This window comes from Chanodichthys erythropterus, chromosome 10 (assembly GCF_024489055.1).
Source record: "Chanodichthys erythropterus isolate Z2021 chromosome 10, ASM2448905v1, whole genome shotgun sequence".
Classification (NCBI taxonomy): Eukaryota; Metazoa; Chordata; class Actinopteri; order Cypriniformes; family Xenocyprididae; genus Chanodichthys; species Chanodichthys erythropterus.
In genome coordinates this window covers 3,126,459-3,257,621 of record NC_090230.1, presented here as the reverse complement: position 1 = coordinate 3,257,621, position 131,163 = coordinate 3,126,459, and the positions used below count along the sequence as shown (strand labels likewise).

Here is a 131,163-nt window from a genome sequence, read left to right as displayed (position 1 = left end):
AAGAATAAAATAATAATATACAAATTTACAAGATAGACAAAGTGCAAAAAAAGCAAAAGACAATATATATTATAGACAATTGTATGTACAATTATGTGTGCAAATTGAGATATAAATAAGTGTTTTAAGTAAATAAAGTGTAATAGTGTTGTGTGTTCCGTGTTTGTCAAGTGTTCATGAGTGTGGCGACCAGGGCGGGCGAGAGCCGTGAGGGAACGGCGCGAGGCCGGTGGCGTGAGTGATAATGAGCTTCACCTGGGAGGCGCACCGTCCTTGAGTCCCTCACGGAGGAGCTCCGGGAGCATAAAAGGAGGAGCGACTACAGTGAAGGATGAGAAAGCACCAGGCCTGGATATTATTTTATGTTTTATTATGTTTGTGTGGCCGGCAAACGTCCGCGAGGGTCTGCCGGCATTACTTTCGTTTTGTTTGTTTATTTTGATATTTTCTCTGGTGAGAATAAAAAGACTGTCAGCAGCCAAAGCCGATCCCTGTCCTCTTCCTTCCCACTACACAAGAACCTTACCACACTGGTGCCGAAACCCGGGAGGGAAGACGGAAGCCGCCGCCATGCTGGCATCCTCCGCCGCTGGAAATCCATTTGCGGACATCATCGCATCCCTCGCGGCCCTTCAACAAGAACAACATCGGGCCCTGCTGGATCTCCGAAATGATCAGGAGCGCCGCTTCGAGGCGATCGTCCAGGGCCAGCAGGAGGACCGCGAGAGGTTCCAGAGCTGGATAGACCGGGAGGTTCCCGCGGAGACTAGTGCGGCAGCTGCTGGCCTCTTCCAGCTGCCACTGCAGAAGATGGGCCCACAAGCTGACCCGGAGGCCTTCCTGGACCTATTTGAAAAGACTGCTGAGGTGTCAGGTTGGCCCCGGGACCAGTGGCCCATGCGGCTCGTCCCGCTGCTCTCGGGCGAGTCGCAGGTGGCAGCGCAGCAGCTGCCCATCCAGAACCTCCTGGTCTTCAACAATCTCAAGAGGGCCATCCTGCAGCAGGTCGGCCGCTCCCCCGAGCAGCACCGTCAGCGGTTCCGGTCTCTGGAGCTGGGGGAGGCAGGCCGGCCCTTCGTGTTGGCCCAACAGCTCCGGGACTCGACGGAGGTGACGTGGAGCAGATGATCGATTGGGTGGTGCTGGAACAGTTCACCACTCGGCTTCCGAAGAAGACCGCCCAGTGGGTCCACGTCGCTGGATTCGGCCATCCAATTGGCAGAGGACCACTTGGTGGCATGCCCTGGGGTCGGCGAACCCTTGCCATCTGTCTCTCTCTCTCCCTCTCTTCCTCCTCTCTCTATCTCCAGACCTGTCCCTCTACCTAGGTCCCGTCCGCCCGGCCCGCCTCGTGTTCCGCCCCGGGGGCGGGGAGGAACGGATTATCGGCCGTTCGTGGCGCCGAGAGCCCCGCCCAGGGACCCCGCGCCTGCTTCTCCCCTCTCTCCACGCCAATCACCCGGCCCGTTCTCCGCCACTGGAGCGGCGGGCAGGTCTGGGCCGGCCTGTTGGCGTTGCGGGGACCCGGATCACTTCCTAGACCGGTGTCCAGTGATGGAGGTGGGGACATTGATCCGGGTCCCGGACGATCTGCAGGTTGCCCCCGGTCAAGCTGGTCAGTACCAGATACCAGTGAGTATCAAGGGGGGTACATATCAGGCTTTGGTGGACCCAGGTTGTAACCAAGCCTCCGTGCATCAAAGTTCCCTCACGGCTCTCGCCCGCCCTGGTCGCCACAATGAGATGGATTGCTTGAGGGAAGAAACTGTTCCTGTGTCTGGTCGTTCTGGTGCTCAGGGCTCTGTAGCGTCGACCGGATGGCAACAGTTCAAAGAGGGAGTGTGTTGGATGTGAGGGGTCCAGAGTGATCTTCTTTGCCCTTTTTCTCACTCTGGATAAGTACAGTTCTTGGAGAGTGGGGAGGGTTGTGCCAATGATTCGCTCAGCAGACCGGACTACCCTCTGTAATCTTCTGAGGTCAGATTTGGTAGCTGGGCCTTTTTCACAATGGACTCGATGTGGTTGTCCCACTTCAGGTCCTGGGAGATGGTGGTGCCCAGGAACCTGAATGACTCCACTGCTGCCACAGTGCTGTTCATGATGGTGAGTGGGGGAAGAGCAGGGGGTTTCTCCTGAAGTCCACAGTCATCTCCACTGTCTTGAGCGTGTTGAGCTCCAGGTTGTTAAGACTGCACCAGACAGCCAGCTGTTCAACCTCCAGTCTGTAAGCAGACTCGTCACCGTTCTGGATGAGGCCGATCAGTGTGGTGTCATCCGCAAACTTCAGGAGCTTGACAGAGGGGTCTTTAGAGGTGCAGTCGTTGGTGTAGAGGGAGAAGAGCAGTGGGGAGAGGACACAGCCCTGAGGGGCGCCGGTGCTGATGGTGAGGGTGCTTAGGTAAAGCTACAGATAAAGAAAATAGCCTCCATATACTCTTTTATTTTAAGCTAGCACAAACAGAAGTTGTTTGCTGAGTTGGTTAATGCAGTCCGTCAGTCACTACTTCCCACAACACCTTTTCTTTAATCAGCTGCCTCTACCGGTCCCATGGCGGAGGATTACAATGGGTTTCTCCAACAATACTCACTATATTTTGACATGCAGCTCAATCTCTTCACCTCTTACAGAGTGCGAGTGGCGTTTATGATCAGCCTTCTCTCCGGTCGAGCTTGACAGTGGACCCAATCACTCTGGCAATCGAATGCTCAGATCACCAACTCATTATCAGCCTTTACAGCTCACTTCAAGGAGGTGTTCGGTCAGACAGTTCGGTTTCAGCACTATCTGTCCACGACCAGCTGTATAACTTTCGCCAAGGCATGGATTCTGTCAGCTCTTATGCATTATGTTTGCCGCACCCTGGCGGCATCCAGTGGATGGAATGAAACCACTCTCCTCACCGCATTTCGTCAAGGGCTCATTGTTGACATTCGTCATTTAATGGTGATTTATGATGATGTGATTGGACTATAAACCTTCATCCAGAATTACTGCCAGCTCAGTTCACCACTCACTTCGCTCCTGATATACCGGCCCAAGTCTCTGTCCTGGACTCCATCTGCCACCAACGCCTTCGAGAGCCTCAAAGGAGCTTTTGTGTCCACTCCAGTTCTTTGCCATCCTAACCCAGAACTGCCTGTCGTTGTGGAACCCACCATGCCTCCATTCATGTGCCTTCTATTCTAAGAAGCTGTCCCTTGGCAGAGCAAAACTATGACATTGGCAACTGTGAACTCCTGGCCATAAAGCTTGCATTGGAAGAATGGAGACACTGGCTGGAGGGAGCCAACCACCGGTTTGAGGTTATCACAGACCATCGAAACCTAGAATATCTACGTGAAGCCAAGCGTCTCAATCCCCATTAGGCCCGGTGGGCCTTGTTCTTCACAAGATTTGACTTTATTGTCATATATCGACCTGGGCACAAGAATATCATAGCCGATGCTCTCTCTCGCCTGTACCATCCTGATCCTGAATCCCAAGCTCCTGAAACCATTCTCCCTCCAGCCATGATAGTCAGACATATCCAATGGTCCATCGACGATCAGATCTGTCAGGCCACTATTACTGTACCTGCTCCGCCGGGAGGTCCTGAGGGGTGAACTTACATTCCATCCACCTGTTGCCTGCCCCTCATGGACTCAGCTCACACATCTCCGGGCTCTGAACACCAAAGTTGTCAGCAAACCCTCTTGCTCCTCAACCAATGCTACTGGTGGCCATCCATGGCCCAGGATATCTCCCAGTACGTCAAGGGATGCTCAGTCTGTGCCATCACCAACACTCACCCTCAACTACCTGCTGGAAAACTGGTACCTCTACCCATACCACAATGTCCCTCATCCCATATCGGCATTGATTTCATGACAGATCTTCCACCCTCTGATTCTCACACCTGCATCTCTATCGTAGTGGATCGATTCTCTAAATCCTGCAAGCTCATTACTATGAAGGGTCTATCTATCGCCTTTGAAGCAGCCGAAACACTCTTCCAACACATCTTCCGCCACTTCGGTCTGCCCAAAGACATCCTCAGACCAACGGCCAGATTGAGCGCAAGATCCAGGAGATCGGGAGGTGCCTGCCACCAGGACCAGAAAAGCTGGAGCCAGTTCCTCCCCTGGGTGTAGTATGCCCAGAATTCTCTCGCTAATCCACCACTGGGCTTACTCCATACCAGTGTGTGCTTGGAGTCCAATCACCCTTATTCCCATGCGGAGCAAACAGGAAGCAGAGTAAACCAATCAGAGAAGGGTGGATAGCATAACTGCATAGCGGTAACTCCGAGCTTGGAGGCCTCCATTACCTGCTGCTCCATGAGTGCATGTAGAGGAGACACCACGACCACAACAGGAGTTTCACACAACGACATCTTCTTTGCAATGAGCGGAGCTAACTGATATATTAAGCTTTTCCCAAAGCCAGTGGGAAGCAACGCAAAAACGCTTCTTTTAAAATAAAATCTTCTAGTGCTGTCAGCTGCTGGGGTTTTAATGACTTAATGTGTTTTTGGTCATTTAAAACTGAATTCACGGCTGAATAAAACAAACACTCGGGTCTCGTGTGCGCCATCTTTGTTGATATTGAAGGGACTTTCGCCGCACTAGAGTTTGCGTCACTGAAATAAACAAATCTGATTGCACAGTACGGTTTGGAGTTGACTTGAGGCGCTACGGAGGGCGGACTGACCAGACTGATATATCTTGTAGAAGATATATCATTCTGGACTTGCCAGGCAACCTGCACGCCCCGTCAAGACACCCTTCATAAGCTACTGTGTACTTTACCACTTTGTCTTGTCTCGTCTCACGACTACACAGAATCACCTCCCTACTCACCTGTGCACCTACCTGCCAATCCTGATCCATATTCTGTCTTCTGTCGTATGTCTGCCAATTCAACCCGATCTCACGGCAATTCGTACGTATTTTACGAGGTGGCTAAATCGTATGAATTCATACGACCTCACTCGTACTAATTCATACGTTTTTTGCTAAATCGTATGTATTTTACGAGTTGACAAATTCGTATGAATTCATATGAATGACCTACCCCAAACCCCGCCCCTAAACCTAACAGTCACTGGGGTTTAGACAAATTGTACGAATTCGCACGAGTGAGGTCGTATGAATTTATACGAAATAGCCACCTCGTAGAATAAGTACGAATTGGTCGTGAGATAGCGTTGGCCAATTCCTCTCGCCATCTCCCGGATTCTCTGCCTTCTCTGCCTTCACCACACCTGCACACAAAGGACTGCATTACCACCAGGTAAGTCCACCAGCTACATTCTATGGGACTGTTCTCCTTACCTGTTCTGCAGATCCGCTCAGCTTAACCTGCTTACCTGAAATAGTGTTCATATTGTACTCACCTTGTCTGCCTTCTGTTCATGACTTTCGAGTCTTTTGTTCATTTGTCACATGAAGTGACAGCTGTACTGGATACAGAAATTAGTTAATAATTCTTACAAAACACTTCTTACAAACACAGGTAGTCTTTTTTTTTTAACTCTTACAGTTGTGATGCGTTTCTGATCTCAAATTGTAGCTTTTTATTTCTTAAAACTCATACATTTGTGAATTTCTGTCATGTTGGTTATTTTCCATAACACTGAATGTGGTATTAAAAACTTGGTTACTTGAAACTTTATCAAAATTATTTTTCCCCGTAATAATTATAAAGCAAAACGAACGAGCAAGTTAAACCCGAAGGCTCGAGAGGTGAAGTAATCAATTCTGTTTCTGGTATAGCATAGCTTCAGCTTATGGAGATATGACTTTTTTTTCTTTTTTCTTTTTTTTCTTCTTTTTTTTTTTTGGGTTGCCAGTATTGTTGTTAATTATGATTTGTTGTTCCAGATGGACTTAAACTGCATGGAGCCTCTGGACTAATTATCTGATTGCCTAATTATGATCATGTTCCCCTTTAAACCCTAGCCATTTAAAACAAGTAAATCCTTTTAGAGGATATTAGTAGTTGCTTTGCCTTTTCATATAGTAGATAAAGATAACAAAAAAAATAATAAGAAATACTGTTTGGGTCTGGTAAATTTTTTAAAGTATCTTCTGCTCACCAAGGTTGCATTCATTTATTAAAAAAAAACAACAAAAAAAAAAAACAGTAATATAGTAAAATGTCTCAGTTTAAAAAAATAGCTATTTTCTATGTGAATCTATTGTAAATGTAATTTATTCCTGAATTTTCAGCATCATTACAGTCTTCGGTGTCACATGATCCTTCAGAAATCATTCTAATATAGTGATTTGCTGCTCGAGAAACATTTCTGATTATTATTATATTTTTGTTAAAACCATGATGCATTTTTCATCATTCTTTAATGAATAAAAAGTTCAAAAGACATTTTCTTTGATAGAAATAAAAATGGTTTATAACAATCTTAATCTAAAGATTATATATATATATATATATATATATATATATATATATATATATATATATATATATATATATATATATATATATATATATATAAAAGATTAAACATTCCACCTACGAACATACAGAATGTTAGTATGTGACGAATTACATGCTTCATCTGCAGGCTGTAACCTTTAATGAAGTGTTCAAGGGAGTCCTGGGAAGCATGCTTCAATTGCCATTTAAAATACAATGCTGCCATCTTGTGGCTATTGACAATCTCCTCATTGCAACAAAACCTGTTTTATAGCTATTTAGCTATAAGTTACTATGTGGTTACTAGAGTGGTTACTGGGATTTTGTCCACTAGACATGTCTAATTGCTTAAAAAATGAATAGTACATCTCTCCTCAATAAGCAGCATGATCTAAACTCAGTAGTGGCTCCTGACCATATATTTAGGTGGGGGCAGATTCTATGTCATTTCGTAAGCTTTATGACTAACCTATGATTAACTGCAGGTAGCCTAAGTTTTACATTCAAATGATTAAACATTATTCCTTAAATTAGCCCACTAATATATTCCAGTTGAAGGAGTGAATGAAAATGAGTGAGTGAATTGCCATATTTGCATAGTTTGTGTTTACCATTTAATAATCATTTTAAAACTTAGCCAACTGGCAGCTGCAGTAGTAATGAAAAGATTTATCTTGAATTCTGTCATGGAAACTAGAATGTATAAACCTTAATTAAACTATTTAATGTTTACTATTTGATGACGCCAAGTTTTAGAGCGGAAACTTTGGACATGTGGTCTCCATCTCAACGGACGGTGCAAAAGAATAGGGATTGGAGTCTGGAAGAACTCATGTTCGTGGATGCGATTATTAACGTTACTGTAGTATGAAGCAGAGCAGGACAGAGTGTTGCGGGAGCTGAACGAGGAGCTGGAGCGATTGATCAACACACGCCTCACGAGCAGCGGGACTTTTATTATGACACAGTCGCCGGCGCCGCTTCCGCTTTTCCGGTCATGAGTTTACGGGAGCTGTCCTTGTCGACAGAACCAGCGGCAGATGGTAAACAGTAATTATGTTCCACAAATAAGTAACACAATCCAGCATAAAACGTGCAAGAAGTAAATAAGGAACTGCTTGAAGCAAGCTAGTGGTTTGCTGGACGCTAGACACTACTTCCGCATTTGTCCACGGCACTGTTGTCATGTGGTTTCTACATCAGTAAAGGCGGTAACAAATGGTAACTGACGTCATTGACAGGCGACTGCACTGCCCCGTGTCACTGTTTAGAATGGGAATTTTCTCATGATTTACAAGTAGTTGAAAACATTAGAGATATTGTTAGTAATCAGCTGGACAAAATATATAACACTAGCCTAGTGGTTTTTGGATATTTTACTGCAAAAATTTTACATATTGTACCTTTAATAATCAATTAAAAAGGAATTTATACCTGTGTGATATTACGCTGTAGCCACATTGGTCCAGGGGTTTGGTACATGGTAATTCATTCAGCGCGAGCTGCGCGACTCACAGTGCATTATAAGAATTCTCTAGTCGTTTAGTGTAACTTACTTCAGTTGTACACACTTGTTATTGCGGTGCAATTATGGGATTGAATGAGTGCACTCAATAATGTCCACTATGGTTTTGGACACAACTACAAATGGCTGTTCCCTCAAATTTATTTAAGGGTATAGGGGGCAATTTCGAGCACAGCCCTTGATTAGCTTTTTCACGGTTCAGGGGCCGTATTCACAAAACACTTTGTCTTACCACTAAGAGTTCTCCTAAATAGCAGTAAAAGTTCTTAGTTAAGAGTTTTCTCTTAAAACCTATTCACAAAGCTGCTGAGACCAACTTTTTCTAAAGAATAGAGAGAAGACTCAGGGACAGATTTATTAACAGCTTGTGCCAGCCCAAACCCTCTTTTGGCGTTAAACTACTGTTGGGATTTAGTACAGACACGCAGTACAAAATTAAATCTGAAAAGGTGTGGACTGTGTTGTTTTTGCAGCTGACCTTGTATGCAGTTGTAGGAGTTTCCCTTTCAGAATCAAAATTCATGGGAGGTGAATATTTAAATGAATCACGCAACACGGTTTACTAATGTTTATGCTAGTCAATTTACTGCTATTTGCGCCATTATTTAATGCCCAAAAATCCGAACATATCGTTTGCCAAGCCAGGTTGGTATATATATGTGCGCATGCACACGCATGTGTGTGTGTGTTCTTGTTTATATTACATCGTGGGGACCAAATGGCCCCACGATGTAATAAAAACCTGAGATCACCTACATTGTGGGGTCCAGCCAGCGGTCCCCACGAGGGAAATGGATTAATAAACATACTAAAAGATGTTTTTTTTTTTTGAAAATGTAAAAATGCAGAATGTTTCCTGTGATGGTTAGGTTTAGGGATAGGGGTAGTGTAGGGGGATAGAATATACAGTTTGTACAGTATAAAAACCATTACGCCTATGGAGAGTCCCCACTAAGATAGCAATGCGTGTTTGTGTGTGCTTGTGTGTGTACGTGTTTGTCAGATTATATGTAACAAGTTGCGCCTGTGTCAACCCACACCTGATGAGTATCAGCTCTGCTTATTTGCGACCCAACGCCAATTTGCACTGCTCTTGATATATTGTGTTGGTCATTATGTAAAAGATTTGACTGAGTCTGTGTTCTTTAATTTGTGCATCAGTAGATCACGCGCAAAACTTGCCACTCACATCGAGAAAGGGTTGAAGTCGTTGCTATCATACTTTATTACATTAATCAAAAATATTGTATAAGGAGCTATCATGTTGCCATATTCAAATAAAGATTTAAAAATAAAAATGTCATTCAAAGATTTTAAAATGTAGGCTGAAGTGTCACTAATAATCATTTGAAAGTGTGAACTCGTAAAAACAACTGCCACAGTTAACCGGACATTATTTTCTATTTTATTTATTTATTTTTGGCATTTTTGGCCTTTTATTATGATAGGACAGTGAGAAGACAGGAAGCGAAGTGGAAGAGAGAAATGGGGGATCAGGAAAGGTCCACGAGCTGGAAATTGAACTCGGCTAACCCAAGCTGCCCGCAAGAGTATCGGCGACGACTATAGCATATTATTTTAAACTTGCAATGTTTTATTCTCCATCAATCAATACATTTTGCCTGTAAATGAACCTTTATGTTATGTCATCGCAGCTTAAAATCAATAAATCAAAACATTTATTGCATTTATGAAGAAAAGGCACAGCACTCAAGGATATCACCTGTTGCCTCAGTGGTGTACAGTGTCTTTGGGTGGATTGCTGAGGCAGATTGTCGGTAACAGAAATTTAAGTTTGTTTGCGATTCGGTCTTAGTGACTTATGTTGGGTACACACCACAAGATAATCGGACTGATTTCTCCCCTTCTGACAATCCTAGGTAATATCCCGATTATCTTGATGGTTCTGCAGTTTATCTTATCAGATTTTCCTGTGGTGTGAGGTGTGTTAAGAGTGACTGAATCTGCTCGGAAGAACGTCAGAGCCGTCCCGATCGCGAATTGTAAATATTCAACATTTTTGTCCTCATGTTTGTGGTCTCTCACATTTTGAAAATCTTATAATATTTTAAAAATCTTTTAGTGTGTACCTAGCATTAGGAGTCCTCTTGACTACCCCTAACTTTTCACAGATTTAAGAGCTGGTTTTAGTGCTAAAATTCTTTGTAAAATACTCTTTGGAGCAAAAATTTAGGAGTCCTAAAATTAGTACTGACATGCCCATTTTTGAGAGTTTCTTCTAAATCGGCAAGTTAGGAGCTACTTTTACTCTACACCGCACGATTTTAGAAATCCTATAATATCATTACTTTATCACACTGTGCGACATTGATCTATTAAACTTGGGTACGACATGCATGTAGACTGTACAATGATGACACCTATTGAATCGTAGGGTACGATGCAAGTTTCTATAGAAGAATAAAATGGCATCATCAGCATGCTCTAATGGTTAACAAAAAGACCATGTTAAATCACACTTCGGCAATTGTAGTTTTTATGTGTGCTGAAAAAAAAGGAAGCGGCAAAAGAACAAGGGAAAAGAGCTTGCTTTAGCCCCATGTCTTGTTGATTTCATGTCATATTTTTATTGGCTGGTCAGTAGATGTAGGTTGTAGCAGCAAACACACACTGTTTCTGACACTGTCAGAAAATGATCGTAGGCTATCTCTGGTCGCAAGACCGGGAAAACAGCCATCTTTGAACCTCTCTCACTGTACGACATAGGACCACCGATTAAGAGCCACGATCACAGAAATCGCCATGATTGTTTCACGATGGCAATCTTTCATCGGGGACAGCCAAAAATCGTGCAGTGTATCCTGGGCTTTAGGTGCTAACTGAAGTGACACTTGAGTGTTGCAAATTAAAGGGGGGTTGATTATGATTTCACTTTTTTAAAGGGTCATGAAACCCCCCTTTTTTAGCCTGGTCATTCACACCTCAAAGCTCAAAAAGTCTATTAAAATGGGCGTGTACAGCTCTGGAAAAGTGGGAGTGTAGAGGGGGTGGAAGAGGGGAGAGAACAACCAATGAAGCACAGACATAGAACACACTTATTATACAGAATAATGAATATGAGCATGGAGAAAATGACAACAAACTCCCAGGGAAGAAATGCGAAAGAATATTTAAAAGGGCTAATAATAGGCTACTTTGATTATGTTTACGAGCACTGAAGTCTCATGATAAACAATACTTAATTTAACACAGAAAGAATAAAGACATAGTTAATTTTTTGTCCATTTTTCTTAGAATTTTCGATCTAAATCAGTTTTTGTCTATATTGAAATAATCGTGTCATTGTGTTCAGATACACCACTGTATCAGTGTCCAGTTTGCACATATATTTCATTTGAAGATGACTTGATGAAATATGTGTGCATACACTGGCTGGTTCATGTTTGGTGCAGTAGAATGTGTGAAATACATCTATAAAACTCTAAACACGGATACTTTACTCTGTATGAGCTATGAGCCACGTGGCTGCTGTTGTTAAACACAAAGTAATTATAACAAAATGATTTAATTAAAACACTGAAACAATATTTTATTTATTTTTAAAACAATCCTTGCATCATGCAAAATTATCAAATATTTGGGTAACACTTTACATTAAGGTTCCCTTTGTAAAGGGTTTATAAAGGTGTTTGTTTATGAGTAATAAGTTATTTACAAATGCATTATAAATCATTAATAATCAGTTATAACTGCATGAATAAAAAGGGCGACTTTAACGCAATCTGCCAAATAGTGAGCCGTTTTTAACTCACATGTTATAAATGCTTAATAAATGTAAACACTTATTTAACTCAAAACCAGATTCCTGGTTTATTTCATGATGTAGCAAAAATTGGCTATCATAATTAGACTGAAGGGTGTTGTATTTATGGTTTTCTTATTAATATCTCATGACTGCCACTTACCATTGCTTACCAGAAGTTTCTGTCTTATCCATGATACTCTCCAAAAAGGTCATGATGCCTATACGCAGCTGGCTTATCACAATGAAATTGAACCTTTTTTAATCAATATATTTATTATTTTTTACATTAACAATTTACAGAATCAGTTCAGTAAACTATTTTTTCTAAACACCCTCTCACACCTGTCCCACCCCTCAAGAGACAGAACACTTGCATGGACATTATTACAAGGCCTTGAGCTGATGTGTAAGATAAAAATTATAATAATAATAAAATAAATATATAAATACATTTAAAAAAGTTAAAGTAAAGAAGGGTTACATTATCACATTAGCATTTTCAATCAATGTAACATCCAAATTATTCAAATATTCAATAAATTTGCCCCAAATCTTTTCGAGCATCGATGACAATTTTTTTCAAATATACATTATTTTTTCCATAGGCACATAGGACAAAAGTTCTCTAAGCCATTCAGCATGACTGGGCGGTTCTTCTGGTCTCCAATGTATAGCTATAAATTTCTTTGCTGCTATCAGAGCCATCTTAACAAAACGTAAAAACTTACTTTGATTAAATTGGAGGACCGATTCATTGCTCAAAAGTGGACACATGTGAACCATTTATTCATGGGTTATAAACATTAATAACCTGTGAAAGTGCACCTTAAAGGTGCCCTTGACTCAAAAATTGAATTTACCCTGGCAAGAGTTCAGTACATGGAAAAGACATACAGTGAGTCTCAAACTCCATTGTTTCCTCCTTCTTATATAAATCTCATTTGTTTAAACGACCTCCGAAGAACAGGCGAATCTCAACATAACATCGACTGTTACGTAACAGACGGGGTGTACGCCCCAATATTTGCATAATGCCAGCCCTCGTTCCCAACAATTATCAAAGGCATTACACAAGGGCAGCCAGTTAACGTCTGGATGTGCACAGCCGAATCATCAGACTAGGTAAGCAAGAACAACAGCAAAAAATGGCAGATGGAGCAACAATAACTGACATGATCCATGATATCATGATATTTTTAGTGATATTTGTAAATTGTCTTTCTAAATGTTTCGTTAGCATGTTGCTAATGTACTGTTAAATGCGGTTAAAGTTACCATCGTTTCTTACTGTATTCACGGAGACAAGACTGTCGTTATTTTCATTTTTTTAAACACTTGCAGTCTGTATAATGTATAAACACAACTTCATTCTTTATAAATCTCTCCAACAGTGTAGGATTAGCCGTTAGCCACGGAGCCCAGCCTCAGATTCACTCAGAAATTCAGAATTAAACTTTTAACATCAAAATAAATACTTTACTCACATAATTCGAAGCATGCATACAGCATGCATGACGAACATCTTGTAAAGATCCATTTGAGGGTTATATTAGCTGTGTGAACTTTGTAAATGCGCTGTAATATAGTTGACAGCTCGTGTGGCAGGAAGCACGCGTCTTAAAGGGGCGGCGTCGAGTGAAATCAGTGCATAGTTAATGGTGCCCCAAAATAGGCAGTTAAAAAAATTAATAAAAAAAAAATCTATGGGGTATTTTGAGCTGAAACTTCACAGACACATTCAGGAGACACCTTAGACTTATATTACATCTTGTAAAAAAATGTTCGTGGGCACCTTTAATGTAAAGTGGAAATCTGTGAACCATTTATTAATGAGTTATAAACATGAATAACCTGTGAAAGTGAACCTTAAGGTAAATTGAACACATGTGAACCATTTATTTATGAGTTATAAACATTAATAACCTGTGAAAGTGCACCATAATGTAAAGTGAACACATGTGAATCATTTATTAATGAGTTATAAACATTAATAACCTGTGAACACTCCACTTTTTTTTTTACATTTTCCAACTCCCCTAGAGTTAAACAGTTGAGTTTTACCGTTATCGAATCAGCAGAACTCCGGGTCTGACAGTACCACTTTTAGCAATGCTTAACATAGTTAATTGTATCCGATGAGACCAATAGCATCTCGCTCAAAAAAAATGACCAAAGAGTTTTGATATTTTTCCTATTTAAAACTTGACTCTTCTATAGTTACATCGTGTAAGACCGATGGAAAATGAAAAGTTGCGATTTTCTAGGCCAATATGGCTAGGAAATATACTCTCATTCCGGTGTAATAATCAAGGAACTTTGCTGCCGTACCATGGGTGCAACAGGCGCAATGATATTTTCATTTTCCGTCGGCCTTAGTACACTTGTATCATTTGTTTTTTTTTTTGTTTGTTTTTTTAAAGGTGCCCTAGAACTTTTTTTAAAAAAAAGATGTAATATAAGTCTAAGGTGTCCCCTGAATGTGTCTGTGAAGTTTCAGCTCAAAATACCACATAGATTCATTTTTTTAACTGCCTATTTTGGGGCATCATTATAAATGAGCCGATTCAGGACTACTGGCCCTTTAATTCTCCTGCTCCACGTCCACGGAGCTGGCGCTTGCCTTGAACAGTGCATAAACAAAGTTTACACAGCTAATATAACCATTAAATAGATCTTTACAAAGTGTTCGTCATGTATGCGGCATTCATGCGTCGGATTATGTGAGTATTGTATACTGTTATATTGTTTACATTTGACTTTGAATGATTTTGAGGCTGTGCTCCGTGGCTAACGGCTAATGCTACACTGTTGGAGAGATTTATAAAGAATGAAGTTGTGTTTATGAATTATACAGACTGCAAGTGTTTAAAAATTAAAATAGCGATGGCTCTTGTCTCCGTGAATACAGTAAGAAACGATGGTAACTTTAACCACATTTAACAGTACATTAGCAATATGCTAACAAAACATTTAGAAAGACAATTTTACTATTGTTCTAGTCTGTTGATTCACCTGTGCAGATCCAGACGTTACTGGCTGCCCTTGTCTAATGCCTTTCATAATGTTGGGAACATGGGCTGGCATATGCAAATATTGGGGGCGTACACCCCGACTGTTATGTAACAGTCGGTGTTATGTTGAGATTCGCCTGTTCTTCGGAGGTCTTTTAAACAAATGAGATTTATATAAGGAGGAAACAATGGAGTTTGAGACTCACTGTATGTCATTTCCATGTACTGAACTCTTGTTATTTAACTATGCCAAGATAAATTCAATTTTTCATTCGAGGGCACCTTTTAACTTCACACATCACTTTTGTCCACTACTGTATGTTTGGTGTGGTCAGTGCCACAATATGTTATTTATATGATTTGATGGTAAATTTTTTCAGTCACCATAAATGTAATTATTACTTTCATTTCTGCAGTTAGATCATGGATTTGTGCTATTAGTGCCAGAAGTTATAAAATTTCTTATAGGTCAGTTACAAAAAAGAATACCTTGACGATCAAGCTTTTATCATTTTATCAACTCTGTCATCATTTAATTCATCTTATAGGTGTATATGATTTTCTTCTTTCTGATGAACAGAATCGGAATTATATTAATGAATGTCCTGAAGCATCCAAGATTTATAATGGCAGTGAACGAGACCAACGAGTATGAAGCTCAAAAAAGTGCATCCATCATAAACATACTTCACACGGCTCTGGGGTTAATAAAGGCCTTCTGAAGCAAAGCGATGCATTTGTGTAATTTGTGTATCGTCCAGATGGATCCAGCCTTTTCAGAAGATGAAACCACTATTTTTTGAAACCGGGTCCCAGAGTGGATAACTCTGAAAATGCCGCCTTTGCATTTTCGTTTGTACAGCCAATCTGTATATTTTGTGAAACGATGATTTTATCACCCCACGTGTCGACCCTAGTCAGACACCGCTAACAGCACAAAACAGCAACAACAACAATAGCGGACTACATGCTTGTGTTTGTGCTGCAGAAGCTACTGAGCCTAAAGCTTCATTCAAATAAAGCTTTATTTCTAAGCTTTACTAAAGTCTGTATACAGCGCACAAGGTTTATGCACATGCTCCAAGTCTTATTCTCTTTTTAAGTGTATCTCTGTGGAAGAATTACAGCGCCACATCTGGCATGTATACTACATCGTTTTGAGTCGTTTCAATGGTTTCGTGTGTACGCAGATATTTCTTGTGACAAGGGAAAAAAAAAGATTGGATAGGGTAAGCTCTGGCTTCGTGTGGACATAGCCTTAGTTATGAAGTAAAATATATAGCTTCCGCCAGACCACTTTCCGTATTCAACTTACGAGAAAAGTGTAACACCTTTTGCAGTTCAAAATACTTACGCTACATAATGGGCTACGCCTTCCGTATTCAACTTATGAAAAAAGCTTAACTGATGGGACGTTTTCTTATACTTTATGCGCATCTTGGGATATCAAATAAAAAAAACCCTATATGGAAACACCAAGATGCGCAAAAATTCTAAAAATGCACATAAAAAAAACATATGCTAAGTCAGATTAATTTTTATGCGGCACAAAAACATATGCATAAACTATGATGGAAGCACTTATGAAAAAAGACATATGTGACTTTGTGATGGGACGGCAGAACTGGACCAACCAACCATCTAGTTGCACAGCATCCATCCAAAATGCTGTTTTAGTCACTCTGTAAGGCCTGAGCAAAGTCTGTTGTTAAAGTGGTTCTGTATAATTTCATGGGGCCCATAAGAACTGTAAACATTAAGAATAATTAAATTTCACTTTATTCAATTTTACATTTCACTTGTTTGCAATGGATTTTTTAAGACAATAACCTGTCACCTGCAGGTCTCATGTCCCTTAGCTAACATACAAGTTTAAGAACATAAAAATACTTCAGAACAACTACATCACGGTCTTTAACCAAGGTAACGTTAGCCAGAAATATGTTAACAAAGCAGGTAATGCTTGTTGACCACACTATTCCTCAAATATTAGCAGATTTTTATCTTTTAGGCCCGGAACACACCAAGCCGATGGTCGGCCGTTGGGTAGTTTTTGTTCATCGGCCGATTAAGTTTTCTCAGTGTGATCCACACCGTCGGCTAAAGTTTTTTTCGGCCAATTCGACATGTTGAATCAGCGGCGGAGCTTGTCGGTCAGTTGGGCCATCTGATCATTCTGATTGGCTGTTCAGCTACGGAAAGGTTTTTCTTCTTATGCAGGTGCAGAATGGAGGTGCTACTTGGCCGTCGGGTGTTGAGCATCGGTTTGGTGTGTCAGGGCAACTTTGGACCCAGATGCTGAGCCAACAGTCTGCTTTTGTCGCCACTAGTTCGTCGGCGTCGGCTTGGTGTTTTCCGGGCTTTAAAAACAACATTGCTGTAGCTACATACACATACTACATTGTATATTATAAATATTGTAAACCAATGCATTTATTGACTACAAATTACCAAAACTCACGGTGCTCTCTCTCTAACTCTATTTGAATAAAATCCTACCCTATATGCATTGTTATATATTGTATTGACAACTCATCAATTAAATATTTACCATCTGCATAATTGGGGGTTTTTAAATAAACTCTGAGAAAAACTACAAGTTTTAGGGCTGTAATTTAAGATCACTCGCATTTAAACCTACCAATATTGTAGTTATATAAAGCGTTCACAGGCAAATTTGCTTTATGTATTTCCCCGGCGTCAAAATCAGGCACATCTAAATGTCAGGAAACACGATTATAAACTATCAAGCCCAACCTTAATACCGGTAATTGTTTGTTTTTGCAGTTTCCCCTATTAAATCCAGTCATGCAGCAGGCTCTTTTGCCATTCAGTCCAGCTGAGTTAGCATGTTCTGGCGGGAAAGTGACGTCAATGCATATCCTCTCTACGCTAATCACGTGACGATCAAGTGTTTTGAGCTTCTGTTGTCGCAACTCTCTCTCTCTATGGCTCTGGTTCACACTGTCAGTCAAAATCCAATTTTAAAATCCGATTTGCAGAAACGGCAAAACACATGAATCGCATGAAATGCGTTTTGAGCCACATTCATATGTGGTTTGAAATCATATTCAAATCGCATTTCTGGAAACTCGTTTCAGTCTGATCGCAATAATTGGATTTCCTGTGGTTTATGTGACTTTCTCACACTACGTAAAACATAAACATGTCAGGCGTTGTTATAGGAAATATGCAGAAACAAGGTTGTGTTGTTGCAAAGTGCCAGTCGAGCAGAAAATTACAACATAATGGAGACATGTTGAATTTTAAGACCGGTGGAGACAAGAGCATGTAACAAAGCACCACATACCAGCCTGCTACATTTCTGCCACTGACTCAGAAGACATAGCAATCCGGTGCTTCTATTATATTGTCATTTTCTGTTCGTCCAGCACTTTGTTTCCACGTTTTCTATTACAACATCTGATGTTTATGTTTTACTTGGCATTAGAATGTCACATAAATGCACACAAATTTCATTTATTTAATCTTTTTTTTTTTTTTTTTTACTTAGTTTATTTTTATCTATTTTTACATTTTTACACTGCTTTTCTTCTTCTTTTTTTATTTAAACAAAGCTTTATTTATTTATTTATTTATTTTGTTTTATCAAATTTATTTTATTTACAACCTGATTTCCAGAAAAGTTGGGACATTTTGTAAAATGCAATAAAATCCACAATCTGTGATTTGTTAATTCTCTTGAACCTTTTTTTATCTGACAAAAGTAAAAATAAAAGTTTTCCAATGTTTTCACTGACCAACTTAATTGTATTTTGTAAATATATATGATATTACATAAAAATGATTTTGACAGTGGCAAAATAAAAGTGAAAAGATAATAGAATATCCAAGTTAAACTCTTTTGAAAAAGTCTACAATTAGCAGGTGAGTTGGTGAGGGTATATTTTGATGACATTTTTCCTGGGAAGCAAGACAATGCCAGGCCTGCTACAACACGTGCTACAACAGAGTGGTTTCTTACACTCTACACCATAGAGTGAATGCGATTGACTGTCTGCTTGCAGTCCAGATCTGTCTGTTACTGAAAATGTATGGAGAATGTTGAAAAGCTGTCTTGTATCAGGTGAGATTAGGTAAATATTCCACTTGTAAAACTGCAACAATTAGTATCCTCAAATCCCAAATTATGAAAAAGTGTAATTAAAAAAGAAAAGTAAATTTGACTTTGTTAGAGTGAAAATATCCGAAGATATTTTAAAATGAACAATGACGTTTGCTTTGCTGTTTCAACCCCCTCTCTCTTGCTGCAAGGGCCATTTGGAAGGCACAAAGGTGCTGAGAGTGATCAAGGCCTAAAGGCCAAGATGTGTGTACATTGGGGGTCTACGAATTGTCACACCTTTATACAATGGGGGAAGTTTAAAAAGTTTTAATCTATGTCTCACATTTGGGTTTCAGTCACATGGAAATTTGCAAATAAAATGATTTAATTTGTTAATTTGTTTAATTTTTAAGTACTTCAGTAATTTATTTTTGTTGACTATATGTCACTCACGGATACGCAGTAAGCCCAAGTCTCTGTCCTAGACTCCAGCTGCCACGCAAGCCTTCGACACCCTCAAGAAAGCGTTCACCTCTGCTCACCTCCTGGTTCACCCTGACCCAGATCTCCCTTTCATCGTTGAGGTAGATGCCTCTACCACAGGAGTGGGAGCAGGGGAATCCCCGTAGACTCCATCCATGTGCCTTCTTCTCCCACAAACTCAACCCGGCGGAGGTCAATTATGACATCGGCAACAGGGAGCTTCTTGCCATCAAGCTCGCCCTGGAGAAGTGGAGGCATTGGCTTGAGGGAGCCCAACATCCGTTTGTGGTCCTGACAGACCATAAAAACCTGGAGTACTTACGGGACACCAAAAGATTGAATCCCCGCCAAGCAAGATGGGCTCTTTTCTTTACCAGGTTTGACTTTACCATCCCCTACCGTCCTGGGTCAAAGAACGTAAAAGCTAATGCTCTATCCTGTATCCATGGTCCTGAGGAAAGCACCGACGACCCAGAGCCCATACTTCCAGAGAAACTATTTGTCAGCCCCATCACCTGGTCTGAAGAATCTCTCCCCGAGTCTAATGCCTCCACCAACACCCCGCCGGGTTGCCCCCAAGTTTTGCAGTACATTCCCCAGACACGGCACACTCCCCTCATTCACATATCACACACATCGCTGGGCACTGGCCACCCAGGGGTCAATGAGACCCTCTCGTTGCTTAAACAATTATTCTGATGGCCCAACATGGCAGCTGACATCAGGAGGTACGTGCAAGGGTGCAGGGAATGTGCCATCTCAAAGAGCCCTCGTCATCTTCCCTCCGGGAAACTACAACCTCTGCCCGTTCCCAACCGGCCCTGGTCACACCTAGGAGTGGATTTCATTACAGATCTTCCAGTCTCCAACGGATGCACCTGTATCATGGTGGTAGTGGATCGGTTCTCTAAGTCCTGTTGATTAATTCCCCTGTGAGGACTTCCAACAGCAATGGATACCGCTGAGATCCTGTTCAACTATGTTTTCGGATACTATGGACTGCCCGAAGATATTGTATCTGACCGTGGATCTCAATTCACCTCACGAGTCTGGAAATCTTTCTTCAAGCTCCTAGGTGTGACCGTAAGCCTCTCCTCTGGCTACCATCCCCAGACAAACGGGCAGATGGAGAGGAAGATTCAGGAGATTGGCCGTTTCCTACGTACCTTCTGTCACGGCCACCAGGACTCCCGGAACCAGTTTCTGGGTTGGGCCGATTAAGCCCAGAACTCTCTCCGTCAGCCCACCACTGGACTTCCTCCCTTCCAATGCGTACTCAGCTATCAACCCCCACTGTTCCCCTGGACCGGGGAACCGTCTGATGTCCCTGCAGTGGATTACTGGGTCCGGGTGAGCGAGAGGGTCTGGGACCCAGCCCTACGCAGGCGCAGGATGACAGTGGACCTTCCACATTCCAAAGCACCCAACTACCAACCGGGACAGACTTCCTGCCATGTAGGAAGCTGAGTCCTAGATTCATTGGCCACTTCACCATCAGCCGACAGATAAACCCCATCACCTACCAACTTCAACTCCCACCTGAGTATAAAATTCACCCCACTTTCCATGTCTCATTGTAATGTCACAGACACGCCAGGCTCCAAAGTCAACCAATCACAGCGCACTCCCTCACCAGAGTACTAATCATCCACACCTGTCACGCATCAGCATCATCATCACTAGCACTACAAGAGGCACTCTCACACACACAGTCACTGTCCGGTCTCGTTAACGCATACCTATCTGTTATGCTTACCTCAAGGACTCATCTAACGACTACTTACCTGTGTCCAGCATTCTTCACGTCTCCTTGTGTTCTCCTCATCTCCTGTGAGTGTCTCTGTGCCTCATCTGCTCCACATCTGCCTGCCATCCACGATCCCTGGGAAAACAAAGACAAGTATCAAGTCCACGATCACCATCTGCCACGAATAATACCTGCATTCACTTACCTGCACTCTGCTTGCTATCTTTGGTAGTTCAATAAACATCATTTGTACTATACCTGTGTCTCCGTCCCCTTCTGTATGTAACAATATGTTGACCTGTTATGATTAAATGTCCAATATAATTACAATATACTTAAAATATTTAAGTTTGGTTGCATTACTTATAAAATATAAGTATATTCTACTAATTTGTGGGTGTATTTGAATGTGTTAAATGAATGTAAGTTAAATGCACTTAAATTATGATGTTTTTCTCCTGACCATGCCTCCTACACACTGGTTTGGGGCAGGTAATGACGCCATTTTGTTGTGGTGTGTGTGAATTCAAGGAGCTGTTGATGAGAAGTTGGAACATTTGTTTTGGCTGTTCTACAGACATTTTTTCCAAACATTTACCTTTTTATAGTTTTTCACCAAAGGAGAAAATCACAATTTTTAAGTTACCATCATCGAGGTCAGGGTTTGATTTAGTTGAGCTCTTGACCCTTGACTTTTTAATATTAGATTTTTTTGGGCAGTTTTAACTGCATTAACTGCATTTGTCTTTATCACTATATATATATATATATATATATATATATATATATATATATATATATATATATATATATATATATATATTAGGCACACACAGACATCAAGAATCAGCGTATGAATCTCAACAACGGCAAGCGACATATTCTGATAAATAGATCAACTCTGAACATTAGAAAACAAGCTACTAAAAAGTCACAGAAAAACAGCAAAATTTAAATAGTGAGAACAAAGAAAATTACTAAGACAATTCAGCTCATAATTTATTCATGCAGCAATGCATGATGGGAGGCATGGATGGATTTTGATTGGTGGCAAGTTAACTTGCTTAGTACACTGAACTTAAATATACTATGTGTAATAACTACAAAGTAATTAATTTTTACAAAACATTTTAAGTTAAATGAACTCAAATTAAGTTCACATTACTTAATCATTACTTAATTTTTTTTAGGGCAACCAGTTTCCTCAAATGTTTTAAGTGAATTCAACTTATCTGGGCTAACAGTGTTGCAGTTTGAAATATGGACTGCAGCTCTTTGGACTGTCAAAATATTATGAATTATTAAATTAATTATTAAACTGATTTGGAGCAAAAAAAACAAACAAAAACAAAACAAAAACGCAGAAACTTAAACTTTTAAATAAATCCAGAAATGTTTACTGCATGAAAAGTAATCATTTTAATTTATGCGTCACATATAAATCCGCAACTTAATGCAAGACCGCCAAATCATTTAGTTGCGTTTTTGTCAGAAGCAGTTGTGGTGCATTGAGAGTTGAAGCGCACAGAGACAATTGGCAGAGGAACATTACGGATGATTATATTCCATCCGCACACACGGAAACACAAGCAGTTCTGCACATTCACATTTTTCCACCAATGAATGGAACTGTATGTGTTTTAGTGCGTGCACAAGAATAAAACTAATGATGGCCGGTTTATGCAATTGCTTCATGTTGCATTAATGACAGATAATGTCAGGTAAAAGGAAAGCAAAACATTCTTGATATTTAATGTTGCGTCTAATGGTTTTATTTCTACAACAGCTTAAAGTTTAGTGCACATTCGTGTTGTATAGCAACAGGCCATTTCACATTTATTTTCACCTCCGAGACAGGATTGTATCGAGGCACAGATCTGGGGAAGGGTACAGAAAAATTTCTGCAGCATTGAAGGTCCCAATGAGCTCAGTGGCCTACATCATCCGTAAATGGAAGAAGTTTGGAACCACTCTTCCAGACGGAAGCCACTCCTCAGTAAAAGGCACCGTTGCTGTGCACTGATGCTCCCCATCTAACCTGATGGAGCTTGAGAGGTCCTGCAAAGAAGAATGGGAGAAACTGCCCAAAAATAGGCAAGCCAAGCTTGTAGCATCATACTCAAAAAGACTTGAGGCTGTAATTGGTGCCAAAGGTGCTTCAACGAAGCACTGAGCAAAGGCTGTGAATACTTTTTACATGTAATTTTTTTTTTTTTTATAAATTTGCAAAGATTTCAAACAAACTTCTTTCATGTTGTCATCATGGGGTATTGTTTGTATGTTGAGGAAAATAACTAATTGAATTCCTTTTGGAATAAGGCTGTAACAGCAAAATGTGGAAAAAGTGAAGCTCTGTGAATACTTTCTGCAAGAAAGTACAAGAAATGTACAGTTTTCTACCATCTTGCTGATTATGTTTCTTTAGTCATTTGACAATCCTGCAGCCTGAACGAATGTAGGCTGACCACCCATTAAACAGTGGTAAACATGCCTCTGTCCCAACTTTTTTAGGGTGTGCTGCATCCATCAAAATCAAAATTTGTTTATATTTACAAAATGCAATCAGGTTGGTCAGTGAAAACATTGGACATATTTTCTTTGTACATTTGTCAGTTAAATAAAGGTTGAAGAGAATTAGCAAATCACAGATTCTTGATTTTATTGCATTTTACAAAATGTCCCAACTTTTCTGGAAATGGGGTTGTATGTAAATCAAAGTGTATTTATTTTAATTTTTATTTATTTATTTTAATCAAATGTTTTTATTTATGTTTATCTATTTATTTGTTTATTTCACTCCCTTGTGGCCCCAGTTTGAAAAACCCTGCTCTAGAGAGTGATGCAGGCATAGACATATAATAAACATATAATAAATATAATATAATAAATGTTTATTATATGTCTATGGATGCAGGGATGATGACATATTTGTTTTGCATGAAAAAATGTAGGGCGGGGCTTGATTTTGTCATTGGGGAATTGATTGGATGGTTGGATGATTGTGGTTTGCTACTGGTGGATTTCATGTGAGTCAGTGCAGGTTGCCCCGCCCTCGTGCCAGTAAACACTTCACCAGAAAAGATATTGCTGCTAGAGGAAGGGGAAGTTTTATTTAGATGAAAGATAAATCATCTATAATAAATACTGCAAAATTCCATAAAAAATAAAAAAATGTCAGTTATTATTTATATATAATTAATCTTATATATCTAATTTAATCGTTTAATTAGATAAGTCCATGTAAATGTCTAACTTATTCATTCATTCATTCATTCATTCATATGCCAAGCACGCCAGGATGTTGTTGTGGGCCACGATATATGACAAAATTAGGTCAAGAGGTAATTTAAAAGAATCACTGAATCGAATCTGACTGTTCAAAAGAACCGATTCGCGGAAACGAGCCGGACCTCCAGTCGCTGCTACGGGAAACGTCATTGGGCGGAGTTTCACTAGACGTATTAAAGCGTATCCGAGCGCTCTTTTCTGTCCTGTAGCGAGAACCACGTGTGACTGAACGGTTATACCCTGCGCCACTCTCCCAGTTAACAACTTTACAGTAAAAACAACATTCAGTCATGGTGAAGCTTGCTAAGGTAAGATATCTGCAAACATAGTCTAACAATTTAATGTATCACTTAAAGTTTTAAAGGGGGTCAAAATACGAATTTTTATGTTTTTCATTTTATTGCCTGTAATGGGAAGGCCCACATGTGCGACATGTATTTCGATCCTACATATTTATAGGGTTGCTATGTAAACTAAAAAACTGCAAATTTGTCTTTTTAATGTTAAATAGTAACGTCTAAAATGAGCTAATTTATATGTAATATGTTTTTGTTGTGTTTTTTTTTTTTTTTTTTCTTCCTTTAACGCGGGCTTATCACGCTTGTCCATTTAGTAGGCCACAGCTGACACGCATGAAGAATATTTACGTTTTAATTTGACACTTTTGTAGTATTGTAGAAAAAAACCAATCCGGGCTGGTTGGCGAGATTTGTGGCGCTTTTAGAGTGTTGTGGTTTTGCTTTAACTCGTGTATCTGCCAAGTGTACCGTGTAGCAAAGTAGCCCGATGCTAAACGCCTCCATTTTGGTTTTTTGAAGTGAATGAGCAGACATTTAACACGCTGCATTGAAACCGCATTGTATTATTAATGCATATCGTACGATTTGCACGAGTATAATATGTGAGCACGACGCGATTATTGCTTAAACCAGCATGTTATGCCAAAGACTTTAGATTTACTTTTCTGGGTTAGCAAGCGTGTGGGTTTTCCACGTGTAACGTGAACCCCACGTGGGTTTGTACACGCGGTGTTTCACGCACAGTGCTTTGCTTTTTGAATTGTCCTTTCGAGACCCAGACTTTACATACTTTTTTTTTTTTAATTATTTTTACATTTTCGTTTTGCCTATGTATTATGCATTGTAAAACGCGCACAGACATTTGTAAAAACCAAAACTAATGCCTCTTGGCTTTTGATTTATCCACCAAATCTCCACATGTTTTGGCAATTTTGTTCGTGTTGTATGCGTTTCAGTTAAAACGATAAAACCGTTTTTGACTATATATATATAAAATGTACTATATGGTTAGTTAAATGTTACTTAATGGTTCAGTTAAATGTTGGTAATCAAAAAGCATGTCTAATTGGAGTCATTAAACATTTTACCACTTTTCAATTCATTAAACATTTAACAATGTTTTTTAGGGCCCTATGAAGTGTTTTATTTCTCAATTTCCCCCGTTTTATTTTCTTCAGTTAATTTTTATTTTTTTTTTTGGGTTCAAATTTAATGGTTTAATAATCAAAAAGCATGTGTAATTAATCTTATTCATAAATTAATAACTTTAAATTGATTTAATTTTTTATACACATATGGGACACTGACACTTTTTCAGAAAGTGTTAATTCATGCCTTTATTTGATAGACAAATTAACTTAAAACCTTTTTATATTGTAAGCAAATGTATATTTTATTTTAGTCAAATACTTATAATATTTTAATATTTTATTACTTTTGAGAGGTACATTCTACTCTACAACAGGAATAAATCTGTCACAATTTCTTTAAGTTAAGCTGAACTTTTATGTTGGTTGTTGTGAAGACGACATTTTGTATGAAATGTCTCAAATGTATACAGTAAACTTCATTTTTATGAATGGATTCTGCAATTTCTGTCTGTTTGCAGGCAGCTAAAAAGACGCCTTTGAAGAAAAAGGCACCTCCACCTCCCAAAGAAGTGGAAGAGGAATCCAATGAGGAGGACTCTGATGATGAGGAAGAGGTGAGGAATTGATTAAATGGGTTATGTTGCAAATAAAGTTGTTGTATATTAAACTACTTAAATTTCAGCAGGCACCACCGGTCAAAGCTGCAGCAAAGAAGAATGCAGCTCCAGTAAAGGCAGTAAAAAATGGAAAAGCCGCCGCCAAACAGGAGGAGGAGGAGGAGGATGATGATGATGAAGACGACGATGATGATGATGAAGAATCTGGTAAGCAGTTTTTTGTTTTTTTTTCATGATTGTTTTCTCAATGCAATACTTTTAATCCGAAGGTTAATCTAATCTGTGTTTTTCTCCTCTTCCCAATAGAAGAGGAAGCTCCTCCTCCAAAGAAGGCCATGCCTGCTAAAGCAGCACCCACTGCCAAGGCAGCCCCTGCCAAGAAAGCAGCACCTGCTGAGGAGTCTAGTGATGATGATGGTATGAAAACTCTGGCACAGAATAGTATGTTAATCTATTCTTTTTGATGTACCAATATCAAATCATAAATCCCAAGAATGTGTTTTTTTTTTTTTTTTTTTTTTTCCTCCCCTCTTTGGGTCGATGTTGTTGTGAACAATACTTGTAATGCACTTGCCATCCAATAGATAACAAGCTTTGTTTACTTTTGATATGAATCAGTCTCAGGTTTCTAAATTCATAATTATCTTTGTGGTGCGCTATAGCAACTAATCTCAAGCTGCACGTGAATCAATCATCTCTTCCTCTTTACTACTAGTTATAGCACCCAATAAACATGAAAGAACATCATGGGGTATTCCAGAAAGCTTGGTTAACTTACTGTCCCATATACCCATAACCCTCGGTTGATTAACCCAAAACTTGATTACTCGAGGTATGCTGGTTCCAAAAAGGCGTCCGTGTAAGTTTAGCCGACCCAGAGTATGTTTCCGGTTAAAACACAAGACATTCTCAACAGAGCAACGATTCGATGATTCACCATGGAAATGGGGGGCTAAGAAAAAGTGCCATTCTACTACTTTTGTTTAATGGTAGTTTACATAACCTACTTGATTGCACAACCACCAAATAGGTGGTGATGTGCATCCTTTTTCTTTCTTTCTTTCTTTCTTTCTTTCTTTCTTTCTTTCTTTCTTTCTTTCTTTCTTTCTTTCTTTCTTTCTTTCTTTCTTTCTTTCTTTCTTTCTTTCTTTCTTTCTTTCTTTCTTTCTTTCTTTCTTTCTTTCTTTCTTTCTTTCTTTCCTTCCATTCAAGTAATCTTTATCAACTGAGAATAAGAAGAGATTAGCCTGACTATGTCAGACTTCCTACTTCCGCTCAATTTCATTTCGCTTCTGTACTCAGTCTGAGACAGCGTCAGAGCTTTCTGTTTACCACCGGTCTGGAAACAGCCGGGCCAATCAACGAACAGAGGGCGGGCTGAGAGCCGTGACGTAGATGCTAAGCGCCGAGTTTTACATTGTAGTTTAGAGAAATGCAATTCGCTCTATGGAGAACATTCAACTCTTTTTCAAACTGAAGCCAGAACAAGAGTGTTTGATAAACATTTGTTTTATCATGTGTTTACAACAGGTTTACAGTGGAAGTTCAATCATAGATTTGAGTTCGATGCGGCTGTACAGGCACATAACATGCGTCATAACTAAACGTATCTGATTGGCTTACGGGTAACCAATGATTTTAAACTTCAGACAAGCGCCCCCTGGCGAGAGAGAAAACACTTCTCTATTATGCCATTCCAGACTCTGTCTACGAAGCAAAGTGAAGTAGCAGAGTCTGGTATTACCAGGCTAAGAAGAGATGGTCCTCACTGCAGAACATGAGATCCTTTACATATCCCTAATCCTACCTGTCTCTGCCCCCTGGATCTAAACCTACCCATTTCCACCCCCTGGATTTGGATCCAACTCCTCCCACTTTACATATCCCTTAACCTACCTGTCTCCACCGCCTGGATCTCATGTGTTCTGCAGTGAGGGGCTACTGGTTACGATGGTTATGTGTGAGATGACCGTAAAATGAATGCATGTATTAGAATTGAATTAACATATAAATATTACTGCTTTATAAGTGTTATATATATATATATATATATATATATATATATATATATATTAATATTAGTAGTAAACTTTTGAAGTGAATCAAATTTCATCAAAGTTCTTCAAAGTTGTCCTACGAACTGTTTTCCAAAGAAGGCATTAGGACAACTTTGAAAGGTTTTGATCCACTTTATTAGGGGTGTAATGGTACAAGTATTTGTACCAAAATTTTTTGTTGTGACTTTTGGTTCAGTACACGTGTACCAATGCGTCCGTGGCGTTGTGGCCCTTTATCCACCAATCTCAATAAGCTCCGTTTTGTTACCTTCGATAAAGTCTTTATCATGAAACTCAAACCATTAATGCCATTTTGAAGCTCTTTGTGGCGTGACGCATCACTGTATAGGTGCCTCAGATCAAGCGACAGCGTGGAGCGAGAATGAATGCGATATAGTTACAGAATAACCTGAAATTAACATCTTTGGGTATGTTGAGAGTACAACTGAAACGTATTTCGCTAAATGCTGGTTATGAGGGCCATTGGGTAAATATATTTTAACATTGAATTGGAGTAGAAACGGGTTTAGAAGTTAATGCAAAAACTGCCTTTGCAAATGACGTCTGGCGCTTTTCTCAGTTGTAGACACCCAAAGAGTTCAGAGCTGCACGCCTCGGACAGCGTGCAAATAAGAATGAATTCTTTCACCTCCCCTTGCGCCTAAACGGACAAATTCACACATTGATCTCAATCTCCACGTTTGTGAGTATCTCGGTAAACATAGTCCATTATGGTTGGGTATGGGTATCGTTAAGGTTTTAACTGTAGAACTACTCTTACCGATACTGCTTATCGATCCGGTACTTTACGTTAAAGTACTGGATTGATAAGATGGAAAAGAAATGAAGTGCTTCCATTTGTTCATGTATTCAGGCAAGTAATATAGGTCTAGCCTATAAAAGAAATCTAAAGTAACAAATGTAAAATAACACTGCATGCTTTTCACAGTATAAATTAATAGATTAATGCTTATTAAAGCTAACTATATTCAGGTGAAGAGCTGTGATTTTTCACTTTGCATCTTGTTTGATTAACATTGGCATAATTGTCAGAAGGTGACTGCTGTCACTTTAAGACAATGGATATTAACACACATCGGATTTTCTCTCAGCAGGCATGAAAATCCCTCACCTTTCGGCGAAATTCACCGTTTTGAAACCAAAATAGGTTAAGTTTGGGTTTAGGGAGGAACAAATGACAAAACATGGCTAGTTTTTAATAGTTTTATCATATCATCATTCTAATCCTTGGAAACCAAAATCTTAAAATTTGCTTATTGCAGGCCATTCGTCACCATTAAACGGGGCTTTCATGTGAGTGGTTTTGGTGCTGTAGCTCCTCTGTGTGAGCACGATCTCTCCTGGATTGCGAAAGCAAAAATGCATCAGACAAATGTCCTAATATTATTGTATTCAGACACAGCTGGCGACTGACGAGATGGAATGCACAAGATAATGTCTATATAGCAATAATTGTACGTGTATCTTCATAATTTCCCTAGTACCGACAGCAGAACAGTTAAAGTATGAGCTTATCGGTACACCGGTTTTTCATACTTTAGCCCCGTGGCCAATTTAATACCGCATTTCGGTTATCCGCTCTCTTTCACAAGCTGCTTTCTGGAGTACCCCCAGAAAGTGTCGGAAGATGGGGTACAATTACCAAAATGAGTATCTGTAGTTGGCAAGTTAGCAAGATTAACTTTGGGAGAAAAACAACTTTGTTGTCCAAAGTGCTTCACAATTTAAAAAAAAAAAAAAAGAGAGAGAGAGATATTGACGCACTGCATCATGTATCCAAATGAATAGAGATTGGAATTTAAGAAATCGTATCTTGAAATTTATCAGGGCACAACCCTAAGACAATATAACATTCTAACAACTCTATTTTCATTTTCTGTCTTGTATAGATGAATCGGAAGAAGAGGCATCACCACCCAAGAAGGCTGCACCTGCCAAAGCCACACCGGCGAAGAAAGCCACTCCTGCAAAGAAGGCTGCTTCTGCCGAATCAGACAGTGAAGGTACAAAATATTCTAATTATACACCAAAGATGTCGTATTTAAATGAAGTTATTTTCACTGTGAACATGTCTTTTTGTGTAAATGACTGTCTAAACTTGCATTCCTTTGTAGATGAATCTGAAGAGGAAGAAGTTCCACCTCCTAAAAAGGCTGCTGCTAAACCTGCAGGCAAAGCGCTTGCTGCAAAAGCACCCGCAGCCAAAGAGGAATCGGATGATGATGATGAAGATGACGATGGTAATTTATTTATTTTTTTAAATGAACCTTTTTTAGCTTTTACGCATCTCAAATATTTTATCGACCATCATAGATTCAGAAGAAGAGGAAATGGACACAACTCCTGCGCCCAAAGCCTCTGGCAAAAAGGCAGGAATGGTGAAAGCAAAAGAGGAATCTGAAGATGATGATGACGATGATGATGATGACGACGATGACGATGATGACGACGAAGATGACGACGAAGAACAAGGTAACATTTAATTATACTTTCATGGTGCTTGGCATAATTGGTTGCCAACCCTGCAAATGCTTGTCTGTCAAATGCAAAATTCACGTGTTCTGGGTTTTGTGCTCCAGAAACTCCCGTCACTCCAGGGAAAAGGAAATCGGAGACTAAAAAAGAGAAGGGAACACCACCAGCTAAGAAAGTTAAAACTGATGGCGAGGGTGAGACTTTTACTTTATTTGTACGAGGGTGTACTTTATTTCTTGTGCATTTAACTACATATGATGATCAAAAGGGACTTAATACTGATGTATGTGATGTCACCTTTTTGTAAATTCTGATGCTGTTTAAGGGAAAAAAGGTGGATTTCCTTGTTATGGTATGGCGATCTTACCTTGGTTTCAAATTTTCAGGTTTCAGTGTCTTCTTGGGCAACTTGAACCCAAATAAAGACTTTGATGAAATTAAATCTGCAATCTCCAAGTTCTTCTCAAAGGAAGGCCTTGAAATTCAGGACGTGCGACTTGGTGCGACCAAGTAAGTATTTATTTATTTTTATTTTTTTTATTTGGTCAAACTTGTTGTGATGCATTGGGAATGTTGATTTGACTTCCTAATTTCTTTTGAAGGAAATTTGGCTACGTTGACTTTGCATCAGAAGAAGAGGTGCAGAAGGCTTTAGAGCTCAATGGCAAGAAGCTGCTGGGTCTGCCGCTGAAACTCGACAGGGCAAGAAGCAAGGAGAACTCCCAGGAAAACAAAAAAGGTAACGACCTACAGCTGCCTCTTTGAACGTTAATCTGACAATGTCTAGAAATGATGACAGCTTATCACTTACCTGAACTCCTATGTGGAAATTAAGATGGTCAAGTACTGATCTGGATCCATCACTATATTGTGTGTTAACACTGAGCTTGCAGAAGCCAACGTTTTATTTTTCTTCCTCAGAGAGGGATTCACGCACTTTGTTTGTAAAGAACCTTCCGTACTCCGTGACGCAAGATGAACTGAAGGAAGTCTTTGACCAGGCTGTTGATATTAGAATACCAATGGGCAACAACGGTTCTAGCAGAGGGTAAGACTCGGCCATGACTGTTAGTGTTATAACGCATGCATATTTTCAAACTAATGGTTCACTGACATCCTCTGCTTTGGCGACAGAATCGCCTACATTGAGTTCAAGACTGAGGAAATAGCTGAGAAGATGCTGGGGGAGGCACAAGGGGCAGATGTTCAGGGCCGTCCTATCATGGTAGACTTCACAGGAGAAAAGAGTCGGCAGGGCGGGAGATGTGAGTGATGCAATCTTTGTTCCTGCAGTTTGGCTCTAGACTAAATCTGTTTTAGTTCTCATCTGTCCTTGTTTTATCATGAATGCTAAGACCACTCTTGTTTTCTATCCCATTCAGCCACTGGTTCTACGAGCAAAGTCCTTGTCGTGAACAATCTAGCATTCAGCGCAACTGAAGATTCCCTCCAGAGTGTGTTTGAGAAGGCAGTGTCCATCAGAATACCACAGAACAATGGCAGGCCGAAGGGGTCAGTTGCTTCATTAATCCTTTAAGACCTGAAGGCTTTAGAGGTTTTTTTTTTTTTTTTTTTTTTTTTTTTTTACGAATTTCTTCCTCCTTTTCCCCCTTTGTCTCATGAAATCTAACGGTTAAGAAATGAGTCATACAGAAAATTGCTTAAACTAAACATTTATTGAACACAAGCCTCTCCAATCAGTGCACTAAAAGTAACTTGTACGTTAAATATTAAATGTGCAAAACAGGTAATCAAATCTAGACAGTCAAATTAACTTGGTAGTAGCCTAATTCATAGTAATAACATGGCTCAACTTTAAGCACCTTGTCAAAACTGTTCTGAAGCATGCTTTTATACTGGAAGTCAAATAGTTATAATCTAAATGATACCGAATAAGAGTTCACCCATTTTACACAGCTTGCTGCTCATAGCCTCCATGACATCGCTCGTGGCCAATGCACTCTATGCAGTTGTGTCGGACCCACAGACACATTTAATGAGGAAAGTTTTAGCGAAGTTTTGTCTGAATTGCACGTTTCTACTTTCACATGCAAATAACTTCTATCAATACTACCTATGTGTTCAGTTTTTATTGGCTCTTAAAGAGACGCGCAAATGGGAGCGCGTGCCCTCCATCCAGTCTTGAAGGGTTCATGTCATTATGTTAATACTTAGTTGGTACTGAAATTTTAAAAATGTGACCGTTTGAGTGCTGTTGAGCAGATTCATAAACACCTTATTGGCTGTTCATGTGATTATGAATGTGATTGGTTGCAATGTTCAACGCACGGAAGCACACGGAAATGTTTGAATTGAAAGTTGAATTTGAAAGCAAGAGAACTTAAAAGGAGCAAGCAAAGATGAGCATAACCGATGTCCCCCACATATGCATATTGAGATTTATTTTTTTTTTTTTATTCACACTAACATTTAGATATTTAATAGAATAAAATGCCTATAATGTGAACTAGGTAGTTTCGCTGATTATCTTTAAAAGTCTATAGAATTGCCGTCAGTTCATACTGCTGTTAACACTTCATATGCTAGACTGCCATTTCATTAGCTACTGTAGGTAAAAAATTGGTAGAATAACAAAGTATAAAAATGAAACCAGTTTAAAAAAAAAAAAAAAAGGAAATTCAAATGACACTGGAAGCCAGACAAATTCAACTTAAAAATGGCCTCTACCACTCTTACAATAAATTTTGGTGGATTGGTTGGCCTGTTTTCTTTGCAGTGCTAAGAATGTTTTTCAGTAAAGAAATGTATCGATGCATGCAGGTTTTCGTGTCTGTCTGAATACTCATTAGTAGGGGTGTAACGATATATTACAATATTTACGATATTTTGCGACGCAAAAATGTTGCGATATGTATCGTAGAGTGATGTCGATACTTCTACGATATGACGGCAGTCTAATCTTATTGGTTGAGCTGCCGACGTGACCTACTCGGCAACAGTGGCAGTGAGAGAAGCTGGGTTGTCACCGCATATAAAGGGTGTCTCAATCAGCTCTTTAGCTCAGTAAGTGTTTCGCACACCCATCAAATCTTGCAAGCAGGTTTAAACGACGCTTGATCGCATGAGAAGTTGTGGGTTTCTTTCAGCGCAGTGCCACAGCAACTGCTGTGCTCACAGAAAAGCAAAATATGCTTGCGATGCTTTGCTTTAAGAAGTTCTGTGGGGCCGTTCACATATTGCCTTTTCCACGTGCAAGTCCGTTATTTCAAATGTAGCCATGCGGCAGGCGCGCTCATGATGGAAGCAACGTGGTCGCAATGCGCATTCGGTGCGTTTTCCAGGGAAATCGGATGAAAAGTTCTCAACTTTTCAAAACGCCACAAGCGCACCACAGGTCATGTGACAAGAACCAACCGATCAGCTTCGGCCTTTCCGTAACACAGCCTCAATCTCAGCTGAACAGCTGATCATAGCTGTTCAGGGTTGTTATATCTTCATAAATATATCTAGTAATAAAGCTAATGCAAGGGCTAGAAATCAATACAGAAGGTTTTCATTAAACCTGAAATGTGATCTTGTATGTACAAGGAAAATTATTGAATTTGTTTTTTGATTTGTTTTCCCAAAATCTTGTGATGTGTATCGTGACACCCCTACTCATTAGCAACCATTCATTCAAGTAAAATGTTTATTGCATCAAAGTTTGGAGCGGATATGTTGGAGTGAACAGGCCATAAAGTTGGACGCACATTTTGGATGTTTTTGCCCACTTATTGGACTAGTCTAATGTCTTTTTATTTTATCTTCTAGATTTGCATTTTTGGAGTTTGGGAGCATGGAGGATGCCAAGGAGGCGCTGGAGAATTTTAACAACACAGACATTGAGGGCAGAAGCATCAGATTAGAATTCAGTCAGAACGAGAGAGAGCGAGGCGGTGGAAGAGGAAACTCTGGTTTGTAGATTGCTTTTGACTGAAGTTCTATCTTATTTATTATAATGTAATATAATAAATCAGACAAAAAAATTCATTAAGGAGCCATTGGCTCCTATAGGGGGGAAAAAAACAGGTGCCAAATTTTAAGAGCCACACAACAATGAACTTAAACAGGATGACTAAAAATGAGTGATTTAAAATTATGTTCTAGAGTTTCAGCTTTTTCATCTCGTGACATTTCTGGGAAATGTCACCATTTTCATTTTAATACTATAGTTTTTGTTAAAAAAATTAAAGCAGAAAATATAAAAATATAAAATCGGATTCAAAATATTAAGTTTTGTTTTTTAAAATTTTTTTTTTTTTTTTTTTTTTTTTTTTTTTTTTTTTAGTATTTCGAGCAATATTTTTAATGGTTTGTTAATTATTAGTAATGCTAGTTTATATTGAATGACAAATGTTTAGTCCTTCCTCCCTGAAGCTACAAGTTTACTTTGAATCAAATGATAAATTTTGTACATTTCCATAGATTTATACTTTTAATTATAGAAATTACAAATAACAGGGGCTATTGATGCACATACTGCTTGACTTTGGTTACTTTGAAATGTCTGTGCTTTTGCTGCTCATTCAAGTTGAGATGAGGATTAAAATTGTTGCTACATCCGTTTACAACACAATATAATATAAATGATATAAGTAAACTTTGATTAATTGATCTGCATTAGTTCATAAGCAATCGGTTGACAAATGTGTGCTAATTAAATGCGAGCTGCTCTGAATGCGCAACAGCGCCATCTTTTGACTTTAAAACATGCAGTGCTCACATTTATTTTATGAAACTAATGATCACATTAGGGAGCATCACGACTTGTTTTTCCATCCACAAAATATAAGACTCCTTAAAATGATCGTTTATACTCTTGTTATACTATAAGGCACTAAAGACTTATGACCTTAAATTTCTGTCAACACAACAAATTATGTGATGGCTACTTTCACAGAACACACAAAACAAACACAAAACAAAATTTTAGTCATAACGTGCGAATTTGTATGTTTGCCAATGGTGACCTCGACACCCATTCCACCCCCCCCCCCCCCCCCTTCCTCTCCCCCAGTGCTAAATGATGATTTTTATTTTATTTATTTATTTATTTTTTCCTGCTGCATTTAGGACCTACAAAAACCCTGTTTGTCAAAGGTCTGTCAGAAGAGACCACAGATCAGACTCTGAAAGACTCTTTTGAAGGCGCCGTCGCTGCCAGAATTGCCATGGACAGAGAAACTGGATCGTCAAAAGGGTACTTGCTATGTTTGATTCTCTCACAAACCATGTTTTTTGCTTCTCATGAGCTCCTCTCTGTCAGTTCAGTGGCGGTGTATGGATTCGCAAGAGAAGTAGATTCAAATTCACACTTAAACAGGTGTTTCCAGATGTTATATTGGAACATGCCCATGTCTGATGTGAGACATTTTAAGCAGTTTAGATCTAGAAAGCTGCTGCTGCTGCAGTTTGTCCTCCTGAATGTTTACCAAATACGGTTTTCTCCCTCAGTTTCGGTTTCGTAGACTTCGATAGTGAAGAAGACTGCAAGGCAGCCAAAGAAGCCATGGATGATGGAGAGATTGATGGAAGCAAGGTCACACTGGACTACGCTAAGCCCAAGGGTGAGGGCGGCCGAGGGGGTGGTTTCGGAGGCAGAGGCTTTGGAGGACGAGGTGGCGGACGTGGGGGTTTCGGTGGCCGAGGAGGCGGTAGAGGCGGTAGAGGAGGCGGCTTCAGGGGAGGACGAGGAGGAAGGGGCGGTGGCTTCAGAGGAGGGAGAGGCGGTAGGTGTCATCTGATTGTTTTTTTTTTTTTTGTTTTTTTTTTTTTCAAAACTTCATTTGTAATGGAAAAATTAACATTATATTATACTATTAAGGTTTTGAAGCACCAAAATGGCTTGTTGGCACCACCTACAATAATTCAAAGTTTCATGTACAAAATTCAGTAGTCTTGTGTAACTTCTTAAATTTGGCAGTGTGCTGGTCTGAATGTTTTGGCATATCTACTGAATTAAGTTGTAAATTTTAAAATCTTCTTTTCCCCCCCATCAGGTGGACGAGGTGGATTTGGGGACAGGCCACAAGGAAAGAAGATTAAGTTTGATAATTAAATCTGTATTTGAATGAACTGTTTTCATTGCTTAAGTCCACTTTGTCAGAGCATTTCTAGGACATTCCAGAAAGCATCAGTAACTGTACAGTGACTCCCGACCCCTCTGAGATGTCCCGACCATCCGCGTAAAAATTAAATGTGAATGTTGTAATTATGCTCTGCTGGTTTAGGTACATGTTGTACAAGTTTTGGTTTCTTTTGTTTGTGTGCATTTTTCCACTCTCAAACCACCACCACCCCCCCCCCCCCTTTTTTTTTTTTTATTTAATTTTTATTTTCTTTTTTTTTTTTTTTAAGTTTTAGGTGCAAGTTTAATGTGCAGTACCTTTTTAATGTGCAAAGCATATTGTAACGTATACATACGTTTGTTGCCTATTTAGTAGTATTTAGAGATGTAAATCTATAAGAAAGATTTGAATAATTAAGACGGGCAACAGCTCTGTGAGGATGTCAAATTTATGTATGCATTAAATTTGGCTTATGACTCGAGGCTTTTTCTTTTTCCAGTTCAGATTTTTCATAATGTAAAGAACCATTTTGATTAAATGTGGTTTTTAAACTATTTGGTTTGTCGTGATTTTGAAGGTATTATTCAACAGGTGTGTGTGTGGTCCAAATAAGGAAGTACTACAAACGGAAATCAGACCCTTTTTAGATATATTCCTAAATTTTATCATGTATTAAAGACCAAACCGGTGACAAATTTTCCTAATTTGTCAATCAGGGGCAAGTTTCCCCAAAAGCATCGTTAGCCATCTAACAGTTCAACGATTTGGTGTTTCCCGAAACCATAGATCGAACAAACATTGACAACTTCATCGCAATCATGTGTTTGGAACGAGCGTTCCCGAGCTGTGTTGGCATTATTTCCTGTTTTTATAACGTGGATTTAATAAATCATTATCTTGAACAAAAATAAGCAAGCTTACGGTGACCGGGAGGGGACATGTTCGGTTCACTTAGTTTTGTCTTTGCGACGACATATAAACTCGTAAGAACGTTATTAGTCGTGGCCACGAGATCATTTTGTCGAGGTAATGACATCCTTACGTCGTGACCTCGATCATATGTGGAGGGAGCGATATATTTTTCTCGTGGTCACGACTTCGTTATGTTGAGGGAATTTTTGTCTCTGGGGAATTCGGTACATCGCTAAGTATTTGCTTTTACTGACAAGATTAAAAACTAGTTTACTCAGTCTTTTACTGAAAAATATGCCTGTTATAAGTTTAACAACATTGTATCAGTTGTCTTGCCTATAATCACCTGCTGTAATGCCAGATGGCCAGGTGATGGCGGACTCCTCAAGAAAGATCACAAAGAGAAATGCATTTAAAAAAACAACACATTGAACGTTTAAAGAAAAGGGGGTTTGTTAATGGTCCCTGTACCTTGTATGAAAGGTAAACGAAACTTATTTTCCCACAGATTGTTTTATTGTTCATTTAGGCTATTTATGGCAGCATCTGCTGATAAATTATGTTCTGGTTTTCAAGCACTAAACATGTTTTTGTTCGTGCTTGTGCCGTTTTTCTTTAAATCATTTGGATCTAATACAACGTTCAATAAGATGTGGGGTGTTGTATGGATCCATTTTGGCCACTTACATAATTAGCTATACTTACTACATAATAGGTAGAAATTGTGACAAAAGTCAAATTTATGACAAAAAAAACAACTTATAGCCTAATTATGAAAGACAAAGTCATAATTTTTACTTTTTAATCTCATATTTGTCATAATTGACTTGTCATAATTTCGACTTGGTATATCAATTATATCTTAATTTCATCTTTTGATCTATTAAATATTGAGTATATCGATGTAGTCAATTCTGAGTGTTATAATTTTGTAAATTTAGTTACAAATTATAAATTTATTAAACAAGTTATAAATTTTAGTTACATACTATTTAGTATGACATAATTATTGATTTTTATGTCATAATTTCAACTTTTTGTAAATGTAAACCTTTTTTCATCAGACTTTGTCATAATTTTGACTTTTTGTCAATTTTTTTTTTTTTTTGACTTTATCAATTTTGAATTTTAATCACATAATTATTACTTTTTATCTTAATTTCGACTTTTTGGTCTCATATTTGTGACATAAAAAGTCAATATTATGACGTGACTTTTTGGTCTCATAATTTGACTTAGTATAATTATGACATAAAATTGACATACTAAATCATAATTTTGAATTTTGTCATGATTTGACTTAGTATGTCATAATATTGACTTTTTGTCATAATGTCGACTTAGTACGTCATACGATTTACCAAAGCATGTTTGTTTTTTCCCCCTCTGTGGCAGAAATGAGCTTTCATAAATATTATTTAATGGTGTTTATATGTCTCTATGTTATATGTCTATGCAGGGTTAACTTTGAAGCTCTGTTCAGTCTTTATTCATTTTCATAACCATAATTGTTAGATGAGAACACACAAAAACTTCAAAAAATGGTGCAAAGTTGAAATACAACTTGGCGATCATACCTGATACTTTTGGTCATATTTGACTTTTCAAGTGTTTTTTCAGTATGTCATAAATAAGCCCTGCGGAAAGTGCGGATGGTCACAGAGGCCTTCTCTTAGCATTGTTGTGAAACAAGTTTGTTAACGGGTTTTGTAGAGGCTCGCTGTGAAGAGCTTACAGCATTTCGACCCCAGCACTCTTCATTTACTCTCAGAAAACAGTCGGTGATCACAGCTGGGTATCAAAGCCTTTGAACTGGGGTTTTGTTCAACAGAACATCCAACCAGATCTTTTGTACTGAAGTCTATGGTTCACACATTCATTCAAATGAATGATTTAAAATTAAAAATATCTGATTAAAAAAAGATATACCTTTCAAATATTTGGGTTCAGTAAGAAGTTTTTAAAGAATTTAATACTTTTTATTCAGCATGGATGCATTAAATAAAAAAAATTAAAAAGTAGGATTTTATAACAATACAAAATAAATATTAAGTGGCTGTTTCAGCAGAAATGTTTCTCGAGCAGCAAATCATCATTTTAGAATGATTTCTGAAAGATCATTTGTGTTCATTTGTGTTAAAATGTAATTTATTCCTGTGATCAAAGCTGAATTTGCAGCATCAATCACAGGAATAAATTACATTTTAACACATTCAAAAAAAAAATAATTTGTAATAATATTTCATAATGTTACTGTTTTTATTGTATTGAAATCTATTAATAAATGTGAAAAAAAGATGCATATCTGACATATGAATAAAAATGTGCACAGCAAAAAACAAAAACAAATAATCACAAGGGACTAGAAAAGTTATAGAAATGTATGTCAAAAAGTGAGAACTTTTTATAACTCACAATTCTGACATTTTTTTCAAGAACTGTGAGATATAAACTCATAATTGCGAGGAAAAAAAGTCACTATATGGCCAAAAGTATGTGGACGCTTGAAAGCCACACGCATATCTGCTTGATGAGCATTTTATTTCAGAACCAGTGGCATTAATAGGGAGATTAATAGGGAGATGCTCCTTCGAAACAGCTTCTGGGAAACTGGAAAGGTTTTCTACTACATTTTGGAACATGGCAATTCATCCGAAAAGGGTTCCTATCGGTTTCAGGTCTAGGTTTTCAGGTGCAGATAAGTGAAGTTTTTCCAATCCAGAGTAGTTACTTTGAAAAGTAATGCATTACAATAATGTGTTACTCTCTAAAAAGTAACTAATTACTTAGTTACGTTTTCTAGGAAGTAATGTGTGGCGTTACTTTTGCATTACTGCTTTTGCGTTACCTTTCAGCTGTGTTGGCATTCTGGACTGCAGAAGAATAGGACGCAGGCGAAGAAACTTACTTCAGCAATAAAAACAATATCATTAAACACAAATGTGATGTTTATCTAAAGTCATTTTTGAATTGGATCATCGAAGGTCAGGGGCGCCGCAAAGAAATTGGTTTATAAAGTGAGATTAAATACATAAAGGCCTGGTTTCACAGACAAGGTTTAGACTAAACCACGATTGGCCTTAGTTCAATTAGTGCATTTAAGCAGCTTTTAAAAACGTACCCTAGGGAAAAAACTAAAAAACACTGCTGTGGAATGTTGAGACAAAACAATGGCACTGGCATATTTTAAGATATGTCAGTGCAAGTTGCTTTCAGTTAAAACATCTCAAGCATGCATTTTAGACTAGGACTATTAAGCCTTGTCTGTGAAATCGCTGGGGGAAGTATATATTTTTATTTAACTTTTTTTTTTGTACATTTAAAAGTAATGTGTTACTTGTTACTTGAAAAAAAGTAATCTGATCCAGACATCGGAAATAAAAATCCCAATCATAATCAGAGAGAGCTTTATTACCAACATGTCATCTCTTTATGGGCATCTCATTGGGCACTCTTTAAAAAATTGACAAATTTGGAAGCATGTTGCTGTTTGAATATTGTTTTTTATTATTATTGAAATGAAAGGGCCTTGCCAAACCCATTCATTACTAACTTTAAACTAGCACATCTGATTAGATCTCTTTAGATCGAGTTAACTATGAAACCTGTACTGCTTCATTCATTGTGCTTATGAATTCTCAGTCATGTGACATAACTTGATCAGGCATAACTTGATCTGAGTTTACAGAATCACCATTCTATGTTACTGTATAGTCAAATAAAGGGTTGCTGAACCCTCAGGCATCAAATGTCAAGATGTCTATCTTTGTGAATAGTAGTTTATAGACGGTTTTATGTTTTTTTTTCTTTGTTTTGTTTTTCATTTTTCATTTTTGTCCTTTTGTGTGTGTTTTTCAACAGTAATTTGACTTTTTAACAAGCACAATGAACAAGAAATCCTACACCATTTTTACTGGTTGTACCAACTAGGGCTGCACGATATTGGAAAAAACTGACATTGCGATATATATATATATATATATATATATATATATATATATATATATATATATGTATGTATATATATATGTATGTATATATATATATATATATATATATATATATATATATATATATATATATATATATATATATATATATATATATATATATGTATGTATATATATATATATATATATATATATATATATATATATATATATATATATATATATATATATATATATATATATATATATTACAGTATGAAAAGAAAAATCACCAGATGATTTGAATAGCTCTATTTGGAAAGAAATTATTAATTCTAGGATGACTGATATGATTTTGTAGGTGAGTGAATATGCAGATAAAATAATGAACAAATCACAAGCATAGATAAATATAATAGAACTAAGATACAAATTAAATTAAAACATTCATGACACAGAAAGCAGCAGGGGCTTCTGTCACTTTAAGACCGAACGCACAGCGTGGATCCAAAATACTGTTACACATCCGGTTTTCTTACATAATCATAAGCCATAATCAATTGTGTTTACAAAGATTTGCGATCTTTTAAGTGCATTTTAACTTGCATCACGTGCATCTGCACAGCTATGTGTGCGCAAGTTTCGCTCAAATGGTTTAAAAATCGCTTGAATGTTTAAAATGACAGGACCTAAAACACGTTGAAATGATAAAACTTTCATTGTATGATGGTCAAACTTTGCAATTAATCAGAGAATCAACCTAGATTTTGAACCGTGCTGTCTGGTCCACATTGCACATATCATGGATGCGCACATCGCGATTTCGATACTAAAACGATATATCGTGCAGCCCTTGTACCAACCCAAATGCAAATACTGTGAACTTATATATATCTTATATATATCTTAGTATTCAATAAAATCTACTATTTGACTTGTATCTACTTCAACACTGTTTAGTTGCGTACATCTTCATTTTAGGAAAATATGCAAAATAATATCAAGATTGACTATTGTAGGATTTGTGTCAAAGGGTTAGAAGGTGGAAATGTTGTGAATACATATTAAATATATTGTAAATTTCATAAATGAACTATATGATATATTGTTATATTTCAAATATATATTGTGTTTTTTATATATGCAATATTATGAAATATATACTATTATATTTTAAATATATATTTGAATTGTGTTGAAATTTTTACATTAGAAAAACTGAAAAACTCACAAGAGACAACATATTGTACATTTATATACAAAAAAATGATATATACTTCTATGTTACATCATTTCTAATACTTCAATTAAATACATAAGTACATTATGTGAAACTTTGAATTTTGGAAATCAAATTTGAGAATAACATGTATTTTATATTTGAAATATTACTTGTAAGTTATATAATATGAAATTTTAAATATATTTGAATTGTGTTGAAATATATACATTATGAAAAGCTTTTAAAAACATCTTGATGAATTGCAATTAAATACAAATACATAAATGAAAAAAATTCTAACTAATGCTCATTTTTAAACTCTTTTTAAGACTAAAAATGTGTACTTTTGACACTTCAAAAAAGATACACTGTTTTTCTTTTTGAATAAATGTTTATTTACACATAATAATCAATTTTCACCTTAGTTTGTTCATTCTAGTCATTTTTTTTTTTACACGATCAGACCATGTAGTGTTTTGCGTAACCTTCAAGTACAATTAAATATCATACACCAGAATCCGCCCCCTCTGATTCAAGGAGGTATTTCATAAATTAAGACAAAACGTACATGTACCAGACAGTTTGCTGTTTCACAGTTTTAAAGTAAACCCTCTACCAAATGCATCTCAAATCTATGGGCAAATCAAACAATGCCAATGTGTAGAGCTGAAAAGAACAAGCTTTAAAAATGATGTAACCTCTTGAAGAACAACTATCATGAAAATATATGTACATTATGTAATGTAAAATTAACATGGTCTTATTTATTGAATGCACTCTGAAAGCATGTTAAGGTAACATTCATCCACAGAGGGGCAGACTAAAACAAAAGCGGTGAGGTAGAGACTAGTTTCCTTCTATTTGTTTTTGATGTATGACTTAAAGTGACTGTTCACTCAAAAATAAAAATTCTGCCATCATTTACACACCTTATGTCTTTTTTTAAATGTAAATCTTTTTTTTTTTTAATGTAAATGGAGTCCAAAATATTACACCTCTTTGACTTTCATTGCATGGACCAAAATATGTTTGGGTTCCACAGAAGAAAGAACGTCCAACAGGTTTGGAACAACATAAGCAACATAAGGGTGTGTACATGATTTTTTTTTTTTTTTTTGGGTGACAAAAGTAAAAAAAAAAGAATAAAAAAAAATAACCCTTGACACATTATTCACATTATCCAACTTACATACTATGTCATTTGATACATAACTTAAATTAAAATATTGTTCAGAAATCTCCTCAAAAAAGGAGTACTTTGTCTTTGAGTAACCTCAAAGTTCTCTCTGCAGATCCTTCATTTCGTTTTCTTCAATTATGATTGAATTCTGAGATCCTTCAGATTTAGAAACAGTAGCAACATCTTAGACTATAAGAATTCCATTTTCTGCGAACAGATCAAGTCACTGTTGACCAGTTTCCACATGTTTATTAGATCCGGAGGAAGCAATTTATGAACCACTATCATGCTCTTAAAGAAACACGGCTCCCTGTTCAGTCGACTGGTTTTGTTCTTCACGAGCCCAAACGTTTTGAAAGCTTCGTGTTTTATTGGAGTTACTTGAAGCACCTCCAAACACATTCCAAGAAACACATCATCGATAGGATAAAGTTCCAGAGTTTCGCAAGCATCGTAGAGTTTCCGTGCCAAAGGGCCATCCATCAGGAAACCACCTCCACCGGCATACGGAGGGTACAGCGTCTTATTATACAAGGCTTGTGGGATGTAATACTTGTTTTGCTTTTTGCGAATGGGCTTGGCTTTGAAGAGAACGTCGCCAACAAACAGGTCCTTCAAGTCTTTGCTGACTTCCAGATACTCCAAGATGTTGGGAACGCTGACAAACACATCATCGTCGCCTTTGAAGATGTAGCGGGTGCTTCCGCAGTAGATGGAGAACCATTTTAGGAAGTGGATCTCCTTGAGGGTAAGATTGAAGAAGCTATCCATGAAGTCCCACTGCAGGATATCCCCGTAAATGTAATCCTCATATTCCAGAAGCTTCTGATGGTTCGCCCGTTCTTCTTCGCTGGATGACTTTCCGAGAAGGAAAAGGGTTTTGATTCTTTTTCCGTTGATCACTTGTTCTTTGCCCCAAGTTTGCCTTATGACCTCCCTCCGATCATACTGTGTTATTACTGATTTGATGACCATCAGCAAGTCTATGTCTCCAGCACACTTCTCTGGATGATTCATGAGGATGGGAAAGTATCGGCAATGCCTGTAGACCAGGAACTGCTTGAAGTTGGCTTCGAGACCTGTGAACCAATCTGATGAAGAGAAGTTGAGGTTGATGCTGCAGTTGGAGGCGGTGACGTCCCAGGTTGTAGGCCTTTGCCTTTGGGTTGTTCTTGGACCTTCTGTGTTGGACTCCATTCTTTGCATACTCTTCCAGAAGTTTATAGTAACCAAGCCCTTTTTCTGCAGCTCGCCTTCCGCCATGAGCTCCATCCGTGTTTGCCTCTCGATCCTGTCTGTCTGGAAGTCTTGTAATGAGGTGATGTTTCCTTTGTGAACCACAGTAAGCGTGATTATAGCCAGGAAGAACATCAGGCTAATACGCTTGTAAACTCTCCATCGTTCTCTTGTGGTCATCCTAGAGTCAAAAACGAGAAAAGCAAGAAATGTGATCTCCTTCTACATCATGCACAAACGGCTTAAGCAATAGGCTTATTAAAAGCCTTGAAACATGAGCAAATTATAATGAATTGCATTCAAATGGAGCTTTACATCTAAACAATAGAAATTTTATCCTGTATATAATCAGTGTTTGTCATTAAAACAACCACAGTTCTTGGCATAAACAAAAGGGGGTCCATTATAGGAAACATTTCTTTAGTTTCTTTTACATGGAATAATTGTCTTTGTTTTTTTCAAAGCGTGTAATAAGGTCTTATTACAGATACAGATGATCTGACCACAGAATGTTAATTGTGAAAATGTAATTGTATTCAGTTAAAAAAACTGAAAAAATATCTATAATCACTAAAAAAAAGTGTTGCATAACATTACATAATGTTTGGAGTCAAATGTGATCATTTGTTCAGTTATACAAATGACAAAAACAATGTTTCAAGTTAAATCTGAGTATTTGAATTCAACTATGCCTGAAATGTTACATTAAACATTAACATTGAAAATTAGTCAATTGTGTAATGTGTGTGTGTGTGTGTGTGTGTGTGTGTATATATATATATATACGTGACAGCGTTCAATTAAGTGTATTTACATATATCATACTATTTTACAGTACTGAATGACAAACTGAATGAGGTGTGGATTTGAACATTGCAAACCACAGATGTTGTTGCTAACCCCTATACCATTATGTTATACATTTTATAATATATTAATATTGTTATTATATATATATATATATATATATATATATATATATATATATATATATATATATATATATATATATAAATAACAGTCGCCAAGCTAGGCAAATTTTGAGTTTCATGTAGGTAATATAAAGACTAATAAAATCGTTAATCTTTAACAACTTAACCAAACCCCAACCCTTGAGTAACATGTTAATTATTATTACTCGGTGCTTAAACGTATAATTAGCCTACACTGTAACAAGGACATCTTAAAATAAAGTGTAACCAAATGAATATTAACAAAACGGTAAAATTTTACAATATGTTCTGATTTGTTAACATTATTCAATGCATTATAAAGTGTTACCGTATTTTAAAGTGTTACCAACGACATAACAATCAAACAAACACTTATCGAACATATACTCACATTTTGAGTTTGTCTTGTCTGTATTTTATTTTATATAAGATAAGTGAAATAGGTCTTCTGCTCTTCAGATGAAATAGTCTCTTTAGTCAATCCGGTGCATAGTTTCACTTAAGACTGAAAAGAAACGCGACACAAGACGAAAAAAAAAACAAACAAAAAAAAAAACTCCGAAGCACGGAGTTTCATGTGAAGATGTGAATGCACAACATACTTGAAATGTCTGCCGGTTTCTTTTAAAGCGTGCGTGCCTCAGATGCAAATGAGGGGATAGATGACCCCGCCCACCACACGCTCACACCCAAAACCAGAAGAACCTTTCAAATTAAAATGTTGCTTCAGGCAAAACCAAGTTATTTGCGATTGAGATGACTTGTAAAAAGTGTCCTAATATATATATATATATATATATATATATATATATATATATATATATATATATATATATATATATATATATATATATATATATATAAACATAGAAATGCAAAAGTGGATATATTTGTTTATACTCAATCTGAAACTGCAAATTTGACCCCAGCAGTCTGAAGTAAAACTATGAACATTTCTCTAATACCCACCTTGCTTAGGTCAGGATTTATGAATTGACGTATGTCAATAAATTACCAAAAGGTTGTGTGTCAAACACTCCTTCTCCACTGGAAGCTTGCTTTATGCGTGTGCAAATGCAAATGTTTGAATCAGCAGAAAGGATATTGAAGAAAGGATAGTGATATAAAATTAGGATAGACTTACTCTGATGCAAAAACTTGCGTCATTTTTAGTGGCACATTGGAGTAAGTTTATATAGTAATATAAAGTATAGTAATATAAAGTAATATATAGTAGTATAGTCCCTCTATATAGTAATAAAGCAAAATAAAACAAGATTTATGTGTTCATCAAATGCCAAATAGGAAAAAAAAACTATTTATTTTACAAAATATATATATTTTTTATCTATAAATATAGAAATATATCAATATTTAAAAAAAAAAAATGTTTTTTTATCATTAAATATTTTGAAGAAGGAAAAAAACATTTGGGGGTGTCAAATGACTTGGTTTAAGCAAAATTGATTTACCTCCCTGAATCAAGTGTGTTTAGCTTTTTGGTCACAGAAATGAAGTCAAAGCACAATACGAGGAAACCAGCTGCACAACATAATGAGTCACCATCCAGGTGCTTGTGGAATTGCCTGGTATGGCAAGTGGAAAGCAGTGAGTCGGCAATAGAGTAGAAAGTAGAGTACAGTAGAGTGCAAAGTTTTTATGCAGATTTGTATACATTTTACAAATCAAACATCATTGTGTTTTCATTGAAGTATGAAGTGCAGAAGTCCATTGAAACTTCTGAAGTGCAGAATCCAGTCTCAGTGAAGGCCCTTGTGTTCGGTGTCGCTGTGAAGGGCCCTCAATGTCAGTGTGCTCACGAACACTCCGTCAGCCATGTTTATCTGGAGACGGTGGTGTGCTTTACTGATAACAGACGCTGTCATGTACAGCCAGCACTTCCTTCTCCCCCCCTGTGAGTGTTGCTTTGGGTGCTTTTGTGCCCTTTTTTTATTTTTATTTTTTTTAAGATCACATTAACACTTGGAAACTTTTACCTTTACCAGTTTTTTTGCTGTATTTCAAATGCCTTTTATGTTTATATTTTATGGTTTCACCCGTGACCCAGAATCCATAATAAAAATGCTACGGTATCACTTTAGAATACTGTTATTAATGTGTATAATTAATGTCATTAATGTTAAAGTATTTTAAAGTGCTACCAAATGTTCTAACATTTTTAAAACTATAATTTAAAAGAGCAAAATAAACAAACCATGCCTATTATTATATTGGTACTAAGGGGCCCAAAAGTGTACCAAGAAAATATCCGTCATACCATCACACCACCAGCAGCAGCCTGAACCACTGATACAAGGCTGAATGGATCCATACTTTCATGTTGTTTATTCCAAATTCTGACCCTAACATCTGAATGTCATAGCAGAAATAGAGACACATCAGACCAGGCATCTTATATTGTCCAGTTTTGGTGAGCACATGTGAACTGTAGCTTCAGTTTCCTGTTCTTAAATGACAGGAGTGGCAGCCAGTGTGTCTTCTGTTTTTGTAGCCCTTTTCTGCAGACCGCGGTTGTTATTTGTGTTACTGTTGCCTTTCTATCAGCTAGAACCCGTCTGGCCATTCTCCTATAGCCTCTGGCATCAACAAGGCCTTTTTTTTCCCCTCTGGTTCTTCCTGAGCAGTCTCTGGCTGACGTTAACACACACACACACACACAAACACAAACACACACACACACACAGATATTTCAGAGAGAGGTCCTACAGTCATGGCACGAAGCAACATTAAGCATAAATCCTCGAAATCTAAAGCAGATGCATTTCCCAGAATGCACTGGGATTAACTTCCTGGAGAAAAAACAAAAAAACAAAATGTTGTTCAATACACTATTTGTATGACATATAGAGTTGCAGCCTATGTAAAGTGCTCCAAATCAGGTCATTTCATGTGCTGCATTCTCTAGGCATTTCTCAATGTCAAGGATACTTCCTTGGCAGGACTGGGCCTTCCAAGTCACTTCCTTCAGAGGCTAGGCGAGGCTCCTCTTTAGCATTCGGAGAACACGTAAATGGAACAGACTACCCCCCGGTAAACAGCTGCTTGTTTTCTACATGGAGACGTATGAACGCCTCCGTTTGTTCCTTGGTCCCTGTTAAAAAAGACGAGAAAGCTATGAATAACGCTGTGAATGGTATAATATTAACGTTTAATTACTTTGGACAACTTAACTAGTTATTTATAAAAGAAATGCCGGTGATGGCAACCAAGCCAATTGTTAAATGACAGTCCGGTTCAGTTAGCCATCAATAACGTAATTTGTATTTGTATAATTTATAATATCAATACGGTAGTAATTTGTACTGGCATTTAAACGTTAAACTTTATTTATCTGACATATTTACTACAGTTATAACAAATGTTTGGTAACGTAAATATACTTACATTTGAAAGCATTGCCTAACGTCCAACATTTTTTTAAACATTTTTGAACAAGATTGCAAAGCTGCGCGCATAGGATTGTGGGTGATTTGAGAGCGCGAAGGCTACACATATGCATCCTTTACTGTGTATGGGATATTTTTCGAACGAAGGACTCAGTCCTTGTTTGAAATTTCGAGGATCCTCGACATTGGAACAGTCCTTGGACGAATGTCGATGACGTAGCATCCTCGAAATTCTGGCTTCCGAGGATCCTTCCTTGACATTGAGAAACGCCTTCTGTGTTTCACTCAGTTTAGTGCACAGTTTCAAAGCCATTCAAAGTTCACTTCACTGTTCAGAACTGTGCTGATGATGAAATTTGGGTCACATTGACTGTCCATGAGCTGGAGTGAAACACAGACATGGGAAGTATCCTATTGCATATTTTCCACGTTCCACTTTATCTAGTGCACAGTTGAGTGTGGAAGCCATTCAAAGTACACTCACTGACTGTAAGTGGGGACTGATGCATTTGGCGTGTACGTACTACCCAGTGGACATTTGTTTTCGAACACTTGTTCTTGCAGAAGATCACGTGGACACAGAAATAGGGCTGCATACGAATAGTGTGCTCAAACTGGGCTGATGAAATTTGCGTCATGTGGACCGCTCCTGAGCTGGAGTGTTTACTTTTGCATATTTGCATATGTCTTTGTTTGTGTGTGTGTGTGTGTGTGTGCGTGTGTGTGTAGCATGGTGTACACCAAGGCACTTTCAAAGAATATATTACCATAGCATATGTCCAAAAATGTAGAATATATTTTTTATGACAAACAGAAATAAGTAATATGTGTTTCACATGATAGCTGTTGCTGTAATTTAGTATGACTGAAATGATTTATTGACCATTAATAGGTCATTGCACTATAAAAACATCCTGTAAGAACTCAAATCTTTCTCTTTAGTCTAAAAACAGCTTATATTAAAGCCAGTCTGGTAAAACGAAGTTCTGGAATGAGCTACTTTATGACGTAATAGTGTGGCTAAGCACCTCCTCGGCAGAAGAAAATCAACGCCTGCTTCTACATCACTGCCCGTTTAGCCCCACCCACCAATTCACGCATTATTAGTTGGTAAATAATGAGAAAGGAAAGTGCAGGTCTACACAGAAACCAAACCATAAAGATGGCTTTGAAAACAACAAGACGCTGTACAGTGCCAAGTTGTGGAAAAGCACAGTTTTTGCATTGCCTTCCTACTGATGCAAATGTTAGCAAAGAGTGGATGAACTATATTTTTAATTAAGTTCTAGACCGCATCAGTAAGAACTTGATCCTTTGTTCACTTCATTTTACTGCGGATTCATTTACAAACAAGGCACAATTCGATGCAGGATTTTCAGCAAGACTGAAAGTAAAAGATGATTCTGTGCCAACTATATTGGATCCGACAGTAAGGTCGCACCACACAAGTGTGAGTAACTGTTTTTATTACGTAGTCACTATTGGTTTGTCTGTTATTACAGATCGCTTGATATGTACTGACTATTTATGCGTTCTAAAATTGATTAAATTATTTACAAAAAGCGATCAAAGAACACTTCCTTTGTAATGGCTGAAGCTGTCAATCACACAGCACAAGTTTAGCTGAACTCGCCAAAACAACTGTTATAAATCTCTAACTGTATTTACACTGTGTTAGTAATGAGGCATTTATGAGAGTGCAGATATCAAGTTCCAATGACATGATCAATGTGGCTGTCTGTCATCGGTTGCAATGCTCATTGCTGCAAGCTTCTATGTGATGGGAGTAGACCTAAATATAGTGCTATTATCAACACTTTTCATGATTAATCTTGACAGCTGTAGCTCCTAATAGTAAAAACATGGTAAAGTTTTCGAAGTGGGGGTTCAATCCCAAACTGCCTGGCAGCACCAGTTCCACATTTAAGACTTATTTCATATTCAACATGTCAGCCAATCACAGAAGTGGGTGTTTACACTGAAGTCTCACAGCAGACACGCCTCTTCAAACAGAGCGTTCAGACCAGAAGGCTAATTTCAGGGTAGAAAAATAGCCTTTTATTTCTAAATTATGACAATTTTTGATGTAAAAATCTACATTATAAGTTCACCTAAGGAAACACTATGAAATAATTAAAAATGCAGTTCATGACCCCTTTAAACATTCAGGCTTGAAGCAACACAAGAGGGCTTTTTCACACTTGAAACAATTATCCCTGGGTCATTCTAAACCCCGGGAAAACGGAATCCTGGGTCATCTTGCTTCACGTTTGTCACGTCTGTTTTGGGTTTTGTTTCATGTTCATAATTCATGTCTTTTATTTTGTAGTCATGGTTCCTTTGTTTCCTGTCATGTGCTTCCCTAGTCTCATGTTTCATGTTCTGATTTGTTCCCTTGTTTTCTGTCACATTCTCATTGGTTCTTTGGTTCATTGTTATTTAGACAGTCTTTGTGCCTAAATAGCCCTCATGTTACCATTCTCTCTTGTCTGGCTTTGTTTGTGTCATCCTACTGTTGATGAGTTGTTTATGTTTATGCTCATGTCTAGTCAAGACTTTGTTTTGCTCACTTTGGTTTATTTCCAATAAACTGGGAAATACATGAAGCAAAATTTGCCTGTGAACACTTTAAATACAATATAAGTAGGGCTAAATCCAGGTGATCAGTCCTAAAACATGTAAAGATTTTATATATAAGATACAATATTGTCAGAACACAGACAGAGGCAGACAGGTAAGTGTGAAACAGGTTGTTTATTAGAAACAGAGGCACGGAAACTGGCAGACGGTGAATGCAGGTGAGTATTTGCACAAGCACAGTCAATTAGCTGGAATAGTAATAGAGGAATTCCACCCAGGGGAGGAATTGGCTCCAGCTGCCTTGGTTTCTGTGACAATACAACCTCAGGTATCTCCTGATTTCCTGAATCTTGCGCTCAGTCTGGCCATTGGTCTTCAGATGGTATCCTGTGGGTAGGCTCACTGATACTCCCAGGAGCTTGAAGAAGGCTTGCCAAACTCTGGATATGAACTGAAGTCCGCGGTCAGAAACGTTGTCTTCAGGGATGCTGAAATGACGAAAGACGATGGTGCAGGAACAGAATCCCCAAGTGAACTGCCTGGGTATCCAGAGCCCAGAGATGTGTGAGCTAAGTCTATGAGGGGCTGATGATGGGCCGGTGGAACATAGAGGAGCCCCTCAAGACCTCCTGGTGGAGCAGGATCGGAGAGGTTAGCCTGGGAAATCCGTTGGTTGATGGACCACAGAATAGGGCTGACGATCATGGCTGGAGGGAGGACGGGTTAAGGAGAGGGGCATTCTGTATCAGGCTGGTGCAAACGGGATAAGGCGTCCGCCTTACAATTCTTGTTACCAGGACGATAGGAGACCGTGAAATTAAATCTGGTGAAGAAGAGAGCCCAGCAAGCTTGGCGAGGGTTGAGTCTCTTCGCTTCTCGGAGGCATTCAAGGTTTCGGTGATCCGTTATGACCTCGAACTGGTAATTGGCTCCCTCCAGCCAGTGTCTCCATTCCTCCAGAGCTAACTTGATGGCGAGGAGTTCTCGATTCCCAATGTCGTAGTTTTGCTCCACCGGGGATAGCTTCTAGAGTTCTGGAGTTGAGGTGGATCACCCTGCCGCTGTGACAACACCACCCCGACTCCAGTGGATGAGGCGTCGACTTCAACGACGAATGGGAGATCTGGATTGGGGTGTATCAGAATCGGAGTGGTGAGGAAAGCTTCCTGGAGCGGATGGAAGGCTTCTTGGGCAGATGGAGTCCAGGACAGAGACTTGGGCCAGCCCTTGAGGAGACTGTAATTGTGGATGAAGCAACGGTAGAAATTGGCAAACCCAAGAAGTGCTGTAACGCTTTCACTGTAGTGGGTAATGGCCAGTTGCGGATGGTTTTCACCTTCCTCTGGTCCATCCGGATGCCATGTTTGTCAATGATGTAGCCAAGGAAATGTACAGTGGTGGTGTGGAACTGGCACTTCTCCAGGTTGAGGTAGAGGTTATTTTGGCGAAACTTCTTAAGGATCTGGGAGACGTGGTGGCGATGTTCGTGAGTAGATGAGAATGTCATCTATGTGGACTATGACGAACTGATGGAGGTATCGGCCAGTCCCATGGCCGATGAGGTGGTAATTGGGTGGCCGACAGATGTGACCACAACCCAGCAGCTTTCCTTGGATGGTTTGTATTTTGAGGTCCTGTGTGCAGCGTTTACGTCGTACGTTCAGTTTCTGGATAATTTGGTTGCTGATGAAGTTCACTGCTGAGCCGGAGTCGATGAGGGCTTGCGCTGAAACACAGACATGAGGGTTTAGGATATGCACAGTCGTTCTTGTAAGAGGAGCAATTAGAGCGGGTAGTTGAATTGTACTCACTGCTGGGCGTGGTGGTAGGATGGGGCAGGCAGCGATGACATGGTCTTCTCCCCCACAGTATAAACATAGATGTTGAAGAATTCTCCTCTGAAGCTCCACCTGAGTTAGGCGACAGGAATCCTCCTGCATCAGTTCAGGTGCTGGAAGGGCGACCAATGGTACGGTGGGCAGTGGAGTTACAGTGGTATTTTTAAGTGAGCATCCAGAAAAACGTTGGGCCACACGGATGGTTTTCTGAATGAGATTTTCCAGCCCCATAGAATCATTGTAATCTACCATTAATTGTTTGACGTGAATTGAGACCTTGACATTAGGCAGTGATGAGTGCTGTTTCGTTCCAGCCGCTAGCAGCCGTTAAATTAGGAAACCGGAGGGCGTACATACTGACTGACTCATCACCTTGATGTAAGCTGTAAAGTTGGTCGTTTACCGAAAGATCAGCAGTACTTTGTCCGAAAACTTCCCGGAAGTGACTGAAGAAGGCTGTGATGGTAGATGTTACGGGGGCATTGGATTCCCATAGGGGTTGAGCCCACTGTATTGCTAGGTCTAAGAGAAGAGAGATTATGAACGCCACCCGGGCGCGCTTCGAAGAGAAAAGTTGAGACTGTGCTTGGAGGTATAGCGAACACTGCAGGAGGAACCCACTGCAATCCTCCACCGCACTGGAGAATGTCACTGGTCGGGCCATGGGACTGACAGAGGCAGCGGGAGAAGCAGCGGGTGCTGGGTGAAGGAGTGACTGATGGACGGCATGCACAAGATCTGCTGGGACTGTTGGTGAAGTGCTTGTGGGTGACGATTGGAGTGAGGTTCGTACTGCGTTGACCAGGACGGCGAATGGATCTGTAGGCCGATCCCCACCAGAATCCGTGGTGTTCTGCATGAGGTCTGGTCTTCTGTCAGAACACAGACGGAGGCAGACAGGTAAGTGTAAAACAGGTTGTTTATTAGAAACAGAGGCATGGAAACTGGCAGGTGAGTATTTGCACAAGCACTTAGCTGGAGTAAAAATAGAGGAATGTGTCTTAGCAAGAACAGAATCGCCAAGGGAAGACGAACAGACAAAAGAAGATGAGAGGAAGGGGACAGGGATAGCTCAGGTCCAAATGACAAGACCAGACAATGAAGTGCAAGGAGTGTGAGTCTTTATAGTGTGTCTGATGATGTGCAGGTGCTGGTGATTAGAATTTAGGAGACTGTGAACGAGTGGGTGGAGTGTGTAGATCTGGTGATGATGTGTTGGTGTTAGTAGGTGCTGGCTGTGACTCTGTGACAAATATTTAATTGATGAGTGGTCAATACAATATATGATTTTACAACAAAATTCAACATATTGACAAAATGATAACTGCAAATCCATGTTTCTCTGCCTGGAGTCCAGTTGTTTCTGTGAATTGCAGCGATCCATTTGCTTCTGTTTTCATTAGCTTTCAGCAATCTGTAAAAATATACCTCAGATTTATTTTCAAATCTATTTGTACAGTGAATCGCAAAGCTCTATCCTGTTTTGAATACATTTTGTTTGTTTTTAGTGGCATTCACGCTCAGTGTTGGAGGTAACACATTACAAGTAACTTGAGTTATGTAATCAGATTACTTATTTCAAGTAGCTAGTAAAGTAACACATTACTTTTCCAATTTACAACAAAATATCTTTTACTTTTTAAAATAAGTAACGCAAGTTATTTGATTGACACATTTATTGACTGACAGCTCTCCTGTCCCCATGTTGAGAGAAATAAAGTGCAGATATGTTGTGTGCGCTGTGAACATGATGGTTATTGTAATTCTAGACTAAATGTGAACATGCATTTACTCATCTCACTTGCATGAAAACATTTAGTATTCCACAAATTGAATAAAGGGTGACATGCAAACTCTGAATTTTACGCAAACCTGTAACAATTATATATATATATATATATATATATATATTTAAATACACAAATATACTTTATGTATTTAATCTCACTTTATTAACCAATGTCTTTGCTGCTGACCTTTGATGCTCCATTTCAACCATACTAATAGGCAAAAATACTTTAGATTAGATTTAGAAATAAGAGTGTTGAACTTTCTTCTCCTGTTTCCTATTCTTTAATCCAGAATGGCAGCACATCCAAAAGGTTTATTTGAGCTGCGCCCTCAACTGAACATGTGTAAATATGCATTTCCTTCAGCCTGAAGCTTGTTTGTTTCACTTCTGGTGTGAAAGGGCTTGTACAGTGGCCAAAAATAGAACTTTTTTTGTTGTTATTAAAAATCAAATAAACAAACAAGCAAGCCCAGCCCAGGTGAGAAAAAGTAATGCAAAGTAATGTAACGCATTACTTTTCATAAAAAGTAACTAAATAACGCAATTAATTACTTTTTTAGAGAGTAACGCAATATTGTAATGCATTATTTTCTCCAACATTGTTCACGCTGAAAACCAATGCTGCCAATCAGTCTTTTTGCCACTCAGTGGGCGTAACCGCAGTCACTCCGGCCGATGGTGATGTCACGTGCATACCCTCTATTCATAAACTGCCATTTCGCACCATATGTTTCTAAACCCTGGGTTAATGTCATTAACCCTGGGTTAACGCTGGGACAAACGCTGCATGCGATATGTTTACGTAAAGGCACTGGGCATTGTGAATCCTCATATTATATATTGCCGACAGTACTATCAAGTTTATCCTGAATGGACTTTGCGGACTATAAAGCGAAGAATGAAACGATTTCTTCTTCACTCCAGTTGTCACGATTTTTGTCACCATTTGACATTGTTTCACATCTAACTCTGACAGTACTGTTTATACAACCTGCTGTGTTTCCTTCACTATCCAAAACACGTGTTGTCGGTTACTAAGCATCTAGTAATAACATTTCAACACCTCACTATACAAGTCTGGCACCACAATGCGGGGTTAACACCGCAAAATTGAAGCTAACCCTGTTTTGGAGCAGAAGTGAGAAAAGTTCCTTTACCAGGGGTTAAAAGGGGTTTAGAACCATGATAACCAGGTATTGAGTGCATTCTTAGTATAACACTTTTTTGAAAGATAAACTGTCATTAATAAATGTTTTACATAAATGTTTTGAACTAAAGGTTGAAGGATTCAGCTGCTTCATTTTTCAAGCTTTCATCTGTATGGTTGTCACAATGCCAAGGCCTGCAGGAAATCTGCAAATGTAAGGTACAACACAGCTGAGGATTCAGATGTTTGGTACTCCATCATGCCGAGCTCAGCTTGAGTCATAAAAACATGTCCATAGAGCTTGTCCCCTGTGGACAAGTCTAACCTCACCAGGAATTCTGTTCCAAAGAGCACAGCGTTCCATAAGCAGGACAGTTTCCGCTAAAAGGACACTGCTATACTTTTGACATCTTCTGATCTAGTAACTCTGCAATCTTTCTTTGGGATCTGCTAAGACAAGCCCAGTTTCATCTATCATGAACAAATAACTTTCCTTTGGACTTCCTCATTCCCAAGAGGCCGCAGATCAGATTGGACAATAAAATCTGTTGGGCACACTCATCTGCCAAGAGCTGGTGGCAAAGGAGGTGTTGCTTTAGGGGACAGAAAAATAGGGACTTATGGACCAAATATGGTCCAATTTCAGGTCAAAGGTGGGGTGGGGGGTGCAGGAAAAATCCCACTGAAGCACAGGATGCACATGGACAGACCATGACAACTACAGCAGGAAATGGGGGGAGAACAAAAGGAAAGAAAGGATTGTGGGATGCAGCTGAAGTGAGATTAAATAATTCCTGTTTTTCAGTGCTGTTTTTGTGTCCCATTTTGGTAGTGCACCATGCAGGAAGCTGGAGAAACAGTGCTGTCGTCAGAACGGAGTTTATGTGTTGATGGTTAGATAGCAAAGCACTGCCAAATAAAACACATTAGTCACTTTAGTTAATGGTTGCCAAACCATGTCAAAATTATTGGCCCATGTCAAAAAAAAAAAAAAAACCCACACTAAAGTCTGTAGATGTTGTTCAGTAAGTCAAACTGATTTTTACATGTTTTACAATGAGTTTTACACACACTCACATTTACTTTACATTATCATTGTAGACCTTTGATGCTACTCAAACAAGCCAGTTATTATTAGTTCCTTAATCTCTTCTAGAGAAGTGTGCTTAACATAACTTTTATTCAAATCAGGTACTTTTGTAACTCACACTTCACAGACAAAAAAGGTAACTCAATATGTAGAATTAGAGAACAAAAGGCAGAGAGAGGATTGATGAACCAAAAATAGAAGCATAGTGCTGTTGTGTGATTTGTGATTTGTGCAGATGTTCAGACCAACTGGTGAAAGACTTGACACACCATAGGACTTCTCATCTTCTGCCAGTATTGATCAAAATGAAAAATGAAAACACAAACAACAACAACCAGAAAACTGTCTGGTAGGAACATTTCACACAACATTATGAATATAAAATAAGCCTTTTGCCTTAAATATCTTTAAATTATATAAAATGCACAGTCAAAAGTCTTGTTTAAACCTAATAATACAAGTAAGTAGAGGTAGTACCGGGTTGGATCCCATTTTGTCTCAATTCTACATGGCTAGAAATATTTCTGCAAATTTGTCGGCTCCCGTTCCACCACATCCCAAAGCTGTTCTAATGGATTGAGATCTGGTGACTGTGGAGGACATTTGAGTATAGGGAACTCATTGTCATGTTCAAACAACCAGTTAGGGATGATTTGAGCTTTGTGACATGGTGTGTTATCGTGCTAGAAATAGCCATCAGAGGATGGTACACTGGTCATAAACAGTACAGGGTCAGCAACAATTCTCAGGTAGGCTGTGGCATAAAAAACAATGCTCAATTGGTACTAAGGATCCTGAAAATATCCCTCACACCATTATACCACCAGTGGCCTGAACCACTAATACAAGGCCAAATTCTGACCCTACCATCTGAATGTCACAGCAGAAATCAAGACTCATCATGCCATCATCACGTATGGTCGTCCGCTGGAAGCTAGTTATTTGAATTTAGAAAGTTTTGAATTTGGACATTTTTCTAACAAAAATGCATCGCTTCACTTCATAAGACCTTTATTAACCCCTTGGATTCATATGGATTACTTTTTTATGGATGGATGCATTATTTTTGGCTTCAAAACACAGCCCCCATTCACAACCATTATAAACCTTGGAGGACTAAGGATATTTTTAAATATATCTTTGATTGTGTTCGTTTGAAAAAATATAGTCATATACACCTAGAATGGCTTGATGGTGAGTAAATCATGTGATAGTTTTCATTTTTTGGTGAACTATCCCTTTAAATAACCTTTCTTCCTTGTCTGATGTTCAGTTTGAACTTCAGCAGATAATATTGACAATTTCTACATGCCTAAATGCATCAAGGGAGTGAGACCGCCGACTGCAGCAGCGCCGGCACCCTCGCAGACTGCCGCTCTCGAGCCGCCCGCTTCCCACTTCCGACACACACACACACACACACACACACACACACACACACACACACACACACACACACACACACACACACACACACACACACACACACACACACACACACACACACACACACACACACACACACACACACACACACACTATGTAATATGAGACAACAGGACATTTTTACATAAAAGTTATTATATTTAATGTGCAAAAATATTCACAATTAATAACTTCAAAACATTTGAACACACAAAGCAAAATTTAAAATAGCCAAACACAGATCCAAACATCAATCTAGTAGTTCAAAGTTACCTGTGTTAGTTTCCTCCATCAAGTCTATTTTATACAGCACAATCATGCAAAACAAACTACAAGTGAATATGACACTATGACTCTCCAGGCTAGCTGAAACAGGGTGACATACAAAGCTGCAATAACAATAAAACAAAGTCTAATCACATATGCGATACAGAGAAAACAACTAACAATGACTGAAAACACCTTCATTTTTCTATGTTTTTAAATACATCTGCTTCCTCTGAGTGAGGGTGGTCGAGGTTCAAGAGTAACAAAGCCGGAGTCGAGCACCAGGCGTTTGGAGGGTTGCAGGATAATGAAAGTACTTGTTTTGATGATTGCTGAAGTGTGTTGTGTTACAGGTGCACTCTGTGGCAGGGGCTGAAAGGCCCTCAGGAGCCACAATCCTCAGCTTTGTTTCACAGGCCCACGGCCTGATAAGAAAATTGGATGCTGTTACAGGAAGCTGGATGCTCCTCTGGCGATAGGCTTCTGCTGCTGAAAGCTTCCCTTTTTCACTTTCTATTTGACTGGCTGCCTGGAAGGTGAAAAGGTGGTGTGGAATATAATAAACGTGTGTTTAGAACTGGTTTAGTCACTTTCATTTGTGGATAATGCATTAATTTGTAATTTGTTATCCCTTTAAATCATATTTCAGATCATAAGAATGAGAACATAATTAGTCAGACACTACTGTAAAAGATTATTAAATTTCTAGATAAACCCCGAGACAGACCTATGAAGAGATAAATCATCATCATATTTCAGCCAGTTCAAATGTCAGATACATAATACGATTCTTTCATACTATGGCACATGCACAAGCATAGTATCAGGCGCATAGTATCAAGTATCATAGTACAACATGCATAAGAAATATCAAAAAGTAAAAATAACGGTCCCACTTTATATTAAGTGGCCTTAACTACTATGTACTTACATTTAAATTAATCACTTGATACATTGCACTTATTGTGTACATACATGTTTTTACATTGTACTTATAATTTAAAAATACCAGCATGTAATAACATCTGTAATTAATTTCTGTAATTTAATTTATAATTACTGTTGACCCATCCCTTACACCTTACTCCTACCCTTAAACATACCCATACCACCAAAGCTTTCCCTAACCTTACCCGTATCCCACCTCAATAGCAGCAAAAGTGTTTTGCAATTCAATATGAACCCAGTAAATACATTGTACTTATTTTTTGATGCAAGTACATAGTAGTTAAGGCCACTTAATATAAAGTGGGACCAAAATAACAAATAAGAAATTACATTTTCTATAAAGAAAAATTGTTTAAGTATTTTATTAAATTGTGAAAATATTTAACCAAAAAGTCTCCTTATTTTCAATTTATTTAAATCATTATAAATTCAGCAAGTACTAAAATAATGTATACATTTTTAATTTAAAGAAAATACAACTGTTTTAATGTCATTTTGAATATATACATTAATTGATTTAGATTTTTGCTTGTTAAATGTACTACAAATGTCACATGCTTTTTGACCCTTACATAAACATAGGTAGTAAGAAATTTGATGAAACAATGAAAGCTTGAAGCATTACTTCAAGACAGAAAGAAAAACATTTTTTTTCCTCCCGAAGTTAAACTATTTTGAAGTTTATTTTATTGTCTATTGAATGCTATTGAATGCTACATCAATGCAATGTCTTTGAATAATTTTTATCTGGAGGCTTTTCTTAATACATACCTGTGGGGTCACCGTGATTTTGCCAAGTTAGACATGTTCCTGGATCAACATATTTTGTTGATCCTGGAACAACAATCCAATCAACCAATCAAATTTGAGGGACAAGTTTACTGTTTATGTCAAGTTTAGGCTTGCAACCAGGGTTAGGTGCTTCTACATCAATGTTATTCAACTATCTTTCCCCTCTGATTTTAGGGATAATTTATGGGTAGGATTAGGTTTAGGGGAAGGAATAGGGTTAAGACTAAATTTTCAGACTGGAATGTTGTTCCAGGGTCAACAAAATATGTTGATCCAGGAACATGACTTACTTGGCAAAATCACGGTGACCGATACGTGCGACTTATTGCTATTAATTCATTGGTATTTCATGTAATTAATTTGATTTAAAAAGCCCTAATTTTGAGACAAAATGTTCACCCTTAAAGGGATAGTTCACCCAAAAATTAAAATTCTGTCATCATTCACTCTTCCTCAAGTTGTTTCAAACCTGTGTAAGTTTCTTTGCTCTGCTGTACACAAAGGAAGATATTTGGAAGGAAGTTTGTAACAGGCCGCTTTGGGGCACCATTGACTTCCATAGTAGGAAAAAAATACTATGGAAGTCAATGGTGCTCCAGAACTGTTCTTCAGTAACCCACACTCTTCAAAATAGGGCTGCAACGATTAATCGCGATTAATCGTTTGCAAAATAAAAGTCTGTGTTTACGTAATATATATGTGTGTGTTCTATGTATAATAATTATGTATATATAAATACACACACATTCATGTATATATTTAAGAAAAATTTTATATTTATATATAAAATGTTTATGTTTATATGTTATATAAAATATATATATATTTATAATACATGCATATATTTCTAAACTTTATACCTGTATGTGTGTATATTTATATATACATAATTATTATACACAGAACATACACATATATATTACGTAAACACAGACTTTTATTTTGCAAATGATTAATCGCGATTAATCGTTGCAGCCCTACTTCAAAATATATTAATTTGTGTTCAACAGAACAAATACATTTATACAATTTTGAAACAACTTGAGGGCGAGTGAATGATGACATAATTTTCATTTCTGGGTGAACTATCCCTTTAACCCACTGATCTCACATTGGCTAATGGTGTATTCTAAGTTCAATAGACACATTTCCTGTGGTCTGATCAGATTGTGGTCAGAACACACACACAGATTACATTTTCCTATTTGCAATGTTACGATCAGTGAGATAACAAGATGGAGCACTTAAGAGAAAGTAAACATAATGTGGAGCTTTGACCATGTGTGCATTATAGAGGATAACTGATTTTCCAGTAATGCAACAGGCAGGAAGGAGTTGCCACCAAATACAATATGGGCAAGTCTAATTTCATTTCATTTCTGAAAGACAGACCTCACAGTGGAATGGATATAAGATGTTTGATAAGGCCTGATTAAAGAAGAAGAAGAAGAAGAAGAAGAAGAAGAAGAAGAAGAAGAAGTATGTATTAGAAACAGTTGGAAAGAAATAGTGAAAGGACAGGAATAGAATGAAAGAAGAGACAAACTAAGAAAATAAGTAAAATGTGATCAAATAAATCAGTGAATTAATGTAAATCCTGGTTTCATTGTCTGATCACAATAGTGTCCGTAACTGGTAACAGTTTTACAGCGTCTTTGTTACACGTTACACGTAACATGTACTTAATCTAGTAATAACAGTAAATTAAGCATAATTGCATGCAACTAACCCTAAACCAAACCCTATTCCTAATTATACAGTAAGTACATGTTGTTAATTAATGTTACTCAGTAATTAAATGTACAGTATAGTTACACTTTAACAAGGACACCTTAAAACAAAGTGTAACCCTGAAACGTTATACAGAAATAATCCATGCATTTAATAGAGTAAATTATGACACTATAATGTCAAGACAGGATGACTTTTTTATTAAATTAATTCAGCAGTAACTTGCGCGTAACCTAAAGCTATGCGTAACTGGTTCATTTAACAAAAACAACTCAGAAAACCTTAGCAACCACACAACAATGTCCTGGCAACTACCCACAACAATTTAGCGACAAACTAATAACCTTGTAAACATCTAGCAATAAGCCAGAACACCTTAGCAACACCATAGCAACCACCCATAACACCATATCAATCCTTACCCAGAATGCTGTAGCAAACACATTCTACTATAGCAAACACCTTAGCAATCACTCAAAACACTGTAGCAACAACCCACAGCACCCAATTAACTGTCCAGAAGACCCTAACAACCAGCTAACAACACCTTAACCAGAATACCCTATCAGTTACCAAGAACACCATAACAATCAACGAGACCACCTTAGCAACAACCCAGAATACCTTGACAACTGTCAGGAACACCTTATCAATCATTCAGAATGCCATAACAATTGGAACACCCTAGCAACCACCCAGACACTCTTTTACTAATCCTGAATGTCCTAGCAACAACCCAGAACACCATAGCTGTGTCCGAAATCGGGCACTGAGTAGGTACTATATTTGAATTTAAATTTACTTCACAACCGCTGAAAAAGTATGATTATATATTATGATTGTGTGTAGTATGAATGAATTCAGACGTACTACCTCCACCATGTTGTTACTGTCACATGACCTACCAGCGTCAGTTACGTCCCTTCAACTCCATTCACAAATTCTCTCCTGTGGCCTCATGGGATAGTAAAGTGTCCATTGTATGCACACTTCAGAATCTCACCGGAAGTAGTAAGTCATCTAGGTACTTTTTGCCTACTGTTTTTCGAATACTATGAATTCAGACATACTACTCTGTTCGCATACTGTTTTTCGCCTACTATATAGTAGAGAAATATTCTATTTTGGACGTAGCTCTTATCAAATCACACAGAACACCCTAACAAAACACCTAAAAACATTCCAGAACACCTTAGCATCCACCCAAAACATTGCAGCAACGACTTAACAACTAAAAACACTAAAGAAACCACCCAAAATAGTAGCAACAGCCCAAAACACCTTAGCAACCACCAAAACACATTGTAACAACAACCTAACAACAACCCAGAACAATCAAGTAACTGCTCAGAACACCCTAAACAAACCAACTCTTTTACTAATCCTGAATGACCTAGCAACAACCCAGAACACCTAAGCAACCACACCGGACACACTATCAGTCACACCGAACGGCCAAACAAAACACCTAAAACATTCCAGAACACCGTAGCAACCACCCAAAACACTGTAACAACAACCTAGCAACAACCCAGAACAATCACGTAACCATCCCGAACACCCTAAAAAAAACACCTAATAACCCATAACACCCTATCAACCACCTAGAATACTATTAATCACACAGAATGCCCTAGAAACCACCTACCAACAACCCAAACACCTAGCAACCACCCAGAACACTCTATAAATCACCCAGAAATCACTAGAAACCACCTAACAACCAAAACACCTAAAAATCACATGTAACACACTATCAATCACCCAGTTCCCTTTCGATACTTCACTCGCTCTGCGTATGGGGAAAAGCTCCTTTTTTCCTCCGTGCTGAAGCCTTTTTCAATAGCGCAGTGTAACTGCACGGCCATTGGTTCAATCATGAAAACCTTTTGAACCAATGACGGTGCGGCAAAGCTGCACGAGCCTATGGCGATGCAGCGTGCAAAAAAGCCCGGCAAAATGGGCAGGGCTTATGGCTATATAAGCGGGCATTTCGCCATAGGATTTATGCTGAACACCTTCGCCACTTGGAAGGAGCTTTCTCCACCGTCGAAGAAGCACCGTAGAGGACCAGTTGAGACCGACGACTGCAGCAGCGCCGGCACCCTCGCAGACTGCCGCTCTCGAGCCGCCTGCTTCCCCCTTCCGGCCGCCTCTCAGCGAGTCTCCTGCCGCCATCCGGCGATTCTAAAAGCAGCATATTTCCGCGGTTTTCAAGCCGCTGCTGAAAGAGCGTTTCCAGTGGTTCTCACCGCTCTAAAAGAGCCCCACAAACGCAGTTTTCATGGTGGCGGTGTTGTTACAAATGCCGCGCCACAGTTGTGGGACTTTAGAGCCCCTCTGCAGGATGATGACGGCCACGATGAGTGCGTCAGCTGCCTGGGTAAGCCCCATGCAGAGGCAGCGGTCACCGAGACTTCATGCCCGCACTGCAAGTGCATGAGTCTCGCCTCTCTGCGCTTGCGGATCGCTTTCTTCAGTGAAAGCGGTCCCACCCCTCGCGCCCTCCGATCTTCTTCCTCCCAGCTAGGAAGAGACCGCAGGGTAGAGGGGTCCAGCGCCCGGACTTGGCGGTCTCAGACCCATCTTAGACCTCAGACTTCTGAACCGCTCCCTAATGAGACGGAAGTTCAGAATGTTAACGTTGAAGCAGATCCTCGCCCAGATTTGTACCAAGGACTGGTTCTTCTCGCTGGATCTGAAAGATGCTTACTTTCACATCCAGATAGCCCCCCCATCACAGGCGATCTTGAGATTCGCCTTCGAGGGAGTGGCTTATCAATACATGGTCCTTCCCTTCAGGCTGTCCCCAACTCCTTGCACGTTTACGAAGTGCATGAACGCGGCGCTTTCCCCTCTGAGACAGATGGGAATCCAGGTTTTGAATTATCTCGACGATTGGCTCATATTGGCCCAATCTTGAACCAAGCTAGAACATCACAGATCCGTGCTCCTCAGCCACTTACAGTGCCTAGGACTCAGGGTCAATTTTGCCAAGAGCTCACTGCTCCCCAGCCAACGCATCACATTCCTGGGTGCAGTTTTCGACTCAGTCCGCATGAAGGCTGAGGGGCATTCAGGACCTACATTGAGCGGTCAAAGCCATTCTGGCAATCTGACCAACTCTTTGTCTGCTTTAGCGGCCGCACCAAAGGGTCTCCGGTCTCAAAGCAACGTCTCTCGTGTTGGATAGTCGACGCAATAGCTCTGTTACTCCTCTATGGGCCTTAACTGCCCCATAGGAGTAAGAGCGCATTCCACTAGAGGGATGGCCTCTTCGTGGTCCTGGTCTAGTGGTGTCTCTCTCAAAGTCATCTGTGAGGCGGCCGGCTGGTCCTCACGTCCACTTTTGTCAGATTCTATAATTTGGACATCCCGAGCTTGCATGCTTGGGTCCTCTCGGTATGATACGATGGCCTCTGTCAAGCTCCGTCATCATGCCACTGTTAGGAAGTGTCTCCCTCTACCAGTGTAACTAGGGTTCGACGGCCCTTGGCCCTCTCACTTATCCACTGGGCCCCTAGGCGCCCAAGATAAGTACATTCGTTCCCTGGCAGTTGAATTCATTTCCCATATGCAGTACGAGTGCCATCATAACAGAGTACGATTTCCATAGAAACCACCAACCAACAACCCATACACCTAGCATCCACACAAAACACACTATCACTCACCCAGATTTCATTAGAAACCACCGACCAACAACCCAAACACCTAGCAACCACACAAAACACACTATCAATCACACAGATTTCCACAGAAACCACCTACCAACAACCCAAACACCTAGCAACCACCCAGAACACTCTATAAAAACACCCAGAATGACCTAGCAACCACATAGCCATGGCCAAGCAGGCTTTAAGATTTAGTACATTTACTTCAGGAGGAAGACACATTTATGTTCCTCAATTGCAAGCAAAGTCCCTTTAAGACAAGTCATTTCACTCGGCGGCCATCTTTGAAACGCCTCTCGGGCATCCTGGGCATCGTGCCTCATCTCTTTGAATGGGGAAACATCAAATTCTCCAAAACTGTTCGCCAACCTTATGATTACATTTCATATTTGAAATCACCAATGAAATCTGACAACAGCTGTCTTATAAATGTTTTATCCAAACGCTCGAATCATGACAAAAAAAACATATTTTTTAGGCTGGATCAAGCTAATGCGCATGCGCAGACCTAAATGCGCATCTCTTCTGCCATGTTTCAGAGGTGCGCGTCTGACTGTTTCTATAGAAACCGGTGCTTCTAACGGCTGCTGCAGTGATGCGATGATTTTACCAGTCGACGATTGGCTCTTATTCATATTGCGCTTTACACTTTCTCCCATTCAAAACAATACGAGTGACATGTCTTGTGTTATTCTATAGTCTTTGTTGCAAGTCACTAGATAAAAGTGTTAATGTATTTATTTCCAAATGGTAATTTACACAGAATGGAACCCAAACCCAAATCTGATCAGAATTAAATTATTACCTGCTTATATTACTAAGAATAACTTGCTAAACCAAGAACCCTTCACTTTCATCAGCTAATTAAAATAAACGTTAATGCACATATAAAGATGTCTTTGTCAGTCTCCAAGACACACTATCCTTTGACGTCATTAAACACTCAGCTGTTCTGCAGCTGTTGTTCATACTGCTTGACATCTGTTCCAATAAAAACAAGAACAAACGACTGAATGAGAGAGTAAACAAATAAAGACACGTTAAAGTGTTCCCTTATCTCAAGTTCAATATCTCCATATTTACATTTCATAGTAGTCTCTTTTTTTCTTCATTAACTTTACTTCAAATCTGCATTTCACTCTATTTACTGATCATAATTTTACTTTAATTCATCACTTCATGTAAAAAAACTGAGCTTAAATGGTTAACAACTTCCGTAACCTAAGCTGAAATCAAACACTCTGGGAAAACCAGTTAACCTAAACTACAAGATTTCCATTAAACTTGTTCCTTTCATTGTTTAAATGTGATTTCTATGGGGATCAAGTACAAGTACACGGAGAAAAATGCTTATGAAGAACAGAATGAGAAACAAACAATACCTAAAAAAAAAGACGTTTGGCTATCAGACAAAGAGGAACTTCAGAGTGTATATTTTCTGTTTGTACATTTTTAAGTGAATTTTGTGTAGACTTTGTGTACCACAACACAAAATTAACTAAAAAAAAAAAATAGAATTACAAAACAAAATAATTAATTAGTATTAAAATGTAAACCCGATTCCAAAAAAAGTTGGGACACTGTACAAATTGTGAATAAAAACAGAATGCAATGATGTGGAAGTTACAAATTTCAATTTTTTATTCAGAATACAACATAGATGACATATCAAATGATTAAACTGAAAAAATGATAATTTTAAGGGAAAAATAAGTTGATTTTAAATTTTATGGCATCAACACATCTCAAAAAAGTTGGGACAAGGCCATGTTTACCACTGTGTGGCATCTCCTCTTCTTTTTATAACAGTCTGCAAATGTCTGGGGACTGAGGAGACAAGTTGCTCAAGTTTAGGAATAGGAATGTTGTCCCATTCTTGTCCAATACAGGCTTCTAGTTGCTCAACGGTCTTAGGTCTTCTTTGTCGCATCTTCCTCTTTATGATGCACCAAATGTTTTCTATGGGTGAAATAGCTGGACTGCAGGCTATTTCAGTACCCGGATCCTTCTTCTACGCAGCCATGATGTTGTAATTGATGCAGTATGTGGTCTGGAATTGTCATGTTGGAAAATGCAAGGTCTTCCCTGAAAGAGACAACGTCTGGATGGGAGCATATGTTGTTCTAGAACTTGGATATATTTTCAGCATTGATGGTGCTTTTCCAGTGTAAGCTGTGTAAGATGTGTAAGCTGCCCATGCCACACGCACTCATGCAACCCCATACCATCAGAGATGCAGGCTTCTGAACTGAGCGCTGATAACAACTTGGGTTGTCCTTGTCCTCTTTAGTCCGGAAGACATGGCGTCCCAGTTTTTTAAAAAATGTTTTCTGGAAGTATTCCTGAGCCCATGTTGTGATTTCCATTACAGTAGCATTCCTGTATGTGATGCAGTGGCGTCTAAGGGCCCGGAGATCACGGGCATCCAGTATGGTTTTCCGGCCTTGACCCTTATGCACAGAGATTGTTCCAGATTCTCTGAATCTTTGGATGATATTATGCACTGTAGATGATGATAACTTCAAACTCTTTGCAATTTTTCTTAGAGAAACTCCTTTCTGATATTGCTCTACTATTTTTCGTCGCAGCATTGGGGGAATTGGTGATCCTCTGCCCATCTTGACTTCTGAGAGACACTGCCACTCTGAGAGTCTCTTTTTATACCCAATCATGCCAATTGACCTAATAAGTTGCAAATTGGTCCTCCAGCTGTTCCTTATATGTACATTTAACTTTTCTGGCCTCTTATTGCTACCTGTCCCAACTTTTTTGGAATGTGTAGCCCTCATGAAATCCAAAATAAGCCAATATTTGGCATGACATTTCAAAATGTCTCACTTTCAACATTTGATATGTTATCTATATTCTATTGTGAATAAAATATAAGTTTATGAGATTTGTAAATTATTGCATTCCTTTTTTATTCACAATTTGTACAGTGTCCCAACTTTTTTGTAATCGGGTTTGAATTTTATAAAATTAAATTAATGAAATATGTTACCACATTTAAAAAAAAAAAAAAAAAAAAAAAAAGTTTAGCTTGTTTTAAGTATTAATCATTTATATATTGTTAAGGCCAGTTACTGGAATGCATTTATTTAGCATCTAAAAAATACAGTTAATTAAAAATTAATTAAAAACTTAAGTCATTAAATGTAATTAAAAAGTTTGTGTAAAAACCTTTAAATTAATTAATGAATCATTTCTCAAATGATTTTTTTTTTTCCAACTTAGTTCTCAAAAGTACTAAAGGAATCGTTAATGCACCTAAGGAATTAAGGAAAACAGTTAATGAGCCTGTTAAGGAAGTGTTCTGAACCGGAACTGTTGACTCTTTGACCATAGTAAAATCACTGTAAGGAATGGCCTGTCATTGGTGTATTTGCTATACATTAAGAGCTCACAATGATGATACACAGCATATGGTAAACATGAGAGTAAAAGTATATAATAAGGGTGTGTGTACTTGTACTGCACACACACAAAATGTCAAGCACCCATCAGATTTACATTAAAAGGGATTCGCAGGGATAGTTTTCAAACATGGGTGGGATTGGTGTCTGATCCTGTAGATAAGATAAATACACACAAATTTTGTTTGAGAGACCATTTTGAGGGTATCGGTTTTGATGGGAAAGTTGAGTGAATGACTTACTCTGTTGGCTGGGCCGCCCACTGGAGCCCCCTGCCGAACCGGGCCTGCTGCCGCTCTGCTGGGGCTCGCTGTTGGAGAACTGTGGGGCCAGCGGGGGCAGACGAGACCTGCCAACACTGCCTGCGTCACTATCAGGGGTGCGAGGAATCTTTGGCCGGCTTGCAAAGCCCACAGTGTGGCCACTAGATAGAAGACAATGAAAGAGATACCACTAAGTTTACATTTACAATTTGCCTTTGTCAGAGTGATTAGCGGACTCATTTGAATCTATTTGCATTTGCTTCTCAATCAAATGTATGTAGCTGAGGGATTTTTTATTGTAAAACAAGACAAAACTTCCTAGCAAGATTATGCTTTTTAAGAGATCTTTTCTTTTGTATAAGAAGGTTTCGTTCAAAATACAGAAATAGCATTTTAGCTTAGCATAAAGCTAAATGTTCATGACAATTTAAACAAGTTAAACTATTTCCAATAGTGAAAATTTGCTTCAACAACCCACTGAGTGTAAACACCAACTTTAACTGATCATTTGTCGATTCTTTTCATCTTTTCACAAAATCTATTATTTGTAGCTTTCTATAAGATGCTATACAATGAAAACCCTCCAATGTGGCTGAATTACAACAATTCTGCAAAGATGAGTGGGACAAAATTCCTCCACAGCGCTGTAACAGACTTATTGCAAATTATCGCAAATGCTTGATTGTAGTTGTTGCTGCTAAGGGTGGCCCAACCAGTTATTAGGTTTAGGGGGCAATCACTTTTTCACACAGGGCCATGTGGGTTTGGATTTTGTTTTCCCTTCATAATAAAAACTTTCATTTAAAAACGACATGTTGTGTTTACTTGTGTTATCTTTGATTCATTTTTAAATTTGTTTGATGATCTGAAACAAACGTGTGATAAAAATGCAAAAAAAATGCAAAAAAAAAAAAAAAAAAAAAAATCAGGAAGGGGGCAAGCACTTTTTCACACCACTGTAGTTCTAAAACTCTTTCTAAATTCTTTCTAAATTTTCACACCACAACTATAAGAGAAAAAATATTGTTGGAATCACTTTCTGAATTTTTTTTTTTTTTTTTTTTCAAAAAATCAGAATCCATCCTGCTTTCAGAGCCTGAGCATTTAAAGCGGCAGAGGACAAAACTGCAGTGCATGCTTAGAATGCTGGATGTTGGATGTATAGCTTTTTACAAGAGAATGTGGTGCACATGTGTTCAAAGTGTCATTTACATACACAGGCCTCCAGAACTCAGGTTGGACAGGGATTTGGGAAGGAAGGTACCTGAATAAGCCCTTTGTTTAGCAGTTGTTGGATTCTCAAGACAAAGTCTGTCCTGTGGCAATGCAGACTCAAGGTTCGATGCCTCACTCCCACCCCAAATTCCTTAGGTCTCTCTCTAGCTTGCTGCCTTCCAGAGCTGAGTTACAGCCTGTGACATGCTTGATAACACTGGATCCTGTGGACCTTTACATTTTAGATATGCCATGCCACAGTAAGCATGGAATGTCACACCCGGATCCTTAAACGTCTTGTTAATGTATAACTGATGTGGAAGGTCCCAAGATGGGTAATGTTGGTCTAATAATATACTGAATGGGCAAACTCACCTGTATGATTGGCCTTCTGTGTTATTCTGGCCTGGCGGAGGCACACGTCTTTCCGGGGACCCCGTGAGCCCCGATTCCACAGAGGAACGCCAGCATTCCGAATCGGTGGCTGATTGGAGAAAGACTAGAAGATGTCACACACACCTCACATGCGGCTGACATCATTAACACACACGCGCCACAGTGAAGGACTTGAGAGCTGTTCACTTTCACAAGGAAATGCAAAGTGGTCTAGGAGAGATGTGCTATATGGTTCCTGTTCATAAGAAAATTGAATAGGAATAATTGCTAGCAGAGAACGTCAGTGAGAAATGAATGAAACAGGTGTCCCATAATTTTGATGACACAATATAACTGCTACTAAGACAAATGCTAAAAAATTGCCATGAGAGGAAACAAATTTTATAGAGATGGGGTTTTCATAGAAACAATGAGAAGCTGATTGTATGTATCTTTTTATATAACTGTTTAGTATTTTTGGTGTTTATAGCTGCAAAAAGCTTTTAACATGGCTCATCCAATCAGATTATAGAACCAGAATCATACATTTTATGGTGCTTTCCACAAATAGGGTACAAATTGACATTGGATGACTTTTTTAAAAGCAAGGAACAAATCCTATATATTGGCCACAATTGCAAAGTTCAAGCATTCGACCAAAGTTACCAAAGTTATAATGATCAAACTTTGGTAACAGGGATGAATGTTTGTTCGTCAACCCTGTTTTTAAAGTTATTAAACATTCAACCTTGTTACAAAAGTTATTAAAACAGTTAATTCAACCCTGTTTTCAAAGATATTAAACATTCAACCCTGTTACCAAAGTAATTAAACAATCAAACATTCTGTTTTCAGCCCTGTTTTCAAAATGATCAAAGGTCAAATACTCAACCCTGTTACTAAAGTTATCAAAATGATCAACTGTCTTTAAATTATTTGAATTACAAATTTATCAACAACAACCAACTAATTCTTGGTTCAAAACTAGCTAGTGCAATTTATATTTTAATTAAGCCTAAATTGACATAATAATTAAATGTTAAATTTGCTACTCTGTTACTAGTTTGAGCATTTGTACTATTTAAAAAAAACAAAAACATTATAAATCATTTTCTTTTTTTTTTTAATGTTCTTCTTCTTCTTATTATTATTATTATGAATCATTTACTATATATATATATATATATATATATTCTTTTTTTTTTTTTCATTAACACTTATAATCACCCAAATCAAGGACTTTATTTAGACTGTCCAAACAGGGAACAGGGTTAAAAAAAATGGCAAACCTGATACAAAAATATAATAATAATAATAATAATAATAATAATAATAATAATAATAATAATAATAATAATAATAATAATAATAATAATAATAATTAAAACACCTCTTGAGGTGAATAAACATTTTCTACCTACATTTACACTCCTACATATGTTTCAGAGGGAACCATTCAAAAATGACAGCACATGCATGAATGAAGCATGTCATATCTGGTTTTGCCTGATGTTGTGTTTAGATGATAGTGTTCTCAGACAAACCCTCGCCTGCAGCCACTGAAAGCCACATCAAAGTGATTCCATCAGGCTGTGCATTTGGAACGCAAGCGAGAGGTCCATGAAGGCACAGTCCAGGCTAAGAGCCTCGGAAATTAAATCATTTCAGAGAAACGTTGAATATTTATTATATATGGAACTGTGATCTCATCCTTCTGAAAGGTTACAAAACAGTAACATTTTTATTTTTTGGAGAATAAAAAAGATATTTTTTTATTCAGAGAATAGAAAAGATAAAAAAGACATTACAAAAAGCTCAACTTTTGAGGTGGATGAAAAAAGTAAATCAATGAGAAAAATTTAACACAAGACATGCTGGGATACATATGTAAATATTTGTCAGTCGACGGCACACGTACCCAGTGTTTGGTGAATGGATTCCGCAGTGCTGGGCCGACTGCCGGTGCGAGTAGGTGGGCGGGAACTAAAGTGAGAGTGGGCGGGGCTATCTTCACTTCTCAGTCGGGTAACGGGGTAGACTCCATCGCCACCAGATCTGAATAGGCAAACAACACATGCCCACATGTATAAATAAATATTAACATGTCCAACATGGCAGTGTGAGTGGATAAAATATAATTCCGACATTGTGAAGGCAAAAATTTGCGATTGCTAATGAGAGACAAGCGTGACACATGGCTCGTGAGCGATGGAGCTTTTTTTATGCTGCAGACGACCTCTTCCACTTCTTCCGGTCATAAGTATGTGGGGTAACGCAGCACTGTTTTAACGTATTAGATACATTTGTGGGCTGAAAATTGTGTGCTACTCTGCGTTTGCTCGCTGGCTACTATGAGGCACTGCAGTAAGCTAGATCGATATTAGTCATGGTAAAACATGGTACTCGTGGTAAATCAAGAAAACAAGATTTAAACAAGACTTACTAGATTGAGCTATATAACATGATTCGTTTTCTGTTGATGAATGTATCCAAACAGTTGCTCACCTGTCTAATAAAACACATAGGCCTGGTTTCACAAACATGGCTTAGACTAAGCCAGGATTAAGCCTTAGTTCATTTAGGGCATTTAAGTATCTTTTAAATCCGCTCTAGAAAAAAAAAAAAAAAAAAAAAAAAACATTACTGGTGTGCATCTTGAGATAAAACAAGGGCACTGACATATTTTAAGATATGTCAGGGTAAGTTTTCAGTTAAAGCAGCTCAAACATGAATTTAAGGGTGAGTTCACACTTGTCATGTTTGGTTCGATTAAAACGAACCCTGGTGCGATTGCTCCGTTAGTGGGGTTAATTTGAACATATGTGAACGCTGCCATCCGAACCTTGGTGCGCACCAAACAAGCATCGTATGCAGGCTACCCCAAACGTCCTTTGGAGATGGTAGTATATTATCTTAAAACACACTTTGAAATTCTTGCCCATTAAAGAGCATAAATACAATGTTGAGTTCTTTCATTCATACCATTTCAACACAGCAAGGTGAAAACATTGAGAGTCACGCAACCAATTGTCCGTAGTTGTTCCAATCACTGATCCATATGCTTCAGTAGAAACAATGAGGATATATCCAACTGAGGATTGAGTTTTGTATATCCTGCTTGCATATTAACATTATTTGACTTAAGGGCAGAACTACTGACTTCTCTTTACTGATGACAAAGCCAGAGGTGAATATAGACACACTTGCCCTTCTGCTGTAAGCGATAGTCACTTTGAGGTATCCTGTATAATCATTTCAAATTAAGCTGAACTATTAGATGCCTCCAATGATAACACTTTAATTTGTAAAAGAAAAAATAACTAAACAATTTGTGGTTACTGTACCAACAAGGAAGCAAACTAGTACACATGTACTTATTAAAGTAACACGACATTCACAGGAACAATATATGTGTTTGCTTTAAAATGTAACACATAATTTCAGAGTTTGTCAAATTTCTAAGATTTGTGACAGAGAGAGGGAAATTTCTGAATGATTCAAATGTGTAATGCTCCAATTTAAATGTCACATGAAAAAAAGATGACTTAAAGGGATAGTTCACCCAAAAATGAAAATTATTTCATCATTTACTCACCTCCAAACCTGTATGAATTCATTTGTTCTGCTGAAGACAAATTAATATATTTGGAAGAATGTCAGAAATCAAACAGATCTTGCCCCCCATTGACTACCATAGTAATAAAAATAAATACTATGCCAGTCAAGTGGGATGAGATCTTTCTGGTTACTAAGCACATTTACATGCACACTAGTAAGCTTATTAAAATAACCAGTTTTCCCCCGTTTACATGCAAACCAGTTAACTGACAACGCAAGTAAAGCACATTTACATGACTTTATTAATAAATTGGTTTATTTCCTTGTAGTAACATCAAAAATAATCATTTGCGTATCTGACTCAGAGTATTCCATACATTATGTCAGTTGTGATGTTAAATAAAGCTTGCAACATGTCAGCGAGAAACTTATGGCTCATATATTATTCTCTCATGCAGTTATAGAAGCAGCGTTTTTACTGAACCACTTCTACTTCTGCACGAGAGAGGAGAACGATTTTTTTTTCAATTTTCTGGGTCTTGAAAGAGTCTGAATTTGCAATAGATTTCCTTCTTCCTTTTCTTGCAAAACACTCGCTCTGTCTTGATGCGTTTAAATCTGCAGTATGGATGCGTTTCTGTCACATATCACACATGCACATGACAAAAAGCAGGTTAATGCGTTTTCATGCCGCGCGAAAAGAGCTGCTCCGACCGGTTTATGCTTAAGCTGTTTATGACCTTACTCCGATAAAAGAAAACGGGTTACCGCGTTTACATGACCACGTTCGTGGTTGGCTTATTAAGCATAATCGGCTTAAGAACGTGCATTCTTCCAAATATCTTCATTTTTGGGTGAACTATCCCTTTAACAGTTTCCTTAAGGGTCTTGCTATGGTGTGAATCTACAATCATATATCATTCCAATGTGTTAACCAATGTGAAATTGCTTTTAAGTAATGGTAGACTAATTTTATCGATCAAAGACGACATTAAAGTCACAAACTTGTGTACATGTGTACTGCATAAAAAACGTCAGAGGGGCTGAATAGAAACCATATTCACTCTCTGACTGTACTAGGTGGCACTTATAGAAAAGAAAAATACCAGACTTAATCAGGTAAAAAAAGCACTGCACAACACATTTCTGCTATTCACTGTCTTAGCAAAATATTGTTCGGTATTGTTTATATTGTTTATGTAACAGCAACAGTTCTGGGCATGTGATCAAAAGAGTAAATCTTATTAGTTGGCCAATTTTCTATGCAGTGTGACAGAAGACAAATTAGAATAGCTCTCAGTAACCCATTTTGTTGCATTGACGGAATGTGAATGTTTGTGGTGGTCTGACCAGACATCCGTTGAATCAAATTAATGTTTATCGCAGCAAATATATTTGTCTTGTTATGAACAGGCATTCAGAATGAGGTTCTTACATGGAGTTTTTGTGAGAACTGGGCGTAACCGGCCGCTGGAGGGGCTCGTCTATGCTGTGAGATAATGGAGTATATGATCTTCTCTTCATCTTCACCATGTTGGTCATTATCTACAAAGCACCAAAGAGACAGAATACAGCTGATGTATCTCAAAGATAAATCACAAAATATCACAGTTTCTCAATGAATAATGTACATCTTCCTATCAATAGATTTTGAAAGTGACAAAAGGGGAACAAATACTGGCCATTTACATTGCCTGGCTGAAATATCAGTCTACAAACTTAGATGCATCCAAGATGCATGATAATACCAGGATTAAGGCCAGATCACAACAAGAATGATAACTATAAATATCAGATGATAACGCTCTATTTATTGTAGTGAGCGCTACGTTTATGTTGTCTGGCACTCTAAATGCTCGAGTTCTTTAATGCGATGTGGATTCTGATTGGCAGTCATTGTTTTTATTGTTGGAAAAAAATGGTTTTGAAAGCCATTCCAACTATATCGTTCCATTGTCGTTATAGCTGTGGTGTGGACTTGGTATGAACGGGCCTTCTGATCACTTGTTACCAATAGCCATTAAGGCCCCAATATACACATGGCAAAGTTCTTTTTAGTTATTCACTAGGGGTTTAAACAAGTTTGAAATGTGTGACCAGTGGTTTACTGTTAGCAAACACCCATCCACACTCTTAGAGAGTGATGTTTAGATGAATGTGTTAATATGTGCTGCACGATTTCCTCTCAATGACAAAATACACAACAAAAATGACAGCGGTGAGAAAACAGCAGTTAAGAAAGCATCTGATCATAGCGATGTGGATGTTGGTACCAGCTCTGCAATTCAGCCAAGTCACATCATGTTTATTATATGTGACCTTGGACCACAAAACCAGTCATAAGTCACACAGGTATATTTGTAGCAATAGCCAACAATATATTGTTTGGGTCAAAATTATATTTTTCTTTTATGCCAAAAATCATTAGGATATAAGCAAAGATCATGTTCCATGAGGATATTTTGTAAATTTCCTACTGTAAATATATCAAATTTTTTTTTTTTTTTGAGTGGATATGCATTGCTTAGGACTTCATTTGGACAACTTTAAAGGCGATTTTCTCAATATTTTGATTTTTTTTTTTTTTTTTTTTTTTTCACCCTCAGATTCCAGATTTTCAAATAGTTGTATCTCGGCCAAATATTGTCATATCATAACAAACCATTCAATGGAAAACTTATTTATTCAGCTTTCAGATTATGCATAAATCTCAGTTTCAAAAAATTGACCCTTTTGATTGGTTTTGTGGTCTAGGGTCACATATAGCACTTTATACAATACATTGCTTAAAGCAAGCAGATTTATCGTATTAAACATGGAAAAACAGTGTCGGTGTCTCTTTCAGCTAGAATTACAACTTGAATTTCCGCTATAAAGTGGTTCTCCAGTGTGTTCATGTTTTTACTCATAGGTGTCTGACCTCAATGGACTGAATAGAAGAAATAAACCAGGAAGATTTTCACATCAAAGAAGGCGGAGCCTCAGAGCCACACCTACCAATTAGATCATCTCCACAAACCAATGTTAGTTCAGAGGTGTTTACCAGCCAAGGCAAACTTTTGGAAAGTCCGCTTTGGCAAAAACTCCCAAAATGAACTTCTGGCCTGATTTTGTTCAAAATGATGCTGCACCAGTTCATTCTTCATTTACTCTTGAAATATATCAGGGCCTTTTGTTTATGTCACAGCAGCGAACTACGAATTGCTGCTTGCAAGACATTAAAGATGCGAAAATGCTTTCAGATTTTTGATATACAGTATATCGAACGCTGTTTCCTTTGTGAGGGATTTAATTATGACAAAAAAGGAAGTGTTGCTCTTACTTTTAAATAGCTCTCTTCATTTATCATTTAAATGCCTTGACTCTTGACCAACAATACACTTGTGTGTGAAGTTCTTTGTCTGGATTTGGTGTCTATCGTCATATAAATGTACTGTGAGGTTTTACCCCTAGATACTCTGTTGTCAGTAAAGACTCTCCACTGAGTTCTTTTGGCTGAGGCTGCAGGACTTCCTCTTTATCTAGGTCTGCCTCCATAACATCTTCCTGTTAAAGAGATTAAAGAATTACAGACAGATCAAATGACCAAGCAATACATCATATGAACACTGCCAATACTGATAAAATGCAAATAGCAGTGATAGCCTTTCATGTAGATTATGGGAAATCAAAAGTCATGTTGAGCAATAATTTTTCTCAGAAGACAAGATCAAAGTGAATTACCTCATCATCGTCGTCATCATCATCCTCTTCTTCATCATCCGACTCAGGTTCGTGTTCAGGAATGTCCGCTGTGTACGGCACAATTATAAATGAAGACAAAAGAATCACTGAAATAATGGAATAAATATGGGACCCCAACAAAGTCTGTCATTTGACATTATTCTATCTGTTGGAACACAGCAACATAAGAGCAACATAAAAGTAGTCCAAATGACCCATACACTCTTGTCATATGGACAGAGTTTATGATACATTTATGGTGCTTTGCCATTCGTTTTGAAGCTGATAACCCAGTCCTCATTCACTTTCATCATACTGAAAACAGTGGCCAGGATATTATTCAAAAATGCACTTTTTGTGTTCCATTAAAAAAAAAAAAAAAAAAAAAAAAATTATATGTATTGTGTACGTGAGGACAGATTTTTTTTTTTCTCGTTTTTTTGGTGAACGATTTTGAGGTGACCTGCTTTTATCTTCTTACCTGAGTTAAGCTGTTTGATGATGAATTCGATTTGTCTGTTGAGTTCAGGATTTTCTTCTTTACTGTAACAGCGTAGGGTCTCTTCCATACTCTAAACGCAATAACAAAATACTAACGTTATTTGTATTCTGTATTTGTAGCTATGGAACACAACAGTGACCACTCACTGTGTAAGCACTGAGCAGCCTTGGTTCCTGCAGGATTTTTCTTATTAATTTTCTCCATAGAAAAAATAATAATAATAAACTGCAACAAACTAGATTGGAGCGGAATCACAACATTTGAACTTCAACTTGAAGACTTGAAATAATAATAATAAAAAAAAAAAGTATAAAAAATGATTTTACTCATCGTGTAGTATTACAAATGATATCTAAAGTAAATTGATTATATATAAAAACAATATATTTTATGCTAAATATTTATAGAATACACTACCATTAAAAAGTTTTACTCATTTTGAAAGGTCTCTTCTTCTCACCAAGACTGCATTTATCTGATTAAGAATACAGTAATAACTGTAGTATTGCCATTTAGAACAGCTGTTTTCTATGTGAATATATGTTTTAAATTATAACTTATTCCTGTGATCAAAGCTGAATTTTCAGCATCATTACTTCAGTCTTCAGTGTCACATGATCCTTCAGAAACCACCCTTATATGCTGATTCGATAAAACATTTCTTATTATCGTCTTATTTATTATTATTATTGTTGAAAACAACTGAGCTGCTTCATATCTTTGTAGAAACCTTGATTTTGTTTTAGGATTCTGTGAATGGAAAGCTCAAAAGAACAGCATTTACTTTAAATATATAATTTTTTTGTAACATTATAAATGTCTTTAATGTCAATTTTGATCAATTTAATGCATCCTTACTGAATAAAAGTATTAATTTCTATATAAAAATCTTACTGATCCCAAATATTTGAAAGGTAGTGTATTTCGGCACAATTTCTGTTTGACAGTGACTTTTCTGATTGGTAGATTTCACTTAAGGATTATGGGTAGTGTAGTTTTTCACCAGGAATTTGACTATAAAACATTTGGTCACTTTAGATTAAGGTCCAATTTTCACTATTAACTACTATTACCTATGACTTTTGCCTCAATAAACTCCTAATTATTGTTTATTAATAGTTAGTAAGGTAATTGTTAAGTTTATGTATTGGGTAGGATTAAGGGATGTAGAATATGGTCATGCAGAATAAGGCATTATTATGTGCTTTATAAGTACTAATGAACAGCCAATATCCTAGTAATATGCATGCTAATAAGCAACTAGTTAATAGTGAGAATTAGACCCAAAACTAAAGTGTTACCAAACATTTATTTATTTATTTATTTTGAAAATGTACCTTCTCACACGTCTACATGGGCACGTCACTGTTTAACTTTGAAAGGTTTGATTGTTATTGCTAAAGTAATAAATGGGATTTGTATTACTCATAACTATTTGAGTCTAGGCAATAATACTGTAAATGAACCGTGATCAAACACATACCATCTGTTTTGCTTCCTCTCTTATCTCTGGCATGGACAGGATGCTGTATAAAGCTCCATTCACATAGTACCGAATCTATATTCACACACATGAACACAAAACATGCAATGAACATTTGAAACTTCAGCATCTCTGATGCATTCATACATTACAAAACATTTTGCTCTAAAAAATCTTAAAAGCTTGAAATGACACTGCATCATAATTAATGAACTTTGCAATATTTACACTGTTATTCGACTTAATTGGATCAACACTGAACTAAAATGAGCTGAATGAATGACACTACTGTCTTCTGTACAACATGACTGAGGATTTTTGCAACATTTACTCTTATTTTCCTGTTTATTACTGTGAAAGTGCTTCAAAACAATCTGTATTGTACACTTCGGGCCAGATTTACTGAACTGATGGCTGATAGGAGTGGAAAATTCTGCATGTGATCTACTGACGATGCACAAATTAAAGACCACAGACGCAGCCGGATCATTTCCATAATGACCAACACAATCTACAAAGAGCAGCACAAATTAGCATCTGGTTTAAGACATGCTTTTTTTGGGCGATAAATAATGGCACAAATACCAGTAATTTAACTAGTGCAAACCTTAGTAAATCACCTTGCTTGATTTATTTAAACACTCTCATCTCACAAATCTTGCGTCTGAAAGGGAAAAGCATATGCAAAAAGGTCAGCTGCAAAAATAACACCTTTTCAGCATTACTTTTTCACTGCGTGTCTTTAGTAAATCTGATAGTAGTTTTTTAATGGCAAAGTGGGTTTGCATGGAAGCTTGTTTCCGCCACAGAATAAAAAAGAAAGGTAATTGCGACTTCTTATCTCACAATTCTGACTTTTTTCTCACAGCTGAATAATATAGTCTCAATTGTGAGTTATAAAGTCAGAATTGCATGACAAACTCGTAATTGCGAGAAATAATGTCAGAATTGCGAAATATAAACTTTTTTCTTGCAATTGGGAGTTTACATCTCACAATTCTGACTTCTTTTCTCAGAACTGTGAGATTTACACTCGCAATTGTGAGTTATGAAGTCCATTTCTGATAAAAATTTCCCCAGAATCGTTTGAGTTTATATCTCACAATTCTGACTTTATAACTCACAATTGCCTGTTATAAAGTTTATAAAGAAAAAAACCTGCAAATTATAAAGTCAGAATTGTGAGATATAAACTTTATAAAGTGTGACTCTATATCACGCAATTCTGAGAAAAAAAATTCAGAATTGTGATATGTAAACTAGCAATTGCAAGAAAAAAAAAAGTCAGAATAGTGAGGTAAAAGGTTGCAATTACCTTTTTAAATTTTCATTCAGTAGCAGAAACAAGCTTACAGGTTTGCGTTGGCGCAAGCTGTTAGTAAATCTGGCCCTATGACTTTACTTAAAAATTGTGCCTATTTAAATAGGTGAACTGGACTGGATATTGAAGGAAAATCAAAGACTTTTATTATTATGTCTTTCAATATTCTATTATTCTACTGTATTTATTACACAATTAGTCAAAAATATGGAAAATAGTATAGAATATATTATATACAGTATTTTTGACCACAGCTAATGTTGAATCAACTACAAATACAATATTTTTTTTTTTATTGTAACATTTTTATTTATTTGTTTATTTGCTCAGTACCAATTTATATAGTTTAATATTATTTAACAGTAACTTTTAAAATAATTTTTGAGGCCGGTGAGCAAATTCATTAATGAATATAATATAAAGTGTAGACTTGTTTCTCCATTTCGAAAGTTTCAAAAAGGGAGTGAAACGTTCATGGTACACTTGCAAGACAAACTTTTTAATCCAAAGTTGACAAAATTATTATTTGAGAACTGGCTGACGTAAAAATGACTAAGCTAATTTAAGCATTCAAGTTCACTAATCATGAAAGCAGTGAGGGGAGAACAAATTCAAATAACACACCTTATTTGTGGATAGCGGTTGAGCAATTACCAATTTACCTCATGGTTCTCATGTCCCAAGAGCTCCGTCAGCACTTTCAGGGCGTGTTTGGCCTCCTCTGCACATTTTTTCTTTCCTGAAACGTGAGAGACATAAAAAAAATAAACACTGACTTGCTAAAGTAAATAGTACTATAAGTAATGCAAATAAAAAGTGTAAACAAACTAAACAAAGGATGAATACACAATACAATTGTTTATATGCATCTTTATTTCTTTATTATGGTCATTGATTAACAAATCATTGTGTTACCTTGAGTGCGCAGACAGAGGTTCATGAGGAGGGAGATAGCGTATTCAAGTGTGTAGTCAGATAGACAGTCGGAGTCGTGGAGCTCTTTGACCAACCAGCCAATCAGACCATCTCTGATCATAGCAGACTGCTGTGCTCGCCTGCTCACATCACAAAATATACAAACACTGAGCAGTTTTTTTGCCTTTTAATATAATATATTATAAATAAGAACATATTTTCAAAGACCTCATGAAATCGATTGAAGTATTTCCTATTGAAACCATGATGGGAAATATTTCATAATTTTTTTAAATATCCATTGGGTGTTTAGTATGAAAGCTTGTGTTCGCCACAGAATAAAAAATAGGAAACTGCAGCTTTTTATCTGACAATTCTGCCTTTTTTCTTGCAAGTTTATATCTCACAAGTCAGAATTTCGTGTTCATATCTCGCAATACTTTTTTTCTCAGAATTACAAGTTTATATATCGCAATTTGGACTTTATAACTTGCAATTGCGAGTTCATATCTTGTAATTATGACTTTATGGTCCTGTTTCAACTTGCTAGTATCAAGATGCATTTTGGTCAAACAGATCACAAGTGGACGAGGGAGAAATGTTTCCACCTGGTATCTCTTTTGTCCACTGTCAATAAATGTCCTGATTTCTTTGAGGGGAGGGTCTATGGGTGGGTAAATGTATGGGTTTTTCAGATGTTTCGATCTAATGGACAAAATAAACTCACGCAATTTACATATGAACGCGCCTGGAGACGATGGAAACACATAAGGAGAGCATCAACTTTCGTTCCTGCCCTGATAGCTGCAAGACCACGGCAAATGCTGAGACGCTGTTAGAAATCAGGAATGGTGAGAGAACACTGTGCTTGGTACATTTTTTTGAAGCACAAAACGAAAAAGTTATTGCAAGTTTATAATCTCAATTTTTAATGCAGTTCTGACTTTTTTCTTGTAATTGTTAGCTTACAATCTCACTTTTTAATGCAATTCTACAAATTTTTCTCAGAATTGTGAGATATGAACTCGCAACTGCAAGAAAAAAGTCAGAAATGTGAGATAAAAAGTCAAAATTAACTTTTTAATTAATTAGTTAATTACTTGTTTTGTGGTGGAAACAATTTTTCAAATTTAGTTTACATCACAGCCATGAAACTACTTGCTAATTTGTTAAAAGGAAAAAAAAAAAAGTTTTTAATTTTAAAAACGCTGGAAATGTATTTTGCTTTTTGATTTTGCATTTTTAAGTAAATTTTAAACTTTGCACTTTAAACTTTTTAAAAGTGAAAAACAACTGAAAACATATTATTATAGTGTGCATGTTTTATTACCATTTATTAGTAAATGGCATACCTGAGGCTGAGTTTCTGCAGCGCCGCAAGCACGTTTTCTCGAGTTACAGACTCTTTCTCCTCAGTCTTCAGACAGTCAAGCAGAAACCTCAGTAAACAGGGTATCTGAGACAGGTACATGCGCCCTGGGTGTGGAAATGTGCATAAGTAAACATGTTTCAGAACTGAAGACAGATGTATAGACAATTTATACAATTACCACTGTAAAAATTTTGAAAAAAATAAAAAATAAAAATTGAGAATTGAGAACCAGAAATGAATTAAATTATAATTTAATTTGTTTGGGCCATAGCCAAAAAAAAAAAAACATACTGGTGGGGAAATATGGTGAGAAAAAAAGATCAATTTTCTACTGACAATAGTGATACCTATCAAGCAAAGAATGTAGTGTAGCAAAGAATGTTGTGTAGCGATCAATGCAACGAATCTGTGTGACACACTGTTTGACCAATTCTATCTTTCTCATGCAAAATTCCCAATCACGTGGATTCCTATTTAAATGACTTAATTTAGCCTGTGGAAATATGACCAAACAACAGGAAATGTGAACATACATTCAAGGGGTAATTCACCATTCTCAAAAAAAAAAAAAAAAAAAATTAATTGGTGCTACCTGACTAGAGAAAACAGAAAAAAGGCTGTTGTCTTCCCTTTTGCCAAACAGGTAGGAAAACCTCAACACACATGCAGAATTGCAGAATTGGTGAAGTTACACTTTAAGTTTGAAAAAGTTTTTGCTTAATTGATTCAGGGCCAGATTTTTGACTCTGGCCCATACAATTCTGGAGTTACGTAAAAACTTTGCATATTATAGCACCACGTAGAGTGATGGAGGGATGTGTGTTTATGATTGGGGGGTCCTAGTTTGTTTACAGTGTGTCACACAAACTGCTTTAAGGAACAAACAAAAAATAAATAAATACATAATTTTCACTTACCATCACACAATGAAGCAAAGGCATTGATGAGTCGTGCCATATACTGTCTGACAATCTCATTTTTGGATTTTATTAGATAAAGAACAGTTTTCTGTAAAGTACACAAGACCGGTTAGGCAAAAAAGTGACTCTTGGTACAGTATGTTGTTTGCAAAGGACTATTCAAATCATTCTGGATTTTAGTAACATGAGATTATTATCTTTCAGCCTGCACAAAAACTGAAAGAAGAGCTGACTAGATTGCCCTAAGGAACTTGAGGACAATAATTAGAAGAGATGAGTCAAGATTTCACGTAAACTGCTGAAACCTGATCATCCACATTCAGATTCATCTTAAATACCGGAGATGACACATTTTAGAAGAGAAGCAGGTCATGGACAGCACAAATTATGTTTTGATTATTTTGAATGTTTTAGCTGTCAGCGTCCTCATTGTGAACTCAAAAACAAAAACTTATCATAATCAATCAAAATGCAATTTGAATACATTGGAATGATATAAAAGATATAACAGTCCATATAGAGAATGGGCTAAAAATGTTTTTATGTGTTTAATTATAGTAACATAACAGAAAGAGAGAGGCAGCATACGACAGTTAAAGTGTTGGAAACAATTTGTGAAATTAGCTAAATACATGATATCAGTGTCCTGATAAATGATGTTAACTATAAAGCTATTTTGAATATTATCTTAATATTGTAAAACTATTCTGCATGCAGTTTTCCATACAATTCCATATAATACACAAAAAAGGTTGTTAGCATAAACACGACAAGGAGTTTGAAATGTACCGGTTTGGTACTGTATCGCTCCAGAAGATCATTGCTGATGAAGGCCTGTAGAACCGTGTCTCTTTGCTCACCATGAAGAGATCGAGTCAATCTCTGCCAACCAATGAAAATCACAAAAATTGGAATGTAATATGAAAATCAATTTGTGCACCTCAATGTGTATTTAAAGGACAGAAAATACCTCAAAGACGGAGATAAAACATACAACATTCTTTACAAAACTGAACTATGGCTTCAGTTTAAAGGATTTCACACTTGCATTTTGGCAACGTACATGCTGCAGTGCTTCTTATCATGTTTCTATGCAGTTGCTCAGGTATTTTCAGTGGTTGTCAAAAGATCAAACTTCAAAGTTTCTATTACTTTCTTGGGTTCCTTGTTTTCTAACTTGCAATACAAACAGTGGTCCTTGACTTAGAAAACACCTCTAACTGTAGTAATTCTGATATTGTGGCAGAAACTAATATATATATCTATATCTATCTATCTATCTATCTATCTATCTATCTATCTATCTATCTATCTATCTATCTATCTATCTATCTATCTATCTATCTATCTATCTATCTATCTATCTATCTATCTATCTATCTATCTATCTATCTATCTATGTATATATCTATCTATCGATCTATATATCTATATATATATATATATATATCTATATCTATATATATATATATATATATATATATATATATATATATATCAGGGTCGATGCTGTAGTCCTGCCAAGTGTGCTGATGTTTTTTTGTTTACTAACAGGAATTCTGAGTTACCCAGCGCAAAGCTTGAAGCAGCAAAGCCTTCAGTCGATCAGATCCATTCGCTAGGTCTTTCTTTAGTTTTTCGTAGTCAAGCGAAGGCAGCAACGGCACGTCTTTGGGCCTCCTTAGAACAGGAAGTAAAAAATATGATACATCTGCACATGACACCTTGTTTTTCAGGTTACTGATGGGAATTTGATTACTGTTGGAAAGAATGTATCTTAAAGATAATGTTTCCAAGGACTGGTTTGATTGCATTTACAGAATTACTTTTTAATGATCTAGCTTGGCAAGTACAAAATGCCAAAGTTATCAAGCCACTTAAGAAATTAATTAAATATTTCAAAGCAATTTAAAACATTTTAAATATTTACAGAATGAGTGTCTGTAAAGCAGTGTTAATTTTGACAGCAAATTTTGATTTAGTTTTAGTCATATTCTAGTCATTGGAAATTGTTTTAGTTTTAGTCTAGTTTAAGTCGACTAAATATCATAAGATTTTAGTCGACTAAATCTACAGTAGATTTAGCCAACGATTAAGGCCCCGGTATACTTCAAACAAAATCGAAGAACGAACTGATGTGATGTCATTTCGAACAAAATCAGGCCAAAACGAAGTTCGTTTTGTGTTCTTTTTGGAAGTTCGAAGCGGCTTGCCAAAGCGAACTTTCAGGAAAAGTTCGCTCCAGCTGCAACTACCATTGGTCAGTGACAATAACGTAATAGGAGGTGTGCGCTGAGGCTCCGCCTTCACTCGCGTGGGACTTATTTAAAATTTGACTCATTTTGTGTGTTTGAGTTCATCGAGGTAAGATCTCCATGGGTGAAAACATGAACACACTGGATAGCCGTTTTATTGTACAAAACGAAGTTGTGTTTGTAAAAAAATGAGGCACTAGCACTGTTTTCCATGTCTGATACTGCTTGATTTTAAGCAATCTATTGAATAAAGTGATATGAAGACGTGACTGGAGTGCTAATTTGCAGAGTTCATGCTAACATACTCATGTTGTTATGATCAGACGCTTTTCTTATGCTTTCTATAATAAATGCTTGCTGTCTTTTCATTTTTTGTTGTTTATTTTGTTACTGAGAAGAAAGTGCTAGGCACATATTTTACATATTCATCTAAAAGTCGATCACAGCAGTGTGGGCATGTCGAACTTCGTTTTACCCCTAAACGAAGATCGAAATAGAACTTCGTTTGAAGTATACCGGGGCCTTTAGATCAAATCTAATTTAGTTAAATTGTAATGCATTTCTGATATTTATGTTTACTTTAGACAACCAACTGTACTTTACTCGCCAAAGTGGACGGTTTTTGACCATTCAAGTGCAAAAACACATGAAAGAGAGCTCAATTCAGTACTTTTCAGGGATTGACACACTTATCATTGAGGTACTATTATAGTTTTTGTTTAAACTTTTGATTAGATTAGATTTTTAGTATTTCTGCTTTCATTGTAATTTTAGCTAAAAGTTTTAGTAATTTGTGATGTGTTTGTCTTTTAGTTTTTGCTTTTAAATGTCCATATAGTTTTTTTTAATTTCTGTTTTAGTTATTTTAGTACATCAGGTTAAGATAAAGTTGGGAACTAGATTAAATAAATTAAGTTTAAATTTTTATATATATTTATTTTTATTTCAGTTAATGTTTATTTCAAGTAATGAAGAGTTTTTATGGTTTTATGTTTAGTTAACTATAATAACCCTTATACCAGTAAAATATATTGAATAATGTTTCAAATAATGTTCTTAGTCTTTCCTTCCTGTGACAAGATACAGTAGTTTACTGTGAATTAAATAGACATTAAATTAAATACAATACAGTTTATTGTGTAAACAAAATAACAATAATGACCAGGAAAAAATAATAATTATAAACCAAACTCTTATTTTGAAATGTCTGTAGTCTGCACTGTAGCAGTAGCAGGGTGCTCATTTAAGTTCAGATGAGAGAGTAAAAATATGCATTTTTACCACAGTCTAAAACATACTACTATATAAACATTGTGTAGTAAACATTGTCATAATTCACCAAAATTAGCTTATCAGCAATCGCTTGGCATAAATATGCGCTATTTATTCTGATTGCTGCTGGACGAGCCTGTAGAGTGCTCAACAGCGCCGCTTTTCCCGCGGTTAGCACGGAAAAGCTTCAGCACGTTACACTTCAAATGTGCGCATCTTCCACACAGGACAGCAGTCCTGACTAGATATCTTCCCAAATCGTCCCTCTCTATCATTTTTGTCTCGTTTTCATTTGCTGACGAAAATCAGAGTAGATTTGATTCATAGTTTTAGTCATTCAAAACTCATTTTTATTTAGTCATCGTCTCGTTTTCGTCCGTGAAAAAATGTTGTTGACGAAAATTATGATGACAATTATTCGTCAACGAAATTAACACTGTTGTAAAGACTGTCTAAATGCAGTTATTTTATTGACAGCTAAATATTTTACATATAATAAAATAATATTAAATATTTATAATACTGTCATGAACTCTGTCAGTTCAGGAATCCATTTCCCACAATCCTCCCGGACAATCACCTGCACTCACTCACTCAATCAGTATCACTCACACCCAGTTGCAGCACATTACATGGACTATAAGACACACACACACACCACCTTGGGGCTAGGTCTTGTTTTCCCTGTGTGGCATTTCCGGGTGTTCCCTGTGTTTATTGTCTGTCTGCCTGTCTGTTCCGGTTCCTGGTCCTGTCTGGTTTCCCGTGTATGACTCTCCGCTACCTGCCCTTTGGATTGTTTATTGTTGCCTGACCTTGTGAATGATATCTGCCTGCCTCGAACCACTGCCTGTACCTTGACTATGATTCTGCCTAGTCCATGTTATCCCTGTTTGCTCCTGGTGAACTCTGCCTGTACGACCACGCTCAACTTTTAATAAAGCTTGCAGTTGGATCCCTGCCTGAGTCTCGCTTTTGTTACAAATACAATAAAACTATAATAAAATATATTCATATATAATACAATAATATGCCAATTATTTAATTCTAGGAACAAAATATAGTCTGTTTTCAGGTCATATCTGCCTTTATATTTTAAAAAGGGGGCCAAACAAATGGATCACCATATTTAGGGGCTCCTGGCATGAATACCCCTGGTCTACTTCAAGTTGTCAAATGTTTAGTAGATATACCCTCTATTACTGCCGAAAAAAGACTTTCTACCAATCTTTTTTTTTTTTTTAAATCAATCTCAAAGTAAAAACAAACAAACAAACAAACAAACACAAAACAACAACAACAACAACAACAACTTACTGAGGTGCAACCGATGCCCGCAGCATTGAGGATGCCTAAACAAAAAGAAAAAAAAAGTCATTTGGAATCTGTTGATACATTGGCTTGCAAACAAAAATAAAATACCTCTGTATATGTTAGTGAACTGTTCGCTGGTAGCTCAATGTGGGTATTAGGTAATAAACTAGCATGCGTTTTACAACAATTGGACTGCATGCAGTACGGGGGGGCTGATGTGTACATTTACATGCAATGAATGACCTGAAACACATAAATGACCGGTCTGCAAAGCTGGAGGGTTCGAGGAGGGGGGTTAGTGAGAGGAATTCCCTAAGATCATTATAGCTCTGCACCTGCAAGATCTAATTTCTAACAGAGCCAACGAGCACAGCAAATTCTGGAATCTCAAGGATGCAATTAAAGGCTTTCCCATGGGGGAGGGATACACTGACACCCAAGAGAAGGCAGATCAAGTAAGCACAGGTTCAAGTAATTCGATCGGCATTATTTGAGGTATGAGGATTGCTTATATTCGTTTGTTTTGCTGTATACAGGTACATAAAGCCATATTTTCCTGTCAAATGCAAACATCCTTCTCTGAAGGGCTGTTCATGCAAGGTTGAGGAGAACAATCCAGATAGCCAGAGTTATGTGAGCATTCTCAAGTTTGGCAAATTTCAAGTGTTTGCTTAGGATATTTGCAGACCGTCTGCGTACGTGGACTTAACAATTATGAGGGTTTGCACATAATGAGCGTATCCTGGTTGAAAAAAAAAGTCTCTTAGGTGGCATTTATTTGATAAAAAAACTGTACAATCAGTGATATTGTGAATTATATTATTACAATTTAAAATAACTGTTTTCTATTTGAGTCTAAAATTTAATTTATTCCGGTGATAGAAGCTGAATTTTCAGCATCATTACTCCAGCCTTCAGTGTCACAAGATCTTTTAGAAATCATTCTAATATGCTGATTTGCTGCTCAAGAAACATTTATTATTATCAATGTTGAAATGTTGCATAATATTTGATCATTGCCATGCACCAGGCATGTTGTGTCACTATAAGAATCACAAACTTTTCTTTAAAGGGTTAGTTCACCCAAAAATAGAATTGCTGTCATTAATTACTCATCCTCATGTCGTTACACACCCATAAGACCTCCTTTCATCTTCGGAACACATATTCATATATTTTTCATAAAATCAGATGGCTCAGTGAGGCCTGCATTGCCAGCAAGACAAATCACCTATCACTAGATATTGTCATAAAGTTGTTATTTTGTTTTTTTTTTGGCGCACAAAAAGTATTCTCGTCGCTTCATAACATTAAGGTTGAACCACTGTAGTCACATTTTTGGGTGAACTAACCCTTTAAGGTGTATGTCAGTATGTTATTCCCCGATAACAACCACTGAAAACAGTTAACACAGGCTCATCCGGGTTACTGAAGTCTGCAGCGCTATATGGTTGTTAGGAATGGGTTTTCCTCATGGAAGTTTTGCCATTGGTGAGCAAATAAAATATTAAAAAGCAGTCAAATTTTGTGAAGATATTTAATTATGTCATCCGGTATCGCGCTCTCTCGTTTCATACAAATGCAGCTGCTGCCATTTTGCGACTATTGTTTTGTTCACTGTAATGGATTAAGATAACAAACAGGTACGATTTTAAATCAGTTTAATCTCAGATCAATATCTTATCCCCATAATTATTTATGTGGCGAAATGCCGTGTAATATGCTGTATAACTGTAACCGTATCTCTTTAATGTGTTTCTGTCTAGTTTGAACTTGCCGTGCGAGCAACTGCTCTCTCTGCGGAAGTGGACTCAGATGAGATCAACTCTGATCAACTCAGATCAATATATCATGTCTAATTATTTACTTATGTGGCAAGTAGCCGTGAAATAAGCGGGATAATGTACATCCATCCGGTTGTTATCTCAGAATAAACCCCTTCAGGCTGATACAAGACCCCTCTGCTTCGTGTCAGGGTCCTGATCATCCTGGCGGGGTTTAATCTGAGATAATAACTGGCTGGACGTACATTTTCCCTTACTTGTTGTCTTATTCTTCTTGAAAAATATCTAAGCATCCTTAAAGAAAAAAAGTAACAAGACTTTTTTAAGATAATAAGGTTTAATAATTAGGTTTAATTTTGATTAATCTTTGGCAAATTTTCATTTTATTTATTTATTATTTTATGGTGTATTTATTTTTTTCAGAGTGTTTCCTCCTTCCTTCTTCACTGTAATCTGCCGACTCAAGTTTCTGTACCAAAAAAATGTCACTGTTGACGTGTAAATGTAGGAAGGCATGTGATTTATTTATCTGATGCCAGGAAGTCGCAGATTATATCAAAAGGGAAAAGGAAATATTTTTCATGATATGACCTGCAATATATCAGTTTTTTTTTTCCTTTTTGTAACAGCTTGGGATTTATACTGTCACCTCTGGGGAACTGGAGACAAATAAGTGAAACAAATACTAAGCAGTCTTCAAAGTAATCAGTATTATGTGCTTCCTTTGGGGTTCAGAAACAATGTACGTGCCTGTTGGACAAAGTGGATCATTCTTAGACTGAACAAGAGTGTACGTCCCATGACATTAGCGTGATCTAATGGGAACTGGGGAACTAGGCTTTGGGATGAAATGCAAAGGAGGAAGAAGACAGGCAGGGCTGATGGTTATGCAGGCAAGACCAGGATTTAAGACAATGAAACATTCAGCAACTTACATATCCATCATCATAAGGGCTCATAGAGTAATATCCCTTCATGAACAGATGATCAGACACACACAAACACAGAGGAAGATATGATTGAGGACACACTCACTTCAAAAAAAAAAAAAACATTTTAGGGAATGTCAGATTGTCCACCCACTATGGGATTCTTTAGAGGCTATGAAAAATGTTGGGTTGTTTATATATTACAAATACTCATCACATATGTTATGTAACACTTCAGTTGCTTTAAGTTAATAAACCACGATAGAAACTGAAAAAAACAGACTATATCATAAAAGCTATACATTAAAAAAGCTGCAATTAGTGTATCTCTAAAGGTGCAGTCACATTATAGTGATATGAAAAAAAAAAACATTGTACTTAAAATGAAACTTATTTTAGTATTACTATGATTTTTGCCATTGTTAATCATTAATCAATTATTAATCATTAATAATTAATAATTAGTTAATCATTAATCATTGTTAATCAATAATCTTATTGTTCAAGTACATTTATAATAAGAGTGAGGCACAACGATCAAACACATTTGTCTAGTGCATGTTTACATAGAAAAGCGATGGAAAAGCAGTGCGATGAAATGAAAAAAACTAGTTCTGTGTGTAAATTTATATGCAACGCAGTGGTGAGTGAGTGAGTTACAGAATGTACATGTCATGATGGACATGAGCAGATTTTTGAGCAGAAATTTTTCAGTTTCTGTGCTCTCAACAAAATGTTATTTTGCATTTGTAACATTACTGTCATAACAATTAAGCATTTTTATTTGTCCCGTCCAATTCGTATTAAAGGGATAGTTCACCCAAAAATGAAAATTTGATGTTTATCTGCTTACCCCCAGTGCATCCAAGATGTAGAGGACTTTTTTTCTCCAGTCGAACGCAAATTATGATTTTTAACTGCAAACGCTGCCGTCTGTCAGTCAAATAATAGCAGTAGATGGGAACTTCAACTATAACAGTAAATAAAACTTGCTTAGACAAATCCAAATGAAACCCTGCGGCTCGTGACGACACATTAATGTCCTAAGACACAAAACGATCGGTTTGTGCGAGAAACCGAACAGTATTTATAAAATTTTAACCTCTAATACACCACTATGTCCAACTTCGTTCAGCTTCCTGTTAGTGAGGTCAAAAAACGCGTTGTGATGACGGAAGTGATGTCTCGCCCATATACTTCAATGAGCGCGAGACATCACTTCCGTTGTCAGAGCGTGATCAGACCTCACTAGCCGGAAGCTGAACGAAATTGGACATAGTGGTGTATTAGAGGTAAAAAATTATATAAATACTGTTCGGTTTCTCGCACAAACCGATCGTTTCGTGTCTTAGGACATCAATGTGTCGTCACGAGCCGCAGGGTTTAATTTGGATTTGTCTATGGAAGTTTTTTCGACTCTTATTGTTCAAGTTCCCAATCACTGCTATTGTTTGACTGACAGACGGCAGCGGTTGCAGTTAAAAATCATAATTTGCGTTCGACTGAAGAAAAAAAAGTCCTCTACATCTTGGATGCACTGGGGGTAAGCAGATAAACATCAAATTTTCATTTTTGGGTGAACTATCCCTTTAATGTAAAAACAACAACAACAACAACAACAACAAAAATTATAATTACTTTAATGCATCCAGACATTTTATTTTTAAGAATGTTTTGTAATTCACATTATTCCCAATGGTGATTAATTCCTCTAATAATATGAAAAATAATATTTAATTTTTATTTAAATAAGCATATATTAAAGAGATTTCCATGCATTACGCTAATGACAGTTTGTAAGATATGCTTAAATGTCATGAATATGACATCAATATGCAAAAGTCATAATAGTTCTAAAATGATCTTATTTTGTACAATATGATTTATTATAACTTTATTTTAAATTTGGGGAGAATTTAAGTAATTAAGTAAAATACACCGACTGAACAAAGAGAATCATTTGCTTGAAAAACAAATTGGATTTGGGTGCAGTGTGGACAAAGCCTAATATCTGGAAAAGTATTGCAACTTTTGAGCCAAATGCATTCATACAAAAGTTGTATTCCCATCTAGGGTTCGTAAAAGCACAAAAACAGTGGACTCAGTGACTCACAGTGCCAGGTCTGGTGAAGTCTACACTCTGAGCAGCACTCTGTCTCATGTGACCGCTGAAGAGCCGCATACACACGCCCTGCAGGTACTCTGGGGAGATCTGCAAAACATTAACAACAGTCCCTTGAGTGTTTTATCTTTGTCATGTGCAATTATCAGGTTTTTTTGGAATTGGGGGCGTAATTTGGGGACTTGTTTGTTGAGATGTTTGCTTGCCATCTTTCCACGGACTGTGGCCTCTAGTGAATCCACCAGCTCGGCCGTGACACCAATAAGGTTGTGATGGTCGGCCTGCAGCTTGGCGAATCTCCTCATGTAGATGGTGGCCTTCCTTTCTGCTTCAGTCAGATGGAGCTGCATTTGCTGAATCATTTCTGGATGACAAAACACACAAAGTCAAATAAGGGGTTGGTGTGTACGCATGAAACAAAAGAGTTACATAAGTACAGGAAGTTAACAATTTCAGGGTATGACAGTGCATTTTACCTACAACCAGTCCAAAATTAACACTAAAACAGATTCCTCACATTATGCCACAAACACAAAAATATTTAGTACAAGAATGTTACTTTTTTTTTTTTTTTTTTTTATGGTGGCAGTTTGCAAGGAAATCAGATAATTAATAGCATTATTATGAAGAAAATTATACATATTTTATTTATTATTATAATTATATTGTGTTATATTCTATTATAATACAAATGTAATTATTTCCCACAGTAATGTGCAATCATGATTTACAAAGTGACTGGAGATTCAGGATTAAAACTACTTCCTCTACATGCTTCCCACATCTTGTGACCAATCAATTATGAGAGTCATTTCTGATTATTGGATAAAGATTTTAAAAAAAGCAATATATCATTTATATCTTGTACACTAAATAGAAAGTATTGTAAAACGTAAAACAAAATTGTAATGTTCTAGTCACAGGTGCAATTTCATATGTACGGAAAAACAGAAACAATCACATTATTAGGGACAAAATTATACACATTTTAATTAAATAATTAATTAAATATTATAATTTTGCTCATATTGGACCCTACCAACAATACTACAGCAAAAATCTAGGAACTGCTTCAGAATAATTCACCTTTGTTGCCTTTTCCTCCATCGTTCTGGTTTCTTTGTGTTAAGGAGTCATGCCAACAAGTAATTTTTCATTTTGATGGATTAATGTCAGCAATTTTCCCTGCCCTTAATCTACATCATTCAAGAACAGCCCCGTTTGCTCATCAAACACATAATTCAGAGGACTTGTTTTCACAATCCACGGCCCATTGTTCTGACACAAAACTAGAACGTACATTTTATGAATATATACAATACACTTACACAATGTTTAATAATTACGCAATCATAATCCTCAGGCTTTCCTATATTACGACAAAGATTCAGCTATCAGTAGCTGAGGTATAGACAACATATGCGCTGAGTTTATTGTAAAGTAGCTTTGGTTGATATCAAAAATTCAAAAGGTGCATGGTTCAGCTGCTCTTACACAACTATTTATACAATGCTCACGGCTATTTTAGGTTTCGGGTAAAACTATTTAAGAGCGATGATGTGTGATAATGCAAATATTGCTTTTAATATGGTACTTAGGTTTAGTAATTTGAACATTCCACTAAACCGTTTTTTTGTTTTTTTTTTTATCTTTTTTTTGAAAGAACTCTCTTATGCTCACAAAGCAGCATTTTGTTCTGCTTAATAATTTTATGGAAACTGTGATACTTTTTTTCAGGATTCATTGATGAAAAGAAAGCATTTATTTGAGAAAAAAAAAAGGAAAAAAAAGAAAAAAATATATATTATAAATGTGTTTTGTATATTATAAATGTCACTTTTGATCACTTCACTGAAAAAATAAAGCATTATTATTATTATTTATTTATTTTTTTAAATGGCAGTGTATATACTAAAAAAAAAAAAAAAAAAAAACTAATTATTATTAGTAAATTATTGTTATATGTATGTTATAATTGAGATAAGGGCTATTAGTCATAAAAGTAGTTCAGAACACATTTATTCTACATTCACATTTATAAATTGGTGTGCCCTCATGTTGGCCGCCATGTTAAGATCATGTGAATTATGCTGTATCTCTGTTACCTTCATTATCAGATACTGATAATGATACTGACAGCTACTTTTATGCTTTTTATTGACCTAAACAAACAACAACAACAAAAAAAAAAAACACTAAATGTGTCTTTAAATTGCTCACAATATACAACGCTTCGGTTTTATATATCTGCCTTGATAGCTTTTTCTTTCCTTTTTTTTTTAAAGGGATATTTCACCCAAAAATGAAAATTCTGTCATCATTTACTCATTTACTCAGTCACCCCCCCCCAACCCCCACCCCATAGGAAAAATAAATACTATGGTAGTAAATGGGGGACAAGATCTGTTTGGTTACTGACATTCTTCCAAATATCTTCATTTGTTTTCAGCAGAACATAGAAATTTATACAGGTTCGGAACAACTTGAGGGTGAGTAAATGATTACTGAATTTTTATTTTTGGGTGACTATCCCTTTAATACACATGGATGCCACATACAGAAGCAGTCGCCATGAGATTAGAAAAGTGACATTCAATAAGGTTCAGAGTCATTAAAAGTTAAACATTTTCATGTAGAAACCTTCTGAAGACACAACAAATTTAATTATTACCCAGGATTAATTAAACCTACTTCATTTACTTCTCACTGGACCTAGTATATATTATATATATATATATATATATACACACATGCATATAATTAAAAAAATACAAATAAATAACTTCTACAGGCTTGGAAATTATAGTTTTAAAATTATACTGTTGTGGAAAAAGGATACATATAAAGTTAAAAGCCTCGGTATGTTTGAAGCTTTCAGAGTCACTGAAAGGAACTTCTCCAGCCTTTCTCTCAACTCTGGCATCCAGGAATCCTATGATCAAGTAAAAAAAAAAAAAAAAAAAAAAAAAAAAAAAAGACAACACATTAAATCCTCTTCTGCTCTCTGCATAAAGCAAGTGTTTTTAAAGCAAGCAATTTTTTCTTTTTTCTTCCTAGAAAAGCTCTTTTTTATTTATTTTTTTTCTACCTGGAAAAGCTCTTGGAAGGATGGATGCACCGTGGGATTGGGCACAAACGGCAGGGCATAGAATGGCAGGAATTCAGTGGTCTGGCACAGCGCTGCCCCTCTGGTCTCCAGGTAGTGTTTGAAATGTGTGATCCTGTTGTCAAACTCTGCTTTACCCTGCATTACACAAATAGAATTTTACATTAAACAAAAAAGTGATTTGCATCTTGACTGAAAGCCAAGACAATGTCATTTAAATATTGATTTGTCATGTATTTGACTGAACAAGAGGTTTGCTTGAATATCTGATTTTATGGGGACATCTGTTGGTCAAACAGAGTACATACATTGTATAGTTCCTTATGTGTATACAGTAATTTATTTATTTATTTTATTTCCATTACCAACAATAAAATGCACTTACATGACTTCCTACAGGTGATTTCAGAGGGTATATTGTAAAATGAATTTGTAAGTAGAATTCCAGTTTCTGGGCCACTGGATCAAAATCCCGAATCTCTGGAGGAATATTTTTAGCCCACAGCTCAGAGAATACCTTATAGTCTCCATCATTAAATGAGCTGAGAAAATCATCCTATAGGAAGGGGGAAAAATAAATAATGAATTAAGTTTATTTATTAAATAAAAATAATCTTTTTAGTTGCTTTTCATATATATATATATATTTTTTTTTTTAATATTTTTTAACTCTTTTAAAATTCACAAACAGAGTTTGTGTAATGACCAGAAATTAAAGCTTTTCTCTCATCATTATGTAAACATTTTACTTCTGATATTCAAGCTGTTATTCTATTTGAAGAAAAAGAAAGTTTTGTAAAATGCTTGACAGGTAATGACTACGGAAGAGGATTAGGGCCAAGCAATAATAAAAAATAAAAAAAAAACATCTCGAGATTAAAGTTGTTAAATTTCGAGAAAAAAAGTCAAGATAAAATGTTGAGAATAAAGTCATTAAATTATGAGAAAAAAGTATTTAAATTACGAGAACAAATTCGTTAAATTATGAATTTGTTCTCATAATTTAATGACTTTATTCTCAACATTTTATCTCGACTTTTTTCTCGAAATTTAATGAAATTTTCTCATAATTTAACGACTTTTCTCGAAATTTAACAAGTTTTTTCTCAGAATTTAATGAGTTTATTCTCAACATTTTATTTAGACTTTTTTCTTGAATTTTAATGATTTTTTTTTCTCGAAATTTAACAACTTTAATATCGAAATGGTTTTATTTTTTTTATTATTGCTTGGCCCTAATCCTCTTCCGTAAATTACAGCAATGTTGGGGACTTTTTTTTCATACAAATATTGAAATAAATTAGATGATAGATAGATAGATAGATAGATAGATAGATAGATAGATAGATAGATAGATAGATAGATAGATAGATAGATAGATAGATAGACAGAATGTCATGCTGTTTGTGGATAAATGACATCTGAACACACTCTTACGTGAATGGCGATGGCTTTGGAGTCTCGGCGTGACGGTCCTGCACTTTTGAGGGCAGGTTTTCCTTTGCGTTTGATTTCCTTTTCAAACACTTTCGCAGTCTCTTCAAACTCGCCAAACTTCAGATACTGAACATTGTTATATTATTTGTCACTGTATGTCTATACATGTAAAATATTATTAAAATAAATAAATTTATAAAAGTGATGTACCCCACCTCGTTGATCATTGACAGCAGATCACTTTCACTTGCTAGATCCTCACCCATCCTTTGAGATTTTCTGGAGCTCATTGATCCACAATCTAAAATAAATAAATACTTTAATAGTGGAATACTGTGAAGAGCCTAACGAAAATATTAGATCTCAAGAAGAAGATGCCATCGCTAAATACCAAATAATACTTTTATATAGTATAGTACACGAAGTTCAACACCTTTTTGCTGGCTAGGCTGTATGTAATCTCTAAGAAAACCGACACAAAACAAACTAAATACACCATTTGCTTTACAAATGAGTCACTCGAGAATTGTTTCCCCCATCTTCAGCCGCAAGGCAAAACAAACAAACAGTTTACGTGGAATTAAGCTAAACCGATTTATATATGCTGTTGAAAACACTACACACTTTTATCTTGCATATAATAACGAGCAGAATGCACGTAACGTTATATAACATATTACGTTAGCTGGCGTGCTTGTTTGATATAGCCAGTTTGCAGTCTAAATATAACAGAACTCACCTCACTAAGAATATTTTAATGTACAACCGTCGCTCAACATATTTGACGCGTTTTACGTAAAATCTGTAGCGATATATATGCTATTAAAGATAATTTCCGCAGGATAAACAGAAGCTGTTTGGCTAAATGTGGCGGTAACCATGAGGAAGACGCTTTCTCTTAACAACCGCAACGAAAGTACGGTTGCCGGAAATATGTGTCGTAAAATGTTGTAGTTTACGTGAGATAAAATGGTAGTCATTTGTTGATGATCCTGTTGGCATGAGTTTCAAAAGGGAAAAATAATGGTTTGTTTCTTTGAGTATGGAATTATTAAAAATCATATAATCATATGATTTTTTTAAATTATTATTTTATATCTTGCAAGCCAAAAAAAGAATGTATGCTTAATCACTTGTATTTTTTATTTATTTATTTTATGTATTGCATTTTTTTCTATTTATGTAAATATGTATGTTATGTTTACTAAATAATGTATAATTTATAATATTTACAAAACATAAGCAGAATCATTTTACTTATATATATATATATATATATATAATTTTACTTTGCTCTAAAATTCCGTCGTTGTGAATTCGTGCCATGAACCGGATGTAGTAGTAAATCACGTGGCCGGAGGTGAAGCACATTGTTTCGCGGCATGTTTCATATTTTTGTTGAATGAGAAGTAAGTTGTTTATTTATACAGTTGTTCACCAATTTTCAACTGGACCGATCTTACGCACACTAAATCGGGAGAAAGTATGTCATATATGCAGGAAGCTTTTATTTAAAACACAATTTAAGTTACTGTACTTAATACTAACTAGAGTGTTAGTATGAGGTATTATGAAACCTTGACATTTATATTTAGTTCATTTATATTTTAAAACGAAACAGAGTCCTGTGTTTAATAGTGTCCTCTTTTCTGTTTTACCAGGGTAAATACATCGCCAAATTGAGGGGTTTTTCCATTGAGAGTTGCGCAGATGGCTGGGATTCTGTTTGAGGACATCTTTGATGTGAAGGATATTGATCCAGATGGGAAAAAGTTTGACAGAGGTGAGAGTATGACTTCAGTATTTACTACATTTAATAAATGTAATTTAAATTTATTTACTTTTTCAATATCCATTAATAAAATAGTATTTACATACTGAAGTGTTTGCATTACACTGGCGGTCGAAAGATTGGAATAATTTAGTTTAAATATGTTTTTGAAAGGTCTCTTATCCTGCTTAATATTTTTGTGGAATCAAAAAAAAAAGGAATTTTTATTTTTATTTTTTTAAGGATACTTATGAATAGAAAGTACAAAAGAACAACATTTATTTGAAGTAGCCTAGATTTTTTTTTTCTTTTAAACTTTCTATAACATCTTACCCTAAACTTTAAAATAGTATTGTATCACGGTTTTCACAAAAAAATATTAATCACAGATGTTTATATAGGTGGTAATCAGAAATGTTTATTGAGCAGCAAATCAGCATATTAGAATGATTTTGAAGGATCATGTGACACTGAAGACTGGAGTAATGATGCTGAAAATTCAGCTGTGATCGCAGGAATAAATTACATTTTGCAACATTCACATAAGAATTAAGAGTAGAATACAATATTTCACAATATTACTGTTTTTAACCTATTTTTCATCAAATAAATACAGCCTTTGTGAGCAGAAGAGATTTCTCTCAAAAACATTTAAAAAAATAATTATATATTTATTTATTAAATAATTATTCTTTTGACTGTGAGTGTATAAACATTAAAAAATACATGAATAAATAAAATAAAATAATAAAAAATAAATTAAGATTTAAACTTTAATTTTATTTGTTAATTTTTTTAATGTAAGACTTTATAATGTAAATGCTACTTAAATGATTGATACTGAACATTAATCATTAAAACATAAATCAGTTCAAAAAGAAATTAAAAGTTGAAAGTTATTCTTCATTTTCGTATTATTATTGTAATTGTATTTACTTTTTAATGTATTATTTTAATGTAAATACTACTTTAATAATGGATATTGGGAAGACCTCTAAATAAAAACATAACATGTTATATAATATTGCTATATCCACTACAAAAGACCTTTCATGCCAGAAAAATGTTTGATGGTCCACAAAAATTCTACTAAATTAATTAAATAATTATTCTAAATATTTGTTTTGTTGTTATTAGTATCTCGTCTTCACTGCGAAAGTGAGTCTTTCAAAATGGACCTGATCCTTGACGTGAACATTCAGATTTATCCTGTTGATCTCGGTAAGTCATTGATGTTCAGTCTTCATTTAACCCTTAAACACCTAGAGCATTTTTGGGGCTCCTAACTCTCCTGCACTTTTCTCTGGTTTTCTAACCCATTCTAGCAGTCAGCATCAAATGCATTTATCATTTTAAACAGGACAACTACTAGAAAAATCTAGTGTTTTTCACTGTAAACTCACATTAAACCTCCTGAAGTATGATTTTTTTTTTTTCTTTTAAAAAGTAATATTTTGATGTTTTAAACTTTCAGATGAAATTTTGTCCAAATGTAACAATCTCTAATCAAGTTATAGCCATTTGTTACAATATTACTCTAGATAAAACTACAATTACTCTTTAGGGATAAACAGGTGCACTATATTTATTGATAATGTGTGTCCAAAAAAGACCAGGGAGTAAAATAAATACAAGAAAAAAAATTATACAACAGAACACTAAAGCAAAAGTGACTTATTAGAGAAATATATTTTCAATCTGAACATGAATAAAAACAAATAGTGTTGCAAGTAATGAAAACATAGCCTGGATGCCAGCCGAACTTAGCCCCGCCCACAACATTTTGAGGTCGGGGAGTTCGGTCTGGACTCGATCCAAAGAGGAGTAATTATGCCTGAACAGAAACTGTTCGGACCAATCACATTTGTCAGGGCAATGATTGACAGATCATCACCAGAAACGTAATTAGCCATGTCATCAAAGAGCGCTTGGGTTGAATTTGTTTACAACAATGATGGCTGTTGTTAAAGAAATGAGATGTGTAGATTCCGCCATCGCGTCCGTTATAGAAGATATCGACAGCGCATTAATACATTAAGTAGTTCAGCTGAACCACTAATGTTAATGATCTTCACAAACTATAAAATAAGTATATAGATAATATAACAACCAATCAGAGCAGTCCTGTGGCTGTACTCCTCACTGAACGCGTCGATTGCACCGGTTCACTGCATAAGAGACACATTTGAAAGCATAAATTGCAATAACTTATCTGATGTGAAACTATTTTATCATCATTTTTGGTTCAAATTATGTCAAAGTCATGCTTTGTAACATGAGTGTTCTCATTCAAATCTGTATTTTTTGTGTTTGTTTTCATACACGCAGATACACGCGCACGCAAATACTTTCACTTACGCTTATTCATACATCCAAAGAAACATGATAGTATCGTGGTTCAAATGACCAAAATCTATGTTTATTCGTTGAGATGATGATGATGGTTTGAACCAGTCTCGGCATAGGAGGCGGAACTAGGCATCAACAATCGTTCCTGTTTGGCTTAGAGGAACAAACCACATGCATTGCCTTAACGAATCAATGCTGCAGATTTTGATGACATAACCAGTCTCACCACGGAGCCTGTGAATGTCAGAATGAGATAAATTATATCACTGGAAAGCAGAATCTCCTCTTTACGGTACATTTTAAAGCATACAGATTGGATCAGTAGGTCAAAAGTTATTAAACATTTTAGAACGATGGTTCTTTTTGGCTGCCACCGGCCATCTCGGTTTTTGAGGGTTAATACTGTACTCATGTCACTATATATAATATCTATCAATCTATCTACATACACACTCACACACGTCACGGTTCAGTGAATACAGTCAGATGACGAATACAGTCAGTCACAAGTGATCCACTCTCTAATCCGTAAGGGGGCACACACGGTAATGCAATGCTTTTTGCTAACCGCCACAACAGGGAAAATAGCAGAAGAAGGACAGATGATCTGTGCACCAACCCAAAACATGGCATGCAAGAGCTTTCTAGTAGCCTATACTCTGAGTTTCGATTAATTCAAACTCCACAGAAAGGAAACCGGGACGGCAGAAAACGCCATCCTCTTTGTTTTCTTTAATTTAAAAAAGCACAATGTTTTGTTTTTATTGTGAGTTTACACTTTACTTTTCGAATTATGTCTTATTCTGACCGTAAATGACGGAGTATTTTAAATTGTTTACACTGTTATATTGAGACGTATTATATTGTTATAAATTGTGCCGATTTGTGTCATGGACATTGTCCAGCATGGCAACACATCAGACGACATCATCCAGATATGCCAATCACTGGAGCTAGGCAGAAAAAGATTTATTTTTCTTTATTAAATTATTATTTATTATTTTGTACTTTTTTTTTTTTTTTTTTTACACTTTCAGTTTTGTAGCTGATTTTGACCAAATACCTTTTTTTTGTTTTTTATCAGCCCTACCCAAAAAAAAAAAAAAGAAAAGACTTATGCAAGAGTGCATTCTGTTTATTGCTTAGTATTTAATACACTAAATGAGCCTGTACTATTACCAACTACCTCAGGAGGACTAAATGCTGCTAGTTGGAACAAACTGTAATTTGCACTACTGTCTGTTCAAAATAAATGAAAAGAAACCTAGCATTGGGGATTTGTTGCTTTTCTTGTTGTACCAAACTTATATTGACCCCTAAACCGAAGTACATACTGAACCATGACTTCTGTGTGCTATTACACATATATACAAATATATGTGTGTGTGTGTGTCCTTCTCTCAGGTGACAAGTTCAGATTGGTGATTGCCAGCACACTGTATGAGGACGGAACGCCGGATGACGGCGAATACAACCCTCAAGATGACAGACCGTCTAGGTAATCCTGGTGAATGTATAAAATATGTAATGAAAAATGTCACTAAATTAACATTTATTGAATACAAATTTGAAATTATTGCTGGAACAAGAACAAATGTAAGGCAGGACTGTCTATATGTAATTGATTGGATGGTTGTGGTTTGCTATTGGTGGATCTCATTTGAAAGACAGTTTGCCCTGCCCTTGAATTATTGTTTTTAAAATGTAACTACATTTTAAACTTACATTAAAAATAGTTTATTCAGTGCTTTTTTTTTTTTTGAACTGATTTATTGACATTAAATTGATCAAAAGCAACAGTAAAGACACTTAAAATATTACAAAATTCTAATATTTTTTAACTTTTTATTCATCAAAGACAAAAAAAAGTATCATGGTTTTCACAGAAATATGAAGCAGCTCTACAGTTTTCAACAATGATAATAATCATAAATGTTTCTTGAGCAGCAAATCATCATATTAGAATGATTTTTGAAGGATCATGTGACACTGAAGACTGGAGTAATGATGCTGAAAATTTCAGCTTTGATCACAGGAATAAATTGCAAATTAAAACGTATATTCTTATAGAAAACAGTTGTTTTAATGGTAATGTCTGGTGTTTATTGTTCTTTTGCAGGGCTGATCAGTTTGATTATGTCATGTATGGAAAGGTTTATAGGATTGAAGGTGATGAAACCTCAACAGAAGCAGCCACACGACTGTGAGTGTTTTTTTCCACTATATAAATTTCCTACAAGCTTCATGACATTTATGAAGTTTAGTTGTTCTGCTCTAATGCTCTATTTAATGGGAAATGTCTCACTGTGAGTGCAATACTTGCATATTTTCTTATATTAATAAATTATAGTATTGTATGATTTAATTCATAAATTATAATATTTTATAGGGATGCATCGATACCACTTTTTCCAGAACAACTCTGATACCAATACCTGTATTTTACTGTGTTTGTATTTTTTTATATATATTAAGTAGAGAAACCTAAAGAAATATGAAGAATATTTGTTGATTTAAATTCACATATAAATTCTATATATATATTTCCTTCAGTTATTTTCATGCTTAATTATGCCTGTTAAAATGTATTGTACAAGCTTCTTTTACTATGACTGTTCATTCTATTGCTATTCATTCTATTATATATCATATTTTATCTTTCATTTAATAGCACAGTGCATATTTAGAGCTGCTTCAGCAGGGCTCAATACTAAGGATTTTTTTCTACTGTCCTGGTTGGGTCAGTGGTTCAAAAGTTTATATACCAGTGAAACATGACAATTCTCCATTACAATTTTGATACTACAGCAAAAACAACTAGCCTAATTAATATAAATTAAAAACATTATTAAAAACAATTAAACAGTCAGTAATAAAATAAGAACAATAATCCAGTTACAAATAGCACAAATAAAGAACAAAGACACAAATGAAATAAACAGTGCTTTTCAGGTAGTTCTAACAGTAGTTTTCAGGTACAGAATTTGAATAAAGTAATGAAATGTAAAATAACACTGCTTATCATCTTCACTGCATAAATCTAATATAGATAAATCTTTATTAAGTTTACAAAAGTCATTAAGTCAAGAGCAGTGAGTGAATTCTTTGTCCTTTGTTGTTTGATTAACATTAAAAACAGCAGCAGATTTATTAAGCTGCTGTCCCTTTAAGACCGAATGCACGGTTCAAATATATGTTACACGTGCATTTTTATTTCTCAACTGTAAAAGAGAATTCAAGAGAATGCAGTTTTCAAATGCTGCCTTTTGGGCACGCTTTGGATGTTTGAGTACAGTAAACTTCTTGTCCTGTAGTAATGTAGGGAATCACTTGTTATACATAAATCATGCAACAGTTCAAGTTTTACTTGCATATACAATTTAGTTTTAATTCAAATGACACATGTGTGCTTAGCGAACAATCAGCAATAAAGAGCATGCAGCAGAAGTTAATACCGTCAGTTAATGTTAGTAATATGTGCGCTTGACAAGCTCGAGCATCTGTGCTGCTGTGTGCTCACACCGGCTATATAGGCATAAAATATTTAATGTTTAACATTCTATTAATTTGATACATTTACTTCATAGACATTCTTCTTTGACAGAAGAATTGTTCTTCTTCTCTCTGTTTGCTCCGTTTTCTGTGTTTCATCACAAGCACTGTACTATACGTTGTAATATTTATATAATGTAATATTTAATATTTATAAAAAATGTCATGAGTATATGTGTCTGCACAGATCTGCGTACGTGTCTTATGGAGGCCTGCTGATGCGACTTCAGGGAGATGCCAATAACTTGCATGGATTTGAAGTGGACTCCAGGGTTTATCTACTGATGAAGAAACTTGCTTTCTGAAGGATTTTCAGATTGTGTTTCCTGTCCCGCGGAGCTTCTCACTTTTGAGGACTGAGGACTTTTTTTTTTTTTTTAACTACTTTCTTTTGATGAGAAACTGATATTACTGATAATATCTGGAAACTGTGGCCCGTGGTAAATTGCTGAAAACTATTTGGTTATATATTGAAAACATTTGATGAGCTGTTTTCTCATTGCATGTGCACTACGTTGGCCAAACGTTTTAATACAGTCCTTGTTGAATTACATTAATGCCATCAGATACATGTAACATTTTGTACATTCATTTTCTTTTAAACTGTTATCAGTAAATGAGAAATTGTGTTTAAGTCTAAAAAAACTGCATCCTGAGCCTTGAGAATTTAAGTGACGGCAAAAATGATGTCCCAACTCTGATAGAAATGCAGTTTAATCTAATTTAAAGGAAATAAAAGCGTCAGTGTGCGGCTGCGAGCGACACAGTTTACTGTGAGAGGGCCATAATGGAAATCATAAGACAAGGTTGCAGTCAAATGAGGGGCGGAATAAATATTTAACCCTTGGTTATCTTTATACAGTGGCAAAAGAGAATTTCACGTTATTATTCAAATATTTGTTTTCAAAAAAGATGCATGATGAACAATAAGTGTCAAAATACACTTAAAAAACGTTATTTGTTATTTTCTAGCAACAAACATTTAACAAGTGAATCATATTACATTTTATTTTAAAATGTAAAATATAAATTTTAAAATGAAGTCTGTATAGACTTTCATATTTTAATTTTTTTTTATTTTAATATGAGTTTTTACATTTTCAAAATAAAGTTTGTGTGTGCATGCATGCATACATATACTTTAGACATTAAATTATTTCAAATGGTTTATTTAATCATTTGAATAATGGTTTATTAAATTGTCAAAAGTACTGACTTTTTTATAGAATTGTAAACAGTCGTGAAGGAGGGGCACAGACATTTTGTTATTTTGTCTTTGAAACATATTTTGCATGCTATGGTAATGTTTAGAATATTTTTATTTTTTATTTATTTATTTTTTTAAAGGTGAGATTTTGCATACTTTTCTAGATAATTTAGTCGAACATTTAATACCAAGTAATATTATAGACTGTAAAAAGAGTAATATCTATGAGTGTTGCAGCAACCGGACGTGACGCAGGAGTGACGTTCCAAAGGTATATCTTTTACTGCGGCTAATATTTATACCTACTGGTATAAATCACTGCGTTCAAATAATGCACGTAGTGATTTAAACATAACTGACATGCTGTACTACTGACTTTTAAAAGGAGCTCTGAATTACAACGGCAATAGTTTTGGCCGGTTCAGACTTGTATTTTTGATTATTCGGCGCTATCAGACAGTCCTGTAAGTATGCTTGTTTAGTATGCAGTATGTGGAGCGTCTCTGAAGTGCTGAAGTAATTGGTCGCAGTGTCTTGATCATTACGTGCAGCGGGACGCGATAAAATGGGTCGAAGTCGCTGTTATAAATTATAAATCTTGTTAAAAGAGTAAAATGGACTATAGACACAAGAGGAGACTGACGTTCTTCACTATAGGGCTGATCTTCTTACTGAGCGGCATTGAGTACGGTAAGTTCAGTGTCTCCGGTACAGTTACACTGTTATGGACGATGGTTTACATTTAAAAATAACAGTATGGCTAATATCAACATTTTTAGTTTTATAATAACTTTGTTCAGATGGTATCATCGCTATTACCACAGTAGAACAAAACAATTTCCAGAAATTTAACTATTTAACAACATTATCAAATATTGGTCTGCGTCTGACTGATTTATAACATGGTGCTTTTTTTGTGTATTATTTTATGTGGATTCACTATATCAAAAATAAATGTATGCATATGAACTAAATAATAGCGTTGCTAAATGTTTCAGTTGTCGAAATTTGAATTTATTCGAACGGCAATTTAAAGGGTTAGTTCACCCAAAAATGAAAATTATGTCATTTATTACTTACCCTCATGTCGTTCCACACCCGTAAGACCTTCGTTAATCTTCGGAACACAAATTAAGATATTTTAGCTGAAATCTGATGGCTCCATGAGGCCTCCATAGCCAGCAATGACATTTCCTCTCTCAAGATCCATTAATGTACTATAAACACATATAAATCAGTTCATGTGAGTAACTTACAGTGGTTCAATATTAATGTTATAAAGCGACGAGAATATTTTTGGTGCGCCAAAAAAACAAAACAACGACTTATTTAGTGATGGCCGATTTCAAAACAATGCTTCATGAAGCATCGGAGCACAATGAATCAGTGTATCGAAGTAATAAATGCAAGAATTTTCATTTTTGGGTGAACTAACAATTTAAATATAATTTACCACGCACTCCACAGAATGTTGAATTGGATTTTCTGTGGATTTGGATTTAAATTTGAATTTATTTCGTTTTGATTGGAATAAGAATTAAATTTACCACACGCTTTACAGAATGTGTAATTTGAATGCACATTGATTTGAATTTGAATTTAAATGGAATTTGCCACAAAATGTTGAATTGGATTTCGAATCGATTTGTATTTGATTTGAAATGTATAATTGAATTTGCCACAAATTTGAATTACCAGTATTATAGTACACGACAGTTATCATTAATTTAACATACTATTTACATATACTTCAAATGAATGGGACTCCAAAGTACAATAACATTACCTTGGTACACATTAAAATAGTCATATTGCTATGGTAATAATAATAATAATAATAATAAAGTTATATTGTGCTTTTTGTTATTTGTATATTATTTTATTTGGATTTCTAATATAAAAATAAATGTAAATTAATATATTTATATATTAAATAATAATATATATTGTAAATAATAATGCTGCTAAATGTTTCAGTAGTCTGGAAAATTCTTAATGTAAATCACCCTTGTTTTTGACTCCATAATAACAAGACTGTCACATTCATCACAAATGTATAACGTGATGTTGCTAATAACAGTGATTGACTTGTTACTTGTTTCTAATACACTTGTTTCTTATATAAGAGACATTTTCTGACATGCCTTTCTCAGAATCGCTCTTTGTGTTTAGAGATTCTTAAGATTTTTTTCATAATAGTAAGTCACAGAAGTTTCTCTATTGATAAACTGGCATTAATTACTAACTCACTAGCTATCAATATAATATCAGATCAGATGTACTAATAATATCCATGTTCATGTTTGTTTTCATTTCAGCTGTGATTTTGCCGACAATATGGAGGTATCTGCAGACGTTGGATGCGGCGCCATACTTTCTTGGCCTCAGCCTATCAGCATTCAGCTTCAGTGGGCTTCTCACTGGTCCTTTGTTCGGCCACTGGTCAGATCGCACACTCAGCACCAAGAAAATCATCCTCTTCGCCAACGTCTTTGAGATTATTGGTAAGTTCCACACTCAATGCAGACCACGCTTGCAACATTAGTGGCTTGTGGGTAACATCTCTTTCTGTCTGTTTTTAGGTAATTTCATGTATTTTATGGGTTACTCCAAATGGTTATTGCTCTGCAGTCGTCTAGTTGCAGGTGAAGTTTCAATCTTTAAGATTTTAATCTTTAGTCTGTAATTTCTTTATGGTTGTGTGTATATGGTGTTTTAGTGATTGAACCAGTTTCTGATGTCCTAGGTATCGGCACTGGTGCTGGATCATCTATCTTTGGCTTCTTGACTAGAAATACGGCCCCTGAGGACCGTTCAACAGTTTTCGCTGCGGTTATGGCCTGCCGTCAGGCTGGGCTTCTCATTGGTAGGTGCAAAAGAACGATTAGGCAGGGCTCGACATTAACACCTTTTTTTTGAAGGGGCAAGTGAAAGAGAATTTAACTTGCCTGACTGGACAAGTAGCTTGAAACTTTATTGACAAAAAATAACTAGGGTTAACTAGAATTTATATAAGGAGGAGGAAACAATGGAGTTTGAGACTCACTGCATGTCATTTCCATGTACTGAATGCTTTTATTCAGTTATGCTGAGGTAAATTCAATTTTCACCATTAAAGTGTTAGATATTTGCGCAAATCATTTTACATTGGTGTGGCGATTTTGCTCAGATTTGGCTACCTCCCATTAAAACAGTAGGTAGCAGCATAATGCAAATATAGTGTTGGTAGCACAATCTAAGTCGATGAGTTCAATGAATCGACTTAACTCCACAACTACATAAATTTATCCGCTAACCATTCAGAAACATCCAGTTGCATTCTAAAAGTTGTAACTTGAGTCTCTCCACCAGTGTCCAATTCTGGTTCAAACATGTAAGGTTGAACACCGCTACTGACAATTTCTGACTTTTTGGCTGCTTGAGATTCTCCAGTTTTGTTGTTGAGTATCCAAAGTGTGAGCTGTTAAAGCTCTGCCCTCTTCTGGAAAGGGGGCCAATAGCAGCAGCTCATTTGCATTTAAAGGGAAACACAAAAATGGCGTGTTTTTGCTTACACCCAAATAGGGACAAGTTTGACAAGCTATAACAAATGAACTGTGCGTTATTTTGAGCTGAAACTTCACAGTTCTGGGGACACCAGAGACTTGTATTGCATCTTGTGAAAAGGGGGAATTCCCTTTAAGTAACATAACATGACTGAGGGAGCTGTTTTGCTGAATATTGTCATGATTGCAAATGTTACATTGAATTTATAGTTTAATAAACAAGTAGTTAACATTAAGTTTTAGACACACTATTGACTCTTTTTGTTCTATTTAATCAACAAAAATAGTTCCAAAGGAAAGCAACACTCAGAACGAGTTTTGTTACTGAATGATTCAGCTTTTTGAATTAATCTTTTGAATTAATGATTCACTCATTAAGACGGTCACCTACTGTCAACATGCTTTAATTCTCTTTAATTATTTTTCACATACTGTACATCATAGAGGGTATGCACATGACGTCACGTCGGCCAAAGCGACTGCTGTTGCGCCCACTGAGTGGCAAAAAGACTGAGTGGCAGCATTGGTTTTCAGCATAAATGTTGCAAAAAACACACAAAACACATTAAAAATGGGAAAGAGCTTTGCGATTCACTGTACAAATAGATTTGACAAGAAATCTGAAGTATATTTTTACAGATTGCCGAAAGCTAAAGAAAAGAAAAGCAAATGGATTTCTGCAATTCACAGAAACAACTGGACTCAAGGCAGCAAAACGTGGATTTGCAGTTATCATTTTGTCAATGTTTAATTTCGAGGTAAAATCATGCGTATCAATTAAATATTTACCAGCTTATATTCTGCAAAATAGGTTGCTTTTTTAAGTAGACTGACAAAAACTATACATGTTTTAAATCTGGATGATATATGGATGATATATATATGATATTTCATGATATACATATATATATATATATATATATATATATATATATATATATATATATATATAACATTGATATAAGTGATCACCCGGATTTAGACCTACTTGTATTTATATAAAGCGTTCACAGGCAAATTTGCTTTATATATTTCCCCGGCATCAAAATCAGCCACACAGGCTGTAAATGTCTGGAAGCATGATTCTTGGTTGCAGGTCAATATCCATGGATTACTAGATCTTTGGTAAACCTTTAGTTTAATCGTTTGTTTCACTCACGTTTTCGCAGTTTCCTCTATGAAATCCAGTCATGCAGCAGCTATTTTGTCATTCAGTGCGACTGAGGGGGTGTGTTCCAGTGGGAAAATGACGTCAATGCATAACCTCTATTCCCAGTCTGTCTGAAACATGGTCTTCTGAAAAGCTCATAGTGCTCTGAATGGCCAGCTGACCCAGAGCATTGTGATTGGCCAAAAATACACAAGTTGTGAGAAAACAAGACTAACAATTATGTGACCGTGTCAAATGATCCTTCAGAAATTATTCCAATATGCTGATTTGCTGCTCAAGAAACATTTCTGATATTATTAATGTTGAAAACTGTTGTGCTGCTTCATATTTTTGTGGAATTTTTATACTTTTTTTTTTTTCTTTGATGAATAGAAAGTTAAAAATCTTATTAGAAATAGAAATCCTTTGTACCATTATAAATGTCTTTAGTGTCACTTTTGATCAAGTTCACCCTTGCTGAAAAACATTAATTTCTTACTGACCTCAAACTTTTGAACTGTTGTGTGTAAGAAAATTATTTCTTTTTCTCATAATGGCAGCACAGTTTCGGTATTAATTTAGTGTTTTCCGCATGCTAACTTTTTCCTGTTGTCTTCTAGGTCCTGCATTCAATATCTTTCTCAGACTCTGTAACTTCCAGGTTGGACCTTTTACAGTGAATAAATACACTTCCCCAGGGGTAAGATACTGAAGCTTCCCAATCAACATTGTTTGAAATCGTTTGCAGACATACATTACCTGAATGGATTTATTATTGTGTTTCAGCTTTTCATGTGCCTGCTGTGGATCCTCCTTCAGTTTGTAGTCCTGTTCATGTACTGGGACTTCACTCCTCAAGACGATGGGCATCAGAGGAATGGAGTGGTGCAGGAAGAGGTAGAGCAGGAAGAAGAGGAGAACGAAGAGGGCAAACCTTTGGTTGGGCCCAATGAGCTCACTGGGTCATACGGGACAGTCACCAGTGTCCAATCCAGAGCCTCTTCCAAGGCCAATGGCGATGTGACTCATGTTTCTCCTCCGCCTTCACCTCCACCTGAGGATATCAGCTCCAGTCCCTTCAAGAACTTCAGTGCCAGCAGAGGTGACAGCAAAATTACATATTCTATATCAGAAATAATTACATTAGAACAAGTCGACTGATCTGTCTTAAAGGGTTTATGAAAATTCTGTAATTTATTACTCACCCATGTGTCGTTCCACATCCTTATGAACTTTGTTCATCTTCGGAATACAAATTAAGATCTTTTTGATGAAGTCTGAGAGGTTTCTGTCCCTCCAAAGAGATCCAACACAGCTACTACTTTCAAGGTCAGGAAAGGTAGGAATGACATCAAAGTACTCCATGTGATTCAATTTTATGAAGTGCTTTGTTTGTGCCAAGAAGCGAAATTTACCAGGTTACTTACAAAAATATTGATCTGCAATGCGTGTTCGCAACAGCTTCACGACGCATGCTTGTTGTGTTCAAACTTGTTTTGACATGCACGAGTGTTCATGAAAGCATCACGACACATGCATTTTGTGTTTGTGTGAGAGCTGATTGTTGGATAATATTAATTTGTAAAATAAAGTGGTAAATTATGTTTTTTGCACGAAGCACTCATGTCGCTTCATAAAATTGAGTGCCACTGAAGTCACATGGAGTACTTATGTCTTTCCTACCTTTTTAGGATTTGAATTTATTTGAATTGGAATAAATGTTGAATTGGAATTTGAATCAGTTAGAATTTTAATTTGGAGCTTACATTGAATTTGCCACAAGCTAAAATTGTGAATTGGAATTTGAATCGATTTTAATTTTATTTGAACTGAAATTTGAATTGAATCTACCCCTCCCTGTATAGCAGTGTATCCCAACCCTGCTCCTGGAGGCACACCAGCAGTGCACATTTTTGATGTCTCCCTTAAGCCGAGTTCAGACTGCACGATTTTCAAAGCAGTCGGGTCACTGTTCTTTTCACACTGCATGACTATCTTGGCCAGCATTCAGTCGCTGCTGTGTTCACACTGCACAATGGATCGGCGATAGAAGGTTTCACACTGCATGACTTTACAATGGGAAGAATCGCCGACAACTCTGTCTGGCACGCAAACTACGTTTCACAACCAAACACACGTGAGACGTGACAAGGAAACAACGCGATATCACGCGTGCAAGACCGGAGTTATTATTATTATTATTAAAAACGGTAGCCCGCAAGAAGCTTGCAATACGAATTGCCTGTGCGCTGATTTGCAGCAAAAACAAGAAAAAGTAAAGAAGAATATGGAGGAGGAAATAGTTGGGGAGACTGTGGATTGTGTGTTCTGCAACGAAAGTCGGAGGTAAATAAATAACTTTTCAATGTGCTGCTGTTGCGGATGGTCAAGCAAATGTTTGTGCTTTGTTTCTGTTTGATAGAATTATAATGTTTATCTGAAACGAAGCCATGCTTGCTGATATTTTGGTCTATAACTCCTCCCCAAACTCCCCGCTGCTCTATATCTTGCTCTCTCATTGGCTGTCGGTCATCGCCGATGTAGTTTTCAGTCAGAACACTTTTCACACAGCAGGATTTTGAATCGCCGACAGGTCCAGATATTTAGCATGCCAAATATCTAACGGGTGTCGGCGACTCGTCTGCGATTCTCTCAGATTGCGTCTTTGCTCATTCACACTGCGTTATTGTCACTCACGTGAACGAGCACCGATTTGCCTGTGATTTCGGGCATTTGTCGGCGATTTGTCAAAACCTGTCGGCAAGCCAAAATCGGGGCTAAAATCGTGCAGTCTGAACTCGGTTTTATCTGACCCTTACATTTTTAGGTCTTGCAGTCTCTACAAATGAGCTAATAAGTTGAATCAGGTGTATCTGATTAGGAAGAGTTGGAAAATGTGTAGTGTTGGTGTGCCTCCAGGAACAGGGTTGGGAAACTCTGCTCTACATAATGTTTAACTGGAATTTGAATGGATTTGTATTTGTATTTAGATTTATTTAACTTTATTGAATTGGATTTATTTTTTTTATTGCTAAGTTGACCTTTAATATATACCTTTATCCTATTAAGCTGTTACTATTTTATTTTTTTAATATAAGCAGACAACTTGTTTACTTATTAGTATACTAATAGGATTACTGTAGAATTTGTTATTAGACTTTCAAAGCTGCTTTACTCAATGGATGCTTGTTTGGTGCTGTAGAAAAACACACTAAATTCTCAGGTAAGTTAGAATCTCTCTTGATATAAATTGAATCTGGAAGTCCTAGTTTGACACATTTCAGAGTAGTGTTGTCAAAAGTATTGGTACTGAAATTTTAAAAATGTGACGCTTTGAGCATCACAGAGTTTACTTAATGTCTAATAAAAACAGGTTGTTGCACTATAATTTTCAGTCTCTGTATGGGAATCAGCTTGGCTAATATAAAAATTGTGTGTTTCATTGTTTTTACTTTCAGAGTTCCTCCGTGAGGAGGTGGTTGTGCTGTTGGCAGCTCAGTTTATCACACTGTTTAATCAGACCGCTCTGGAGGTGAACACACACACACACACAGGCAAATTAGTTCAACAATTGACACACTTTCAGTTCATGTGTTGGAATTTAAATGTTCATCATTAACTTTTAACTTTTGCCATCAAAACAAATTTTAATTTTGCAATATTGCACCAATTTGTTTTCAGTTTGTCCATAAAATGAAAGTTAACTTATTACATATAACCCAATACATTTAAATGAAATACTTTAAATAGTTTTGAATAGATTTAAAACATTTAAATTTGCTACATTTTTATTACATTTGTTTCTTCTTCCTTAAATTTTAATTTTTATTTCAATTCTGCATCCAAGTTGTTGCCTCATTTCAAATTCAGTAATTAATTTAGAAAATAAAATGCATCTACATTTATAGCTTATGGACATCGGTTACACTGCTTTTTATGGCTGTTTATTAAGTGTAATATTTTATCTGATGACGTTGTCCCTGTAGACTATGGTGACTCCTCTGACGCAGAAGTTCTTTAACTTCGGCGAGTTGGAAAACAGCATCATGTACTGTATATGTGGCATAGAGGTGATCGCTGGGTTCCTGTTCGTGCGCTGGTTAAGTAAGCGTGTGGCGGAGCGAGTAGTGCTGGCCATCGGCCTCATCCTCTGCAATATTTCCTGCGTCTGGTGCCTGATCTTCCTAGCCAATCCTCAGGGTAAGAAAGAACCCTGTGATGTTGATGTTGTGATGCGGATGTTGTGGTTATGGCTGTAAAATCCCACATGGCTCACAAATGTTTCTTTGGTTCAGGTGGATTTGCATGGCAGCTGGCAGAGTTCATCATTGGTGTTTTCCTTCAGGTCCTGGGCCTCCCTTTTGTGGCGGTTGCCCAGGTGTCACTCTTCTCCAAAATTACATCACAGAAGACGCAAGGTCAGTTCTAAGAACATAGTAGTAAAAAATAAAGTAAAACTAAACGCATTACAATGCACTGAATTCTGAAATGATCACAAGCGTCTGTCTGATAAAGAACACTCAGGCATTTTTCAACTTTTAGGCATGGCTTTGTCAAGCAACATACAAAGTTCATCTTGACAAACTTTTCTAGTTTTTCCTGCTTACTAGTCAATGTTTGCTTAGGCGAAGACCTTATTTGGATTAACCCTTCGTTTGTTCTCAGGATTTAGTCAGGGGATTCGCCGTTCTGTCGGAGGACTGGCCACCATCCTTGGTCCTCTCTGGGCTGGCGGTTTGACCTCTGACCTTTATGTGATGATGGGGCTGATGATGGGTCTGCTTGCCATACTTACCGTGAGTCCTAATGTACACATGTCCTTGTTTGGTCATGTGAAAGTGTGAGAACACACAATAGCCGAGTTTCAACTGTCGTGTCAAAAGGCAGTGTGCTAGTGCATGCCAGGGCCAGTCGTGTTTCCACTGTCACTCACTTGCGGGGCTTGATCGGACCTCATCAGGGCATTTGGGGATTTTTGGCCTGCCAAATATCATGGTCCATAGCGGGCCAAATGAGGATTGAGAAGTGTAAGCTTGTTCAGAAATGGTGACAAAAACTTGATGATTAATAAATAACATAATTCTTGTTAAATGTCATTTAAATAAACAAATATTCAAATATTATTATTATTATTTATTATTATATCTTTAAGTAAAGACCAAACGTTCACTTCTGTCATACTCATTTAGATCTAGTTAGTTTTCAGTCAGCTGGTGAAATAGTGGGGTTGTGTGACGTCATTCTATGGAGGCATTTTAGGGAAGCTCTGTGGGGCTACTGGCCCAACAGTGGAAACGCAGCTTGATTTTGGCCTCGCTGCACAAGGTCTGAGGCTATTGGCCCGGCCCTGCACATTGTTAGCCCTGGCTCGCACTGGCCTGACAGTGGAAAATTGGCTATTGAAGACAACAGGTCTTTGGTTAAACTATTAACTCCTTATGAATGATTGACAGATCATGATGGTGGTGTCATATGAGCGTCTGGTGGAGCCTGTAACAGTGAACAGTCCGACAGGCACTGAATCTGAAGACTGAAACAGGTACTCAATGAGATTCATTCTGATGAATGGAAATATAGTATATGTATATGATGTGCAGTATATAATTTATACTGCATACTAGGGCTGCACGATAATGTTAAACGTTAAACTGATCATCACAATTATTTTCAAAATTATAATCACAATTATTAATCACGATTATTCTATCAAAAAGGGTAATGTAGTTATGGCCATTTTGCACATTCTTTACCAACCTATACTTCACCCAAAAGGCCTGTAGGTTGCACAGCGACTTCATTTAACCAACTATGATAACTTTGTTAGATGGTAAATCAATACAAAACATGGTTTTGGTGAGTGCTTTGTAATCTGTATTTAGATTTTTAAACCACAGATTCAGATTGCCCTGCAAAAACAATGCTCTTTCTTTGTTTCTAGGTTTGACAACTATAATGTGCCGTTGTTGGTGAACGAGCTATTTACTGAAACATTTGACTCCAATAAATCTTTTGGAATCGGTTTGGGTTGATTGACTAACATGTGCTGAACTTCCACTGGTGACGACTAAAGAGACTCTGCATTTACTGCAGGAACAAAAATAAGTGGCAGTGAGTGGAGACTTCAGGAGTGGGGTAAGACCAAAATTACAAACAAATGACAAAAGAAGGTGAAAATTTGGATGTCTTCATCTTTGCTCTGTGCAGAGGTTTGATCAAGGCAAAGACTCTTGTTGTAAATGTAAATTTCTACTATATTTCCTATGGAAATTGCAGTAGATCAAATGTTTTATGATTAGGAACGAACAGGCCACATTCCAATGGAAGATCCATTTATGTGAGTCATGATGTTTTTATAGTAATAAAGAGATTAATGCATTAAGTTTAGGACAATATATATATTTGGGCTATGTTGCTGATTAATGGTTGAATAAAAGAGAATATTATTACTAGGGATGCTCTGATCAGGATTTTTGCAGCCGATACCGATTACCGTTTTTTTTTTTAAAAATAATTAAGCTTGATGTTGAATGTCAGTATCTTCTGTCATTCTCCTACGCTGTAAATGTTCAGCGCTTCCAGGTTCTACGTCAGAACGCCAGCTCAGTATTGGCCATGTGAACAGCACGACATGCATGCAATGCTGACACAGGAGCCGGCCAATAATGAGTAGCCGTTCTGACGTAGAACCTGGAAGTGCGGATCGGGTAAGGACCACGAGCTGGGACTCGAACTCGGGTCGCCCGAAGCGCATTGGCGCTACATGTCGACGCGCTGCCCATGAGGCCATCGGCGCCGACTACGATGTCTTTTCTACCTTTCCGGTCTATGGACGAGTCTCAGCTCTCGGGTTTCATCAAAAAATTTTGTTCCGAAGATGAATGAAGGTCTTTAATGAGTAATTAATGAGTAATATCCATATTAGGATACTCTGCAAGTTACTCTGACCATTTTAGTTGCATATGCTCCCTAAATTTAATGCGTGCGACATCAAAATATATATAGGAGCATGTGTGCGAGTGCAAATCGTTTAGGCGCAATCTGTTTTCATTTCTCTGCAAAATGTTTGCTAATTACTATGTGCCTGCTGTGAGCTGATACAGTTACTGGTCCACCGTTCTATCACACAACCAATTATAAACTTCATCTCTATGTTCTTAAGTTTAAAGCAGACTTTAGGCTGGTTAATATAGCAGTCAGTCTCACTTTCACAGTGCTCCAGTGTCACGTGACTGGGAGCTAACTAGCATGCAAAATGTAGAGAGAAGATGAAAAGAACAGTTACAGCAGGGCTACATATTAACGCTTGAACGCTTAAAAAAAAACAAAAAAACTATGGAGTCACCAAAACGCGAGAATGATTCTGATTTTATTACATTTAGTTTAAGTGGCGATTGAAATAATAGGCTAATATTTAATGAAACAAGGTTGTTAACTGTAACAAGGTAACAAGGTTGCGCAGCCTCTCGAGGAAAAATGGAAACAAATGCGCGCAGCACACAAACTCAGTTAACATACTGCAGTAAAAAAATTTTCATTAGTAAAAAAGTTTATATTTATAACATATGATACAGTTAAGCAACATCACACAACCAAGAAGAGTGCTGTCTTCTACCATCATGATTGAAAATGTGACGTTGATTTCATTCAACAGTTGAATAAATAGTTAAAATTAAATCAGTTTAATTTTAGATTCAATATTGACTTTTTTTGTTCTGTTTCAGCTGCGAAAATAAAGATCACAGCAGAACCATTGCGTATCTCGCAGCAACACTCGGCCGTGTTTTCATTACTGAATGATTCAGCATTTTGAACGAATAGTTTGAGTCAAAGATTCAATGACCCTTTCATAAACAACTGCCTCATTCTTGAATGAATCAACCGTTTGAATGGATCGTTTGAATGAATGACTCACTCAATAAGACGGTCACCTGCCACCACCTGATTGAAAGAATGATTCTTTCCATTATTTCTTATTTGTATATTCATTAAAAAAAAAAAAAACATAATTTAATGCAGTTTTAATTTTTCAGTGTAAATTATTTAATTTAATGGTAACAGCCCCATAGTGTCGTCTTATTCTAGAATTTATTGATCAAATTTAGGAAGCATATATTTAATAAGATTTAAAAAAAGCCCTTTAAATATCACACATGCAGATTTAAATATGTCAAAGCTGATAGAAAACTGCAGAGAACATATATATATATATATATGTATATATATATATAATATAATATATATAATATTATTTTTATTTATTTATTTATTTTATTTTTATTTTTATTTTTTTCAGGCAAGTAAATGACAAGACTTAATGTAAAGCAATTATATATGTGACCAGATCCAGCAAAATGAGTCACAGTGACCCAAATTTCAAAATTGAGATTTTGGTATCAATAAGAAAAAAAAAAAAGAGACCATAAGCTTTAAAATGATATCATAGTCAGTCATACCTTGAATGGTTTTAAAGATATACACATTTTATACCCATTTTTTTGCAAGTTTTTTGTTGATATCTCTCAAAATCCATTGCATTTAAAGGAATAAACTATTTATTTTACAGATTAATTTGTGTGTATATATATATATATATATATATATATATATATATATATATATATTTTATATATATATATATATATATATATATATATATATATATATATATATATAATGCTATTAAACCAGACTGAAGCTCAAATTATTTTAAAGTATTTATTTTAATAAATATTTTAAAAGGCACTTTTACAAAGATTTACTAAAATCAGAAAGATTGAACAGAGGTGCTACATTTTTGCTTGAGACAGAGGGTGTGGGTGTGCGTGTGTGTGCGTGCGTGCGTGTGTGTGCATCCTTGACTGTCAGCTCGCGTGTACACGCACATGTACACGCAGTCACAGAGAGCCTCCGGTGAGTTTAACGCTTTGGCGACTTTGCTTTTGTTTTGACAGTGACATTTCTCAAATTAATAAACAGAACTACACACAGTATACTATACTACACTACACAGTATTGAACTATCTTCCTGAGGATATCTGCTAGCTTGTTTACACAGAGCGTTCAGCGCTGCTAGTCTGACAGGAGGATGGCTGGACCATTCGCGTGCCGGTCAGTCGAAACGGGGCTTCCCACTGACAAATGATCAATTTGATACATTTCTAGGCTTTTTGATTAATTTTATACAATGTTTAACACCATATTTGGAGAGCAGAGATAGTGACTTTTCAGGGGATACCTGGAATATAGCGAAATGCTCAAAAAAGTAAAACTTTGTCAATTTTAATAGTCATTTAAATACCTTTACTCAATTATCTGGACTACGAAACTTTGAGAGATTATTTTTGAATGTCTGTTCTTTGAAATTAGCTAAAAAAAGAAAAGAAAAATCGATTTTTTCATTGTTCTTCTACATTATCGGCCCGTATCTTAAAATGGAGTGTTGCGACTCCCGACTCATTTCGCCAGAACGGATCGCATATATATATATATATATATATATATATATATATATATATATATATATATATATATATATATATATATATATATATATATAATTAGTTGTGGTGCTCCTAAATTTTTGCTGGTGCCCCTAACTTTTTGTGCTTACCAGTGCTACCAAGTAAAAAGTTAATTTTGAGCCCTGCTCTGGCTTATTAAAGAGCCTACAAGACTTAAAGCTGCAGTCCATATGTTTTGCCTCTTTGTCGCCATCTCTGTTTGAAACTGGCAATTGCAGTTATTTGAGGAATTATAATCTTTACGTGGGTTGTGCCTCGGCATGACACCTCAGCGCCGATGAATCTAATGTTTGCTGTCAGTCACCACACCGGTGTGGATAGTGTACTTCGGAATCACAGACTGTAGTCTTGAAGTATGACCAAAGTAGGAATTTTCACCGGAAATTGTCATCTGAACAAGAAACACGTCTGCCACTTTACTGACCAACTGAATAAATCACGCAGCCAATGTTGATATAAATCTAACGATCGCTTTGCTCGGATCACATCAAACCAAATTATTATTATTGTTATACTTTGTTCTCAAATTGTTAATGTTAACAACATCAGCATTGCATGACTGTAAGTATTAGCGTTACCTGTAGATTTCAATTTCTATACAGTCTAATCTCTAACGTTAATTTGTCATACCATACAATCCTCCATCCAAATGATAAGTTTAAATGCAGCTGCTGTGAGAAAAGGCTATAAATGCTCCGCCTCACATGTGATATAGTCTGCTAGCTGGGACTCATTCTTTATTTAAACAGATGTGACTCAATGACGCAAAGACAGATAGCAACATGCTCAAACCCACCAAATCGGGCTAAGGTAAGAAAGATAGTTTCGTACACTGGCTATTCTTGCTCAATATTTTTTTTTTTTTTTTTATATATAATTTTTCATCATTGCAACTTCTAAATGAACAAAATGAATAGTCTGAATGTGACACAAAAAATGATCAGAAATATTATTCAGCAAGTGCTGAGTATTTGTGTCCTTCCATTCAAGATTTTCTGCATTTTGGGGAGTTAGTCTATTCCTCTTTTCATCCAAAACATGAACTGTACTGAATAGTCGCTTACCATCAACACCCGAGCGCTAAACTTCAAGCACTAGAAATAGAAATGCAACATAAATTGTATAAAGTAATCAAATGTACAAAAACAGTGCATAAATCTTCACAAAAGTGATTTAGGGAGCGTGCGATTTAAAGGGGCCGCAGCTTGAATCGGTGCATAGTTAATGATGCCCCAAAATAGGCAGTTAAAAAAAATGTATTAAAACAAAAATCTATGGGGTATTTTGAGCTGAAACTTCACAGACACATTCAGGGGACACCTTAGACTTGTATTACATCTTGTAAAAACTGGTTCTAGGGCACCTTTAAAAAGCAATTAAACACTGTTTGATTAACATGAATGCAAGGACGGCAGCAACTTTATTAGCCTGCTTTCATTTTAACACCGAATGCACCGTTTACGCTGACATTCACTTAAGACATAAACGACTGTGTTTACAAAGATACTCGCAAAGACAGGCATTTTGACACATAAGTGTGAATTTGACCATTCAAGCCCAGTAAGATAAGTACTTACGCCCTGTATGAGCAGCAGCTTTATGTGCACGTTGTTTGTAAAAACGCATAGTTTCTTGAGACCGTGTAATAACGCTGGTGATTACATGACTGCAGCACTAAAGTCTGACGTCATCAATTTGCAACCGGTTGGTGAGATCTGCGTATTTTAGTGACTCCCATTCGAGTCATAGAATGTGATTATCAGCCGAAACTGATCTGCGGCCGATCGATCAGAGCATCCCTAATTATTACAGATGCCTTTTTGAAATGAGCTTCACATGGGTCTTTTTCAGGCTGTTTGTGTTAGAAAGCTTCAGGATTTATTTTTGATGTATGTCTTTATTTATTTATTTTTTATTATAATTTTTTTTTATTATTATAATTTTTTTTTTTTTTTTTCATTTGATAAGTTTTCTGCTACTTTTAAAAGTCATATTTTACCACCTCAGGCCCAAAGTACCATGAGATTTGTAGACTATAATGAAAATAATAATAATAACCCCATTACATGTCTTTATGAACAATATTTTGTCAACAATGTTACATCCGAAATGTTTTAGGGTTGAATGTTACAGGATTGAATATTAGATTATTTATCAGAAAAGGATAATATTCTTATAACAAGAACAATATCTGTTTCTAAAATTAATCAAACAAGATGACTTGATCTTGATCTTTATACATATAATATCATGTCATGAAGAATGATCAAATGTTTTAGCGTGATGGGGTTGAAAAGAAAGTGACATGACAAATTCTGCATGATCAAACTTTTTTTTTTATAAAATGTTTAAAAAAAAAAAGCAAAAAAGGCTCAAATTTCAATTTCAGTAGAACCATTTTTTTAAATAACCCATTAAATTACAGCAGTACATCAACTGTACACTAGAGGACGTCCTTAACCCAGATAAAACAATCGGCAGCCTTTGAGAATGAGAAATTTTGAGGTATTTCTTAATCCACATTCATTTATTTTCTCTCTCTTTCTCATCTGCACTGGTTGATTTTTAAAATGCCAGTATTTGTTAGTGAAATTACACTGATCACTATTAGGCAACAACCTGTTACTTTGCTAATTAATGTGTTTGTAAGAATGACAAGAATGTTTTTTTTTTTATTTTTTTTTTTTATTATTATTTTTGTTGTTGTTGTTGTTTTTTTTCTATAACAGAAATATTTTGCCATTAGAAACATGGAACAAATGTAATTTGTTTTAGCATTTAATATACAGTACATGTCATAATGTGTGTCATGAATTTGCATAAATTAAGTGTGTGGCTAGACATAGATTTATGTGGAACCAACCATATTTATTATTTTTTTTAATGTATTATTAATTTAGTTTTTTGTGCAAATATATGTCTTTTTGTGTTTTGAAAGTCGTGAATTTAACCTTTTCAACAAATTAATTTACATTGGTCTCACTTTATTTTTGTCAGATTTTTAACATTCAGTTCATTAATATAAATATTATTCAACCAATACACATCATGCTCTTTGATATATGGATAAATTCATCGATCGATTCATTGATTGAGCAATCAATTTAAACATTTTCTGTTTCATGCTGGAAATAATGGAATCCGTGTCAGCCAGAAAATTCCATGTTTGACTCCTCATCTCTCTTATTTGGGTTTAATCCAGGTGCTTGTTGACAAAGACAGGGTTTGATGTTTTTTTTTTTTTTTTTTTTTTTGCAGTGTTTTTCTGTTATGTTTTTTCTCCCATGAAACCTATTTTTATACCACGCCTCCAAATAAACTGACCTTGTAAAAATGTTGCCCGGCTGGCTACATTTGGATGATTCACTTCTGTTGCAAATCATGTGTGATCATGTTTTCCAGCAAGATTTGAGAAATGCTCTGAAGTGCATCTTGCATTGCAGAATCTTTATTTTATTTCATAATGTTTCTTTGTTTGACATTTAAAATATCTAAATTTTGTTATTTCCAGGATTAAATTAAATTTTAATCCAGGTTTTTGCTGCACATCTATAGATAAAACGCAAAGTTTTAAGTGCACTGCAAAAAAGATTGATGTGGAAGAAAAAAAATTGGATGGAAGACATTTCTTAGTATTTTTGTCCTGTTTTCCAGTTCAAATATATCTTCTCAAATAACATTTTTAAATCTAGATAAATTTACTTGAGATGCTAAATGACAAGATATTAAGTCTGATTTTCTGAAAAATGCATCTGTTAAATGAGTTTATGCTTAAAACAGTGTAGACAAAAAATAAACTTAATGCAAAAGGGAAAACAAGAGTATTTTTTTGATGCCATTCATGTTTTAAGCCTAAAACTCATTAAAATTTGATGCATGTTTCAGTAAATAAGACTTAAACCAAGATACATTTAGTTGAGAAGCAAAATGACTTTAAGAATGTTTAGATATTTGTACTGGAAAATAAGACAAATTATTTTGTAGTGTGTAAGGTGGAGCTACAGTAATAGTATAGATTTGATATTTATATTTCTTATCATTAAGCTTGTTTCACAACTGCAAATTAGTTTTCCTAAAACATATGCTAAATTTAAATCTAATATTTAAGGATATTTTCAATAACAAATATTAATATGCATTTTCCAATGAGACTTAAGCTCAAGAAAACTTTAATGCTGAATTGTAGTTATTTTTAAATGACACAGTGCTCTAACAGTCATGGAAGTATCAAAAATGTGTTCAAATATTGAAATAAAATGTTATATTTTACATGAAAGATTTCTGTTTTCTTGCATAAAAGCATGTTCAAATATTAAACAAATATATGGGTAGTCTGTTGTTCTGTAATAATGTAAGTTTTGAAAATGCTCTGCAAGATTTTCCATCGTCAAACAACAGGGCGCGCTGTGTTTCTGTATGTAGAAACCGCCACGCATTGTGAGTTGCCTAACGATGGGCGGAGCAAAGTTGTTTGGAGGGCGGGGCAGATTCGGTGGCCTTTCAGTGAACTCTGATTCTAGACCAAGGAGGGGGCTGGTTATGAAGGAACGAAAATACGCCATATTGGCAAATGCGAGGTATTTCGGTTATGTTTTAGAGAACCAACTCATGGCCCGCAGGAGGGGTCTGACCGAACGATGACCCAACGATTGGGGTCAGAAGTTCAGAAAATGTCACGTCATAGCTGACGTGACAGTCTGTGATTAGTTTTGAGCACCCAACAAAACAGAATGAAAAAAAAATCAGCCTTTATTCTTGCCCATGTAAATCTGTGATACCAGACACATGAACTTCAGATGAACCTTGCTTAATTCTTTTATAGGGACAGCGAGAGTTTTTATATGGGCTTGTTTGGGTTTATACTTTGTTTGAGATTCAACATTTAAAAAACACTGGAGCAATATCCGATTTTGTTAGCTCATCCGAGAACTGACCGAAGTTTGACCTCGTGCGCAAGCGACAAATTCGGCTAGACTTCGTAAGCGTCACTGAGAGACCATGGTGTGCCATTTCGTTTTTTTCTGTTAACCTCTCAGTTTTCAATTTACGCACATTATAATGTCAAAAATGCCACCATGACTAAAACTTTAAAAATATATGGCAGAGTGCACTGCACTATAGGTTTTTGAGGCATGCGGTCTTTATTAAATATTAAGTTTATACAATAGTGTTGGAAGAGGCTTTTAAGAGCTGTAAATCAAGTGTCACTGCTTCAAAAAAAAAAAAAAAACTTTAAATAATCCAGCTTGACATTTACTGGAAGTGCGGTGACATGTGCGATAGAGGGCTGTATTTGAATATTCTCCTCAATAATGGATGTGAGATGCATACAAAGTCCAGCCGAGGCCTTCTTAAAATCAAGGATAACGGCAGCAGGAAGATGAGGGAATGTCGAGTGGTCTTAAAATTTTAGGGGGAAAAAGTCATGGGTGTTGTGAAGGTGTTTGGATGTAATTACGTTGAATTCGACTTTGCATACTTTATTTTTGTAAATAATAATAATAAAATGTTTAAAACAAAAACCACATAAAAACATTGTTATGAAGACAAACAAGTGCAATGCAATTTTGAAATTTAATTTGCATATTGCATATTAATGGATTAGTTTTGGATTAGAATAGTTTAATTATAAAAAATATAAGTAGTCCATACTTATTTTATATGTCTTCTAAAGCGATAGATTTGTTTGAATTTTAAGTTGAGGCAGTTTTAAGTCATTCATATTTATTTTTAACCTGTTAACTGTCATCCCGCTTAACTTAAATTGTTATAATTCAAGAAGTTTTGGAAAACAAATCTAAGGATGGTCTCTTTTTTTAATGTAGACATTCAACAGATTATTGCAGAAAAGAAAGCAGCTTCAAAAAATTAAAGTGCAAAAAATTATAGAAGTTTAATTTTACTGTCAAGCAAATGTAATGAACTAAACTTTTTTTTTTTTTTTTTTTTTTTTAAATACATAATTTATATATTACAAAATAATTTGGACTCTAAAATTTGCTAGAAAATTAAAGCAGTGTGTCTAACCAAGTTACAAATTTGAAGTAGATTTAACAAAAATTCAGCCCACTAAAAGATTTTAAAGTACCGCTTCCATTGTAACGCAATTTCTAATGCCACGTTTACACTAGTGTGTTTTCATTTCAAAATACATTTAAAATGAAAACGATCCTCATCTACACTGGCGTTTCCACAATGTTTCATAAATGATCTCCATCTACAGTACATGACCGAAAACGCATGTCACATGACTGTTCATGCACACTGGGCATGACATGTAGAAGTGTAAACTGTTGCCTCTTGCGCATGTAGGTTTCTGCAGTATTAAAAAAAATGCAGAGTTTAACTGCACAATGGCTGCTAAAAATAACAACAAAGCCAGCAAAAATTGCAATTTAGTCTTCATGTTATTGTTTACATGGTCAGGGATACACAGAGCGAACATGGGCAGCCATGCCATCGTTTTCAAAAGTCTCAGTTTTTGTCCGTTTACACTGAAACGCAACCCTGGCATGTTCAAATTAAAACAGGGTCTGCAGCGTTTTCGAAAGTCTCCATTTTCGAGGTTCAAAAACGCTGGCGTAGTGTAAACGACAGGTGTAACCATAGCAAAACATATGCTTTTTAAAACGAAAACACAAATGGGGCATATTTCAAAAAGGTTTTCACTGCACTGTAAAACAATAAGTACAATTTACTTAAGTTTTTGCACGCATATTTTTTAAGTAAGTTTGAAATAAGAAATTAAGTAACTCTACTTAACTAAGTAAAATTAACAAAGAAAATAAGTAATTTTAACTTGGCCAGTAAAAGGTTAAGTAAATTCTACTTTGTTGAAGTTTCTTTTACAATACATTTTACTCAAACAATATAACACTGAATTAAACCATGCTTTTAAAGTGTATGCTTTACTTAGTAACATCTAAGTAAATAATACAATAGCTATTGTGTAGACACCATATCTTAGAAGTAACACGGCACCTGAACACAGCTCAGTACTTGGTTCACAATACACAATGACGGTAACATTCGATGGATCATTTTGAGTGTGAATGTGGCATTTTGAGTAGAAAAATGAACTCCAAATGTCACAAAATGGCAAGTTACTAACCATAACCACAAAAGCAGTGTAAAAACAGTTGGAAAACAGCAGAAAATTTACCTCATTAATTATTCAAGGCCCAGTGCATGATGGGAACACAAGTATCAGAAAAGTTGAGTAGTTTTACTTAATTTTATAATGTTGATATTTACGCTTTAATTTCTACAAGCTTAAATTGAGAACTAATTTGGAATTTACTTAATTTTTTTAATTCTTGCCTGAACTAACTTTTTCAAGTAAAAATTCTGTTTGTTTTTTCTGTAGTATTTACTTTACCATAAAATCATTTTATTACAGTGTGGATAAATTCTGAGTGTTTGGAAAGATACCAAATTTATGATGATTACTATAATATGTGCTGGGGAAAACATGCAATCAAAAGGAGTGCCAAGTGTCCCACAAACAGGCTATGTAAACCTTTTGCAATGCAAATCCGTACGTAATGGCAAAATCATTGCATTGTAGTTATGTCCTACAAAAACATACAACCCAACTCCTAAACCTAACCATGAGTTTTATAGGAAAACAAAAAAACTATAAAAGTCAAGAATTTAATAAGGAAGAATCAACTGAATAAACCAAATAATTGAAAAGATCCAAGTCAAAAAACGATTGTCGCAATTCTAATA

General features: G+C 36.5%; 5 protein-coding genes and 2 non-coding genes across 14 annotated transcripts; 5 read left to right on the top strand and 2 right to left on the bottom strand.

The window, feature by feature from the left end:
* Nucleotides 1-24,482: 24,482 nt before the first annotated feature.
* Nucleotides 24,483-37,461, top strand: ncl (nucleolin). 4 transcript variants are annotated; one of them, XM_067395822.1, is made up of 17 exons: nt 24,483-24,612; nt 26,213-26,308; nt 26,380-26,518; nt 26,618-26,752; nt 30,279-30,392; nt 30,504-30,629; nt 30,703-30,861; nt 30,969-31,058; nt 31,251-31,374; nt 31,467-31,603; nt 31,786-31,912; nt 31,999-32,129; nt 32,247-32,376; nt 34,636-34,778; nt 35,938-36,064; nt 36,319-36,593; nt 36,864-37,461. In XM_067395822.1, exons 1-17 carry the CDS (start codon nt 24,595-24,597, stop codon nt 36,920-36,922), a joined length of 2,130 nt encoding a protein of 709 aa, XP_067251923.1. In that variant the 5' UTR covers nt 24,483-24,594; the 3' UTR covers nt 36,923-37,461. The 4 variants fall into 4 exon arrangements, with proteins under 4 accessions (XP_067251923.1, XP_067251925.1, XP_067251924.1 ...); XM_067395824.1 differs by having other exon boundaries at nt 26,618-26,728; nt 36,864-37,460; XM_067395823.1 differs by having other exon boundaries at nt 26,377-26,518; nt 26,618-26,728; nt 36,864-37,460.
* LOC137029774 (small nucleolar RNA SNORD82) lies at nt 31,112-31,183 on the top strand. The gene has a single exon (XR_010896337.1). It is a non-coding gene; the product is annotated as a small nucleolar RNA SNORD82 (small nucleolar RNA).
* On the top strand, nt 36,104-36,238 carry LOC137029765 (small nucleolar RNA SNORA75). The gene has a single exon (XR_010896329.1). It is a non-coding gene; the product is annotated as a small nucleolar RNA SNORA75 (small nucleolar RNA).
* A 5,753-nt stretch (nt 37,462-43,214) lies between the features above and the next one.
* Nucleotides 43,215-46,934, bottom strand: b3gnt7 (UDP-GlcNAc:betaGal beta-1,3-N-acetylglucosaminyltransferase 7). Its single transcript, XM_067398505.1, has 2 exons — nt 46,756-46,934; nt 43,215-45,592 (listed from the first exon to the last, which is right to left on the bottom strand). Coding segments are annotated over exons 1-2 (1,230 nt in total). The 5' UTR covers nt 46,758-46,934; the 3' UTR covers nt 43,215-44,364.
* A 12,988-nt stretch (nt 46,935-59,922) lies between these two features.
* On the bottom strand, nt 59,923-101,229 carry LOC137029005 (lisH domain-containing protein ARMC9). 4 transcript variants are annotated; one of them, XM_067398501.1, is made up of 26 exons: nt 101,077-101,229; nt 100,553-100,638; nt 100,338-100,463; nt 99,286-99,456; nt 98,883-99,038; nt 98,634-98,726; nt 96,881-96,905; nt 96,001-96,158; nt 95,786-95,884; nt 93,679-93,714; nt 90,963-90,997; nt 87,687-87,798; nt 86,908-87,000; nt 86,116-86,206; nt 85,179-85,302; nt 83,827-83,993; nt 83,574-83,650; nt 81,591-81,665; nt 80,087-80,177; nt 79,606-79,673; nt 79,330-79,428; nt 77,318-77,427; nt 74,243-74,379; nt 72,325-72,433; nt 70,714-70,895; nt 59,923-60,439 (listed from the first exon to the last, which is right to left on the bottom strand). In XM_067398501.1, exons 2-26 carry the CDS (start codon nt 100,625-100,627, stop codon nt 60,417-60,419), a joined length of 2,532 nt encoding a protein of 843 aa, XP_067254602.1. In that variant the 5' UTR covers nt 100,628-100,638; nt 101,077-101,229; the 3' UTR covers nt 59,923-60,416. The 4 variants fall into 4 exon arrangements, with proteins under 4 accessions (XP_067254602.1, XP_067254603.1, XP_067254604.1 ...); XM_067398502.1 differs by having other exon boundaries at nt 83,827-83,966; XM_067398503.1 differs by lacking the exon at nt 93,679-93,714.
* A 452-nt stretch (nt 101,230-101,681) lies between these two features.
* polr2h (RNA polymerase II, I and III subunit H) lies at nt 101,682-108,999 on the top strand. Of its 2 annotated transcripts, none has more exons than XM_067398499.1 (6): nt 101,682-101,746; nt 101,999-102,120; nt 103,246-103,329; nt 105,862-105,955; nt 106,577-106,660; nt 108,197-108,999. In XM_067398499.1, exons 2-6 carry the CDS (start codon nt 102,048-102,050, stop codon nt 108,312-108,314), a joined length of 453 nt encoding a protein of 150 aa, XP_067254600.1. In that variant the 5' UTR covers nt 101,682-101,746; nt 101,999-102,047; the 3' UTR covers nt 108,315-108,999. The 2 variants fall into 2 exon arrangements, with proteins under 2 accessions (XP_067254600.1, XP_067254601.1); XM_067398500.1 differs by having other exon boundaries at nt 101,700-101,820.
* Nucleotides 109,000-109,193: 194 nt separating this feature from the next.
* Nucleotides 109,194-120,924, top strand: mfsd8l1 (major facilitator superfamily domain containing 8-like 1). The gene is made up of 12 exons (XM_067398498.1): nt 109,194-109,906; nt 111,535-111,720; nt 111,799-111,861; nt 111,963-112,082; nt 114,532-114,611; nt 114,698-115,013; nt 117,370-117,443; nt 117,898-118,111; nt 118,207-118,329; nt 118,577-118,707; nt 119,365-119,450; nt 119,850-120,924. The coding sequence occupies exons 1-11, from the start codon at nt 109,831-109,833 to the stop codon at nt 119,443-119,445; spliced, it is 1,464 nt and encodes a 487-aa protein (XP_067254599.1). The 5' UTR covers nt 109,194-109,830; the 3' UTR covers nt 119,446-119,450; nt 119,850-120,924.
* The last annotated feature ends 10,239 nt before the right edge of the window (nt 120,925-131,163 follow it).

What these genes read in the sequence shown, in the direction of transcription:
- LOC137029005 (XM_067398501.1), bottom strand. Translation starts at nt 100,627, where the DNA reads ATGAGCTCCAGAAAATCTCAAAGGATGGGTGAGGATCTAGCAAGTGAA. An exon ending in AATCACCTGTAGGAAGTCAT is followed by an intron (nt 99,039 to 99,285) that starts GTAAGTGCATTT and finishes TGTGTAATGCAG; the next exon opens with GGTAAAGCAGAGTTTGACAA. An exon ending in CCTCTGTCTGCGCACTCAAG is followed by an intron (nt 83,651 to 83,826) that starts GTAACACAATGA and finishes CTCACGTTTCAG; the next exon opens with GAAAGAAAAAATGTGCAGAG.
- mfsd8l1 (XM_067398498.1), top strand. Translation starts at nt 109,831, where the DNA reads ATGGACTATAGACACAAGAGGAGACTGACGTTCTTCACTATAGGGCTG. An exon ending in ATAAATACACTTCCCCAGGG is followed by an intron (nt 114,612 to 114,697) that starts GTAAGATACTGA and finishes ATTGTGTTTCAG; the next exon opens with CTTTTCATGTGCCTGCTGTG. An exon ending in TTAATCAGACCGCTCTGGAG is followed by an intron (nt 117,444 to 117,897) that starts GTGAACACACAC and finishes TTGTCCCTGTAG; the next exon opens with ACTATGGTGACTCCTCTGAC.
- polr2h (XM_067398499.1), top strand. Translation starts at nt 102,048, where the DNA reads ATGGCTGGGATTCTGTTTGAGGACATCTTTGATGTGAAGGATATTGAT. An exon ending in CAAGATGACAGACCGTCTAG is followed by an intron (nt 105,956 to 106,576) that starts GTAATCCTGGTG and finishes GTTCTTTTGCAG; the next exon opens with GGCTGATCAGTTTGATTATG. An exon ending in ACAGAAGCAGCCACACGACT is followed by an intron (nt 106,661 to 108,196) that starts GTGAGTGTTTTT and finishes GTGTCTGCACAG; the next exon opens with ATCTGCGTACGTGTCTTATG.
- ncl (XM_067395821.1), top strand. An exon ending in GAAAACTCTGGCACAGAATA is followed by an intron (nt 26,753 to 30,278) that starts GTATGTTAATCT and finishes TGTCTTGTATAG; the next exon opens with ATGAATCGGAAGAAGAGGCA. An exon ending in AGTTAAAACTGATGGCGAGG is followed by an intron (nt 31,059 to 31,250) that starts GTGAGACTTTTA and finishes TCAAATTTTCAG; the next exon opens with GTTTCAGTGTCTTCTTGGGC.